The 136,671-nt window shown below is 56.3% G+C and overlaps 6 protein-coding genes across 8 annotated transcripts in view; 4 read left to right on the forward strand and 2 right to left on the reverse strand.

Moving 5' to 3' along the window:
- Positions 1 to 1,935, forward strand: part of ATOSB (atos homolog B) — a 5,611-nt gene extending 3,676 nt beyond the window's left edge. Inside the window, exons 4-7 of the mRNA XM_009959838.2 lie at positions 1 to 102; positions 506 to 574; positions 1,044 to 1,249; positions 1,605 to 1,935. The exon at positions 1 to 102 is cut by the window's left edge and continues 57 nt beyond it. Coding sequence (XP_009958140.2) covers positions 1 to 102; positions 506 to 574; positions 1,044 to 1,249; positions 1,605 to 1,758 — 531 coding nt within the window. The 3' untranslated portion in view covers positions 1,759 to 1,935. The remainder of the gene's footprint in view (positions 103 to 505; positions 575 to 1,043; positions 1,250 to 1,604) is intronic.
- A 1,780-nt stretch (positions 1,936 to 3,715) lies between these two features.
- On the forward strand, positions 3,716 to 10,612 carry STOML2 (stomatin like 2). The gene is made up of 10 exons (XM_086479513.1): positions 3,716 to 3,766; positions 6,243 to 6,395; positions 6,728 to 6,827; positions 7,459 to 7,517; positions 7,868 to 7,969; positions 8,627 to 8,761; positions 9,307 to 9,451; positions 9,789 to 9,868; positions 10,107 to 10,235; positions 10,343 to 10,612. Exons 1-10 carry the CDS (start codon positions 3,716 to 3,718, stop codon positions 10,472 to 10,474), a joined length of 1,086 nt encoding a protein of 361 aa, XP_086335639.1. The 3' UTR covers positions 10,475 to 10,612.
- Positions 10,613 to 11,588: 976 nt separating this feature from the next.
- Positions 11,589 to 41,072, forward strand: PIGO (phosphatidylinositol glycan anchor biosynthesis class O). Its single transcript, XM_086479589.1, has 11 exons — positions 11,589 to 12,081; positions 13,440 to 13,583; positions 14,979 to 15,102; positions 24,052 to 24,211; positions 24,690 to 24,863; positions 26,902 to 28,474; positions 28,781 to 28,984; positions 29,294 to 29,496; positions 30,299 to 30,369; positions 30,969 to 31,085; positions 40,984 to 41,072. Exons 1-11 carry the CDS (start codon positions 11,589 to 11,591, stop codon positions 41,033 to 41,035), a joined length of 3,315 nt encoding a protein of 1,104 aa, XP_086335715.1. The 3' UTR covers positions 41,036 to 41,072.
- A 4,266-nt stretch (positions 41,073 to 45,338) lies between these two features.
- On the forward strand, positions 45,339 to 67,474 carry VCP (valosin containing protein). The gene is made up of 17 exons (XM_086480398.1): positions 45,339 to 45,371; positions 50,290 to 50,401; positions 50,767 to 50,939; positions 53,045 to 53,187; positions 54,182 to 54,312; positions 56,522 to 56,653; positions 57,060 to 57,162; positions 58,967 to 59,100; positions 59,356 to 59,491; positions 60,534 to 60,646; positions 61,279 to 61,443; positions 61,554 to 61,676; positions 62,758 to 62,970; positions 64,814 to 65,122; positions 66,028 to 66,183; positions 66,516 to 66,670; positions 67,078 to 67,474. Exons 1-17 carry the CDS (start codon positions 45,355 to 45,357, stop codon positions 67,181 to 67,183), a joined length of 2,421 nt encoding a protein of 806 aa, XP_086336524.1. The 5' UTR covers positions 45,339 to 45,354; the 3' UTR covers positions 67,184 to 67,474.
- Positions 67,475 to 72,682: 5,208 nt separating this feature from the next.
- Positions 72,683 to 86,388, reverse strand: DNAJB5 (DnaJ heat shock protein family (Hsp40) member B5). Of its 3 annotated transcripts, none has more exons than XM_086479539.1 (4): positions 86,357 to 86,388; positions 79,980 to 80,224; positions 77,294 to 77,892; positions 72,683 to 72,916 (listed from the first exon to the last, which is right to left on the reverse strand). In XM_086479539.1, exons 2-4 carry the CDS (start codon positions 80,188 to 80,190, stop codon positions 72,683 to 72,685), a joined length of 1,044 nt encoding a protein of 347 aa, XP_086335665.1. In that variant the 5' UTR covers positions 80,191 to 80,224; positions 86,357 to 86,388. The 3 variants fall into 3 exon arrangements, with proteins under 3 accessions (XP_086335665.1, XP_086335664.1, XP_086335663.1); XM_086479538.1 differs by lacking the exon at positions 86,357 to 86,388 and adding an exon at positions 84,506 to 84,543; XM_086479537.1 differs by lacking the exon at positions 86,357 to 86,388 and adding an exon at positions 83,373 to 83,440.
- A 19,104-nt stretch (positions 86,389 to 105,492) lies between these two features.
- PHF24 (PHD finger protein 24) lies at positions 105,493 to 108,549 on the reverse strand. The gene is made up of 7 exons (XM_086480215.1): positions 108,181 to 108,549; positions 107,171 to 107,356; positions 106,640 to 106,718; positions 106,336 to 106,538; positions 106,016 to 106,182; positions 105,681 to 105,782; positions 105,493 to 105,589 (listed from the first exon to the last, which is right to left on the reverse strand). Exons 1-7 carry the CDS (start codon positions 108,547 to 108,549, stop codon positions 105,493 to 105,495), a joined length of 1,203 nt encoding a protein of 400 aa, XP_086336341.1.
- Positions 108,550 to 136,671: the final 28,122 nt, after the last annotated feature.

The raw sequence follows: 136,671 nt of genomic DNA on the forward strand, positions 1-136,671 counted from the left end.
GAGATTGGTGCCAGCGGCTCCTACTGCCCCCAGCACGCCACCCTGCCTGTTGACGTCACCTACTTCGACATCTCCGAACACAGCGCACCCTCGCCTTTCCTGGTACGCGGACAGGGAGGGCTGGGACCATGGGGGAGGTGAGTGGGGGCTGTACCCAGGCATCACGCATCCTGGGGGCTGCCCCTCTCTGGAGAACATGACTCAAGCAACCACCTACCTGAGGAGACCATTAGCTATTCCAGGAGCAGTATTTAACCCAAAAAGAGGGAAAGATGAGGGAACCCTTGCAGGCACATAAACAGGCAGGCTGCTGCCCAGTTGTCTCATGGCTGTTGCTTTGCCATTACCTGCTTTTTCATCCCCTGGTCTGGAGAAGGACTGAGCTGGGCATCTTCTTGCTGCCTTGTACCAGGCGTTCCTGGTGGTCTCTCAGCCCCATGCTGGGTCCCAGCTGGGCTCTCCGTGGGCTTTCTCCCTCTTTCACGTGCTGTTTCTTTTGCCCCAGGGAGTGATTGACTTGGAGGCCTTGGGAAAGAAGGGTTACAGTGTCCCCAAAGCTGGAACCATCCAAGTGGTGAGTCGTTCCCTGGCCTCCAATAGTGCCATGGGGAGGGGGCTGGATGGGCTCTGGTTGCCCCCCAGGGTGGATGTGCTCCATTACGTTGTGTGGCAGGGCAGCAGGCAGAAAGCTTGTGCAGAGGGGGTACGAGCCACCAAGACAGCACAGCGAAGGGGAGCACAGGGTCCCCCGAGTGCTGGCAGGGAGACAAGGTTGTGGGAGATGCAGGGAAGGAAGGAGTTGATGAGGAGGGACAAGGTCTCAGCAGGACATCATGTACATGCAGCAGGGATGGGATGTGAGCACAGGAGTGGAAGTGGGTGGAAAGGACCGACCTGTGGGCTTCAGGCTAATTCTTCTGGGGCTGGTATGGGGCTTTCTGGACCCTTGGGCCTGCTGGTGCTGCCCCGAGATGTCCTAGCCCTGTGCTGCAGATCCATTCCTGTGCCCTTCCCAGTCTCACCCCCTACCCCTCTGCCCCCAGACCTTATTTAACCCCAACAAGACTGTGGTGAAGATGTTCTTGGTGACGTACGACTTCCAGGACATGCCAGCCAACCACATGACCTTCCTACGCCATCGCATCTTCCTGGTGCCTGTGGGGGAGGAGGAAGGGGTCACCATGGCCCCCAGTGACCCACCGGGCACCAGTCCACCCCGCAGGGTCCTCTGCTACCTGATGCACCTAAGGTAGGGCATGCCAGGAGGGAGGGATGGGTGGATGGATGGATGTCCACCTCAGGGTCACCCCTGGGCTCCCCTGCCAGTGTCCCTGCCTCCCCCAAGCCTGCAGGCCAGAGCACGGTGGGGAATGGCAGCCTGACCCTCTCACTCTGGGGAGAAGCAGGGACCGGCTGCTCCTTCAGGGAGGTCAGAGCTGCCACCCTGCCCAAGGGCGGTGGTCTCTGTCCCTCTGAAGGCAACCAGAGCATGGCCACCTTGACCAGGGGCTGAAGTCGGCGAGGGGGTTGTTCCCTCTGCGGAGGCTGTCCTGCCCTGGCCTGGGAGCCTGAGGTGCCCCCGCCCTGCTCTTGTCTCCACTCAGGTTTCACAGCTCCAAGTCGGGGAAGATCTACCTTCATGATGACATTCGGCTGCTTTTCTCCCGCAAGTCGATCGAGGTTGACTCGGGGATCCCCTACGAACTGAAATCCTTCACGGAGATGCCGAGGAACCCCTGCTACTCACCCCGGGCCTGACCACCTTCATCCCCCACGGCGACCGGGGAGCCTCCAGCCCAGCACTTTGGGGAAAGATGAGTAAAGGGACAGCAAGCAAGCACCACCTTGAAGTATTGCCCTTCCTGCGCGCCCCCGTCCTCCTGAGCAGCACGGACATTGTGCCCTTGCTGTGCAGCAGGGCTGGGATCACCACGGGGGCTTCACTGGGAGGGGGCAGTCCCAGCACTCCGGGGATGTGCTCAAGCCTTCTGATGGTGCTGCTCCCAGCTTGAAGACTTGGCTGTGGCTGGAGTGGGGAAGTGAAGAGTTGGGCCAGGGGCTCCGGATGAGGCTGCCCATGCTGGTCCTGGGGATAGGAGCAGAAAGTGTGGAAGAGTTTGTATTTATTAGTATTTATTGTTGCTGGGAGTGCAGAGGAGGCTTGTGCAGAGGATCGGAGGTGCTGTGCTGTTCTTCCCCCCTGTTGGTGCTGGTGAGGCCCCTGGCAGCGTGGGGCTCTCTGGCTTGGGGCAGGGCTGTTGGGGACTGTGAAGGTAACTGGGGATGGGGGATAGCTCAGCCTGTGGAAGAGAGGGTGACCCGCCTCTTGGCTGGGGTGACCCAGCTGCTAGCCCATGTGCAGCTCCCAGGCCAGGGTTGTGTTAAAAGCCCCAGGAGAGGCCAAGACTTGCTGGGCACCAGCTCCGTGGGGCCAGCCCCACTTCGGGCAGCCTGCAGAGGGCTGGACTTGTCCAGCAAGCCAGACCCCAAGAAGTCTGTGGGTGGCAGGGAAGTGGCCATTGTCACGGATCCTGACGCTGAAAGACATGGTTGTCATGTGGATGGGGACCTGGGCCTCTCTGCAGGAGCATGGGGATAGCCTTCCTGGCTGGAGCCTCTCGTGTGTGCTGTGGATCTGAGAGAAGGTGGAGATTGCCGAAACACGGGAGCGTTGCACCATCTGGATGCGTGGGGTGAATCCTATCCAGGAGGCAGCTTTGGGCAGGGGCCTACCAGCGCTGTGATCAGGTGCTGGAGGATAGGCAGGAAGCCCGGGAGCCCTGGGAAGAGGGGAAGCAGTAGAGGACATCAAAGGGGAGTCAGGCTGGACTTTCATGAGAGGGTTTGGGGGGGAGCTGGAGCAGAGCCGGTCCCTGCTGCAGCCTTGGGAGCTGCGGGCCAAGCCCAGGGTGGGTCAGAGAGTTGAGAGGGGCAGGGGGCAAGGGGAAAATGAGCTTACATGTACCCCAACCACATCACCCTTATGACTTGGGGTCTCTGCCCAGTGCCAGCTCAGGCTGCGGGGAGTCCTAGCCCCTCTTTGTAAGGGGGGAGAAGAGCAGGAGAGCTCCCTGCACCATCATGGGCCAGCCATGACCTCGCTGGGGTGGGCACGACCCCGGGGCCCGGGGCTCCCTGGGACGTCCATCGTTTTAATCAACGATGGCAGGCCTGGGGTGCGGGGTTGGGATGGGATGGGCCGGGCCTTGGATTTGGGGGGTGGGGTGGGTGTGGCGGGGCGAGGTCCTGCTCTCCCCTGCTCGGGGGTCACCCAGAGGCTCCTGCCCTGCTGGGCTGGGGGGGCAGGGTCCTGCTCACCCCACACACCGGGGGCCTGCTGCCCCCATGACACCGGGTCCCAGTGTCCTGTCCTGTCCTCCCCCCCCCCCCCCCCCAGCACCGGGTTCCGGGCCCCCACTCCCCGCCCCCAAGTCATTGGGGTTGCCCCCGCGTCCCGCTCGCCGTGGTCCAGCGAGGGTGGGGAGGCTGTACCGGTACTTTTCGTGTTTTGTTTCTAATTTAATAAACGCCCGTTTGGAGACCGAGTCGGGCCCCTGCCGGTGCGGAGGGGCGGGCGGAACCAAGGGCAGCGGCCGCCGCGGCGGGACGGACCGCCCTGGAAGGAGCACCCGGAAGGGCGGGGCTTCCCGGGACGCCTTCCGGGTCGGCGGGGGAGGGGATCGGCGGCGGCGGCAGCGCCGATCGCGGCGGGGCCATGCTGGCGCGGGCGGGGCTCCGGGCCGGGCCCGGCCTCGGGCTGCTGCAGGTGGGGGCGTCGGGGGGCCGGGCTGGGGGGTGTGGAGGAGCTGGGGGGGGGACCTGGGCTGGGGGGGCGGGGGGGGGGCCGGGCTGAAGGTGGTGGTGGTGGGGCTCTGGGGAAGCGCGGGGGGGCTCTGCGAGGGGGAGCTGGGCTGGGATAGGGGGCGGGGGGTGCAGAGGAGGCCTGGGGGCAAACGGGTGTGGGGGGGGGGTAGTAAGGGGGAAACCGGGTGTGGGGAGCGGTGAGGCGAGGTGGGGGAAAGGGTTGTAGGAGAAATGGTTGTGGGGGGCTGTAGAGGCCTGGGAGGGGGGGTTGGGGCGGGGTAGGTTGATGAGGGGGGAGGGGGGAGGGAGCCGGGCATGGGAGGGAGTGAGGAGGAGAGCTGTGGAGTGAGGGGCTGGGGGGGGAGGGGGTCAAGGGATTGCCCCGGGAAACGGGTCCTAGGTGGGGCGGGGGGGCCAGAAGGCGGGCAGAGCTGGGGAGGAACAGGCTGTTGGAGGGGGGTGGCCTGGGACTGAGGTAAGGCAGAGGGGTGGGAGGAAGGGGTCTGACCAGGTTACAGGGGGCTGAGTGGGCAGAAGAGACCCACCACCACCGTCTTCCTTTCCCTTACCTTGCGGTGTCGGGGAGGTTTTGTTCCTCCCCCTGCAGTGGGGATTGTTTAACCCGAGCCAGCAACTGAGCACCACGCAGCTGCTCGCTCACTCCTCCCTGCTCCCAGTGGGATGGGGAGAATGGAAGAAAAAAGTAAAACTCCTGGATTGAGATAAGAAGAGCTTGATAACTAAAACTAAAATGTAATAATAACAATAATTGCAAAATATAATAATAATAATAGTAATGAAAATGAATAGAGCAAATAATAAGAAGGAATATAGCTTCTGTGAGGGCATGACTGGCTGGGTAGGTGAGGGGAGAACAGTGTTTACCTTGACTTCAGCGAGGCTTTTGACCCTGTGTCCCATGGCATCCTCATGGGCAAGCTTAGGAAGTGTGGGCTAGGCAAGCGGGCGGTGAGGTGGATTGAGAACTGGCTGAAGGACAGAGCTCAGAGGGTTGTGATCCGCAGCGCAGGGTCTAGTTTGAGGCCTGTGGCTAGCGGTGCTCCCCAGGGGTCAGTACTGGTTCAACATACTGATCATTAATGACCTGGATGAAGGGACAGAGTGCACCCTCAGCAGGTTTGCTGATGACACAAAGCTGGGAGGAGTGGCTGATACACCAGAAGGCTGTGCTGCCATTCAGCGAGAGCTGGGCAGAGAGGAGCGTAATGAGGTTCAACAAGGGCAAGTGTAGGGTCCTGCACCTGGGGAGGGATAAGCCTATGCACCAGTACAGGTTGGGGGTCCACCTACTGGAGAGCAGCTCTGCGGAGAAGGACCTGGGAGTTCTGTTGAACAACAAATTAACCATGAGCCAGCCATGTGCCCTTGTGGCCAAGAAGGCCAATGGTATCCTGGGGTGCATGAAGAAGAGTGTGGCCAGCAGGGCGAGGGAGGTTCTCCTCCCTCTCTGCTCTGCCCTGGTGAGGCTACATGTGGAGTGCTGTGTCCAGTTCTGGGCCCCCCAATTCAAGAGAGACAGGGAACTACTGCAGAGAGTCCAGCAGAGGGCTACTAAGATGATGAGGGGACTGGAGCATCTCGCCTGTGAGGAAAGGCTGAGAGACCTGGGGCCCTTTAGCCTGGAGACATTCAGCCCCACCCCAGACACGATCCAGTACGACCGGCTCTGGCAGGAGCTTGGACTAGATGATCTCCAGAGGTCTCTTCCAGCCCCTACCATTCTGTGATTCTGTGAAAACGGAGAGACAAATAAAGCCCAAGAAAAGACGGGTGATGCACAGTGCAATTGCTCACCACCCGCTGACCAATGCCCGAGCAGTGATCTGCCCCCACCCCCCAGCCAACTCCCCCAGTTTATACACTGAGTACAACGTTCTATGGTACGGAATATCCCTTTGGCTCCTTCGGGTCAGCTGTCCTGGCCCTGCTCCCTCCCAGCTTCTTGTGCACCTGCACACTAGGAAGACATAGGAAGTTGAAAAATCCTTGATTTCCTAGTAGCAGTTAAAACCACCGACATATCATCAGCGTTCTTGTCATACCAAATCCCGTACTGAATCCAAAACACGGCACTATTCTAGCTACTAAGAAGGAAAGTTGGGCTCTATCCCAGCCAAAACCGGGACAAGGATATGAGGGAAGGGGAGACATGGAAAAAGCTCCAGCACAGGGAGTGAGCCCCCCTACACCTGAGGGGAAGGCCCTGATCCTCTCACTGTCCTTGGGGCCCAGGTCTTGTCACTGTGGGGGCAGCCCGTGTCTGCTGAACAGCGTGGGCTTGTTTGGGGCATCAGAGCTCTTTCCTGCCCCGGTGTACTGGGGCTGCGAGCAGTGATCCCAGATGGGAGAGCAGGGGTGGTGCTGGGCTCCGAGGTGCTGGCAGCCGGTCTCAATCCCATTCTTTTTCCTTCCTCCAGTGCTCCCAGCAGCTGAAGCGTTCAGCATGGCTGGCCTCTGCACCACGCCGCTTGAGCTCCGGCCTGCCTGTGAATATCGGGGTGCTCTTTGTGCCACAGCAGGAGGCTTGGGTGGTGGAGAGGATGGGCAAGTTCCACCGAATCCTCGAGCCTGTAAGGACCTACTTTTCTCCCCTTCTGGGTTCAGCAGGTTCCTAAAGCTCTGTAGCAAGGCGCGTCCTTTGTACAAGGGTTTTGGGCAGTGATGTGCTTGTTCTTCCAGATTGCAATCCTTCTGGCTGCCTCTAGACTGGTTTCCCTTGGTGGGGTGTTAAAAGCACTGAGAAAACTAAAATTCCCCCCTTGTGTAAAGGGTATTTGCTCTGCCTGCAGCATGTGCAGCGTGCTTGGCCTTTGTTTGCACAGCTCTCTAGTCTAACTGAGCTCTCCAGGGGCGAAACCCCCAAATTAGAGGGCTCATACGTCTAATCCTGCCCTTTTCTCAGGGTTTGAACTTCCTCATCCCTCTGCTGGATCGGATTCGTTACGTGCAGAGCCTCAAAGAAATCGTCATTAATGTCCCAGAGCAGTCAGCTGTCACCCTAGGTAAGGAACAGCTTCTGTGTCCTGCTCCTTCCCTTCTGCTCGGTCTGGGATGAGCCAGGGGCTCCATGGGGAGGAGTGGAAACATCCCAGGCTCCTGTACTCAACCCTGTCCTGGGGACCGGGGTTGGCGGTACTCCTGGTGCTGTGAGCTGAGGCACCCCAGGAGGTCCTGTCTGCTCTCTCAGGGCTGTGGCTCCACCTTCTTCCTGGGGTGCACCAGGGCAGGAATCCGTTTTTTCAGCTGTTTTCCTGTATCGAACCACAAAAAATCTCAGTGTTACAATTCTAGTATTAAGGTTTTTTGGGCTTGTTCCCCCCGCACCCCCACCCCCTTAAATCTTTTTCTATGAAGATAACTACAGTGTGAAACGTTTTGATCTGGAAATCCGAGACTTCTTGTGTATTGAATCATTAAAATGTAGTGTTTACTAGGGAACGTCAGGGTCCTTTTCACAAAGCCCTTTAGATAAGGAGATCCGTTTCAGCCATCCCTCTTCCACGCCACGCTGTTGACACCAGGAAGGAAAGGGATGGCCCTTCCCAGCTCTGCTAGTTCTGTCGGGGGAGAGGAGGTTGCCTTATTTTGTCTGTCCTGCTTCAGTAAACAGAACGTGTTGTTCTCTCCTGGCAGATAACGTCACCCTGCAAATTGATGGTGTGCTCTACCTGCGGGTTATGGATCCCTACAAGGTACCGTCCCTGCTGCGCTGAGTCACACAGTCCGTGGCTGAGCCCAGCGTGCTCTGCGTGTGCCGTGCTGCTCCGCTGGCTGCCTTGGCAGCCCCTCAGGCATCGCCCGCCTGGTTCCCCTGGCTCCCTTCTCCCCACAAGGCGGGCTTCAGCCTCTGCCCGGCTCGCTGCACCCTGCGAGGCAGCTGGGCTGAGCACCCCAACCCTTCCCGAGGCTCTGGGCGCCGCTTTTCTTTGTCAGGGGTGCCTGTGGCAGGTTTCTCGTCTTAGCGCTGTGTTTGCCCATCCTGCCTCGTTTGGGGTCCCTCTCGGCACTACCATCAACTCTGTTTTTTGCTTCTGCTCTCCAGGCTAGCTATGGGGTGGAAGATCCTGAGTATGCAGTGACCCAGCTGGCCCAGACCACCATGAGATCTGAACTTGGCAAACTCTCCCTCGACAGAGTCTTCCGGGTGAGCTGGGGAGGTGGATCACGGAGCTGCCGGTGTTTCTTGAAACCCTGGAGCAGTCTGCACAGCTGGGCTGATGTGCTTCATAGCAAAACTCCCATTGCTTAGAGGGCTTCTGGCCTGTCTTTCGGTTGAATGAATTAGTGAATTCTTGGAGATGGGTCTTGTTTTGGTGGGTTTTTTTTTTTGGACAGGAGCTATGTTTTACTCTGCCAGGGTTAGTTGGAAAGGGTGATGGGTGGCATGTGCCCAGACCTGGCTGGTCCAGCTGCATTTATCTTGAGTCAGTGACTCTTTGCTCAGGCCCTGCGATGAATGTCCTGGCTGACCCGGTTCATGGGGGGCTGTATCCCTCGTGCTGCCTTTGCTGGGCAGAAACAGGAGCTGTTGGCGTTCCTGGACAACGTTTGTGTCCAGACGTATGCCAGATGTTTGCATCCCAGCAATTTCAGTTTGGGGCACTGCCTTCCCTAGGAGACAATGACCCCTTCAAGAGGTGTGGGAAGCACTTGACCCTGCCTTACACCTGTGGAGAAGGGGGTTTTATGGCCGACCTTGGCCCATGACGGGATGGAGGGGGTGTGTGTGTTTCCCTCCTGACCCCTGTCTCATGCTAAGCACCTCTTCTTTGCTCTCTGACATTTGTTTTGTGCCTCCCAGGAGCGGGAGTCCCTCAACGCCAGCATTGTGGATGCCATCAACCAGGCTTCAGACTGCTGGGGCATCCGGTGCCTGCGCTATGAGATCAAAGACATCCACGTACCCCCACGTGTGAAGGAGTCCATGCAGATGCAGGTTCTGTTCTCTGGGAGGGCGGTCTGGAACAAGAGGGAAGTCTCCCCTTCCCCTTGCACTGTGGTTACCTGTCCAGAGCTGGCAGCAGCGGCCCCTCCTGCGGTGAGGGAAGCCTGTTGGCACTTCGGCTGCAAACGTACAGCTGTTGAATAGATAATTCCCGCCCTTATTTTGCTGGTGGTGGCCCCTGTCTGGTACACACAAGCCCTGCCGGCTCCCTTTAAAATCCCTGCTGGGCTCTTTAGGAAGCAAATCCCAGAGACAAAGGTCCCCCCCTTAAGAAAAACCAGGCACCAGCTCCCGATGCTGGAGGGGGAGGAGGGGGAAGCGGCCGCGCAGTTGGGTGTGGACCGGGCTGCCGAGGGCTGCGCAGCGTGAGGAGACTAGATGATTCCCTCGCCGGGGATCACGCCGTGGGTTCTCGTCCTCTGCTGAGCTGTGCCTGCCCCAGCGGGACGTAGGAGCATGTCCTCGCTGCGCTCGCCCCACGGGTGGGGTTTCCCCAGCGCGGCCGTGGCAGCCTGGTGTCTGACCTGTCTTCGCAGGTGGAGGCAGAGCGGCGGAAGCGGGCGACAGTGCTGGAGTCGGAGGGGACGCGAGAATCGGCGATCAACGTGGCTGAGGGGAAGAAGCAGGCACAGATCCTGGCGTCGGAAGCTGAGAAGGCCGAACAAATCAACAAAGCGGCTGGTAGTGGCTTGGGCTAGAGTATGTGGGGCCTAGGGGATCCGTAGCCCTCTGCACTGGGGGGTGGTGCTCCCGAGGAGCAGACCACATCGCTATCTCTGGGCCAAGCTTCCTCAGCCACGCTGAGGGTGCTCAGGCTGAGCTCCAGCTGGCCTTGCTGCCCCGCAGCCTGGGGCAGCAGGAGGCGTGTGGCACAAGTATCACTGTGCTGCTGTTGGGGAAGGGGAAGCTTTGCATGTATGAGATATTGCCTCGATTTGCTTCTTGAAATTGTCTTGATTTGCTCCTTGCGAGCGCTTTGTCACGGTTCTGATGCACGTTGTGCTGTGGTTTGTTGCAGGAGAAGCTAACGCCGTGCTGGTCAAGGCCAGGGCCAAGGCAGAGGCAATTCAGCTCCTGGCAGCTGCTCTGGCACAGCAGGTGAGCGACGGCTCTGTGGGACAGCCACCGCTTTGGCCCTGGCACTGAGAGAGGTGAAACCATGGCTGGGGCGGGAGCTGGCTGTCCCTTGGTCACTCCCTGCCATCTTCAGCAGCAGCGAGTGAGGAGTTTTGCTGTCCTGGGGGCTGTGACCAGCCGGGGTGGGCTGTGGGAAGGGTCACAGAGGAGCTCTCGGTGGTACGTGGCTCACTGCTGAGCCTCTTGCCTCTCTCCCCAGCACGGCAGTGCCGCCGCCTCTCTCTCCGTGGCAGAGCAGTACGTGAACGCCTTCTCCAAGCTTGCCAAAGACTCCAACACCCTGCTGCTGCCCGCCAACACCGGTGACGTCACCAACATGGTCGCGCAGGTGAGTGTGGTCGGAGGGACCCTGTCTCTTGCCTGGGGGAGGTGGAGTTGCCAGTCCGGCAGGGCCTGGCCTTCACTCCTCCCCCGTGGTGCTCTTGTTCCTTCCAGGCCCTGGGCATCTACACCACGCTGACCAAGCCTCAAGCTGTGAAGACGCAGGACGAGATGCCCCCAGCCCACGAGGAACCCCAGCCTCCCCCTGTGGAGGTGCTGAAGGCAGAACAGGCCGGCTCCAGCTAGCAGGGCTGGAGGGGTCCCGCACCCTTGCCCGGGGCCTGCCGGGCTGGCAGCAGCCCTGACCTGCTGCGCTCCCTGGTCAGACGCTCTTCCTCCCTTGGCCCTTATTTTATATTTGGATTTAAACCGTGTAATAAATGGTACCGGTGCTGCTGCAGCCCATCCGCTGGCACTCCAGAGCCCAACCTGTGGACCCCACCATCCCTCGCCAAAGGGAGCCCACCCCTCCTAAGCAGGCTCCTGCCAGGAGCTCCCACGGGCATGCAGTGATCTGCAAGAGGAGCCGGGGGACCCCTCCTCAGCGGGGGGACACCCCCTCTCTGGGGACGTGAGCTGCTGTCATCGCCCCCTCGCCGTAGCAGCCCCTGCGGTCCGTGACGTCGGGTTCTCTCTAGCGTGCTCCTCACGGCGCCCACCGCAGGGTGGGGAGCGGCTGCGGCCGTTAATTGATCGATTGAAGGAACGCCTCCGGCGTGCTGGGGGTGGTCTGTCGCCCCCGCCCACCCAGCCCGACAGAGACGGGGGCCGGGGGCGCGCGCAGAGTCTCCCGGCCGCTTGGGGGCGCTGCCGTCTCCCGCCGCTCCCTGCGCCGCCGCTCTTGGCCCGCGGGCGCCACGCGCGGCGCTTCCGGGGGGGGCGGGGGGCGGCTGGCGGTGGCCGAGGCGGCCGCAGGTGGGGCGGGAGGGGGATGAGAGGGGGCTGGGGGGGGGGGGGGCGTAAGGGGCGGGGGGCTGGGGGTGAAGCCGAGGTGCTGGGGCGGGGCGGGCGGCGAGGGTGCCAGGCGGTGTTTTACGGGGGTGCGAGGGGTGTTGGGGGTGCAAGGGCTGCTCGGGTGTGAGGGGGGCGGGGGGGCTGCGTGGTGGTTGGGGGTGCCAGGGAGGGGCTGGGCAGCGCTGGGAGGTGGGGGGGGGGGGGGGGAACCGGGGCGCAGCGTGGCGGGGGTCCGAGGAGGTGCGGTGTGCAGGGCCGGGGCTGGGAACGGGTACAGTCGAGTCCGGGCGGTGGCGGAGGGGGGGGGGGGGGGGGGCGTTGGGGCGCAGGGCAGCCCCCAGGGACAGGTGGTGCCCGGCCGAGGTGGAGCCGCAGCGGGGTGAGCCTGCCTGTCGTTCCTCCTAGGATGCAGCGGTGGCCAGTGCTGCTCTTCCTGGCCTGGGTCTGCTTTCTCTTTTTTGCTGGTATCGGGCTCTTCATGAGCGGGTTCCTGCTCACCCGGATCGAGCTCGCCAGCAGCAGTTCCTGCTCAGACCCACTCGTGCCCCCAGCGTGGGAGAGGCAGAGCCTCCCACCGGGCTCCTGTTGGGCACCGCAGCGCTTTTCCAAGGCTGTGCTTGTCATCATCGATGCCCTCCGTTTCGAGTTTGCCCGCTTTAACCCCGCCAAGGCCAGCCCGCTGCCCTACGAGAACAAGCTCAGTTTCCTGCACCACCTTGCCACCTCCCAGCCTCGCCATGCCCGCCTCTACCGCTTCCGAGCCGATCCCCCGACCACCACCATGCAGCGCATCAAGGGCCTCACCACTGGCTCGCTGCCCACTTTCATCGACGTGGGCAGCAACTTCGCCACCTACGCGATCCAGGAGGATAACCTGCTGGTACAGCTAGTGCAGAATGGTAGGTGGGCAGGAGCAGTGTCCTGCTGGGACAGGGCATGTGCAAACCACTGGTCAGCGCTCACACGGGACCTTTTTTTCTCCTTCCCTGGGAAGGGAACTGCTTACAACACCTCCACCCTGTCAGTTAATTCTTTTGCCCTACTCGGGTGACAGTCGTCTCAGGTAGAGCTGTCATGCAGGCAGGGTTTCTCCATCTTGTGCTGGGAGTAAGAAGTAGCTGGGACCATGGCTTCGTCTTCATCATCTCCAAAGATGACGAGAAAGCAGGGGAAAGTGGCTGTGCTGATGGTGACTGTCACAAGGTCACCACCAGGAATGGCTGTAGCAAGCCAAGGGCAGTCAGTCATGTCATGTTTGCGTTCAGGTGAGACGGACGGTGAAGGAGGAACTGGTGCCTGGTGTGCTGTGGAGGTGTCACTCAGGCACCAAGCCTGCCTGGCCAGCTGCCTGCTGCTGTTAGGCAATGACCTCATCACGTTTTCTGTGTAGTTTGGTGCTGCTGGGGTGTGCTTAGTGCAGCTGTAACCGGCTTGTGAGGGGGAGCAGAGAGAAAAGGACAGGATACGATCTGGTGTTACCCAGAGAGATTTGCTTCCAGCACTCAGAGTGGCACAAATACCAGTGCCTGGGACGAGGCGATGTGACTGGATTGTCTGCTCCCCTGTGTGCAAGCAAGGTGGGCAAATGCAGTAAATCATCAGAGGCAAAAAACACAGGTAGACCCTGTGCCAGAGCAGCAGCCTCGGAGGAAATGATTCCTGCTGCCAGGCTGGAGAAGCTCTGCGGAAGCACGGAGGGCTGGCTGGTGCCAGACAGAGCAAGCAGAGCGAGAGCAGTGGGAAGGATCAATCAGTGCTTTGGCTTTCTCTTTTCCGTGTGTGAAGACCCACTGCTGTTCAAAGCTGGAGCCCAGAACTCACAGCTTCTACTCAACCCCTGTCTTGTAATTTACAATGGGTTCACGGGCCTTGGGTGAGGGTTTGTCTGCTTCATGCTGCACCTTCCTAATTGCTGCGGTAGTACGGGTGGGTCGCTGCCTGCTTCCTGGGCTGTTCAACCCACAGGTCTTCCTGCTGGGGTGGCGTGTCGGAGATCAATGACAAATAGTGGGGTTCTGCAGGTGGAGGTGGTGTGGGGGGGCACTTGCAGGCTTAGAAACCGGGCTGGTCACTCCCTGTATTCAAACTCACTTACAGGCAGATGGTCATTTTAATTGTAGGTTGCTTTTGAGTGTGGGTTGGAGCCAATGCTTCAGACCTTGATCTGGATCTGCTCAGGCTCCTTGCACTAGTGTGAGTAACAGTGTGACTCAGGTGGGCTCCCGGCTTTCATTAATTCCTTTCTTTGCTGCCACAGGAAGGAGAGTGGTCTTCATGGGTGATGACACTTGGGAAGGACTCTTCCCAAAGAAGTTTTTCCGCTCATATTTCTTCCCTTCTTTTAACGTGAAGGATCTTCACACTGTAGACAATGGGATCCTGCAGCATCTCTATCCAACTGGTAAGCAGCAATTTCCCCAGGGCCTGGATAACCCTTTACATTATGTGGGGGTCCTACTGCAAGATTGGGTTAGGACTAAAGAATTTTTTTCTGTTACGGAGTGGCACTGGACAGTCACACACTGCTGCCTGGGCATTACAGTGCTCTAGCTGGATTTCCACAGATAAGCCAGCCTTTGGGGCCTGTAAACTGTTTCTGTAAATACCTTTCCTTCTTTTGGGAGAGAGTACAGCTTGATGGAACGAGGTTAGATTTCTACATCTGCCTTAGAAATAAAGTGCCAGGATGGAGCAGGAGGGGCAGCTTAACTTTGACATGTGCCTGCCTGGGCAGGCACACAGTGCTCTGGGAAATACGCAACAGTGCGACTACCCATGGGGAGGCTGGGGCAGAGCACCGCTCCAGAGCATCAGTGGCTCCTGGCCTTGGGAAGAAGGTGAAGTGTGAGATGTATTTGTGAATTTTAAGTGATTTCAGACCCCTCCCTGAGGTCCTGGGACCTAGGAGGATGCTCTATGCTTTATCTGTCTATGAATCTAAGCAAATTAAGGGTGCAGTGGCATTTCATGGGGAAGTCGTTGTGCCCTGTGGGAGAACTGCAGTTCAGTATTTAATCACCAAATATGTTGGTTTTCATGTGCCGAGGCCCTGAAGCAGAGGGGAGAGGCTGGGGTAACTTTCTAGCTAAGGACAGCATTGGTGTGCCGTGCTCACGTCCTGAGTGACATGCAGAGGGGCACATGGATCTGTCTGGCCTGAAATATCTCCGGGGTAGGACTGGAGTTCTAGGTTCTCCTTTTCATAGAAGCACAGAATGGGTTGGGTTGGAAGGGACCTTAAAGATCACCTAAGTCCAACCCCCCTGCCATGGGCAGGGACACCTTCCACCAGACCAGGTTGCTCCAAGCCCCATCCAGCCTGGCCTTGAACACTGCCAGCGAGGGGGCAGCCACAGCTTCTCTGGGCAACCTCTTGCAGTGCCTCACCACCCTCACAGTGAAGACCTTCTTCCCTACATCTACTCTAAATCTAACCCCTTATTCTATCACTACTTGCCACTGTAAGTATCCTGAGCATCCCCTTGGTTTAACTCAGTTTGTGGCAGTTTGGGTTAAGGGTATTTCAAGGTGACTTGGTGACATTGGGCCATTTCCCTCCTGAGGAGTGGTGAACAAAACCCATGGATACTGGGGCGCTTGCCAGGCATTGAGCACCCTGTGCCGTTGCCAAGAGTGTGCCTCTGTTAAAACCTGCATCAATCTGCTTGAGAGCTGGGAGTGACAATGACAGGAGGAGGAGAAATAGCAGTTTTCAGAGGCAACTGGAAAGCTCTGGCCGGAGAATCCATGCCTGAACCCCAGGCTAGTATGTGATAAATCTGCTCTTGTTCTGCAGTGGACAGTGGTGAATGGGATGTGCTGATTGCTCACTTCCTCGGCGTGGACCACTGTGGGCACAAACACGGACCTGACCATCCCGAAATGGCTAAGAAGCTCACCCAGATGAATGAGATGCTCAGGTGATTAGTGCGGTGGTGGGAGGTTGCCAGCTGGCCTCTTCCTTCAGCCGGGCTGGTGGGGTCTTCCCAGGGAATTTACAGACGCAGAAGGCAACGGGAGAGTTGCTGTTCCTGCTAACATGGAGAATGGCTTTGGCCACAGCAGCTGAAGCCCCAGCTGTGGGGCAGTCTCAGTTGCATAGACTCACGTTCACGAGAGGTTTGGTTTCAGAGTTAGACTCTCTTCAGGTCTTGGAGACTTGATTCTCAACCAAACCATCAGGTAATGGTGCAGCTGGAGTACAGCTGAGCCTCACTCTTTCCGTCTTTAAAATGGAGATTGTCACACTGAGGCTTGGCTGATGTTTGAGAAGCACTTGGAGGACCTGGCTAGGGAGTGCTGCATTTACTGCACAGGCCTGTGAGTTGTGCTTTTGTGTCAGTGGGCAGAATGGGATCCTGACATGCTGATTGTGTAGGCATGCCTCAGCCCAGAATGCTGCAGCTTTTCACTCTTAGGACTGCTTTAATTTTTGGTGCTAGAAGGAGTGGGTAATTTACCCTGCTGCATCTGAGAGTGCAGTGTATGTCATGTCATACCTGCTGCATCCTTCAGGGACAGATCCCCTCTTTTTTTCCTTAAAAGTAGGAGATTGCTAAACAACATGATGCAATAGACAAGACCCAAATAGAAGCAGCCTAAAATTTGTTCCTGTTGGGAACCTGAATTGTATTTTGTCAAGATCCTTGAAGGCACTAAGTAACAAGCCACCATTCACTGAGGACCTAAGCAAGATCAGTCCACTGACTCAGGGCTCTGAATTTTCGGTTTGATTTTAAAGCGTTCCTTGCCCTGGTGCCTGGCTTGGTTGTTACAGCTTTGTGTCAGCATGTAGTTTTGCTCATATCCTTTTGTGGGCTTCACCTCTGTGGTGCAGGCAGGCTTGGTGGGGACATTTCCTCTCTCACCTTGACTATTTGGGCTCCTGCCCAGTTAGGAGTTGACCTCAACCAGAGGGTTGAGGCTGGGCCAGCCACGAAAGAATGACAGACGCTCTCTATTAACCCCTCTACCCTCCCAGAAGGGGAAGGGAGAGAGAATAAGGGAGAGAGACTTATGGGTTGGAAAGGAAAACTAGAATAGCTTTAATGAAACAGTAACAATAAAAGATAGTAACAATAATATAATGAAATATACACAAACAGATATCAAACCAACACCGAACCCAGCTCCCCCCACCCTGATGACGGTACGTCACTACCACACTGCAGGGCTGGCACTGGGGCAATCCCAGGCTGGCCTGGGCAGCAGACAGAGATGAGATGCAGGGGCTGGACTCAGGCACTGGATTCAGGGATGCACGGGTCGGGATGGACGACAGGAGAACAAACAGAGTCCTCCTCAGATGTCGGCCATCGAAGAAGAGAGATTGACCCTCATGATCCCTCAGCTCTATACTGAATATGACGTGTATGGGATGGACCACTCTGTGGGTCAGGTTTGGGTCCCCTGTCCGGTTCGCTCCTCCCTGCAGGTGCGACTGTTTTCATGCTTGAGACCCTTTTCACTCCCAGCACCCCAACATGCAGTACAAGATTTAGCAGTGACCTTGGTCACTGTAAGAACAAGTACAAGCAAGGGCCTCTCTGCATCCCATTCCTTGGTACAGACTATGAACATCAGGCCTGATCGCTGCTGGGAGCAGTCACTGTCTGGGAAAACACGCTTTTGCTTTCAGAAAGTGCCATTACTTGAAGAGGCTTAACTGAAAAGTCAAATCACTGAAACAGAATTAGTTCTGTTTTAGCCCAAACCAGGACATTCCACCCCTTATTCCATACCATTTACGTCATACTCATCACTAGCTTATGATTTGTCTTTTTACCTAGAAGTTCATTAAGTTTATGTAGTTCATGATTATTGGTTTCCGTCTTTCACAGCAGTCTCTCAGAGCAGGAAAGATGGCATGAAATCTGTTGTGGTTCATGCTCACATGTTGTAAGTCCACCTCGAGGAAGTTGTTGGACGTCACTCGATGAGGCTAGCTCTGGTTATCCTGAAAGACACTTACTGAACACTGTTAGTATTACGTAGCAGGTCAGAAGTAAGTGTTCTCACCCAGAGTTAAATTCCCTTGAGGTACACATTGGACTTCACCATCCTTCATCGTTACCCACCAAGTATGACCAGGTGCTTGAGCAAAAGCAACCCCACGAATGGGTTTGCCTTTGCTCGAAGCAGGAAATACCCACACAGCTTTTTTCAACAAATTCCTTTCACACACCATGGGGACTCTGTCCCCTTCGGTTGTATGTAAAAGGTCAGATTGGGCAGGTCTGGCTCAATTGATAGATCCTCTGGTTTTAACTAACCAGGTGGCTTGTGCTAGATGTGTGTCCCAGTTTGAAGAGTTGCACCACACATTGCTTTCAGCGTAGCTTTTAGTAGCCCATTGTATCGTTCAATCTTTCTGGAGGCTGGTGGGTGATAGGGATATGTGATATACCCACTCGATACCACGTGCCCTAGCCCAGTTGTCTATAAGATTGTTTTTGAAATGACTCCCATTATCTGACTCAATTCTTTCTGGAGTGCCGTCTCGCCACAAGATTTGTATTTCGAGGCCCAGGACGGTGTTCTGGGCAGGGGCATGAGGTACAGGACATGCTTCCAGCCAGCCGGTGGTTGCTACTACCATTGTGAGCACATGACGCTTACCCTGGCGGGTTTGAGGCAATGTGATATAATCAATCTGCCAGGCCTGTCCATACTTATACTTAGACCATCGTCCCCCATACCACAAAGCTTTTAACCGTTTATGCTTGATTGCGGCGCATGTTTCACAGTCGTGGGTAACCTGCGCAATAGCGTCCATCGATAAATCTACCCCTCGGTCATGAGCCCACTTGTACATTGCATCTCTTCCCTGATGTCCTGAAGTGTCATGAGCCCACCGAGCTAGAAATAGTTCACCCTTATGTTCCCAGTCTAGGTCTGTTTGGAACAGTTTCACAGCCTGATCCGCTCGCTGGTTGTTTCGATGCTCCTCAATGACCCGACTTTTAGGTGCATGAGCACCTATGTGACATCCCTTGACAACTAGTTTCTCCAGCCTGGCAGCAATGTCTTGCCACAGTGCAGCAGCCCAAATTGATTTACTTCTGCGCTGCCAATTGTTCTGCTTCCACTGTTTCAGCCAACCCCACAAGGCATTAGCTACCATCTATGAGTCATGGTGAAGACAGAGTACTGGCCACTTTTCCCATTCAGCAATGTCCAGGGCCAACTGGGTGGCTTTTACCTCAGCAGACTGACTCGATTCACCTTCTCCCTCCACTGCTTCTGCGACTCATCATGTGGGATTCCACACAGCAGCCTTCCACTTCCAATGATTCCCTACAAGACAGCAAGATCCATCAGTGAACAAAGCATATTACTTTTCATTATCTGGCAACTGATTATATGGTGGGGCTTCTACAGCATGCGTTACCCCTTCTTCTGGTGGCCCTATAAAGTCTTTACCTTCCGGCCAATCCGTAATGACTTCTAAGATTCCTGGATGATTGGGGTTTCCTATCCGGGCCCGCTGTGTGATTAATGCAACCCACTTACTCCAGGTAGCATCAGTGGCATGATGAGCAGAAGGAACCTCACCCTTGAACATCCAGCCTAGTACTGGCAGTCCTGGCACCAGGAGGAGCTGTGCTTCAGAACCAATCACTTCCGAAGCAGCTCTGACTCCTTCATACGCTGCCAGTATTTCTTTTTCAGTTGGGGTATAGTTGGCCTCGGAGCCTTTGTATGCTCGACTCCAAAATCCTAGGGGTCGACCTCGAGTCTCCCCTGGTGCTCCCTGCCACTACCTCCAGGTTGGACCATTATCCCCGGCTGCAGTATAGAGTATATTTTTAATGTCCTGTCCTGTTCGGACTGGCCCAAGAGATACTGCATGTACAATCTCATGTTTGATTTGTTCAAAGGCCTGTTGTTGTTCAGGGCCCCAATTGAAACTGTTTTTCTTTCGAGTCACTACATAGAGAGGTTTCACAATTTGACCGTAACCAGGAATATGCATTCGCCAGAAACCCACAACGCCTAAGAGGGCTCGTGTTTCCTTTTTGTTAGTTGGTGGGGACGTAGCAGAAATTTTATTAACCACGTCCATTGGGATCTGGCAGCGCCCATCTTGCCACTTGACTCCCAAAAAATGGATCTCTCGTGCAGGTCCTTTGACCTTGCTCCTTTATATGGCAAAACTGGCATCTAAGAGAATTTTGATTATCTTCTTACCTTTCTCAAAGACTTCTTCTGCTGTGTTACGGTGACATACAATGATGTCATCAATGTATTGTAGGTGTTCCGGAGCTCCACCCTTCTTCAGTGCGGAATGGATCAATGCATGGTAAATGGTAGAGCTGTGCTTCCACCCCTGGGGCAGTCGAGTCTGGATGTAGTGGATGCCCCTCCAGGTGAAAGCAAACTGCATTCTGGTGCTATAGGAACAGAAAAGAACACGTTATCAATGTCAATTGTAGCATACCACTTAGCTGCCTTTGACTCCAGTTCGTGCTGATGTTCTCATATGTCTGGCACAGCAGCACTAACCGGTGGCGTGACTTCATTCAGGCCAGGACAGTCCACTGTTAATCTCCATTCTCCATTAGACTTCCGCACTGGCCATACAGGGCTGTTAAAGGGTGAATGAGTCTCGTTAACCACCTTTTTACGCTCAAGTTTATGGAACAGCTTAGAGATGGGAATCACTGAGTCTCAGCTGGTGCGATGTTGTTGTCGATGCTCTGTTTTGGTAGCAATTGGCACCTGTTGATCTTCAACCTTCATCAGTCCCACAGCAGTGGGCTCCTCTGAAAGTTGAGGCAACAAGGTTAGCCGTTCTTTAGGCTCTATAGGTGCTATACCAAAAACCCACCGATGCCCTTTTGGGTCTTTAAAATACCCTCTCATAAGAAAGTCTATGCCAAGGATGCATGGAGCATCAGGACCAGTCACTGTAGGGTGCTTCTCCCGTTTATTCGCAGTTAGGCTCACTTTGGCCTCCACAACAGTCAGTTCTTGAGAGCCTCTGATCACTCTAGCACTAATAACAGTTTGTCTTTCTTTATGATTCAATGTCACTAGGATGCGTCGTGCACCAATATCTACAAGGCTTTATACTTCTGTGGTTCCAATGTGCCAGGCCATCGAATCCACGCAGTCCAATAAATTCAGTTGCCCATCTCCTCCACCTGGCTGGAGGCAGGGCCCCTCTAATTTTTAGTATGGTACTCATCGACAAGTGGGTTTGTGTTCACCGGGTCGATGGAATTTGTATTTTTTGCAGGGTTTACAGCATTTCCCTCGCTTATCAGGCTTGGATGGTTTACAAGGTTGACAGGGTTTGTCGATTGTGAGTGAACTACGTGGACTACATTGTCATTCCCCCTACTAACATTTAGACTAGAGGGCTGTTCACTGTTGACTGGAGCAACCATTCTTTTAGAAGAACTTTCACTTGTCTTTGTTTTACTTTGTAACCTGTGTACTCGAGCTTGCAAGACAGAATTAGGTTTTCCATCCCATTTCCTCATGTCCTCTTTATGCTTACGCAGGAAAGACCACATGGTACCTCGGGACATGCACTGTTGCTCTTGAGCTGGTCTTTTAGGACAGGATCTTCTCCTAATGGCTTCAAGATGAATCTGTTCAGGGGAAGAATAGGATTTATTCTCCTTCTTAGACAGTTCCTCATGCCCCTTTTTAATTTCCTTAGGTATTTCCTTATCCACTTCCTTAGCTACAGCTGAGACAGCTGAGGCCTTTGTGGGACCAGAGAGAATGTGTTCATTCTGTCGTACTTTGTTAGCCAGTTCATTCACAGTTGGTGTCTTGACACCTTCTTCCCAGACTATCGTTGACACTGCACTGGCACACGTTGGTGGTGCACTCTGTACAAACTTCTTCAACATCGATTGCTTGCATGGCATTTCATCGGGATCTATAATTACTTGCCAGTCAGTATAGATCACCTCGCGCACAGCTAATTCTCTCAGGTACTTAATACCTTTTTCCACAGTGTTCCATTTTCTCAGGCGGCAGACAATATTGTCCTTAAAGGGATACCTGCTCTTTATGGCTGCTAAGAGTCGTTTCCAGAGGCTGACACTCTTTTTCTTTCTCACAAGTGCCTTGTCAATGCCTCCATTCTTAGCCAGGGATCCCAACCGCCTAACTTCTCTACTGTCCAACTCTAAGGTGTTGGCCCCATTATCCCAGCATCGGAGCAACCAGCTGGTAATTGGCTCTCCATCATGACGACTAAAGGACTTTCTCGCACTATGCAGCTGCTTCCTAGAGAAGGGTTTGAGTTCCTCTCTCTCTGACTCCTTTCCCTCTGATGGTTTTGTTTTAGAAGGACCCATGTCTGAATCTTTGTCGTCTGTCACTGGGCAGTCTGACTTTTTAAGGCCTTTTTTCCCAGTCACAGGGGCCTTATCCTTCACTTCTTGTTCTGACTCCTCTACCTCTGATGGTTCTGCTCTAGAAGGACCCTCTCCTGGGTCTTCCTCATCCTTCACTGGACAATCTGATTTCTTTGTGTATTTCTTTCCTTCCACAAGGGCAACTTTTGCTGCTACAGATTGAGTGGGAGCCTTAGTACTTATCAGTGTAGCTGCAGTGCTCGTCAGAGTTGGAGTAATGCCAGTGCTCACTGTCAGAGTTTGGGCAGCAGCGGTGCTTGCTGTGGGAGCTGGAGCAGTGGCACTTGCTGTGGGAGCTGGAGCAGCAGCAGCACTTGCTGTGGGAGCTGGAGCAGCGGCACTTGCTGTGGGAGCTGGAGCAGCAGTGGCACTTGCTGTGGGAGCTGGAGCAGCAGTGGCACTTGCTGTAGGAGCTGGAGGAGCAGTGGCACTTGCTGTAGGAGCTGGAGGAGCAGTGGCACTTGCTGTGGGAGCTGGAGCAGCGGCACTTGCTGTGGGAGCTGGAGCAGCAGCGGCACTTGCTGTAGGAGCTGGAGGAGCAGCGGCACTTGGTGTGGGAGCTGGAGCAGCAGCGGCACTTGGTGTGGGAGCTGGAGCAGCAGCGGCACTTGCTGTGGGAGCTGGAGGAGCAGCGGCACTTGCTGTGGGAGCTGGAGGAGCAGCGGCACTTGCTGTGGGAGCTGGAGGAGCAGCGGCACTTGCTGTGGGAGCTGGAGGAGCAGCGGCACTTGCTGTGGGAGCTGGAGGAGCAGCGGCACTTGCTGTGGGAGCTGGAGCAGCAGCGGCACTTGCTGTGGGAGCTGGAGCAGCAGCGGCATTTGCTGTGGGAGCTGGAGCAGCAGCGGCACTTGGTGTGGGAGCTGGAGGAGCAGCAGCGGCACTTGCTGTGGGAGCTGGAGGAGCAGTGGCGGCACTTGCTGTGGGAGCTGGAGGAGCAGTGGCAGCGCTCAGCGGGGGGGCCTGCTGGGTCTGAGTGGCTGTGGTGCGTGTTAACCAAACTCGCCGTTTCCTTCGTGGGGTCTGAGTAGCTGTAGTGACTGTTGCTGAACAGGACCTATACCTGTACCGATTTTTAACATAACACCACACACCCTGAAACACATTCAGGAAAATTGATAGTAAAAGCATGATACATAAAATCGTGATTTTCTGACGGTGATAATCATGTCCAGGACCCTCCCAATCTGATAGACTGCACTTGTTATAGAAGGGAGCAGTATAATTTCCCCAGATGTAAAACAAGGTGCAACTAATAACAGAGTCCACTATGTAGCACAAGATGTACCCAGGGTAATCCACAAACCAATTTATCCCAGCATGGATAAGCGATAAGCACCATAGTATAGTCGTAATTTTTGCCCAGCACACAGTCTGGATAACTTGAAAGACAGGGGTAAGAACGAGTAAACAATAATTCAACACATGCGGCAGATAAGGCGATATGATGTCACTTAAATTTAAAAAAAACTCTACTATGGAATGCCATGATATGAAGTTTAAGAACTCTACCATCTTGTGAGCTGTCTGTTTAAATTTCCAACCTTTGAGAATCTCAAAAGAAAAAATCTGCTCTTTTAAGAAAGCAAGCGGGAATTTGTGCTATTCAGGTAATTTATCGGAGCTCCGGTCGTGTCCTACGTTGGGTGCCAATTAATCTGCCAAGGGTTGAGGCTGGACTAACCACAAAAGAATGACAGACGCCCTCTATTAACCCCTCTCCCCTCCCAGAAGGGGAAGGGAGAGGGAACAAGGGAGAGAGACTTGCGGGTTGGAAAAGAAAACTAAAACAGCTCTAATGGAACAGTAACAATAAAAGAAAATAACAATAATATAATGAAATATATACAAACAGATATCAAACCAACACCGAACCCCACTCCCCCCACCCTGATGACGGTACGTCACCACCACACTGCAGGGCTGGCACTGGGGCAGTCCCAGGCTGGACTCGGCAGCAGACAGGGATGGGATGCAGGAGCTGGACTCAGGCACTGGATTCAGGGGTGCACGGGTCGGGATGGACGACAGGAGAACAGACAGAGTCCTCCTCAGGTGTCGGCCATTGAGGAAAAGGGCCTGACCCTCGTGATCCCTCAGCTTTATACTGAGTATGACGTGTATGGGATGGGACACTCTGTTGGTCAGGTTTGGGTCCCCTGTCCGGTTCGCTCCTCCCTGCAGGTGCGACCTTTTTCGTGCTTGCAACCCTTTTCACTCCCAGCACCCCAACACGCAGTACAAGATTTAGCAGTGACCTTGGTTGCTTTCAGGAGCAAGTATAAGCAAGGGCCTCTCTGCATACCATTCCTTGGTACGAACTATAAACATCAGGCCTTATCGCTGCTGGGAGCAGTCACTGTCTGGGAAAACACGCTGTTGATTTCAGAAAGTGCCGTTACTTGAAGAGGCTTAACTGAAAAGTCAAATCACTGAAACAGAATTAGTTCTGTTTTAGCCCAAACCAAGACACCTTCCTTATCCTGGTCACAGGTCCTTGGTGGATCACTTGGGGAATGACACCCTTCTTCTGGTGGCTGGGGACCACGGCATGACAGAGACTGGAGACCATGGTGGTGAAGGCGAGAAGGAAGTGAATGCAGCACTGTTTGTGTACAGCAAAACACCCCTATTTGGCCCTGGCCTTCCAGAGGTGAGAAGAAGCTGATCCTTGGCTGTCACTGCCTGAGGTGGCATTCGGGGTGAAAACTGCATCCTGGGGTTACAGAGAGTAACTGTTCAATTTGGATTGTTTAGATTGAGAGGGGTGGGGAGTCTGTCACCTTTCCCGAGAGAGCAGTGGAAAGGCTGGTGCAGTATGCAGGTGACTGAAGTGTTGGGGACCCATTTTCAGGCCCTCCAGCTGTGAGGGGTGTTTGAGTGGGGCCAGGTGAGCTGTTGGACAGCCAGGGCCATACTCAAGGACCTGCAGCTCCCAGCAGGCATCCTCCCCTCTGCAGGGCACTCAGGGAGGGCAGAGCTGTGCCTTTGCCTTTCCCTGTGCTTTCCCACTCCTGGCTTGCCCAGATTCCCCTCTGACAGGGATGTCTTCCCCATCGTTCTCTAGCCTGAGTGAAAAGCTGTGTTGCTCTGTTCTTTACGAATTTTTGATTCCTCCCCTGTCTCTCCAGGAGCCTGAGGCCGTTCCCCAGGTGAATCTGGTGCCCACTGTGGCCCTGCTGCTGGGTGTGCCCATCCCCTACAGTAACATTGGGGAGGTGATGGCTGAGCTGTTCTCTGGCGATGGTGACACTGTGTCTGCAGCCTTGCAGCAGCTCTTGGTCTACCACATCAACGCGAAACAGGTACGGCCTATGGTAGGCCTCCCCGTTGAACTACAGAGGAGAAGGACTGGCTTTGTAAGCACAGGCGTCTTCTGTTTGGTGGAGGTGGGGTGGTGACATGGTGTTACCTTTGTGAGGATCTTATTTTGAAGAGTTACCTCCTTGCAGCATTTGCTCCAGTAAAAGATGGCACCGTTTTCCCAAAAGAGAAATGAGAGATAGCTGTTTTAGGGCTTGGTGGTGTGGAAAATACTGGCCAGGAAGGTGCCATTTGCTTCAGGATGAGGGTTGGTTCCGGATGGTCAGAGGTAAATTTGGTAATTTGGGAGGCTGGTGGGCAGGCTTGTTCCTCAAGGCGGAAGATGATTAGGGGCAATTCTTGTTAATAGAGATTCAGGTGTACAAATGGATGTTTTGATGATGCTTCTGTTTTGGAGGAGAAACAGTGCTAGCTAAAAAGCTGTTCTAGATCAGTGACAGAAGGAAAATGGTAACGAAGGACTAAGTAGAAGAAACACCATCTAACAGGTGACAGTGAAGTGTGATAGGGAAGGAACAGTTTACACCAACTGCAACAAAATATAGAACCCTAACAGCTGAATGACAAAATTTGAATGAGAGTGACTATACCAGCTATAAAAGAAGCCCAAGTAATGGAGCAGGCCATGTGCCGGGGCAAGCTAGAGCTTCTATGGAGGATGTGAAGGCTGTCTGTTGTGGCTCTGGGCATGCCACAGAACCAGATTTGCCGCACACGTTGCAAGGCATGTGTCTCAGCTAAGTGCCGGTCTGCCTTTGAGGGACCCCTGGATTTCTAAGAGACAAGAATAGCTCCTTCAGCCCTGAGCCAGCTCCTCAGTGTGCCAGCTGGACACTCAAAAAACAAGTTGGTGTAGCACTTGTAGACACGGTTTAGTGGGCATGGTGTTATTAGGTCAACTATCTAGATTAGATTAGATCAGGTTGGACTCTGGTCTTAGAGGTCTATTCCAACCTAATGATTCTATGATTCTAAGTCAGTGACAAGCTGGAGAGGATACGGTTGCTGATGGGAAGACAGAAACGTTTGGCCTCTCTGCCATGTATTTGTAGAGCAGCAGAGTGCTTTGTCATTTAAAGATGATGGTGTACATTACTGTCCATTAGTCACTGAGGATATCGATCATCATCTGTTAGGAATTAGCATTATCCAGTCCTGCCTGTTTAAATATTTGCACTCATTTGCTGAGGAGGTTTCTGGCTTGATCATGTTGGTGTGGAGGAAGCTTTTGTGTACCAGCGAGGTCATGCAGGCCTGCAAGAAAGCTGGTGCACGTTTGCCATTTGTGGGCAGGGGCAGACTGATTCTCCCTGTGCTCTGAGGTGACTGGAAGGCATGTGAAGATACTGGTGTGTTTTCAGGGCTTGAGCAGATCTACTCTGCTGAGCAGGTGTATGTTTGTATGGGTACCCTGCCTTGGAAATGCCCCTGTAAGACTTTTTGTACAACTTCAGGATCATAGCTGCCTCTGTTCCTCCTGTCTTCTTGAAGCAGGAAGCAGAATGAGCTCTTCTTAGCCTATGGTACAGTGGGTTAATGTGCCTATACTGAAGAAGAGGGAGCAGTTTGATTTGATCCACTATAAGCTGTTTAATTTGATGCCTGTCCTCAGATGAACAATGTAAAAGTTGACATCAGGTGCAGATTAATAGCTGGTAATGACTCGAACTTCTGTGGGACGTCTGCCTTGTTACCAAAGACTCTGTGTAAAAGCCCTGAGTGATGCACAGCATTACCAGAGGTGCACCTGCAGGTGAACTGAGAGGAGTCAGTGTGGCTGTTGGGATGGATACATCACGTGAGAGGGATGTCACTTTGGCAGAGGAATCGTGTTCCTTGCTGGTCACATCCTGGATTTGGGTGAACAGCCCTGGCTGATGTGGCTGGGGACAGGTCTGTTCCTGGCAGGAGCTGGCAGATTTGGGGCTGTTTCCCATCTGAAGGGGCTGTGTGAGGCAGTGTACCCCATTCCCAGTGGTCCCAGTGTTGCTGTCTGACTCTGTGTCCCCTCTCCCATAGGTGGACCGCTTCCTGCACTCCTACTCGCTGGTGGCTCAGGACCTGCCAGCAGAGCAGCTCCAGCGCCTGCAGGAACTCTTCTCCAGCGCCGTGGAGGAGCACGCTCAGCTCTTGGCCCAGGTGCAGCGGGCGACGCTGGTGCCTCCAGAGCTGGAGTCCAGGCTGGGAAGCCTCATCGGTCGCTTCCAGCTTTATCTGCGGGAGGCACGGGCTGTCTGCACCCAGTCCTGGGCCCGCTTCCACCCTCTGCGTATGGTGGGGGGCTGTACCCTTATTGCTGCTTCCTGCTTGCTCTGCTACGTGGCCTCAGAGCTGGCTGCAGCACCGGACTCTTTCTATCGCAGCTGCCTCCTGTATCCACTGCTCTGGGGCCTTGTGGTGGCTGTCCTGCTTGGTCTGGCCCATGCGTTCACCCAGGAGGGGCTGGATCTCCTCCTGGTATCGTCGTGGGCAGCCGCTGCTTCTCAGCTGGGTTTTTTCTGGCACTGGTGGGGCTGGCATCCCAAGCGAGCCCGTTTGGCAGGCAGTCAGCCACCCTTGGCCAGCATTGGACTGAGGCAGAGGCTGCGAATGTGGCTGGGGCTGGCGTTCCCCATGGGCATCCTGCTCTTCCGCTGCGGAGCTATGTTCTCTGATAGCTTTGTGGTGGCCGAGGCCCGGGTGGCCCCATTCCTGCTCGCCTCACTGGTGATGTTGGTAGTAGGGAAGCTCCACTGGGACGGCCGCCTGACTGTGGCAGAAGGCCCCAAGCAGCAGATCCTTGGCTTTTCTTCTTACCGGAGAGAGATCTGGTACCTGCTGTGCCTCGTGGTCATGCTCCTGGTCTGTGTGCGCCTCTCCGGTTTCTTCCACCAGTGCCGCGAAGAAATCCCTCAGTGCCGGCCCTCTCTTTTCCTCTCCCCTCTTGCCAGCCTGAGAAACACACGGGCCAAGAACCTCTTCTACCTCCTGTGCGTGGCCTTGCTGGCTGGGCTGGTCTATGCAGTGCGGAGCTGGCTGCGACGCTACGGCAACCTGAACAGCTCGGACCCTCTCGTCCTCTTTGTGCGCTGGGGTTTCCCACTGGTGGTCCTCTGCATTGCCTGCTACTGGGCTGTTGCCTCCAGTGCTGATGACTCTCTGGGCAAGCTGCAGGAACTGGTGCAGGTGGCAGTTGTTGCCTTTCCATGGGCTGTCTACGGACTGGCGTCCGTGGGGCTGCTGCTCCTCCTGTGCAACCCCATGACCGTGTTGGCGAAGGACACACGGGAGTCGGCAGGATCCATCGTCACTCCGTACCTGGGGGTTCCCAGCTCTGAAGTCGACTTCCTCCACGTCATCCCTCAGATCTACAAGAGGATGCAGGAGTCTCAGAAGAGCCGCCTGGAGCGGGGCAGCTGCAGGGCGACTGTCGCAGCGTACGGGCTGGGCAGTGTGTACTCGGCAGCCCTGGTCATAGCACTCACCCTGTTGGGCTTCCTCTTGATGCTTCTGCACAGCGAGCGGCTGACTCTCGCCTTCCTGCTCCTCTTCCTGGAGGCCTTCGTGCTGCTGCACATCCACACACATGCCAGAGGCCTTGCTGGAGATGCTGGTGAGTGTGGGCTCAGTAGAGCATCCTCTGGATGTGCCACCTGTGCCTTATCTGCAGTGACTTTGTCTTACTGCCAGTGGGAGAGGCAGGGCCCGGTCTCTGCTCCTGGGGAGTGGTGGTGCACTGATCCTCGGGGGATCCTCCCAGCTTTTTTAGAGCTGTTTAAATCCTCTAGTAGAAGAGAGGTGTGTGCAGCAGGGATGTTAGGTCCAGTTCTTTGACTGTGGATTTGCCATGTTCCTCAATGCTGATCTCTCTCTTTCTTTCTCTCTCTCTCTCTCTCTGTCTTACTTTTTTATCTCTCAGAGCCTTTTTCAGTGCCCTGGTATGCAGTCATCTCCTGGCTCCTTGCTGCTTCCCAGTTCTTCTATTCCACAGGCCACCAGCCCGTCTTCCCAGCCATCCACTGGAATGCAGCCTTTGTGGGCTTCCACCTTGACCACAGCACGAACCTCCTGCCTGCTGTCCTGGTGGGCGCCAACACCTTTGCCTCCCATATCCTCTTTGCAGGTAAATCCATTTCTTCCCGGGCTGTTGAGCCTGAGCAGACATGGCTCGCTGCTTTGCCTTGTCTGGAGGCCTGCAGGCTGAGCACGAGGCGATGAAGGCTCCGGCACCGGCTGAACAGCAGCATCCTCACTGTCCCTTTGTGGGGCCATAGAGCTGCCCGTGGCCTGCAGCCTCCATGCAGTTGTGCCTGACCAGCAAACTGGAGCTGGGTTATACGCTTCCTGCGTGTCCAGGGCATGATGGCAGAGCCCAGACTGCTCCTCACCTCCTGGGCTCCAGTAACTTCATGTGCCTTTGTCCTTGAGGTAGTTGGCTGCCCTCTGCTCCTGCTTTGGCCCTTTGTGTGTGAGATGCCCAGCTCGCAGAGGAGGAAGCCCAAGAAGGAGCCTCGGGAGGAGCTGCAGGAAGCGGAGGAGCACATGATGGAGATGAGGCTGCGAGAGTCCCCGGAGAAGTTCTCCACTGCTCTGCTGCAGCTGGGGCTGAAGTACCTCTTTGTCCTTGGGACACAGGTATGGATAGGGGCAGGATGGCTGTGGAGAAGGCTGTCCAAGAGAAAAATGGGTTGCTGAGAGAACCATGGGGCGCTCTTAAGAGAGAAGGGGGTCAGCCAGGGCACAGACAGGCCCAGGGGTGATATGTCTGGTTGCAGGTGGAAGAGCGGATGCTCAGGTCCTCTTCTCAGCCATGCCATTTGCTCTGTGCTTTGTGAAGGGCTCCAGCATGGAAGCCATGGTACAGATTAGGCTGCTTTTCATACCCGTCTGCCCAGAGTGGCAACGTCTGTTCAGAAGCTGCAGGGTTGTAATCCTGCTCCCACTCTTCCTGACCATGCCTATCTATTTTGCACTAGCTCTGGTTTTCATCTGATCCTATGCTGTGGTGATACAGGGAGCTAAACACCAGAAATTTAATCCCATGAAAGAAGCAAATAGCTCTCTGGGGTTTAGCCCTTCAAATCATTCTCCTTTGTGGTCAGACCAGAGATAGTGCAAGGAGGGGGCAAGCCCCACAGCGGGAGAGCGGGAGCACCCCTCTCAGTGAAATATTAGGTCAGGTTAGCCACAGTGTGAGCCCTCTTCTGTGCTGTCCCAGCCTGGCCCCAGGAGGGACTGCGTGTAGCCCAAGCTGCTTGTGTTTCCTGACTTGAGGGCGTGATGGAAGGGAATCACCTTTGGGGTGCTCATTTCTGGTGTGCACTGTGCCAGTCTCTCAGGTGTGTGCGGTTTAGTACCACCTTGGGATGTGAACCTGGTGCCCAGCAGGTCTCTCTTAGAGTCACTTGTAACTTGTTTTTCCTCATCTGCCCCACAGCTTCTGTCCTGTGTTTGTGCAGCTATGATCCTCAGGAGGCATCTCATGGTCTGGAAGGTCTTTGCCCCAAAGTAAGTCCTGGGAGTTGCTCTGATGCTGGGTTAGGGCTCATATCTCTGACATCTTGATTAGAGTTCATAGCCAGTGATGTTGGAAGAGGCCTTGTAAGCCCTGTGATGATCTGTCTTCTTATCTAGCAGAGTCTGTAGTATTGTCCTTAACTAATTCCTGCTTTGAGTTCAGAAGCTGAACTTGAGCTAGAGCCTAGAAATTTCTCCTTATCTTGATTTCCAAAGACACACAGAGCCCTCCTGGAAGCTAAGAATATTCAGGGCAAAGAGACAAAGGTAGGGATACCAGACCAGACATGGTAAACCCAGAAATGCTAAACTAGCAAACCTTTGGGCTAGTAGGAGTATTGGGTGGCCTGGGCCTCTGAGGGATTCAAAATCCCAGCTGGATCTTATCCTGAACGGCCTCTGAACCAGAGGCGTGCTTGGCTTCCAGGTTGCAGCAACTGCTGAGGAGTGAATGTAGTTCAAGTTATAAGATCTGGGGTGCTACCAGCCTCTTGCTGTCAGGAAAGTCAGTCTGCTGGGAGCGAGGGTAGCAGCCTGTCTTTGCAGGTATGCTGGCTGTGGTATCCTTACTGTGTCTGTTGTGCCTGCAGGTTCCTCTTTGAGGCGCTGGGCTTCGTGGTGAGCAGCACCTGCCTCCTGCTGGGGTTCTCCCTGGTGATGCGTGTGGACTGTGCTGTCAGCACCTGGTTCAGCCAGCTTCAGCTCAGGTAGCGTTGGAGATGTGGGGAACCTGACTTGCTCATCGGCAAAGGCTGTGGTTGTCTCCTTGCCTCCCTCGGGCCAGGAGGGATACACAAGCCACCAGCAACGAGTGCCTGCCGATGGCAGTCAGGGATCATCCCCAGCTCCCTGCCTCAGCGCTGCACAAAAGGACCAGAGCCAACTGTTCCCCGCTCGCTGCGGTGGTGTTTCTCAGCAGCGGAGGTCAGAACTCTCACTGGGTGTTTTTCGGCAGCAGGAGGACTCTGCTGCAGGAGCCCAAGAATCAGAGTCCTGAAGTGCTCCTCTGGAGAAACACCAAACAGGGTCTGGCTGCTACTTTCCTGACAACTGTCCCCACTGTGTAGCTGATCGGCTCTATGGCCGGCAGGGTGTCACCGTGCCTGTGCAGAGACAGGGCCTCACGGGAGGAGGCCTGCTGAGGAGGGGAGAGGAGGGTGGGAGGAGAGGGGAGGTCCTGCAGCCACCGCTTCTCTCCGCACACTCAGTTTTCACATTGGAATCGAAGCGCACGTGGTTACGAACGCAGGTGGTTCCTGGGGTCTTGGTGGCAGCTGCTCTTCTGTAAAGTCAGTTGGTTGCTCTGTAGTGAGGCCCCTCCTGCTCTGCAACTCACCCCCGTTTTCCTAGTCTTCCTCAGCCCCACGAAGGGCAGTGGGGAGCGCTCCAGGCTGCATTGTCCAGCCTGAAGCAGGCTTAGCTTGTCAGGGGGATGGTAGCAGGGAGAACTGTGTCCATGACCAAGAAACTGCTCCTGTTCTTGGCCTATCACTGTCCCCATGGGCTGGGCTATAGCAGCCAGGGCTCCCCATCTCTTCCTGAGCGTGTGCTGCTGGCTATTGATTGTGAACAGTTGAGATGCAGCAGGATGTAGTGGCAGAGGGTCACAGACCCCGTGTGGGCTCTGGTCAGCCTGGAGTAGTTGTTCCAATTGCAGGAGTGGCCTTGGTGTGAGCTCTAGCTGCTTGAAAGCCTTGAGGTGTCAACAGCTCTTCTGGGAGGTGGCTTAGCTCATTGATGTCTGTGTGTGTGCTGGGGTTTATGTCACCTTGAAGGGACCCAAGGCACTGCAGCTGATGTCATCTGTGATCCCGTACTTGGTGCTTATCACCCTCTTGACCTTGGTGTTCTGTGTGGAACTTCATGCTGCAAGTGAGCTACCACAAACCCGCCCTGTGTTTATTTCTTTATGGGCAGAGGACAGTGACCATAGTGCCTGGCCGCATCCCAGCTACGTTCCCCCTGCAGTTTCGATGGGAGCTGGGATTCCTTTCTGCCCGGAACCACTGTGTGGCATTACTTGGTGCTATGAAACCTTTCATCTCTTTCCCCTCTGGAAAGAGATGAGGACTGTTTGCCTGGGGATTCCTGCATTGATTTTTGTTCTGATGCTGTTTGGTTTTTAGCACACGCACCCTGACTGCCCCTGTTTGAGTTCCTCACTGCAGACTGCTCGTGTAACTCCGGGTGCTTCCTCTCCTCTGCCCTGGAAAGTCACAGGGAAACTGTCTTGTCACCTCTCTCATCATTTCAGTTCTTGCTGTTATGCCCAAGTGCCCAGTCGCTGTGGAAAATGACTCTTGAGGGCAGGCTTAGTTTTGTATTTTACCCCTGCAAAATGCTTGCTCAGGTGTTAGGATGCAACTACAGGGAGGCTTAAATTGCTCTAATTTTGGGCTTCCGTTGCCTGGCCTCCTCCTAACCTGCTGGCTGTGCTCTCCCACCTCAGCCCTGCATCTCCCCTGCCCTGTGGGCCTGTCATGCTTAATTTCACCCGACACAGCCAGGGACTGCTTTGTAGCTAGCGTGACCCCCTGGGCTGCTTTGCTGCCCGGATGCACACACACCAGTTCTAGTGCAAGGCAAGGGGTAGCAGCATGCAGCAGAGGAAGGTGGAGGGAGCAGGAACACATCAGCTCACAATTAGGTGGGCTTAAGCAGTCCCACCCTTAAAAATAGGTTATTTGCTGTATACTGTGACTTCTTGGTGGCCGTATGGTTCTCGGTGCTGAGAGGGCTGTGCTAATGGGTGAGGGATGCATCAGTGGGGAGAGGAGGAAGGGGATGGAGTTAGCACCTACTCAGTGAGTTTTTCATTTAACATGAGGTGAGTCTAGATAACACATGTTGGTAAACGCCAAACAGGTCTTGTTGTAACCTTGTAACCAGGTCGGGAGCTTGCTGCCTGAATGTATTTATGCTGGCCGAGATCCTTTTGGCCACTAGTGCTGTAGAACTGGCCCCTGATGACCCTGCAGCTGCCTAGGACCCTGGGTTTCCTTCTCTCCCATCTCTGGGACTAATTCCTCTTTCAACGGTCACCATAATGCTGCCGAGCCTTCCCGTGCCCGTTGTCCGTGGTCGGAGCGCTCAGCCAGCGCCTGGGCATCCTTGCCTCATCCCTCTGTGTCACCCCTCTGCCTTTGTGCCGGGGCTGTCAGCTCACGGCCCTGAGCAGAGCAGGGAGGACAGCAGAGCGGCGGCGGTTTGCACACTTATCTCGTCGGAGACTAAACAAAGCTTGCAGAAACAAAGCTGCGAGTACGTGGTTGTCGCTGCAGAGATGCCGAGGAGTGCTAGCTGCTCAGCCAAGGCAGACAGGCTACTACACCAAAGAATTCAGGTTCAAGAAGATGAGTTTTCTAAGGGCTGGAGATACTCTTGCACTCTTGCTTTCTTTCATTAAGTTTTTTAGCCTTTTCCAGCTTTCCCCGGCTGCCCTCAAGCTGATTGTTTGGCTGCTGTTTTCCTGAGCATGCCAGGAATGACAGAGTTAATGTTGGTCCAAGGCCTGACAGCCTTGGAAGGAGGACATGCTGCTGCTGATACTAGAGCAGACACGGCTGTGTTTACTGGTTTAAAACCCGAAGGAGTCTGCAGAGAAAGGTGCCTGCTGGTCCAAACCAAGGCTGTTTGGGAAACCTGGCGTGCTGGGGAGCAGGCTCTGCCCTATGTACCCCCGCAGACATTGTCACTGGAGCCTGCTGGGTCTCTCCTGGAGAAGTTACTCCAAACAGTTTGTTTCTGGTCCCTGTGTCCCTTGGCTGAGCGTAACAGGGGATGTGTCATCCTCAGCCTGCTCAGTGGAGCAGTTTCCATCCTGCGCTCCACAAAGCTGCTGCACTTTGGGCTTTGGCAGGCGCTGTGTGTGCGCTCCTTGGCAGGGCTCCTGCCCGGCGCCCCGTCCCTCTGGGCAGCGGTGTGCTCTGCTGGGAAGGTGTGTCCTGTAGTCCTGGCCCTGAGCAGGGGTGGAATTGCGCCTTGTTGGTGCCGCCTGGAGAATGGCGACCAAAAGCCACCACCTCTGTGAAAGGTTGTGGCTGTTGGGAGCATCTGAGGAGGTCAGGGCTTGGTGTATCTCCACTACCACGCCTGTTTCTCCATCCCATCTCTCTCTCTCTTCTTCCCTCAGCGCTTCAGGACACTTATTTATGCCAGGGCACCGTCACCTTCACGGTGTGTGAGTCTCCCCTTCCCTGCACAGGAAGCAGCAGTGCCCGCTCCCCTGAGCTCTGACTTGCCATGGGGCTTGGAGTGAGAGTGTCGTTTTGTTTTTTGTTGTTAACCTCTGTGCCTCAGTACCCCATTTGGGATAAAAAAAAAAGGGGATGGACCCAGTTCTGGAAAGCAATTTGGGAGCTCTGCATGCAGCATGGTGCTACGCTTTCCTGGGTATTTCTACGTATCTGGCCGTTAATGCTTTCGTTCCCATTCAGCAGCGACACCCCGAAGGTGGAAGTGATGCTTAAGTCTCTTCTAGGAAGTAGAGCCTTTTTTCCTTCAAAAAAAACCACCCCAAAAACGGGCAGGTTGGCAGTACCCGTTCACCCAACAGCTTCGCCTCTGGACCCACCGCTGCGTGCCCCCGCCTGCTGCGCTAGGCTAACGCTGACTGCCTCGCCGAGGGCTGCACCGTGCCGAGCGCACGGGAGGTAGCCGGGGAGGGGTCGCTTCGTTATTAAATAACTAATTAATTAATCGGGGGGGGGGGGGGGGGGGGCGGAGATTTGCTATGCGAGGGGAGCGTGGGGCTCTGTGCGGCTGTGAAACATGTCTGCAAATAAAACCGTGCTATCCAAGGCGGGCAGTGGTCGTCAACTCCTTCGCCCCCGCCGCCGGTGCGGGCCGCGGGCAAACGGGACCCCCACCCGCCGGGCCCAGCCTGGTCACCGCCGGCGGCTTCGCCTAACGCCGAGGTTTGGTCCTCCTCGGCCACCGCCTCCCTGGCGGGACGGCCGCGGGCTGCGCTGCGTCTGCCCGCGCTTGGTTGTTGCCCTAGAGACCAGAGCTTCCGGTCTGGCCCGCCCGTCCGCCAATCGCGGCGCAGGGGGGGGCGGGTGCCGGCCAATCGGCGGGAAGGCGGGAGGGGAGCGGCGCGCGCGGTCGTTGGCGGCCATGAAGCGGCGGCGCCGGTCGCCCCCGGAGCCGGGCTGCCTGCGGGCCTGGGCCGCCGAGAGCCGGGCTCTGGCCGAGCGCTGGCGGGTGCGACGGGTCCCCTCTATGCCCTCCCCGTTCCCTGAGCCCTTGCCGGGACCGCGCTGCCTCCGCGGTGGCGGTTGTCATGGGAAGGCCGGCGCCTGGGGCTAGGCCGCAGCCTGCCCGTGGGCGCAGGGCGGGAGGGGAAGGGGTGCGGCGGGCCGGGCCGGTGGGTGAGTGTCTCCCTTGCAGGCAGCTCGGTGCTCGGGGCCCGGCGGAGCGGCGGCGCGGGAGGTGCGACAGCAGCGAGACGGCTTCCGGAAGCTGCTGCTGAGGATGCGGGGTGAGCGGCGGACCGGTCGGCTGGGGCACCCCTGCCCCACGCCTTGCCTTTAACCCTCCCTCCCCCTGCGGTGCTGGACCCAAAGTACGTGTAAGGACCGGCTCGCGGGCGCTGGTGTTTACCGGGCTGCAGCTCCGGTATTCCGGTTTGTTTCCAGACAAACTTATGAAGGGAGCGGGGGTGAAATGTTCCCCGCTGGCCTAAGCTGAACTGGGACTGCAAAGGGGTTAAGGCTCAGCCCCAGCCTCTACCCAATCTTGCTGGGGGGTGTGGGCAGAGCTTTGGGGTTTCTGGAAAAAGTGAGGCCACCTTTGTCCTGGGAAGCTGAGGAAGGGCCTCCCTGCCACAGCTGTGGTATCGAGAGAGCCTGATGGGGAGGAGACAGACACAGTGTGGGAAACCTGTGCAAAAGGGTGGATATGTATTGGAAGAGAGTAGGCTATTAGCGCTCTTTTGGGAGGGCTGAAATGTCCTAGTCCTGGAGCACTGCAGCACCTGGATAGCTGGGGAATGGACGTGTAAAGCAGTGTCAGCACCTGCAGAGGTGGCACCTGCAGAGGTGACACCTGCTCTCTCTCTGTGTACTGCAGTTCCCAACCTTCTAAGTCTTGCCACAACCACAACAAACAAATACTTGCCAGGACACTTCTGTTCTCACAAAGCCAGGGAATGACACCTTAGCATGGGTGGTTGTTGGGTTTTTCCTAGCCGGCTCAATTTCTTGTTCGGTTGGCTGTGATCACAGGGCTGCCGGCTGCCCTCCCTGCCCTGCCTCTGGAGCTTACCGTCCTCTACAACTCCCTGCTTTTTACTATGGTAGCAAGTAATGCTGCCACAGAAGGAGAAGCGGAAGAAATACGCCAGGGCCTCCTCAGGGGTAAGGAGATCATTCTCTGTACAGGGGGTCCTTGGGGCGAGGTGAGCGTTCTCTGTGCTTTGGAGATGTGCGGTGACTGGCCGGAGGTGGGAGCAGGGAAGCCTGTCTCTGCCGGGAAGGGCAGGAGGTGGGGCAGCTTGCAGCCAGGGCTGATGTGCAGCTGCCTGCCTGCCTGTCTGCTGCTGCCTGCAGGGATGAGCCAGAGGTTTTAAGGGAAACGAGAGTTGTCAAGGTGTAAGGTGCCAAGTCTCTAGCAAAGTTTTAGTGACTTTAGTGACTTAGTAGAAAATGAGTGTTTAATTACAGTATGCTGACTTCAAAGAAAATTCATTGAAATAGGTTGCAGGGCGGAGGGGGATCTGAATTGTTGGCACATGCTTGCTCAGGGGCAAGTGACCTCAGCAGGACTGGGCAGAGCTGCAGTCATAGCTCTGAACTGCGTGTTGTCTCCTGAGCATGCTGCTGGTCACATCACTGTTTGAGAGCTTGGTTTCCGTGCTATGAGGAGCCCCTGCTTGCTTGAGGCTTTCTTTCCCTCTTTGGAGGGTGTCTGTCACAAGGGCACCAACCTGTCGCCTCATGGCTGGGGTTGTTTTGTTTGTTTTTTTCAGTTCTGGAGGCTTGTGGGGCCTGCGGGCAGGACCTTAGCACCGAGGAGCTGTGGCAGAAGGTGCTGTGGGAGGTAACTGCGGAGAAGCTGCAGGCACCTTTGCACCGTCTGGGCGCCCTGCAAGCAGCGTGGTGGCTGGCAGCCTGCCGCCTGGGAAGCACGGCTGGCCTCCTCCGTCTCCTCAGCCGCACTGAGGTAACTGGGCATGGGCCGATGCTGCACAGCTCCCGCCAGAGTATCTGCGCAGGTACGGATACCTGCGAGTTTGATACAGGAGGCAGAGCTGGCATAAACACTGTGTTTGGCATAAACCCCACTCTGCAAAACGTTGCTGTGGCATTTGAAGACCTGAACCCAGCAGCGCTGCCCAGTCAGCATGAGCAATCCTCTCCCTGGTGTCCTGGTGTAGCCTAATGACACTGAGTGCATTAACGAGTCCCAGAATATCTCCTGCCCGTCAGGGCCCTGGACCACAAAGCACGAGACAGGAGACTTGGGCAGGCTGGAAGGGGGCTGCAGGTGGACTTCCAGCTTCTGCAGGGAGCAAGCTGTGAGCAGAGGAACCTTCCCTGCCGATTGTGGGGCTGCTGAGGGGTCCCACCTTTTTGAATGCCCTCCAAGAGCACTTGGACCTGCCTTGCCAGGAGCTCTTCGAGGTGCAGCTCGCTCTGAGGTGGGGAGGTGCTGCCCCAAGCCAGGCAAGAATCACTGCAGCAAGGGAGTTGTGGCTGAAGTGAGGGGGTGGTAGAACATTGCTCCCCAGCACAGAGACCGCTGTCAAAGGGTTTGGTGGGACCTCTCTTTCCCCATGACCTGGGATCAGTGTTTCCTGCTTCCCTTCAGCATTCCCTGCTCTCTCTCCTCTGTGTATTCACAGGACCGGGGAAAGGCTCACCACAGCGAGGGGGAGAACGAACTCCTCTCCCTGCTCAAGGCATGGCAAGTACCTGCTGAGGAGGCTTCCCTGCCCCTTGTACAGAGCACTGAGGACTTGAAAGAAATCCTCTTCACCGCAGCAGCCTTCCTGCAAGGTTTGTGTGGAAATCCTCATGCCAGCACAGCCTCCCACTGCTCTCCTGTCCCAGGACTCCCCCTCCCTGCCCTTGTCCTGGTTTCTCAAGCAAACCAGCCCTTGGGGTTTTCTGGGCTGTTCCTTTGGAAGAGGCCCTGGGCTGAGCCTCTGGGTCTCAACGTTGCTGTTTGCTATTCAAAGAGCATCTCTGCTTTTTTCTTAAGCTAAGCCATTCTCTGCACTGCCACAGTGTTCCTCTGCCTGTCTGTGGCTTTAGGTAGATGTCTGGGCGCTGCAGTGGTCTGGTATAAAGCTGAAGGCTGGCAGGGGACTTAGGATTTTCCTTTCTTCTGTCACCTGCCTTGTTGCAAGCACATTGTTCCCGTTGTGCCGCTCTGTAGCCTGGCGTCACAGCAGGTGACTGAGCTCACCTGGCTGCTGCGCTCTGTCCCGCTCGGGGTTTTCCCTCTCTCGCTGTCTTGACAAGCCCAGCCGCTCTGGGGGCAACCAGCCCTGCCTCACCACGCTCAGCCTGACGCGAGGCCTTCCTGTGAGGAGGGGGGGCAGGAGCTCCTGCCCACACACCTCTCAAAAGCCTCTAGGGTGGCCATAGCACTTCCAGTGGGGAGGTGGGAGATGTGAATGTGATGTAGTCATGTGAGAGCAGCCTCAGAGGGAAGCTTGGGATGAGGACTGAAAGAAAAGCAAATACCATTTGTGATGAATTACTATCCCAAAGCATCTTGGTAGGAAATGGCCCAGATGTGCAGGAAGAAGTCTTTCTGAGCCTGTGTGTGCTCCCCATCCACACCACCGTCGCTGTGGGTGAATGTGCAGGTGGACCTGCCCAGCACCGACCCTTGCCCTTGTTCTGGGCCAAGGCAAGCGTCTTGCTACCTGCGCTTGGAAGCTGCTATTACTTTTGCTAGATGTTTCCATGGAGGGGCTTGTTCTCTTGCAACACCATCAAACCAAAGATGGGAGCTTGGCACCGTCTCGCTGTGCATTGCTGGATGTGGAGGGGATCAGGCAGGTCTGATGGCACTGGGAAGAAAAGGGCACATACGTTTGTTTGGGGACCAGGCAGGGCGGGAAGAGGAGCCACAGAGCTGAGATGTTGGGTCTGTCCTAGGGCTGCAGGAGCTGGAGGCTGGGAACTTCCCCACCACCCTCTCCCTCCTTCAGGAGGCTGCCAGAGGATTCTGCTCCAAGAGGGTCCTGGCCCAGATCTACACCTGCCTCGGCTGCTGCGCTCAGCAAATGGTAATGGCTGGGCCTCTCCGCTGCCAGCGGGGAGGGGGGAAATGCAGCCTAGAGCAGGGTGGGGAGGCTCGGGCTGATGTCTGTGCTGCCTCTGTGTGGTCCTAGGCTACTGCAGGAAGGTGGGGTCTTGAGCAGAAGTTGCTCTTGCAGCCCCAGCCTCCTTGGGCGGCTGCAAAATCCAGGCAGGGATTTTGGCTGAGCACAAAGGGCTGCTGCAGAGAGAGAAAGAAGCTCAAAAATCAGCCTGGGGAGGTCTGCCTTTGGCTAAGGTGCTGCCCTTGCTTAGTGGGGATTGCTGGGGAAGCAAAGCAGGGGCCTGGATCCCACCGAACAGTAAAGATGTCAGCAAGATGTCCTTGCAACATGCACCTCTTCCCATCTAACTAGGGCAAGCCTCAGACAGCACTTCAACACCTGAAATGGGCCCTCCAGGTAGACTTCCAGTGCCTCCCTGCCCTGTTCCATGCGGCAGCAGTGTACCACGAGCTGGGGCAGACCGACGTGGAGCTGCAGGCCCTGGCTCTGCTCTACAAGGTTTGTCTGCTTCCTGTAGTTCTGGGTTGATTTTTGCCCAGCAGAGCCTGCACAGAGATTCAAGCAGGCTCCTGCCTTCTCGGGGGGGCCGCTGTTTGACCCTGGAGGGGTCCCCAAAGTAGACTACAGCCATCCAGGCACGGTGCTGCCTTCAGCAGCAGGCAGGAAAGAGCCCAGTGAGATCTGAAATTCCTGCTCAGCACCTAGCGGTTGGATGTGGCAAGAGCTTTGGGTCCCAGTTCATGTTTTTGGTGTCTTGGGAAAAGTTATACTCTCATGGCAGAAAGCATCAGTCTCTTAATAAAGTATCTAACAGTAGAGAGGCCTTTAAAAGGCAGATTGTGGCTGCGAGGAGGTGTGCGTTAGCCGTACCAACCTCGGTCTGTCTGGGAGGAGCAGGTCACAGGAGCAGACACCGAGTTAGCTCCTCAGCTGTTTGAAACCTGCAAGACACAAATGCAGCTGTGGAGAGGGGCTCTCATTATGAATGGCCCCAGATCTGGTATAACTAGGACTGTGGCTGCAATGGGAGATGGTGTTCTAGGCAGCTCAGAGCACCTTGAACTGAAAACCCGAGGTGATGTGTGTGATCTTGCAAATCTCCTGATGCCGTGTGCAGATCAGAAGTCTGCCTGTCCCTGTGTGATCCTGGCTGCTCTTCCTGGAACTGGCTGTGCTGCAGTGAGTAAGAACAGTGTAGCCGTCCTTATGAAGTGCAGCGCTTCTGCTCGCCTGGACCCGTCTCCAGATGCCAGAAGTGTCAAGTGGTTGCAGTTGCTTGGGACTTCGCCAGCATTGTGTTGACCATATTTTCTGTTCCTGTTTCACAGGCCCTGGAAAAAACCACTCCGACAGCTGCTTCCTCTAGTCCATATTTCCTAATCCGAGCAGAGCTTCTTGTCCGCACGCCAACACTAGCTTCTCTCCTTCGCCATCGCCACCCCTCTGAAGTGAAGTACCTGCTGGCACGGCGGTGTCTCCAGAATGGGAGGTAACAGCACTGCTGGTCTGCTTGAAACATGCTGCTTATTTGGTCTCTGTGGTTTTCTCTGCACTCCTGGAAATTGTCCACTTCAGTACTGCTGTTGTAGGTCTGCTCACGACCTGGGTATCACAACCAGAGCGAGTGTGGTGCAAGGACAGACTGTAGGCTGGCCATCCAGGTTCCATCTGGCTGCTGGCACTTCTTGGGGTCCCTCTGCTCCTCCCACATGTCCCGTCCCTGTTGCAGGGTGGCTGATGCAGTGGAACATTACCTGGATTTTCTGACTCTGCTTCAGGAGGGGCTGCAGCAGCAGGTGGGTGTCCTGGTGAAGAGCTCCATTGGTGACTTGGTAGATGAGGTTTGGATCCCCATCCCAAGGCCCAGGCCCAGGTGTCACCCCTAGACTCCAGGTTTCAGTGTCTAGTTTGAACGAGGTGGGGGCTGGCACCTCTGACCTGTGGCCTGTCTGCCTTCGGATTCACATCAGAAACCACTTGCTGCTGCTATTAGGGAAGGGGAAGCTGTTTCTCCAGTAGGGAGTGGCTGTTGGCCTGGCTTTGGATGTCCTTCACTTCAAGAGGTGGGCATTTGCCACCTTGAGTCTGCTGAGCTGTTAGTGCTTCACAGCTTCTGCCTCCTCCAACAGGCTCCAGTGTCTGTGGGAGTGGGTCAGAGCTTTGCTGGGCGGCAGCTCCAGATTCCCCGTAAGCACGGGGTCGTTCTGCTTGGCCAGGCACTCCGCAGTTCTGCGTCTGAGCGCTGCCATCGCTGTTCCTCCCCAGGTGCCCCTAGATGGTAGCTCAGCTCTGCCCAGGATCCCCGAGGTGTTCCTAGAAGCAGCGTCCGCCTTGGAGCAGGCTGGGAGGCACCAGGATGCCATAACCATGTGTGAGGAGGTCATCAGCCGGACAACTGACCTGATCCCACGGCTGTCACGAGCAGAGGAGAGGCTGGAGCAGCCGCAGTGCCCATCGCCAGGGGCAGGGCTGTCCCAGAAGAAGGAGAGTCTGTGCTGCCTTGCCTGGAGAGCAGCTGGATACCTGCACCAGGGCTGGGCGTGGGCCAAGCTGGGCACAAGCAAGGAGGCCATAACGCAATTCAGCAGGTGAGGCAGCCTCGCTGGGGGAAGGGGCCTCCCCGGCAAGCAGCAGTGGCCAGCGAGGGCCACAACAGGGTGCAGCGTGGCACAGGGGCTGGCCTGGCAACTTGCAGCTGGATTCCCAGCCCGGGAATGGTACCAAAGCTCCTCTGTCTTCCCACTCACAGGTGCCTCAGCGATCTCTTACGAGTCCAGCTTTACGGGTCTAGCGTTGAACCAAGAGGTGGGATGCTGCACTGCTGGGACCTGTGCAGGGCCTAGCTGGGTCAGGGTCTGTGTGCTTGGCAGCGGTCAGTACAGGAGCTGCTTGTTAGCTGCCTGCTGACCTGGCTCAGCCGTCTGGGAGAAGGGAGGGAGGGTCTGGAGGATGCTGTCTCCAGGTGCCTGTGTCTTTCTATACCAGAGAATCTCCTGCCAGAAGTGGAAGTGCTCCAGAAGATCAGATTGCTCGCTCTCATCGGACGAGGTACACAGTTTCTGGAGCTGGGGAGGCACAAGGAAGCCTTGTTGGATTTCCAGCATGGTTTTCAGATCTCACCAGGTAAGAGGCTCATTTTGGTGAGGAACAGAGTAGGTTTCTGCAAATTTGTCCTGGGCTGCCTTGCTGTCCTCAGCAGAAAGGTCTTATGCTTTAGACCGCGCTTAGTTGGGTGTCAAGGACTCTGGTAGGGCTACTAGCAATGTTACTTGAGATGCTTCTCTGGGGCCTGGTCAGCTCGCTGCCCTGGAGAAACAGAGCAAAACTATTGTCAGAGGAGTATAAACTATTGTCAGAGGAGTGTATCGGAACCCTGCCCACAACCTGTGCCCTGAGACAGTTTGGAAATCTCTTCTCCCTGCCCAAACCCCAGCCTGGTACAGCCAGCTTTCTCCCAGACAGGGTCTGCTTTCTCAGAACAGAGGAGCTGGAGTCTTGCTTCATCCTCAGAAGCGGCCTGTCCGTGCCTGCCAGTCCAGAGGCCTGTCAGGGGAGAGGGGAGTCGGGCGAGGAGCCATATGTGTCCCGAGCACAGCTGAGGCATGTGTAGGGCTCCTCCCAGGGGTGACCTCCCCTGTTCAGTGCTCCAGCCGTGCTGGCACGCTGCAAGGGCGTGAGTTTCACCAGGATCTGCCAAACCTGCTGGTCCCAGTCCTGATCCAGGCTCCCTCCCTTTGGGGGTGCAGACCTACCTGCAAGGAAAACCCCAGCTTGTGTCCAGACAGAAGCTGATGCTATCTGCCTTGGCTGCCAGCCCCAGGGTTAATTACAGCCTGTGACACAGCCCCACAGTCTCCTCCCCGTTACACCACCTCTCCTCTTGCTCATGTCCCTCATCTGGCTTCTACCCTTCTTTTGCAGCACCCTGCGACCCACAGCAGCGCTGGGGACCTGCTCCTCCCCTGCGAAAGGCTGACTCCCCCTTCATGTCTTGCAGGTGACCCAGCTGTTTCCTCCTACCTGGTGCAGGCCTTGTGGAAACTGAACCGAAAGCAGGAGGCGGCTGCTCACTGGCAGAAGTTCTCCCAGAGCCCCCCCGGGGAGGATGGGGAGCAGGAAGAGCAGGGAAGGTGTGCAGAGGGACGGGTGGGATCTCGGCTGGCCACACGAGAGAGCTCCAGCAGTGCAGCCCATGTTACAAGCTGTGCCGACAGTTCAGCTCAGCTCCTGCTAGCCGGCGCCCGCCGCTCAGAAGTGTCTGAGAAGCTTCCCCCCATGACCGATGGGCTGTGGCTCTGCAGGGACTGTCCCGGGGCACAAAAGACCTCCCACGGAGCCACATGGGAGGGCAGAGGCTTGGAGACAGGGAGCAGCATTCCCTATCGGACCAAGCCAAGAGAATGCAGAAGTCCTTGCTGCTGCAACTCTCTTTTCTCTTTCAGGCCCATCCCTTTGTACCTGGTTTCGTGCCTGCAGCAGGCCGTGTTCCCACACCGTGAGTCTCTTGCCAGAAGCATTCGGGATTACCTCGGGACGGCAAACCAGGACTCCCTGAGTTAACCCGGACAGTCTCCCTATCCCCGCCTGCTGAAGCCTCCCCGCACCGGCCTGGCACCAGGCTTTGAAGGACTCCTCCAAGGCTCAGAATTACGCTTGCATAAAGCTGCATTCCCGAAGGACTGAAACAGAACAATCTCCTTTTCTAATAAAAGCCTCAGCTCTGTTTAGTTTTAAGGGGTTTTGTGCCCTTTTTCCAGAGCGAACCTTGACGCTGCCTGAAGCTCGTGGGCCGTGCCCTGGGTGCGTGTGGGAGGGTAAACGCTACCCTCTGTGGGGGCGTGGGGCAGCGCACTGGGAACCGGGGCTCGGAAGGGGGTGGGTCGGCCAGTCCGGCCCTGCCAAAAAAAAAAAAATCGAGAGAGGGAAAAGAAAACCCGCCAAAACCATCACAAAGGGTGGGAAAAAGGGACGTGGGTGGCTGTGGGTGAAGGGGAAGGGCCGGGCCCCCGTACCAGCCCTTACCCCGAGGGAAACGAGCCCTCCGGAGCGCGTCCCGCCGCTGCTGGGCCCGGCGCTGCCCCCGTGTCCGGCCCGGCCGCGGGGCCCCACCGGCTGAGACCTGCCGCGCTCAGCGCACCCCCAGCACCCGCCTCCTGCCCCTTCCGATTGGCTCTAACCCTGCCGCCCGTTTCCCTTTTCCTCAGGCGCTAGCCAATCGCGAAGCGAGACTAACCCAGATGGCCGTCGGGGCGGGACTTCCTGCCTGCACTTTCCTCATTGGCGGATTTTTGCTATTGGCTGACCGGACCCGTGTTGCCCGGTAGAACAGCCACGGCAGGAGCGGCGCTGCGATTGGCTGACGGTTGTTGCGTTTGGCTCGGCACGATTGGGAAGGGAAAAGGAGAGGGGCGGGGCGGAGGAGCCTCCGAGTCTCTCCCCCCCGCTTTTCACTTCCTCCCTCCCATTGGCTGAGGCGCTGGCCGGGCGGAATTTCCGATTGGCCAGCGCACGCTGTTGCTAGGCAGGTGAGGCGGCGCGGGGCGGAGCTCCCCAGTCCGATGAGTCGGCTCTGAGGTTCAGTCAGCACGAAGCGCCCTGACCCGCCGCTGGCCCTGCCCGAGACCCGCCGCCGCGACCCGCCGCCTGCCCTGAGGAGCCGCCGCCGCCCGCCTCCCCTCGCCCCTTCCCCCCCCAGCGCCATGGCCTCGGGATCCGAGTAAGTGCGGGCCGCACGCCGGCAGGCCGCGGCCTAGGCCCCGCCGCGGCGGCGCTGGGCCCGGCCCGGCCTAGCCCGCCCGACCCCGCCTCAGCGCAGCGCGAACCGGGCCCGATCCGTCCCACCGTCCGGCTGTGTCATGCAGGCCCTGAAGAGGCGGATGGGCCGCTTCTCGCACGCCGCCACCACCACACCACCCCCTCTCCTCCCCGGGAAGTGTCGAGTCATGGGGTGGGGGGGCGGGCGATGAGGCCCGACCGGGCCGCGCCTCCCGCTGGGCCCTGGCCGTGCCCCCGCCCGGGGCCGGGGGCCGCCTGCCTGCCGTGTCCCGGCGCGGCAAGGGCCGTCCCGCCTGAGCTAGGCCTTAGTCAGGGAGGGCTTTGTCTTCCAGGCCCTGGAGCGGCTGGCGGGGCAGCGAAGGGGGAAGAGGCATGTCCCGGCCTCCTCCTCGCAGCGGCCCTCGGGCCGGGGCTAGCAAGTGACTTGGCATTAACAGAGGCAGACATGTTGTGCTGGGCTGGCCTGTGAGGCAGCTGAGGCAATCCTCTATATTTTCGTTTCTGGTGTCTTGCCGCAGTCTGTTTTCCATTCCAGACTGAGGATCATATTTCGTGCTCTTCAAAAATGAATTGAGTAATAGTGGTCTCTTGGCTCCCAGCCCACGTGCGCAAGCTGCTTCATTGCCCCTTGAGAGAAGTAAAAATAGAACCTGGAGATAAATTTCCCAAATTCAGGAATACTTGAACTGACTTTTTGGCCTTGCCAGAGGCGCTTTTGGTTCCTTTAATGTCCATTATTTATGTTCTCTTTTTCTTTGGCAACTCCTGGAATTTAGACCTGCTTGGCCTTACTGAGTCAGTTCTAGTAAGGTGTGCTAGGAATTCAGTGTCCGTAGTAGAGCTTGTGATGGAAGTTGTGGTCTCAGAAGTGTGTTTTGCAGCTGAATGAGGTGAACAGTGTCTTTAAAAAGAAATTTCTGCTTTAGCAAAGTTCTTCTCAGGCATAGGAAGCAAGAAAAGTTACTCTGCAACTGGAAACCAGTTGCTTTTTAGTTGCCATTTTTGGGTCAATATTGCTGGCAGCCATCTTGCTGAACTGAGCCTTAGCACAGCTCAGTAATGTTGCCAGAGGTAAGGGAGTGCGGTTTCTGAAGAGATCCATGTGCCTACCTGTCTGAAACAGCGTTTGAGAACTTGGCATCTCGAGCATGGGTGTGAGCTCATGCTCGGTTGTCACATGCTGTTCCGGTAAGTGGCTGCAGTCATCGGATACCTCAGTTGTTTCCTTTAACAGATGAAATGTTTTATGGATTTTATTTTTTTTTTTTTAATACCTACCTGGGGAAAGCGGTTCTGTCTGTAACATGGATGTTCAGGGTGGTAAGAAACCGCTGGCAGATGTTATCTTGGAAACAAGTTCGTGAGGATGTTGATAAAGAGGCATACCAGCGTACAGAAGGCATGGCTGTTTTCACTTTCGTTACTGCAGCCGGAATAATTTTGAGTCAGTGACTCTGTGCTATACTTTTAGCACGGACTTGCAGGAACAACTTATTTCGTTAGTTTTAAGTGGAGCTTTGGAGGTTGGTAGTAATTTTCCAAAGAATTGCTGGTTGGTAGCTGCTTTCTGCTCTTGCTCTTCATGCCATCTACTACAATGTGTAGCCTCTGGGCATTACCACGTGCTGAACCTGACACACAGAAAAACGGTGAAGATCACTTAATTTGTAAAAGGTGCCCCCCACACCCCTTCCCTGTGTCAAATGGGGCTGTTGGACTGCTTTACTGAGAAAGAAGAGGGGTCTGAGGGTGGGAACGGGGAACCCGTTATTCTTGATCTTTAGGGCTAGGACATACTTGGTTTGATTTTACTGATGTCTTGTTTTGTATGCAAGTTTGGCAGTTAGCTGTGCTGGGGATAATGTCCTCACTTCTGGCTTCTGTCTAGGGGCAGGCTTGATGCAGACTTTGAATTTCCTTTTAATTCCATAACAGCTCTAAAGCTACGTTTTGTGTTCAGTTTATCTCTTTGTTGAGTCAGTGAAAGAAAGGAGTGAGAGGCAAAGTGTGTGAGGGAGCTGACAAAAGGGGTGGGTAGGGGAGATGATCTACAGGATTTGCACCAGGCTTGCTCTGATGGGAAACTCACTGAGAAGCTTTAAAAATTACCTAGGTTAGCTGTCTGTCCTGCCCTTCGCTGAAGTTTAACAGCGTACGTAGGAAAGCTGGCAGGAGAGAGCCCCAACTCATGCTTTAGGCTTTCCTGCTTAGTATTTTCAGATCAGGCTCTTTCCTGGCGCACAGATGTCGGGGGTTGTCTGAGCGTGGTTGAGGCACACGGATGCGCTTTGCTCCCTCATTTCAGTTACAGCGTGAGGAACCCTCAAGAGAGATGCAATGAGGGCGAATGGTGATGGTGATAGTACTCTAAATTGCTGCTGGAAGGTGGGTAGTGCTTGTCTCTCAAAGTCCTTACCCTTGTCTGTAGGAGAAGTACCATCACTCTTTTGAGTAGCTGGCATGTAATTTCGTAACACCTTTGTCTCTTTCTCTGCAGAACAGGTCAGATAGCTGAAGCTGACCCTGCACATTTAAATATCTGCATGCGTGTTTCCTGGCAATCTTTATTCCATTTTTAATGCCTCCTTGATCGCTTTAAGCGCAGTAATGTACTGACAGCGTTGATCCATCCCTCGCTTCTTAACTTGGGAAACCGTAGACATAGTTCTTCAGGACTAAAACTTTTTTTTCCTCGCATTCAGCAGAACCAAATGGACCTCTTGCTCTGCTCTTCAGCGCCGCCGTGTGTCAGGAGGTATCTGAACTTTCTTTCCAGAGTTATACAGCTTTTGGTTTTGATCCAAAAGCTTCCACTTGCTGCCCAGTTCCTTTTCCATTTATTTTTATCTTATGTCCCAGAATGTTTTTTAGACTGCACGGCAGTCTCTGCGTTCTGAGGGGCAAACACTCGGTTTCAGTGACAGTTTACGTAGGCAAAACCTGGCAGTAGTTTCTTATCAAGAGGCTTTAGCATCCACATCTCGTGTGCAGAAGGGTAGGAGTTACATTCACACTTTGAACAGGCTAAGTAGGAGTATTATTTCTTTCTGGTGTCCTTTAGCTTAAATTTTGAAATCTACTTGCTAAATCGATTTCCAGTGGCCAGGAGCTAATGCTGAGGCAAAGTCCTTACAGGTAGGTTGTTAGTGTTATGCGCTGTTTTAACCACAAGATCCTGTCTGGCCTAACAGTCTATTGGTACGGGTTTCGTACTGCTCTCTGTTTTCCTGGAAATCCCAGATGTTTTAGGACTCTGCCAAGATCACATTTTAGGTTGAAGATGGAATTCATAAGCTTCTTCCAAGATGCATCCAGCAGCCTTTCTTGTGTCTTTTTGGGTTCAGAGAGTGGATCTGTAACATCTCACACTCAAAGGAACGGATGTCAATGTCTTAGCTCTTGCACTCTTTAATGAAGAGAGAAAAAAGGCAACTTTCCCAGTGCTGGCAGTCCAGGAAAGACGTGTTTTACGGGTCCACCTTTTGTTCACTTAAAGTAATGTTATCTGTCGTTTGCAACATGTTTCCTGTGCTACCAGGGATTATGCAAAGCTTGAAAACCTCTTGGAAACAAGCTGGCTGCCCTCATAGGCTTGCTTGGTGGTGTTCTCTGTTTTATCTGTCAGAGAAAGGAGCCAATACTGCATAGCCTATCTTGGAAAAACCTCTGTCTTGAGGGGCGGGGAGGCCTGGGGTAACATCACACTGTAGGTATGTCACCCCTCCCTGATGGACTCTTAAAAACTCAGTGAGCCTGCCAAATGGTGGTCTGCGTTCATCCTGGGTAGCTGCTTGCTCTGCCGCTTCCGCTCAAGGTTTGGTTTCTTCTGGTTATTTTGTCCCTAAAACAGCAAAGTGGAGCCAAAGTGTACGGCCAACACCATTGTCCACAAAGTTTCCTTTGCTGGTGCTTGCTGCTTGCCTAGGACAAAGGAAGACTTTTTATTTTCTTTGTCAGAACCAAACCAAACTGTGCAAAGTTTTCTGTTCTGAGCTTAGATGCTGGCACATCTGGAATACTTGGAGAAAGCAGTCAGGCGCCCACCAAGGGAAATTACAACAGCCTGCTGCTGTTGTGGGTGCTGGCTAGTGTGCAACTTCCAAGAGTTCCTCAGGAATCAGTTCATTCAAAATCGTGTTTCTTTCATGGAGTGAGTTGTTTGTTGTATTAGATTTTGAAGGAAAACAATCTGCCTTTCTTCCCTTTCCTTGCTGTTTGCTTTGTTCCATTTTTGTCAAGGCGAACAAATTATCTGTCATATTTCTTATGGCATAGTGAGCTAGAGCTGCAGCAGCTCCTGTGAAGGTATTATGGAAAGGTGCTTATATCCTAAAACCAAAAGAAACCGCCATTTTTCATGAGCACTTGAATATTTCTACTGGCTTGCTAGGTTGAACTAACAGGCCTCGTCAGGCTAAACTCTCTCTTAGAACTCTTCCTGTCAGGGGAGCTGCAGCATTGTCCTTTAATTCCCCTATTTATCTGGGATTTGACACCAAATAGACTTGAACTTTTGTTTTGGTGGCAGTGGTTACATGTGATTTCAGATGAGTCTGACTAATTCTTTTAGGCAAAACATCTTGCAGTCAGCAACATCTCACTGACCACTTCTTTTCATAGGTAGCTTCACAGCTATTTCCATTCGAGTCTGGTAAAGTAGTTACATTTACTGATGGAAAACATTGAACTCCTGCAACCAGTGCCTGGGAAAAATGTTCTCCTTTGTCTTAGAAATGAGTACAGTTTCTAAAAGACAAGACAACAAAGAAACCTGTAGGAAATGGAGGTGAAAACAGGGGAGTGGTTGCAAAGAGGGGAGCAGTATCACTCAGGCTTATAACTTCTGTTTTGTTTACCAGCTCTAAAGCGGATGACTTATCGACTGCTATTCTGAAGCAGAAGAACAGGCCCAATCGGTTAATTGTTGATGAAGCCATCAATGAAGACAACAGTGTTGTGTCACTGTCCCAGGTGCGTCATCTATAAAAGCAAAGCGTTTAGTCTGGTAATTTGCGAGCTGTTGCTGCATAATAGCTTGAGGTGTAACTTTGCAGCATGAGTCTAAGTATGTGTGTCAGAAGGCTGTTACAATGTCTTGTTTCTGGACACTCCTCCATGATAAAATGTATTTTGATTCTCCATTTGTAGGGGTCAGTTGAGCTTGTGTTTTTAGTCTGGCTTCAGGATTAGCTCTTGACCAGCATAGTGGGAGCCTCTGTCCTTGCGGATTTAGTATATGGCTTTCAGGATGTGGTTTTGCAGAGTCAAGTAACTTCTTCAAATGCGTGAATTCTGGTTTTCTCAAAAGCTCGTTCTCATGCTGTTACGGTTTACAGGCAAAAATGGATGAGCTGCAGCTGTTCAGAGGAGACACCGTCCTGCTGAAAGGAAAGAAGAGGAGAGAAGCGGTATGCATTGTTCTGTCAGACGATACCTGCTCAGACGAGAAGATTCGCATGAACAGGGTTGTTCGCAACAACCTGAGAGTGCGCCTGGGCGACGTGATCAGGTGAGGACTCGTCTGCTAACTGTTGATTATCCCTGGGTTGCCTAAATAATTTGTGAGCTGGCTCTGAGTTGATTGTCAGGAGCAGAGGCAGGCCCTGCAGGAAGTGTTCTTGCGTCTTCCAGAAGAGATCACAGAAATGTTTTCAAGATCAGTGATCTCAGTTTCTTTTTATATTTGTTTCTGGCTGTAAGCGTATTCAGATGAATACTAAAAAATAATGCTAAATATTTGTGAAGTCTCTTCAGGACCTATCATTAAATTGAGTGCTTCATTTATCCCATTGTTGTCACAGTCGTCTTCCCAAATTTATGTTGTCAGGTGAACTTGCGAATTTTTCTTGTCTAAATTTTTAACATCCACAGTGTTAACTGTGGAAGGCATTAAGCAGCACTGTAATTGATCTTGTAGTGTGAGCTGCCCTATGGCAAATAGACGTTAAAATGTGCTAGAAATGAGTGACAAAAACACGAGGCAGTCAAATAGCAAGATTAAAAATCCCTGAAGGATGTTTATATTCCAGTTTTTGTTATAAAAACAATTTTTAAATTAGAAATGCTTAGAAAGCGTTGCAGTGATTTTGTTAACTTGCAGAACACTTGCAGAAAGTGGTGGAAAAGCACTGAAGTATACACGTCTGCTTATGGGAGACAGGTTCCGTTCTGTGGTGGGAGTGGCGGGGGGAAGCACGTGAGCATTTCTTAAACATAAGAGTGCGAATTTGCAGGTTTAAATATGGAGGGCTAACAGCTCCTCCTCCTGAGCATCTTCCTAATCTGGAATATCCTGCATGTTCTGGGAAAATTTGATCCTGTTTTCTGACACTAGACTTCCTGGGGTGGTATCTGGAATAATCTTTAAATGTAAAATATGTTTCATACAAACTGCGTAAAGGGGGGGAATGAGGCTGTTCCACCCATCCCTCTACCACTAGAAAATACAAGTTTTAAACACCGCTGTAGTTGGAACAGAACAGTGCTTTCAGCCAGCCTGTGGATTTAAAATAAAGGTGAATCCTTACTTTGACCTGATGTGGGGTTACTGTTGGAGTTGTTTCAGCCTCTGCGTTCCCCCTTCTCTGGCAGGACTGTGTCTCCAGTAGTTCTCAGCCTCCCAGATGTGTTACCGGTTGTCTTAGCTTTGTTGCGAGGGTCAGGGAATTTTCATACCTCTTGCCTTCAAAGCTTTTCTTTAAGTCCTTATTGTACTTTTTTCTGTGGCCTGGTTTCTGCCAAAATCCAGATTCATGTGCTAATCGCTTCCTGCTTGTGGTCTGTCTTTCCCTTTACCCTTCTGTGTCCTCTCTGTAAAGCCTGTGGTGAAAGAATTCATTAAGAGTCTCGAGGAAAGTCAACGTATGAAAAGTGGCATGCTCAGTTCCACGTAGGCTGTTCTTAGCTGGCAAAGCCAGTTTGAGCTTTCTGACCCAGCTTGATGCTCCAAGCTGTCACTGCAGTAGGCTGTTGTCCTGCACTGCAAAACAATAACTGTAGTGTTTGTTTAAAAGGGGGAAGGGGCCTTCAGACTTTAACCTAGACGTCAGCCTCCACAAAGCGGGACCGACAGACACCTGGCTGCAGGCTGGCTACCCGAGTTGGTACTGTGAGGGCCTTTGCTTCAGAACCAGGGTTGTCAGCAACAGGGGCTCTGGTCTCTGTGGTAAGTTAGAGAGAGGAAGGAACAAGGAGCTTCCCCCCTAGCTCCCTTTCTCTTGCAGCTGGTTCAGCAGTAGCTTGTTGTTAAAACAAAAGTTGTCTTGTGACTCTCGGAGGTCTTTAGGCTGCATCAGTAACGTGTGAATATGCCTTGGGGATAGCGAGGGGGGGGCCACAGAAGAGCAGGGGGTTAGGAAGAAAGTATGAAACTCCCCAGTGGTCTTGGGTGGGGCTGACAGGAGTGAAGGAAAGCGTGTGTTGTGAGGACGAACTCGTGATGGGTGTGATTTTTGCCTTGTCAGCGTTGTTCTTATGTAGGTGGGAAGTCTCACCAGTGCTTTGGAGGGTCCTTTCTGGCATTTGTACTGGCCTGGGAAGGGGCATCAGTGCCTTTTCCAGACTCGAGTGTAAGCCCAGCGTGATGTGGCTAACTGGAGTTTTGTTCTGTTGCAGCATCCAGCCCTGCCCAGATGTGAAATACGGCAAACGTATCCATGTGCTGCCGATCGATGACACGGTAGAAGGGATCACGGGGAATCTGTTTGAGGTCTATCTCAAGCCGTACTTCCTGGAAGCGTACAGACCCATCAGGAAAGGTAATAGTGCCTGTTGAAGTCCTGGTGGCAACGAGTGTGAGCTAGCCCCGAGACTGAATAAAGAGAATTTCCAGACGCTTGCATGGATCTCCACAGAGTGTTAGACTGACATCTGTAGAGGGAGGTTTTGCTGATTCGGATTTAATTTTTTCCTCATCTTCAGAAGTGAAGGTGATGGCTGTTGGTGGGTGGCAGAGCAGCTTGATAGTCCTTCTGTGTTGGTTTTTTTTTTTTTGCTGTGTGAGGTGGGACGGCATCAGAAAAGGCTCCAGTAGAACTCAGGAGAAAATCTCATTAAACTAAATTGCTACCGCTTGATGGAATTCGGGAGTTGCCTGCATGATAATCAATTGGTTGGGTATGCCAGCTGGCACCCGGACTAAATTCACTTCTTCAAAGTAATTTAATTAATAACTGTGAGAGAAACCAAATGCACTTTTGTGTTGTGCTAGCAGCACTTCTGCTGGAACAAATAGGTCCTAGTACACTATAAACACAAGTTCAAGTTGCCTAGCCTCTGTAGCCCAGTTTAGCCCAGAGTCATACTGCAGTATTATATATTATCTTGCCTCTGGGGACAACCAGTTATAACTAGTAACAATAAGTTATAACAACTTCAAAATGAATTTTTATTAAATTAGGGCTTTTTGCCTGTTTTAGAAATGTTAAATTGAAACTGGATGGAAAAGAAACATGATTCCTTGCCTTTGTGTTTTGTATTTAGGCAGAGTGTTCTTTCCTATTGTTTGCTCATTTTGTTTGCTGTTGTTACTGGATGGAATTTGAGAACTTTTAACTGCTGCGGATCTGAACGATGCTGGGGTAGTCACAGTACATGCAGCTCTGGAGTTCAGGATGCAGAGCAGTGTTACAAATGCCAGCAGTATATGCCTGTGTAACCCGCTTCCTCATCCTCTGGGGCTGCTGGTAGTAGAGAGGTTGATGTTTTGCAGACATTGGTTGCAGCAGGCTACTGAAGTGTGGAGTTTTGCAGGTGACATCTTCTTGGTGCGTGGAGGGATGCGTGCAGTGGAGTTCAAAGTGGTGGAGACAGATCCAAGTCCGTACTGCATAGTGGCTCCGGACACAGTGATCCATTGTGAAGGAGAGCCAATCAAACGGGAGGTGAGCAGAATCCTGCCATGCAGTTCTCCTGCTGAATCCCCTCTGTCTGAAATCAGTTTCTGTGACAGTGCTTGAGAGCAGCAGTTCCTGTTACGGCATTTTGTGTGCTGAATGTAACACCTAGAAAGTCTGGTTTCAGGAGATGAGCTGCTCCTGAAGGTAGTCAGAGAATTGTACTTTCAGGATCCTTCCTCACGTGCTGAGATAGCACCAGTGTGTAGGTTTGCTGATGAGATGCCATACTTTGGCAGCAGCTGTTTTTGCATCTGCTTCCAGATCTCTCATGCTGGACTTGGATGCATCTTTTAATTCCAAAGTTCCCTTCATCCATAGCAGGGAGAGCTTACAATGTTGCTAAATACCATGCCTTGTGAAAAGAAAACAATTAGTGTTTTTTCAGTGAGAAACTTGAAACCCCAAAACAGTAGACTAAAAAAAAATTTTCTCCAGTCCCTTAACATGTCTAGCCTTGAGTGTCCCAAGCTTGAGGCAGCCTGAGGGGCTTGTCTGTCAGGTCTTGGCCACCTTACTGTTACAGAGTAGAAAATCTCAGAGAAATCATAGAATCATTGGGTTGGAATAGACCTCAAGATCATCAACTCCAACCACCAATGCAACACCACCATACCTTCTAAACCACGTCTAGAAGTGCTACATCAACACAGTTTTTGAACACCTCCAGGGACGGTGACTCCACCACTTCCCTGGGCAGCCTGTTCCAATGCTTGACAGTCCTTTCAGTAAAGAAATTTTTCCTAATGTCCAATCTAAACCTCCCCTGGTGCAACTTGAGGCCATTTCCTCTTGTCCTATCACCACTCATTTGGGAGAAGAGACTGACCCCCACCTCACTACAGCCTCCTCTCAGGCAGTTGTAGAGAGCGGTAAGGTCTCCCCTCAGCCTCCTCTTCTCCAGACAACCCCAGGTCCCTCAGCCGCTCCTTACCAGACCTGTTCTCCAGACCCCTCACCAGCTTCGTTGCCCTTCTCTGGACACGCTCCAGCACCTCAGTGTCCTTTTTGTAGTGAGGGGCCCAAAAATGAGCGAAGGTGGTTGCATACTTCATAAAGTGCCTTTTTACTACCTGCAAATGAGGGTGAGTGCTGGTCTGTAGCTAGCTGCCTTCTGAAAAATTCACCTCTGTGACACTTGTGAGACTGCATCTGGGCACCCCGTGAGTCCGGTTTGAGCTCTTCAGGACACAGCAGAGACAGACGGGAGCAGCTTCAGCCAAGGCCACTAAAATGATGAGGAGCTGGAGGTCGGCACAAAAATCAGGAGGAGCTGGGAGAGTGGAATAATGCAGCCTGGAGAAGAGAAGGCAAAGGGGCAGGCTTACTGGGAACTGCCTGATGGGAAGGGGTAGATGACCAGGCTTTTCTGAAAGCTGTGACCAGGGACAGGGCTAGAGGCAGTGGCATAAGCTGCATCAAGGAAAATTCCCAGTGGATACTAGGAAAAAGGTTTCCCCTAACCCTGGAGCAGGGCCCAGAAAGGGCAGGAGTCTCCAAACCTGGAGACCTTCAGTGCTTGATAGGGCCTGAGTGACCTGCTTGAGGTAGTAGTTCCTATTTGTGGGGCTTGGACTGAGTCCCTCTGAGATTCCAGGCTGTGCTATTTTATTATTTTAGTGTGGCCTAATGTTACAGGTAACTAAGGCCAGTAGAGATTTGGACAGCTGAATGAATGGATCCTCTAGAGCTACACCGGAAGAGTTGGTTGTGGTTGATCTTATCCGTGTGTCTGCATTTTAACATTCTTTAAGTCAGTCCCAAAAGACAACACTATGCCTGAGAACTGTATGGTAACTAGAGCATGTCAAGTAGTTAGATACACCACTTACAGTTTAAGGAGTAAGGAAATTTTACACTGAGCTTCATTGTCTATTGCTGTCTTTGTTAGCCACATCAGAGGTTCACTGCGCTTGCTTTGCACTAGAGCCTGTAGGGAACCTGACAGCAGAGGCTGTCATTCGAGATGGTGGGCTTCAGTGAGGTCTAGGTATGTGCAGGCAATTCCCTTTTCATGTCTGGGAAGACAGAGCTAAGAAACAGTTGTAAGAGACACCAGGAAGACTTGAAAGAGAATCTCAAGACAGCGAAGAAATGACCGCGAGCAAAAAGCCTGGATTCCTGGCTGCTCTAGACTGGGAGGGGTTGTTGAACTATTGTTTTCACTTGAATGTTTAATGTATTTCCTTCCGGATAGGATGAAGAGGAGTCACTGAATGAAGTGGGCTATGATGACATTGGTGGCTGCCGGAAGCAGCTGGCTCAAATCAAAGAGATGGTGGAACTTCCCCTCCGACACCCTGCGCTCTTCAAGGCCATAGGGGTGAAGGTAGGTCACTGTGGATGAGTGGGCTTGCCCTTGCAGATCGCTCTTGATGTCGGAGGTTTGTGAGGCATTGGTGGGCGGAATAAGTAATTTGTGGTTTGGATTTTTTTTTTTTAGCGCTGGTGTTAGGAAAGTATGTCCTTACATGTTCTGGACGCAGATTGAAGTACTGGCAACTTGTAAAGCAGAGTGATGCTTTGAATCAGCGCTGTCAGTTACTGGCAAGGGTTTTGTTTGTGTGTCATGCAAAGTAGTAAGGGTGTTGGTAGCAATGCTGGGATGACAGCTGTTGCATGAGTTTGGATCACAGTTTCGGACTGGCTTTATCAAATGCTTAAGATTTCACTGTGAAGCTACTTAGCCGTTCAGATACTGTCTCACCACCTAAGTCCCTTGCCTTTGTCCCCAGCCTCCACGTGGGATCCTGCTATACGGTCCTCCTGGCACTGGTAAAACGCTGATTGCCCGAGCGGTGGCAAATGAAACGGGGGCTTTCTTCTTCCTGATCAACGGTAATTTTTGTGGCTGCTTTGGCCCCAGATGTGCTGTGTGCTCGCTCATTGATCTTATGGTAATGAATGATGTTAATAGGGCTGGTAGAGCTGTGTTGTCTCCCTGGCATCCATCCTTACCTCTTCCAGGCGTGCCTCTGGGGACACCTGGGAGGCCATTTGTATGGAAGCATCTGTATGGCACTTCCCTTAAGCTTTGTTGTGTTGTAGCAGGGTGGTTGGAAGACAGCTTTGCAATGCAGGGACTTGGAGTGTGTCTGACTGGGTGTTCATTTATGTTGATGAGAACAGAGCTGGGGGTGAAGCGCTGAGATTATTCTGGGTACATGGGTGCAGGACACTCGCTTTGGTTGCTACCACCATGTTCCATTCAGAAAAGAAGTTGGTCTGCTGTGGATTTCTCTTTCCCCTCAAGTAAAGCACAAGACCCATTTTGTTTCACATAACGTTAATTGGGAGGAACTTTCCTGAAAGCTATAACGAGTACCTTGGGACTTAGCTATAAGTGACAGAACCTGCTATGGATAATTCTCGCCTGTAGCAGTTGAGATGGTTACTGGTTTGTGTCCAGTAAGGACCAAATTCTGAATTTTCCTCACTGCTGTTCTGTTCCATGTTACAGCCAGTCCTGGAATAACTAAACATTTTTGCATAAGGAGTGCTGCTTTTCTTTTCTGATTTCAATCACATAAGCCCATGAAGGTGATTGCAAAGGAGTGTGTAGCACAGCGTAGCAGTGACCAGCAGCAGGAAAGTGACTTCCTTTGTATCTCAAGATATCAGATGTAAATGGGTTGGTTTTAACCATATGTCGCCCTTGTCATATACTTCCTAACGTCTGTGGAAGCTGTCACTGAATGCTAATGAGCCAGCCGTTTCTTCAGACACTTGTGCTTCTATTGCATAATAAAAATTACATTGTCGGGGTTAGTGGTGCATTCCTGTCTGCTCGTCCCAAGCCTGGAGCTGCAGGCAGTGTTGTAGACAGAGCTGGTATGGACTGCTGGGTTACCTGTAACAAAACACTCCTAGTACCTGCCTGCACCAGTGGCTCCGCAGCTGGCGTGCTTCAGTCAGCCTGCGGCTTTGCGCTCCTGAGGGTCAGGTTTCTTTTTCTTGCATCTCTTAGAAGCATACTTTCTCTTTTTTACCACTGCCATCAGCATAGTGGAAAAACAGAATAAATCTGTAAGCCTGCAGTAGTGTGTAGCAATTGTAGGAGATCTCAGGGGAATGTTGTCCTTCCTTCTGGGATTGATGTGCTTGCGCTTTTTGTTTTGTTTTGTTTTATTTTTTTTATTCTTTGAGAGGAGATTTGGGTTTTGGGGTTTTTCGTTTTGTTGTGGTTTTTTTAAACTTGTTTATAGGATCTTACAGAGGCAGAGGCAGCTCCGGTATCTTAGAGCATTTTCCTTCCCTACCCTGATAATTCATCACTATATAATTTGATTGCTTCTCTTGCAAGCTAGGACTGGCATTAACAGTGTGTGGTGGCACATTACAGAGAAGCTCACCAAGTGTGAAATAGGGTAAGGAAAGAGGCAGCTAAAGGTAGCTCAGTGACTAGCGCTACATTCTGCTAGAGTAAACTGAAAACACCAGAATAATGGTAGAAAGTAATTCTGCATGCTGTTCTTGCCTGTTCAGCTGCAAATTTAGTGAGCTTGGTTGATAGTATTTGCTTTTGCTTGAAATATAGGTTGTCCCATGTGAATGTTGTTCTAAAAAATTCAGCTGCATGTCTTGGGTTAGGAGAGAGGCTAGCTGCCTCTTTTCTGGGTGCCACAGTGCCACAATCTTTCAGGTCCTGAGATTATGAGCAAGCTGGCTGGTGAGTCTGAGAGCAACCTGAGGAAAGCCTTTGAAGAGGCAGAGAAGAACGCTCCTGCCATCATCTTCATTGATGAACTGGATGCCATTGCTCCTAAGAGAGAGAAGGTAAAGCAAGCCTGTAGAAGGTAAAGAAGTACCATCCTTTTTGGCAGCAGCTGGCACAAATCTCTGCATTTGACTACAAGGTAAAGCAGTATTTATCTTAATGCCTGATTTCAGCTGAACCTGAGAAGAATCAGATACAGTTCACAGCATTTCTTAGCAGCTCACAGCTGTTGTGTCTGTCCACTCTGGTGCAGTACTAGCTCCTGTGCTGTGTGGTGGAGTCTTTGGTCTAACCACTGCTTTCTCTCTCCATAGACACATGGAGAGGTGGAACGTCGCATCGTGTCTCAGCTGTTGACTCTTATGGATGGACTGAAGCAGAGAGCACATGTGATCGTGATGGCAGCTACCAACAGACCGAACAGCATTGACCCAGCGCTCAGGCGATTCGGTAACCACGATTGCAGTCTCTGTCTTCTGTATCACATACTTTGTTACAAGCCGTGCTTCAGCGGCTTTGGAAGGGTTGAGCAGAAATCAATACTAAACATCTGTGTGTTACATAAACAATTGACTTATCTCCAGCTGCTTGTTTGAAATTCCTTTCTGGGCTTCCAGCCTTTGATATAATTATCTGTGCTGTGTTGGGTTAGAATTTGTAGGGAAAAAACCCAACACTTTGAAGTGGAAAAGCGTGCTAGCCTCTACTAAATGAAGCAATTTCAGGGCACACTGAACGAGTAAACGCTTAAGGGGATATTCGTGCCTTAGGTTGCAGAAGGCTCTGAATTGTCTGGTTTCCCTTTCTTTTATTGATGAGAAACCTGGTAGTTTCTGAGATTCAGATTTTTGAAACTTTGCGTTGTGAATGAATGTCTGGTGTATGGCTAGTTGGTAAAGTCTGTAATAGCAAACCAGTCAAGTGTGCAGGGGAGAACGGGCTCTTAAATGTGTGGCAAGCCACTTGAATGCACAGCTATGGCTAGAGGAAAAGGATAGGTTAATATTGCCGTAATACCTAGGTTTCCTGCCTCTCCTGATACTGGGGCAGATCGTGTTTTTCATCACTTGGGTACTGCTATGAAGATTCTGAAAAATTAAATCTTTCAGTATTTGCAGACTCTTGTGATGAGGACACAAAGGTAGAAATAAAGAAATCTGTCTCATGGCGTGTTGTTTCACGGCAGCGTATTTTCCTAAAAATGAGGCTCAGGAAAGGTTACTAAACCAGCAGTCCTCTGTGTCATATAATCCTGAGCTCTAGTTAATACAGTAGTCTCACTTTCCCTGAATGGGTAAAGCCTTTCCTCCTCCTCTGATCAGACTCTGCTGCTGTGCTGATAGATGCTGCAGAGAAGGCCAAAGCTCTGGCATTTTCTGAAATTGTATGTGTTTGTGGCTTCTCATCGTGTTGTTCAGCTGGAGGAAGGCAGCAACTGCAGTTCCTCTGGTTTGCAGAGTCAGCAGCTCAACCTGTGTTTTGTACTCCCCAGGTCGTTTTGACAGAGAGGTAGATATCGGTATCCCCGATGCTACTGGGCGCCTGGAGATCCTGCAGATCCACACAAAAAATATGAAACTGGCTGATGATGTGGATTTGGAACAGGTGAGTAGCGTGCTGTTAAGAAGGCTTGTCTCTGCAGACAGATATTCCTGATGCTCCGTTCTGTAGTGGAATTGTTGCTAAGGTCTGGTCGCAAAAGTGTAGTTGACTGTTTAGGACAGCATGAAACTGGGTGAGTGTGTGATCTCCAGGCTTCCTTCTAAACTCGTTAAGAATAGCACGGCTAAGTGAAACAAACATGTATCAGTCAGTCTGGAGGTGCCTTGGCACTGTCCTCCTGGGTTTGTTTGCTGTGTCATTCTCTTCAAATGTAAAGCAAGCCTGAAGCAGCTCGCACCGAGCTGGGCGAGCGTTGTGGTGACGCTGGACACCACGTGTAGACCGGATGGTTCCTGTAATCTCTGTCCTGAATGAAGAACTGCAGTCCTCGGGGTTATCTTTTCTGCACACCATCCGAATTCCAGTTGCAGCTTTGATCTCAAGTAGGAGGTGGAACAGCAGTGTCTTCACCTGTTAAATGTGTGGTAGCACTTGTCTTGAATCTGCAGCAAAGCACGGATGTCGCTGTCCTCTAGGGTTTTGTTGCGCTTCCCAGTGAGTGACCGGAGCGCGCATTGCCCTTGCAGAGCGCTTGCTTGTACCCCCGTGAGTCATAGTCAGTGCTCTGCTTTCAGGTGGCAAACGAGACCCATGGCCATGTTGGTGCTGACTTGGCTGCTCTTTGCTCAGAAGCTGCTCTTCAGGCTATCAGAAAGAAGATGGATCTCATAGACCTGGAAGATGAAACCATCGATGCTGAAGTGATGAACTCGCTGGCTGTGACCATGGATGACTTCAGGGTAATGCAGGAGTGCCCATCTTTCTTTTGGGTGCAATGTCTATTTGCTTATCTGAAGCAAGTGAACATCATGTGTTAGAATTCGGTTAATGCTGCTTCTTGTAATGACAGTGGGCTCTGAGCCAGAGCAACCCCTCTGCTCTTCGGGAGACTGTGGTGGAGGTGCCACAAGTTACCTGGGAAGATATTGGTGGTCTAGAAGATGTGAAGAGAGAACTCCAGGAGCTTGTACAGGTAGGGGTTTCCAACAGATTTTTGCCTAGTCAGCTTGAAAAATAATTATAATAATAAACCCCAGAACTTCTTCAGATTCCTGTTTGGGCTGTGAACAGGGTAAATGCAGGGGTGTTCATGGTATTTGCTTGTAATGGACTAAAAATACCATGCTGTTCCATCTTGGTGAACTTGGAGAGGAGGGTGCTGGGAAGCAGCATCATGCTGTCCTTAGCTGTCATCCTGGGTGGGTGTTGCGCTACATGCAGAAGCAGCAGCAGTTCTGCTTCTCTGAAGTGGAGACCAGCAGTGGGACTACTGCTGAGAATCCTCTTACATTGTGGCCTTATATGCCAGAAAGTGGCTGAAGATTCTTGTACAGAGAGCCTGCGAAGGGTTTCCTGTCAGCATTAGCACAGGGAGAAGTAATTGTGAAGCCTTCCATGAAGGGAAGGACTGCACCAAGAAGTCAGGAGTGGTCTGTGGAAACTCCTGATGGCTGCGTTGGGATGGTCTGGTTTTGATATGTTCCTGCTTTCAGGTGGCACTGTAGAAACATCCTGTCTGTGAAGAAAATAATGTAATTTTCAATCTAATTTTCTGATGTTAAAATCATCACCCATTTCTGACCTTGTTGCTGAGGATAAGTGCTCACGTTAGACACCTTGCCTGTCTCTGGAGAGCAGAGTGAATAGGTTAGATAATGAGCTGTTCTATTTTGCTTCTGCAGGGCAGAGTGAAGTTAGGTAGTTTTCCAGCACACTTAACCCCGAACTGGTACTTATTTCTTAGAGTCAAATAGGTTGTTTAAGGCAGCTTTCCAATTTAGCTGTGGTGCTTTTCAAACCAGTGTCCATTTAAAAGCTCCAATGGTACCGAGCAGGCACGAGCTTGTGTTTAACCCACCAGAAATCTCAGGTAGTGTTTCTGGTAGTAGGAGAAACTAAAAGTGAGCTACAGAAAGATGCCTCTGCCCATGGCAGAGGGGTTAGACTAGATGATCTTTGAAGGTCCCTTCCCACCCGAGCCATTCTGTGATTCTGAGCTGCAGGCCTGTTGTGGCTCATCACGAGAGGTTTTTGTTTGTTTTGTTCTCCTTCAGTATCCTGTGGAGCACCCAGACAAGTTCCTCAAGTTTGGTATGACCCCATCGAAAGGGGTTCTGTTCTACGGGCCACCTGGTTGTGGTAAGACGCTGCTGGCCAAAGCCATTGCCAACGAATGCCAGGCAAACTTCATTTCCATCAAGGGGCCGGAATTGCTCACCATGTGGTTTGGTGAGTCTGAAGCCAATGTGCGCGAGATCTTTGACAAGGTAAGTGCTTCTTCTGCTCCCTATGCTGTGTTTTGAACTGAGGTACCCCCAGAACTTTGTCTTCTCTGCATCTGTCTTACTGGCGTGGTTGTTTGTGTCTTTTGTGTTTTCCCCACTTGGACTGAGAGCAGGGGCTCCTTTCCTGACACTAGGGAGTTAATACCTTTCAGCAATATAGCTATTTAACCTGTTTGTCTGGCTGCAATTTGCATCTGTTTTTACAGGATAAGTGCCCTAGTGACTTAGCAGTGCAGCTAGTGTTAGGATGGCATAGATATCCTCTACATCCCTGAAAACTTACCTGGACACCTCCTTAGCTGTCATCATCTACAGGTGATGATTATTCAAATTATCTTGTGAGTTCTCGTCCTGCAATATACTTGGTTTAGAAAGGAGCTCGCTCTTACTACCCAGTTGCCCCATAGATGGTGCCTCCTGTCCCAGAAGGTACCTGTGTGAATTATCGTGGGAGTCCTCGCTCTTGTGGTCAGGGAAGGTGCTAATAGAATGAAGTTGGAAGGAGAGTGATGTTAAAGAAGCACGGTCTGGTCTGGGCATCCCATGTGAGTCGCTCCGCAGTGTGAACCCAGGGTTTCCCAAAGCGGTGTCTTGGGCATCAAATCCCATAAAAATAAACGATTTAGTAGAAGGCGCAGCAGCAGCAGGGTCAGCTCGAGCTGGGCACCTCCGGAGAGGGCTCGTAAGCAAAGAAATCCCTGGGCATTTCTACACCTGGGGACCGTGCATCCGCCCTTCCCACGGCCTGCACGTGTCCTTCAGCCCGGTGGTGACTCTGGCCTGGGACCCTCCGGCACCTCCTGACCCCTCGCCGGCGCCTTGGCTGTCCCTGGGCAGGCTGGTGCTGTGTCTCGTTGAGCTGCTGGTGACGCCTGTGCCCTCCTTATCTCCGGCTGGCGCTGGCCCTGGAGGCCTTGTCTGGCCGGAACAGATACAAGTTCTGCACCAGTTCGCCCAGTCTTGGTGGGAGCATACCACTTGTGGCCTTGGGCTTCATCAAATCTGGCCGCCTGTGCGACATCGGTAAAGCCGAGCAAACAGCTCACTAAGTCACACAGCGTTCTAACTCCAAGTGATTAGTTCTGTTTAAAACTTAAATACTTAAGCCGAAATTAATATCTCTTAACAGTGAGAGAGAAAAATTTAGGTTGGGAGGGAATGTCAGAGGCCATCTAGTCTGGCTGTTTGTCCGGAGCAAGGAGATAACTTGGTTGCTCAGGGCCTCGTGTTCTGAACCTATGTTAGAGATGGAGAATCTCTGACCTCTCTGGGTCAGAGTTTGAGCTCTCTTGTTGTGAAGAATCTTTTCTTCTTACTTGTAACTGGAATTTTCTTTGCAGCCATTTGTGCCTGTGGTCTTTCATCCTTTCACACCTTGAAGAAAGATCTGGCTCCCTTTTCCCTCTAACTACATATTAGGTAGCTGAAGATGACAACTGGATTTCCCCCTTCCGTTGGATGAATCTCCGCTACTGATACTTGAGTGCCTAAATATCCATTTGATGTCCTCAGGTCTTGCAGGGAGAGTTCTATTCCAGGCAGATTGGCTCCTGCTTTCCCTGTAGACATCGGTGTTACTGCCCTTCTGCCTGCTTCACAATGCTCCCACCTTTGCAAAAATTCAGCTTGTTGTTGAGGAGAATTTAACTGAGGGTTCGTGTGGCAGAAGGCTGTTCTGGAGCAGCCTCTCCAAGCTCTCCTTGCAGCAGCAGTGCTCTGGTGGTACTCTGAGCTGCTTGTGGTAGGGCAGGCGTAGTGTGAAATCAACATGCTCCTCACCGGGTGGTGTTAACGCGGACTGATTGTTCCCATTCCCTTTTTGCAGGCCCGCCAAGCAGCCCCTTGCGTGCTCTTCTTTGATGAGCTGGACTCCATCGCAAAGGCTCGAGGTGGGAATATCGGCGATGGCGGCGGTGCTGCAGACCGTGTCATCAACCAGATCCTGACAGAGATGGACGGCATGTCCACCAAGAAGAACGTCTTCATCATCGGTGCCACCAACAGGCCAGACATCATTGACCCGGCCATCTTGCGCCCCGGCCGCCTGGATCAGCTCATCTACATCCCCTTGCCTGACGAGAAGTCCCGGGTTGCCATTCTGAAGGCCAACCTGAGGAAATCGCCGGTTGCCAAGGTAGGATCTGCCTCTGACGTGGGTTTTCTGTGTGCTGCACGTGCGTCTTGCGAGCTGGGGACAGAGCGGAGGGCTGGTGGCTGCTCCACGTGGCACGGGGCTGGGAAACCTTCAGTCCCTGAAGGGTGGGAGTGAAGAGGTGTGGGGAGGCTTGAGCCCCGAGCACAGGTATCCCCAGAGCGAGGCGTCGGTGTGTAAGCGTGGCAGGTCTTTGTCACATGGTGGAGCTCTGCCCACAGTGCAGGAACAGGAAAGCCTGTTATGGCAAGATGGAAAAGTTCCTTCTATCCTGAAAGAAAGGTAAATGTAGAACACGGGGGTGGGAAATGGAAATTGAAGAGGAACCATTGCAGTTAATTGTTGCTGCGCTCCCATAGGCAAGAGCTGTGTCCCTTGCCTGGGGAGCAGGCAGTAACGCAGCTGGTAGTTAATCGGAGGGAAGCGGGTGTCAAGTGAGAGCTGAAGCTCTTTTGTGCCCAGCTTACCTTTTCAGGCTCTGTTGGGAAGGAAGGCTTCAAAGGAGATGGCAGTACTACCCCCTCAGTTGAGGGGAGGGAGGAGGAGGTCGGTTGTCATCATCTGCCCGTGCCCCATGTCTGTTTTCAGTCAGTGTTTCATTTGACTGATAACGCTGAGACCTGAGCAAATCATATCCTAAATCCACAAGTGTGGAGGCATTTACAGCCACTTCGTCATTCCTGGTGGGTGTCTGGGGAGCGTGGCCTGCCTTTGTGTGTGGTTACCTTTTATGAAGACCAAGAACCTGAACAGCTGATCTTTCCAAAATTGCCCAGAGTTAAGGCAGGACCTTGACACCATGGGATCTGAAGACACCTCTCTGTCATCTGGGGTTGTAAGGTGATAAGAAGAGGCCTCTCTTGCCTTTTTTTTTCCCTCCCCACTAGGATGTTGACCTGGATTTCCTAGCTAAGATGACCAATGGCTTTTCGGGCGCTGACCTGACAGAAATTTGCCAGCGTGCCTGCAAACTGGCCATCCGCGAGTCCATCGAGAGCGAGATCAGGCGAGAACGCGAGAGGCAGACCAACCCTTCTGCCATGGTGAGTGGGGCACTGAGCTTACCCCGCTCACCGCGTGAGTGAGGCGTAATCGTGATGCGTTCCCCTCCGTCCTCCTCAGAGGGGTGCGAGTGGGCCCTCACACAGAGCGTGGAGCTGGAGCGCTTTGTTCTCATCTTGTGGGAGGCTGAGGCACCTCCTGAGGTGGTTGGCATTTCTCAGAAGGCCCCTGCTGCAGCCCTGACTCACGGACTGCCGCAGCGCCCCTCTCCAGCCCCTGCCGTGCTGGGGGTTGGAGCGTCCTGGCCTGGAGGGGGGCTGTGTGGGCGGCCTTCGTGCCACGGGGCTCACCTGGGCCCTCTGCCCTGCTGCAGGAAGTGGAGGAGGATGACCCGGTTCCCGAGATACGCAGGGATCACTTCGAGGAGGCCATGCGCTTTGCTCGCCGCTCTGTCAGCGACAACGACATCAGGAAATACGAGATGTTTGCACAGACCCTACAGCAGAGCCGTGGCTTCGGCAGCTTCAGGTACCCGGAGGGGGGAGTCGGGGAGGGCAGCGTGGCTCAGCCGGCCCCAGAGCAGAGCAGGGAGGCAGCTTTCTGCTGGGTTCTGGGTAACAAACCCTTCTTCCACCACCCTTTCCCGTTTTCCCCAGCGCGTACAGCAGCCAGTACACACCATGGCAGGCATCGACTGCGCTGCAGGTCGTTGTAGCCGCTCTGTTAGAGCTCCTGACGCCCGTCAACGCTTTCTCCTTTTCACACAAGCGACAGCGGTGTGAGCCTTTTGTGTGACCTGCCCTAAGGCTTCGTCCCGTTTCTCCTGCCTGTCCTACTTGGCACCGGGGTGTTGTAAGAGGGAGGGGATGGTACTGAGCTGTGAGGAGGCTTTTGAACAGCATCTTTTCTCTCCCCTTCTGCACTGCTGCACGCAGGTTCCCGTCGGGTAACCAGGGCGGCGCCGGCCCGAGCCAAGGCACAGGAGGCGGCAGCGGGGGCAACGTGTACAGTGAAGACAATGACGATGATCTCTACGGTTAACTCGCTGTCCTCGGTGGACCAAACTCCAGATCAGGCCACGTTGTGCAGGGAAAAATCCAATGTTCAGTGGACTCTTGGCTTCTTCATTCCTCAGTCAGAACAGTGTAGCTGCACGTCAGACTTTGTACAGGGAATGTTTTCTGCAAACACAAATCCAGACCGTTGTTCAGTTGGGAGGCAGACAGTGAATTAACGAGGAGGGGAAACAACTCACTTTCTGAGAAATTTCTGTTCTAGTTTATGTGGCAGAATCAGCAGCTTTAGCAAAGGGTACAATGCTAGCCTGTATTAAAAAAAAAAAAAAAAAAAAAACCAACACAAAAATAATAATAAAAAAAAAAAAATCCCACAAAACTCCAGCCAGGCCCTGGCAGTTTTTTTGTGTGGTGCTGGCTCTGTCTGTAAGCAAGGCCCTGTCTGCAGCGCTGTGCCAGCCCTCCTCGCTCGGGTGGAGTCCATCTGTACGTGCGCTTGCCTCCTGCCTGCGGGGTTGCTCTTCCTTCTTGCCACCTCTTAGCTCAGGTTAACAGCAGAAATTGGTTTGGCAGTCTCTCTTCCCTACCTGGGCTTGGCAGAGAGCCTGCAGAGAGCCTGGCAGCAGGTGTCTGGTGTTGCTTCGATGCTGGCCGTGAGCTGTCAGCTCTCCTGCTGCTCTGACTCCTGTGCTGGGGCCCTCTCCAGCAATCCCCGTCTCGTCCGCCCTGCCAGAAGGCAGGCACGAGGGGTGCTGGGGCTGTCTCGGGGGTTTGTGGTGCAGCATGACACCGCTATGGCTGGGGCAGAGGGGGGCTTCAGCACATTTCATGTGTCTCCTTGGATTTCTGATGACAGTTTTGGATCTCTGGTGCCAGCTGGCCGTGGGTTGTGCCCCAAACTCGGTACTTTGGTTCTATCGTGGTTCTTCTTTTCTACTTCTTACACCTCGCTGCCATGCTTCTTGCTTTATTTTCCCTTCTTTGAACTGAAAGACGTGCTCCAGCTGTGCTGCTGTGTGTTCTGGGTCTGGTCCCATCGTGCACGCAGGAGCTGGGGGGAGGCTGGACACAGCCCAGCCGTGGGCCTGTTCGAGGTGGTGGCCGTAGGCTATGCAGAGCGTCCGTCTGCAGTCGGCTTTTGGGAGGTGCAGGAGCTGAGGGTTTCTGCAAAGAAGGTTAAATGCAGGTTGTGTGGCAGAAGGTTTGGGGCTGAGCCACGATGGGAGAGAGCAACCTTCCCCCACAGGGGTTGCATGGGAGTTTGTGTCCCAAAGCCTGGCAGATCTTGGAGGGCTCCATCACACCAGCTAGATTGAAGGGGAGGGGGCAGTCTCAAAAGTGGCAGAAGGACAGGATTATCGATGAGAGGGGCCTTGTGTGTAGCAGTAGGGAGAAACGCCCTGGAATTGGGAACGCTGTGTTTAAGTAGCACAAGCTCCTGTTGGGGTAGGAGGCCACATAGGCCCCTGGGGAAGGTGGGCAGCTCAGGTGGTCTGTCCTACTTCCCAGCTCTCCGCCTTTGTCTCTCCTGGCCTGTCCTCATGCCACCTCTTAGAGAAAACGCTGCTGCTCCCTGCTGCGGGGACACGGGCATTGCCTCCTCCTGTGGCAGCGGGGCTGAGGAGGGGAGGGCTGGTGCTTCCCCCGCCCCACACCAGCCCTTTTTTTGGGTTAACGGGCACCTGGAAACTTTTGCTCCAGGGCTGCTTCCCCTCTGCAGGGACACAGATCCTGGCTTTGCTTCCGTGTCCTGCTGCTTCACCGGTGCAACCCCTGAGAGGAGCAGCTCTGGGCTGGGCGGGGGGGATGAACCAGCTGCTTTCAGCCACCGGAGAAGGGGCTGCTCTGCACACCTGCCAAAAGCTCTCCAGGACTCTTTCCCCAAAGCCTTCCTCAGTTGGGGCAGGGGATGGTTTTCTTTCTCCCTGCCAGTTCGGGACCATCACCACCCAGCAAGTGTCGGGGCAAGAGCCGTCCTGGCATCTCCACCTATGGTGGAGGCTGGGGCAAGCAGGGTATGGGATAGTGGGGTGCACTCCTGGCAGCACTTCCCTGCTGCCTTTCCTAATTGCAAATGCTAATTAAACCCAGCAGGAGGGCTGGAAAACCTCTTCTTTCTTCCCTGCCCCCTGTGGGACATGACTCCTAGCAGGCACAGCACCCACCGGATCTCCGAAAGCATCTGCCCCAGAGCAGTGTAAACCTGATGGGGGACTGAGGGTGTTCTCCAAATCAGCACCAGCAGCAGCTGGGGAGTTTGACTGGGCTCCCCCACCCCCATGAAACCCCCAGGAGAGCAGTTGGCACTGGGGACTGGGTTTGGCCTGTGCCCCTTTCCAGGGGCCACCCCCCCCCCCCCCCAGCAACGATCCCCGATGGCTGCAGGGGCAAGAGCCTTCTGGCAGCATCCTCCTGCCCTGCCCAGCACCTTGCTGAGGGGACTGAGCAGCCCCTAAAGGCGCTGGGAGGAGGAAGGGGCTGTTGGCTGGGGCTTGCCCTTAATGGTGTGGGATTAGTGAGGGGGGCAGCTGAGGATGACCTTTCATTGACATCACGGTCAGCATCTCCCTGTGTCCCTCTGGGGTTCCCTGTGTGGCCCCAGCGCCACGTGTCCGTCGTCCCCCCCCCCCCGCCACAGCCCTACAGCCGGTCCCCACAGGGACCGTGCCACCTCAGAGGGACTGCAGCCCAGCCGCGGTGGGGGCAGAATGGGGGACCCCTCACCGGCGAAGGTGTTGGGGTTAGAGGCAGACCCAAGGGGCTGCGGCCCTTCTGCAGCACCCCAAAACCCCTGCAGAGGGCAGGCAGCGGCCACGCTCCGCGGCTCCCCTGCCCCTCCTCCGGGCCAGGCACAGAGGCACTGCGGGCACCCCTGGCCCCAAGGGCGTAAGAAGGACACGGACCTGCTCAAGCTGGTCCAGAGAAGGCTAAGGAGATGACCAGGGGGCTGGAGCACCTCCTCTGTGAGGACAGGCTGAGCGAGTTGGGCTTGTTCAGCCTGGAGAAGAGAAGGCTCTGGGGAGACCTTACAGCCCATGACAGGGAGGCTGGAACTACCAACCCAAACCTTTCTATGATTGTGTGATGATTCTGTATCTTCTGCCCTTGGGCAGCCCCTGGCCCGTCCACATGGCCATCCCTGCCCCAAGGGCAACCAAACCCACCCCCCCCCCAGGCATCCCTCCTGCATCGGTATCCCCTACTGCATGGATGTGCCCTCCCTATTGACATCCACTGCCCCATGAGCATCCTTTCCCCACAGAGGCTTCCCTGCCCCTAGGGCATCCTGGCAGCACCCATGGCTGGGGGGGAAACTGTGCTCTCTCTGCCCCCCAGTCTGCCCAGCCCATTACCTGCTCCCATCCCTGTCTTTGGGGTTAGGTTTTTATGGGGTGATTTCATGTCCCTGAGCTGTCACGTGGGAGTGGGCAGTGAGCCATAGCTCCCATTTTGGGTTTGGTAGCCTCTGCCCAGTCCCCTCCTCAGGCACAACACCCACAGGTTTCGCTGTCATCACCTGTCCTTCTGCGCTGCTCCTGCTTATGGGCAAAGTTTTCCTGGTATCAGCAGGACCCTGTCACGGAGCATCCCCACTACCTGCAGGAGCACAGCCTAGCACACCCCATCACAACACATCCCAAGGAAGTGTATTTTTTCAAAATACTTTATTTCTTTATTTCTCTCAATACTGACATTACAAAAAAGAAAAAAAAAATTACAAAAAAAACCCACTATAAAACATTCAGGTCTCATTGAAACTGAGAAAAACAAAGCAGCTTGCATCTGCGCGCTGGCCTGTCTTCTCACTCATGGTATCCACCAGGTTTATCTGTTTTGAACTCCACAGGGACTAGTGGAGGGAACCGGTAGCATCCCCTCACCAGCCAAACCAGGCAATTAATTAAGCAGTGCCTAACAGGTCTCCTCGCCCCATATGATACACTGTACAGCTGCACACCCAGCCCCTACAGACACCCTGCACTCACACATCCCACCCCCCCCCCCCCCCCCCCACGCCCCAAAGGACCCCCAGTTTCAAGTCAATAATTTCTCTTAAAAAAAAAGAAAAAAGGATTCTTGGGGCGGGGGGAATATTTTGGCAGGGGTTTTCTCAGTGGTGCTGTAGTGGAAGAGCTGTACAAAGCCAGGTCGAACGCGCCTCCCACTCCGTAGGAGCCCTTTCCTGGGAAAAAAAAAAACAAAAACTGGCACGAGGCAGAGTGGGCCAAGAAAGGTAAGAAATATAAAAATTCTCCTGGTGGAAATCCAAAGGTTCTAAAAAAATACAGCATTTGAAAATGAAGCCACTAAGCAGATTGCCTCATGTACCTCTCAGCTCCACCCTGATGCCCAGAAATACCTCCTGAATGAATTGTCCCTGTAGAAAAATATATACATGCGCCTTTCTGTTACTAAGATCCCCAAGGCTGACCTCAAACACTACTGAAACCCACAGCTCTGCTCATGCTTGGCTCTGCTTTTGCACCCAGGCTTGTGCTACACACCCACACACACTGCCCCCATCCCGGGGGTTTGGTGTCCGTGTGGCTGACATATCCCCATCCCACCCTTCAAAAAAAAAAAAAAAAAAAAAAAAAAAAAGTCAGGGTGCATCACGTCAGCCACCCCAAAAAACGGGCAGAGAAAAAGTCTTTACGGAATTTATCTAACGAGCTCTACATATATGTTGGGAAAAAAAAAAAAAATATATAAAAGCAGCAATGCAAACTCAACACATCTGAACGAGAAAGCTCCACCCTGGGCCTTCCCTGTCCTGGTGCTGGCTGGTGCTCTGTGGGCAGTGGGTGCAAGCAGGTGCTGCCCATGGGCACCAGGGACAGCCCCAGGCAGGGGGAGGAGGCTGGACTGGACCGTCCCGACGTGTGCCCCATCACTTGGCACAGCCGAGGCTCAGCTGTAGGCTTGGCACAGGGGCACGGACCGTGATCGGACTGGGGACCATGGTGCCTGGTGAGAAACAGTCTGGCTATGGCAGGGGCGGGGGGGGCCACCACGGGTGGGAGCGATCAGCACCGTGGTACAGCCGGGACCCCGAACAGCAGCAAGTGTCAAAGAGGGGAAGAGAAAAAACAACAGCGGGGATGCCAGATCCTGTGGAATCCTATTTACACCGCACCAGACCCTGACAAGTCCAGCCTCTCATGTGAAAAGTGGCCTGAAAAGCAAGTGACATAAAAAACCCCACAATGGGACGCACCTCCCAGGGCAAAGGGCCCACACCACTCGCTTGTGCGAGGTGGAAGAGATGGACCTCTGGGGGTGGAAATTTTGGCAGCCAAGAGAGCCATGACAGGTAGGAGCCTCCCCACTGCTGGAGTAGAAAAAGGGCCAAGAGGGATGGATGGGGGTGTGTGTGGTTGGGTAGGTTTTCGCGGGAAGGAAAGTGATGTGAGAGGGTTTTTTTTTGTCTGTTTGTTTTTGTTTTGTTGGGGTTTTTTTGCATTTGAAAGTGCTATGGCACGTGTGTTTTGAGTATTGCTGCTTGGAGGAGAGCCCCTGGGCTCTAAGAGCACGGGAGGTGCTGCTTGAGGATCTGTCTAGTCTGGGGAGCTATTCTGTCCGGGAAGCGGATTTTGAACTCTACGATCAGGTCTCCTCGCTGGCTGGGGGCCTTGGGGAAGGGCAGCCCCTCCCCGCGCAGTCTCTTCACTGTCCCCGGCTTGATGATGTCGCTGCAGGGAAGTGGGATCACCCGCCCGTCGATGGTGGGAATGTTCACCATGCAGCCGCACAAGGCCTGGGGGGAGAAGAGGGAACATGCCTTCAGAGGGGGCCGACACCCCAAAGCATCCTGACAGCCACACCCCGTGCCCTCCCACCGGCTGCTCCCCGGGTTGAACCGCCCAGCTCCATTCGGGTGATGCCCGAGGGCATCAGTGGACGCTCACCAGTGCAAGCCCGGTTCTCTGTTGGTGCCAGCCCAGTCTACCCATCATGAACTGGGCTGCAGGAGCCATGCAGGAGTGCCCCAGGCTAGGGGTGCTCCAGGCTAGGAGGGCCCCAGGAGAGGGGTGCCCCACCCTCATGGCGGGGAAGGACCCCCTCCCACCTCCTGGTCTCCCCAGAAGGCACCACCAGCAAGTGCCTGGCCACTCGCAGCAACAGGACAGGCTAAATTTAGCCCCTTCCCAGCCCTGGGCAGCCAAAAATCCAGCTGAGATCATCAGATGCCGCCGTGGTTCATCAGCTGTCACCGTCCGGAGCCCAACAGCTCTGCCTGGTGCTGGGGGTTATCTATAGCACAGCTCGCATCCCACCGCCCCCCCTTCAACAGCCCCCGAAAGGTTACGCCGGCGTGGGACGGCGCTGCAGCTGCAGCACAGCACCAAGCTTTCCTAGAAGCCGGGGTCCCGGAAGGCCCGGTCATCATCACCACTGCAAAGCCAAGAGCTCGTTTTGTGGCTACCACCCTGTTGTACCCCAGCAGCCGACAGCAGCCGGGGCGGTGGGTGCCGCGGCAGCCGCAAGCCATCCTGCATTATCGAGCCACATGATGTGGGAATGCAGCAAGAAAATCCTCATGTCCTTAAATAACTGACAGCTCTGGCATACACGTGGGCAGGATCCTCTCCAGGCTTTCGGCAAGGGCTGAGGGACTGCGGAGCGATGCTTCTGGAAGAGGGGGGGGTTTGCCAAGGGTACAGCCTTGAGCTTTCAGGCAGGGGGGCTTGGCGCAGGTTTCCCCCTCTGACCCGGGTCCTGGGGCTTCCAGCCCTCCTGCAGAGGGAGGGCAGGAGGATGCAATTGCTGTTTCTTGGGTAGATGGCAGGGATGTTCTGCATTCCCCTCCCCAGGAAATGCCTCTGGTGGCAAAGTGGCGATGGGCACCAGGAGAAACATCTCTTCTGCTCGTGCCGGCCACCGGCTCAGGGCCGACGGCCGCGGCTTCTGCAGCCGAGCCAGGGCTTTGCACCAGGGCGATTGCAGAGGGACCCATGCTGGGGCCAGCCGGGGGGCTCCGATGCCTGGAGAACAGGAGAGGTGAGGCCATCTCCATGCACAGGGTCTCCTCCCGGGAAGGGTGTCCTTCAGGGACAAACTTTTCTGGCTGCAGCAGGACACCCATTGCTAGCCCCGTTTGAGAAGCAGGTGCTTGGCTGGATCCCCAGGCGGGGGGGAACCACAGGGCGACCTCCCCCCATTGATGCATTTCTGCCCTGAGCTTATCCAGGGATGCCAGAGCCCTCCTGCTCGCTGGTGCCCGCTGCCATCTGCCATAGAGGGCTGCGTGGGTCCCCGCGGGCCAGGGAAAGGACATCTCCAGCCCCAAAACGGGAAGGAGAACAGCAGCTCCCTACACAAGCCACGTGGATGGGGCAAGCAGAGGGATGCGAGCAGGAGCGGGCGGTAACGGCGAAGGCAGACGGGATCTTAATGTTTCCTTCCTAGAGCCAAGATGCAAGAATCCGAGGAGATCGCTCCTCCACCGTATGTCCCTGTTTTTCACTCTTCTTGCTCAACTTCGCTGCCATTTGGGAAACCGGTTGCTGAAGTAACACCAGTAACAGCGGGAGCTGCCCCACATCCTAGAAAGAGGCTCGGTTTATCCCCGGGGTTTGCTAGCTGAGTGCCACGCTGCGAGAGCAGAGCTTTATCTAGGTCAGCGTTAGGTCCTCCTCCGCTCGCAGCAAAGCTGCCGGGGAGGGGGACGTCGCCACCGGTCGCGTCTCAGCTGACGCGTGGATGCTTCGAGGAAGGTGACACCAGGTAAAGGATGCAAAGCGGGCGGCTGACGAGGGCAAGTGTTGGGCAGGCAGCTGGGAGGGTGCAAGCCCCTGCCTGCGGCGCTGCCTGAAGATCTGCCTCCCAGGAGAGGCAGCTGCCAGCGCCGCGACGTCAATCCTCCCTCCCTCGGCCTCCCACTGGGACGCGCGTCTGTAATTTTAGGAAGGGACACTTCCCCACAGCCCACAAGTCCCTGGGGAAGCTTTCGTACACCTCTGGCTTCTGCAGCAGCTGGGGGAGCAACCAACCTGCTCTACCCCTGCCAGGGGGATGCGGCACCCAGTGGGGCCAGGACACGAGAGCTGGGAGGGCACTGCCTCCTCAGGTTGCTCTACGGAGGGGTCTGTGGGATGGAGGCGGAGGAGGAGGAGGAGGAAGATGCTCTCCTGAGTGCCCCTACTCTGAGCACCAGGTGGTTTGCTCCCCATGGCAGTATGGTGCTGGCGAGCGGTCTCCAGCACAGCCACGAGCAGGGTCACAGCACCCACCGCCTGCCAGCTCTGCCTGCTGGCACCGTGCTGTGCTGCACTCGTGGCAGTGGAGGAGGCTAAAGCTCAGGGTAAAAAATGCAGACTTACAAGGAGGAAGGGCGCAAGGAGAGCACTCAAGGCTATGGCCGTACGCTCAGGTGATGAAGAGGTTGTGCTCCATCACATACTGAGGTGGTGGCATATGGAGTTGGCGAGCTCCCAGCATCTGCTTCTGCTCCAGAGCACTTGAGGCACTTCTTCTCGTGGAAGATAAAAGCAGCAGAGTATCACCCTGCCCTGGCAAGCAGCAGGCTGGGGATGGCAGCCAGGCTGGCAGCTCCCTGAGGATGCCCAGCATGTTGGGTTTGTGGTGGGGGAGGACAGACACCAGAAATTCCAGCTCAAAGAGATGAGGAATTTGCCCAGATCAGCTATTTTCCACTTTGTGACTGCATCCAGCATGCACGCCCTGCTCGCGGAGACCACAGGCGCTCAGCACCAGAACTTCTGGTGCAACAGCACGTGGAGACGGAGCAGGTTTCTCCGCTCGCTGCTCAAAGGGCAACCCCAGGCACGAGGGCCTCCAGCCTGAGCAGTGCATGAACCCGGGCTAATGTCACCTGGACACCAGCACAGCCAGCTTGGGGTTAATTTTACAGATAAGGGAATGCACAGAAGGAAAAATCTGAGATATGGCATGCATGGCTCCATAAATAAGGTAGTCCCTCCCAAGTGTTTCTGGAGTAGCCAGGGGAGCCAGCCACTGCAGGAATAAACCTCTGCACAGAGAAGGAACTTCAGCTCCTGAGTCTGCAGGTTAACTTGAGCTCTGAGTTTGCTCCAGCAGCACTCAGCTCCGCCTGACCCATGTGGCTGCTCCTTGCCCCCAGTACACCCGGTCACAGCCCTGGTTGGGGTGCAGAGCCACCACCAAGCTCTCCTGAATCGCTGGCACACTAATGAGCTCACATTTCCCTACCTCAGGTCTGGCCCATTGAGCTTATTTCTATTAAATGCATTTGAGAACATAAATCTGTCTTCAGGAAAAAAAAAGACAAAAACCAGCTCATTAAGAAGACAGACAGCGTCTACAGTCTGAAAGGAACAGCAAATGGCAGCTGCCAAAAATGTCAATGTTAAATGCAGCTGCCAGCTGGGATTTATTAAAAGGTAGTTATACAGCAGTGGCAGTGAACGGCACATCTTGTACTGGGGTAACCTCCCCTTCCTCTCCCACCTTCGCACAGCTTGCTGGCTCTGGTGCATCCAGCGCCACCGTGACCTCTAGGACTGGCAGCTTGGATATGCTGGGTGTCGCTCACTGCCTAAATGCTTCGTTTAATTGGTTCTCTATCTAGGAAAGCCAGAACCAAGGAAAAGAGCTAAAGCACTGCTCAGGGAGGGTGAGGTACCACCTTTCTCTGTGTGACCCTGCTCTGTGTCCTTGGGGAGAGGCAGCCAGCGCTACCCCGGACAGTAACTAAGCTGCAGCTTGTTCTCAGCTACGAGAACAAGCAGGGACCAGACGCATGGCAGCCAACTTGGGTTTTCCATTGCTCCTATGGAGGACCTGGGGTCTCCTTGACATGTGAATACCCTATGCTAAAACAGAAGGACAAGACATATGGGGAAGGGAGAAAGTGGATAAATACCACCTGTACGGGCTCAAGAAGCCAGCTGCATTCAGCAGTGACCGCAGCGCCCACACCCCACACCTGGCATGGAGGTTGAGCACCTCCAAAACCAAAAACCAGTCAGCCTCTGCAGGTCCTCTCTGCAGAGGTCTTTGCTCGCGTCTCTCCCAACCCACCTGGTCCCTCACCATCAGCGCAGGAGAAGGACGGACTGGCCTGTCTTGGCCTCACGTGCCATGACACAGCGCCACCTCCCACCCCGTGGGACTTCCCACCCATACCCACCTCTTTAAGACTGATGTTCGCTGTGTAGATCACATTCGTCCCATCCCTCTTGAAGTGCGAGTGAGGCTTGTCCTTGAGGATGAAGATGATGTCAGCGGGGATGTTGTCCGGGGTGGCGTCCCCTTCTTTGGGGAACGTGATTTTGGTTCCCGCCTTCCAACCCCGTTTGATAACAATGTTTAGGATCTTGTCCTCAGTCCGCATGGTCCGGCCATCAGCGTTGAGCCTTTTGCGTGTGATCTTCATCCTCTTGGTGGAGCCGTGGTAGATCTCTTCCAGGGACACCTTGAGCTCGTGGATGATGGGTGGGTCTTGGACTCTCCTTCGCGTATGCAGGGACTCCTGGTGCCGCCGGTGAACCCCGTTAACGCCGTTGAAGCCAAACCGGCCGAAGGCACTGAAAGGGTCATCATCGTCATCGATATCCAAGTCTTCTTGGTCAAAGCCATTGAACACTCGGGAGCGGCTGCTCGCGAAGAAGATGTCAAAAGGGTTGGAGCCTCCGAAGAAGGATGCGAAGGTGGCGTGGGGGTCTCCATGGAAGGTGTAGTGGAAAGTGTTCCCTGAGCTACCTGAACAGCCACCTCCAGTTTTGAGACCTGGAAGAGAAGGGGGAAGACGAGAAATTAACGTTCTCTGCCGGCAGATGCTGTGCCAGGACTGCACTTTCCAGGCATGAGTGTGGTCTCTGCTGGCTCCAAGCAGCCCTTCCAGCACCTCCTGGGGGTGCAGGTTACCCCCTCCAGCCCAGCCACCTGCGAAGGGCACGGGCCAGGGAGATACAACCTCAGCCCATGACTCACAGTCCTAACCCTACACCCAGCAAGCTCAAAATCTGTTTCAGGTTTGTACCTGCTACCCTTACGGAAGCACTTCCTTGGTCTTCTCCACCCAATTCATGGCCTTTTCATTTAAAACATCTCCTGAACAGCCCAGCTCCACTTTTCCCCACGGGCAGGCTCCCTTCTGCCCAAATAGCCCTGTCTCTTGGGCCACACCGACGGCCACAGTCCAGGAGCACCATGTCCTGCAGGTGAGAACAGGCTTTGAGCTCAGCAAGGGACCGTGACCATGGGTAGCAGAGCAGGTGGAGGTCTGCAGACCTCCGGGTCAGCACGCAGCTCCCTGAATACAGACTGTACAAAATGCCAGGTAACCTCAAGGTTTGGATCTTTTGGGAACCGTTCCCATGGGAACCCCCCCTGCTGGGTCCCATGCTGAGCCTTATGTCACTGCAACTCCCCCAAAGTCCCAAACAGCCAAGGCACATGACAAGTGCCCCTCCAAAGAGGTCACACACACTCTGCAAGGCTATTTTTGACCAGGAGGGGCGGGAAGGGTTAAGCCAAGCCTAGCTCAAGGACTATTTTCAGGGCAGGATGGTGACAGTGAAGGGCTATTTCTGACAGGCTGTCCCTTGTGCCAGGCCCCCCCCCCAGTGAGAAATAGGAGGGGGATAAGCACAGACTGGGCAGGTTTGGGGGTCTTTTCTGATTGATGAAGTTAATATTCTGCGTGTGTTGGGGGGCTTTCGCTTCACCTTGCCCACTGCAGCGTGTAGGACCCAGAAGCCCCTCGAAATGCCAATCCCCAAGACACGCTGCTCCAAAAAACCGCATCTGATGGGAGATGAAAGGTGTGGGGGGCCACGGGCCATGACGGGTCTGACACTGATGGAGCAAGGAGGGAGATGCTCTTCTCACCCTCCTTCACTTGCTCTTACGTTAGATGCCTTCAGGCAATGAGGATTTCGCCAAATCCCCGTCGAGCCCCCGTCCCTAACAGACTGTACAGCCAGAAGGTTGCACCTTTAATCCGGTGACGCCAGCCCAAGCGGGGTCCAATTTCGGCGTCGCCTCCAGGGAAAGGCTGGTATCCCACTTGAGACAGTCTCTTCTCATTTTACAGGGTGGCAAATCACTGTGCCTGGTGCATCCATCACAGATAGCCCTGACATAACTAACGGGTTGAGAATTAACCCAGCGCTGGTTAATTCTGCCGGTGGCTCATTAGGGGATGCACCTGCCTGCTGGCCCCAGGAAAGGGGCTGCCTCTTCCACCCAGCAGCCTGTTCCTGCCAGACCTCCTGCTCTTTTAATCACCCAAGTCCTGGGCTGATTAATGCAGATGCTATTCGGTGCTCTCCTCAAATGGGGTTGTGCTCTTCCATCTTCGACTAATAAGGCCGCCTGCGTGGAGCTGCTCTCCTCCTCCGTGCCAACCACCAGACAACAGCAGCCGCTTGGTTTCAAAACAAGGACCTATTACTTAAATTGGGAAAAGCTTTGAATCCTGTAGGTCAGCCTGTACCAGGGAGGACAACGGGACCAGTGCCCAAATGCGGGGGGAATGTGAGCAAAAGCAATGCTTCTCTGCTGGGATATTTAGGTCAATTAAAGGCTTGCTACACAAATTACCCCAGGTATGACCGGCAGAGAGAGCCCAGCCATCCCAGGAAGCAGGGTGGCAGGTTGGAAAAGCAGAGCAGCCTGGGGAGGAGCAGGATGAGAGGTGATTTCTGGCACCCACAGAGCCTTTGCTCTCCCCAGTTCTGTGGTTACCAGCCCCAGTCTGGGAGCAGGCACGAACCACAGGAACGCCTCTCTGCAAAAATGCCCCCTCACCTATAAAAATCAATTTGGACCCTGCACCCCCACCTCCGAGCCGGCATTGCTTGTCCCCTTACCTTCCTCCCCGTACTGGTCGTAAACAGCTCGTTTCTTGGGGTCACTCAGGACGTCGTAAGCCTCTGCGATCTCCTTGAACTTCTCCTCAGCATTAGGGTCTTTATTCTTGTCGGGGTGGTACTTCAGGGCCATTTTCCGATAGGCTTTCTTGATTTCATCCTCGTTGGCGCCACTCTGGATGCCCAAAATCTTGTAATAGTCCTTCCCCATGACGGTGACACTGCCGGGAGCCGAGTACTTATTCCTGAAAGCAGAAAGACAGCTCTCCGTGAGGCGAACGTCGCGCTGGGGCAGCCGGGGACGGGACCAGCACGCACTTATCGCGGAGCCGATGCTCCCCGCGTCCCACTGGCCAGCAGCACCACAGCCGGATCAAGTCCACGCTTCCCACCGGAGGTCAGAGCCCCGGTGCCAGGATGTGGCCCGGCTCCAGTTCTACCCCGCCAAGCCCCACGCTGGGGACGAGGAGACTCATCGCTCAGGCTGACGGGGAGCGGGAGAGCCCCAGCCGGGGCACGGCGTTATATTATAGGGGCCACGCCACCGCTAACGTCAGGCCAGGACCACGTCCCTGTCCCGTGTCCCACCCCGCTGAGCCAGGAGGGCTGAGCTATGCCTAAATGTAGCAGCTGGCCCGTGTCCATCCCCACCCCCTCGGTTCTCTCCCAACCGGGAACGTAGGACCCGAGCTGGGGTGATGACAGGAGGTTTTTGGAGGCTGAAAGCAGCGGCAGGGACCGTGCTGCCGCCTTCACCTTAAAAGAACTTCAAACATTTTGTTCCTGAAAGCAATTGGCATTCAGCTGGAGATAAGCGCCTCCGGCTGTCAGAACCGTAATTTGTATTTAGCGAAGAGAGAACGAAGCCGTTAGACAGAAACATCTTGTGATGGTGGGAGGGCTTTTTATTTTTTTTGTTTAAAAAAAAAAAAAGCCAAAAAACCCACCACTTTCTAGCCTGACTTGCACTCCCCGAGAGCCTTCAACTGCATCTTGCAGTAAGCCAGAAACCCGGGGCTCATTCCCTCCACCGTGAGGGGGCTGAGGCCAGGGCCATGCCTACACTAAGGCACGGAAAACCCAGCGGCCACAGCTCATCCCCCAGCCACGCCGCTGGAGTCGCCGAGACCCAGGGAGCAGCTGGAGGAGATGGGAGGGCAGCTCCTCCAAGCAAAGGCTGAGCAAGTTCTCCAACAGCAAACTCCCGACCCCCCCGAGCCTGGCCTGACCCCCGTGCCCCACATAGCGCAGCTCAGCACTTGCTGCTGGCCCTGCTCTCCTCCAGGCGTCGCCCCAACAGACCCGCTGCCCTCTGCTAATCCCTCCTGCTCACGTCCTGCTCCCTGATACGGTCCAGGTTTCACCCCATCCTTGCTCCAAATGCCCCCGCGGCAGCCCCAGCCCATCGTGCCCCTCCAGCAGACAGATTTCGGAACCTTGGCCCTTTCTTTCACCATCATACAAGTTACCAGATGTTCTCCCCCTCATCCTTACTCTACCCATAAGCTCCTGGTGGAGGGGAGCCCTCCCGGTCACAGAGGGACCCCCCCAACCACAGCAGCTCAGGAGACAGTGGCTGGGCCCCCCACGGCGCTGCACAGAGCCCCTAGCATTCATCCCAAGCATCCAAGGCTTGTCTCAGGTCATGCCTCAGGAAATAACCCCTCTACAGTTGGGTAGCTGCCACAGGGGCTTGGAAACTGGCCCCGTATTTGGCCACCTCGATCCCAACCACCAGCTTCTGCTCTTTTTTGCCCCAGCTGTGGAGCAGGTACTTTGCTGTAGGTGGGGAAGAGGGGCTAAGGCACCCAAGGCACAGACCTCGGAAGGACACGGTGAGGGGAGATGGGGTCACCGGTGGATGCACAAGGCAGCCCGGCGGGGCACAGAGGAGGTGGCAGAAGGTCCCTGGGGGTGTAAGGAGCATCTGGCAGCGTCTCTCATGGCAACTCCTTGATGCCGGCACGTTTCCGCACCAGCTCCTGCGTGCAGAGCCGCTGCAGACACCCAGCCCATGCCCACCTCCCCATCTGCCCTCCCCGTGGGGCTGGAGGGGGGGGAGGGGGGCTGCGGGAGACCCTGGGATGAGCAACAGGCAGGGGGGTTGAGAGGTAACCTGCTAATCCACCCTGCCAAAGGTCACCCCAATGCCTCCCTGCCCCACGGCAGCCTCCGATGTGGGGCAGGGGCTCCCTGCAACCAGCACCAGGACCTGAAGCAGGATTTTGCCCATATGTGGATGATGCCGAGCCTCCCGCAGCGAGAGCAAGCCAAGCCACGCTGAAGACAACTCTGTCACATCCCCGGCTTGAGACACATGCAGGTGACAAACCTTCGACTTCCCCCCCTCGGGGACCACGGCGCCTGGCTCCAACCCTGTGCAGCCCAATCTGATGGCACCACCACCGGGCCCCCCTCGCCTGGCCGAAACTCACCCCACGGCACTTCCCCTGAAAATACATCCCGTCCCGGCAAATCGCTGCCACCCCCTATAAGATCTCTGGTCTTGCCCACCCAGGGTTCTTTGGCCAGGGTGTGGATGCCCACCAGGGATGCTCGCCTGGCTGGGCACCCCTTCGTCTGGCCTGGAACGGGGAAGGGGGTCATTTCTCTGCCGAAACACATCCCCGTGCCGCGGTTTACCATGCCGGTGAGACCAGCTGCTGGCGGGTGACCCAGTGGGTTAAGGCACGCTCCGGAGGCGACACTCACATGCTTGATGACAGTAAAACACGACTCTGTCCCCGCAGAGCCTCCCACTTCCCGGGGGATCAGCTGCGCCTTGCCACCGCTCTTCTCACCGCTTCTGCTCAGTCATCCTCTCCTGCCTTCCTATTTAACCCCCTCGGGAGCAGCGGGCGGGGGGGGGGGGGGGGAAGGAAGGGGGGGAAGCGGGGCGGGGGGGAAAGAGCTACAGGGAGGGTTTCGGGTGGGCAAAGCCATTCCTGCATCGCCCTCCCAACCGAGTTGCCTTCAGACAAGCCAAGGCCACCCGGCCTTGGAGAAAAACCACAAGCATCCCCTGGCGCCACGGAGCCAGCCCAGACTCCATCCTCCTCTTGCAGCCACACCGGAAAAAAAAAAAAAAAAAAAAAAAAAAAAGAAAAGAAACGAAAAAAAAATTTAAATCTTTGTTCTGGCCCCGCACATGACATCAGCCCATGCAACCGCTGGATGAGCGCGCCAGCTGAATAGCGATCGTTTGACATAATCCCTCCGCTCGACAGTCGCCTAAGGGGACAAACCCACCCCGGCAGCGGCACCGGGGAGATCTATTTCTTTCTTTTTTTTTTTTTTTTTCCCATCTCGGGGTGCAAGGTCACCGCGGGACGCCGGGGACGGGCACCGATGGTTTAACGAGGACGCACGGTCGAGAGGCAGCAGCCCACTTACCGAAACTTTACGAACACATTCAGAGTCCAAGCCGTCATTTTTAAAGGCTCTAGCTTTATTTTAAACATCGCGGTCGTCCGCAGGCGTCGGCAGCTGCCGTGCGCCCGGCCGGGAGGCGCCGGTGCCGGTTCGCGCCGGGGAGGGGGGTGCCGCCGCCCGGGGATGCTCTGGTGCCGAGCCTTCCCCGCCGGCTCCTCCGGCGCACCCACAAGGCAGCTCCTCGCCGGCCCGGTGGCCACGGCTGGCTCTCCCAGGGGGGCTCCGGCAGCGGCCGAGGGGGCGTCGAGGCGGCGGTGCCGGGGAGCCGCCGTCCTTGGTGCGCTTCCCAGCCCGGCGCCGGCGGCGGGGGGACCCTTCGGCGGAGCCGCTCGCCGAGCCGCAATTTTCCTTTTAACGGGTTTCTCGACGCGCTCTCGCTAAGCCGCCGGGTTAAGGCACCTCTGCCGTCAGCGCCGGCAGCATCCTCCCTCCCCGCTGCAGCGAGGCGTCCGGCCGCCCCGTTACCGTCACGTCCCCCGCCCAGCAGCAGCCCCCGCCGAGGAGCGGGGAGCGCAGCCAGGAGCCCCCTGGCATCCCCAGAAACGGTTTTGCTGACGCCCAGGGCTGTGCACCCGCCAGGCGAATCGGGGAAAGGAGAAAAAGTAGGGCGGCGGTGATGCGGCGACAAAAAAAAAAAAAAAAAAAAAAAAAAGGAAAAAAAAAAGAAGAAAAAAAAAAAAAAAAGTCACGTTAAAGCAATTCGCACCTCCCCGGCTTTCCTCTTCGGATGCGCGGGGGGTCCCATATCCTGTATCCCCCTTCTCCGGGTGCCGGTCCCCGAGGAGAAGGGACCCGACGGCCGGACGATTGGGGTTCCCCTGTGGCAGCAGCAGGGTGCCGGGACGGTGCCACCTCCGAGCCCGCCGGCGCAAACCCCACTCGTGAGAAGTCACCTTCCTGCGCCCCGAGGGGAGCCAGAGCCGCCGCCTGCCCGCCACGGCACCCGCGGACCACGGGCAGCATCCTCCTTGCCCGGGGCATCACCCGGGCGGACGGCGCCGGCGACCGGCCCTTGTAAAACATCCCCCCGAGCCCGGCACCCCCGGGGAGCGGGGTCTGGGGGTCCCGCCGAGCGCCCCGGGGCGGGTGCGTACCTCTCGGCGCGGCTCCAGAAGAGCAGGATGGCCGGCATGGCAGCGCGTCCCGCGGCGGGTCGGGGATGCGGAGGGGATCTCGGTGCGGTGGTACCCGCGCCCGTGCCGGCTGGCAGCCGCAGGCAGCAATGTCATGACTACCCGCAATGAATCATCCCCTCCCCGGGCCCCCACACGCACCGCCCGCCTCCCCCTCCCCACCGACAGCCCCACCGGGGTGCCGGCACCTGCGTGGGGACGGGGTTAACCCTCCCCTCGCTGCCTCTGCCGGCACGGCCCCCGCCGACAGCCCCGACGGCTGCTGTCGAGACCCCCCCCCCACACACACACTTCAGCGTCTCCCCATGTAGGGTCCCCCGTCTCCATGCCCACGGGGTGCTGCCTCCGACGTGGTCAAGACCCCCTGGCTGTCACCCCATACACAGTTCCCCCCCCCCTTTCCAGTCCCACTGAGGTGCTCACACTGGTGTGGAGATGGGGTCAAGCCCCCCTCTCAATGCCTCCCCATGTAGGGTACCCCCTTTCCAGCCCCACTGGGGTGGGGATGGGGTCAAGCCCCCCTCTCAATGCCTCATCAGCCCCACTGGGGTGCTCACACTGGTGTGGGGATGGGGTCAAGCCTCCCTCTCAACACCTCCCCATGTAGGGTACCCCCTTTCCAACCCCACTGGGGTGCTCACACTGGTATGGGGATGGGGCCAAGCCCCCCTCTCAACACCTCCCCATGTAGGGTCCCCCCATTTCCAGCCCCATTAGGACACTCACACTGGTGTGGGGATGGGGTCAAGGCCCCCCTCCTCCCTCAACGTTGCTCCTTATAGCGTCCCCCCATTTCCAGCCCTATGGTGTGCTGGCCCCTGGGAGGGGACAGGGTCAAGCTGCCCCCCCATCATCTCCCCATACTGGATCCCTCTTTTCCAGCCGTACACGGGAAGCTCACACTGGTGTAGGGACAGATGGGGTCAAGCCCCCCCCCCCCCCACCTCCGGTGTCTCCCCACGTAGGGTCCCCCCTTTCCAGACACCCTGGGGAGCTCAAAGTGGTGTGGGGATGGGGTCAAGCACCCCCCCCCCCCGCCCCGTACACCCACAAGGGCTGCCCCATTTAGGGGCTTGGTGAGGAGCTGTCACCTGCATGGGGAGAGCTTCACACACAACACCCCCACCTCCAGCGCTGTGCCCCAGAGCACGGCCCCACTGGGGTGCCGGCCCCTCTCAGGGGTGACCCCTTGCCACCCCCCCAGCCCCATTGGGACCCACTGTCTACCCCAAGGGTTAACCCTTTCCTCCCCGCCGCCAGCTCTCCTGGAGGACGCTGTCACCTCGACCGGGGACAGGGGTTAACCCCTTCCTTGCTGACCCCTCCGACCCCACTACTGTCACCTGCGGGGGGAGGGGGTACCCGCTCCCTTACCACCCAGTTCAGCCCCACTGGGATACACTGGTACTGGTGCCCCCAACGCGGGGAGTGAGGGGGGTGAGCTTTACCCCCTCCTGGCCACACCACGCAGCCCTAACAGCACACATTGTTCCCTCCAAAGCGGGCGGGGACAGAAGGGTTAACCCTCACCTCGCCGCCCCCTCCAGCCCCACAGAGAAGTGCAGCAACCCCATAGGGGGAGGTTAACCCCTTTCTCCCAGCCCCACTTGGATGCAGTGTTACCGTCGTGGGGCAGGGGGATTAACCCCTTCCTCCCACCCAAATCAGACGCACGGGGACACCCTGTCACTAGGTAGGGCAGAGCAGTTAACCAGACCCACAGCCCCACGACGAAACCCTGTCACCCCACGGGGGGCAGAGACTCCAAGCCCTTCCTCCCCCACCTCCAGCCCCATAGGGACGCCCTGTCACCCCACGGGGGCAGCGGGGCTAGCGGCTAGCCTCCGTTCCTCACCCATGAAGGGGCAGAGAGGCTAACCTTCCCTTCCCTGCCCCACGGCCAAGGCCTGTCTCCCCACGGGGGAGAGGCCTGAGACCCCAGCCCCACAGCGACACCTTGTAACCCCACAGGGCAGGGGGACTTAGCCCCCCCCCCCCCCGCCCCGTAGTGACACCCTGTCACCCCACAGGCCAGGTAGACTGACCCCCCCAGTGACACCCTGTCACCTCACAGGGCAGGGGGACAGGCACCCCCAGCCCCATAGCGACACCCTGTCAACCCACAGGGTGGGGGGACTGACACCCCACCCACAGCCCCATAGTGAAACCCTGTCACCCCACAGGGCAAGGGGACAGCCACCCCCAGCCCCATAGCGACACCCTGTCAACCCACAGGGTGGGGGGACTGACACCCCACCCACAGCCCCATAGCAAAACCCTGTCACCCCACAGGACAGGGGGACTGCCACCCCCAGCCCCATAGCAACACCCTGTCAACCCACAGGGCGGGGGGACTGACCCCCGCCCAGCCCCACATTGTCACCCCACAGGTCAGGGGCACAGACTCTCCGAGCCCCATAGCGACACCCTGTCACCCCACAGGGCAGGGGTACAGACCCCCCCGAACCCCACAGAGACACCCTGTCACCCCACAGGGCAGGGGCACAGACACCCCCGGCCCCGCAGGGACACGCTGTCACCGCAGGGGGCGGAGAGGCCGCGGCCCCGTCCCCACCGGGAGGCCGGCACCGGCGCCGGCGCCGCGGGGGTGTGTGGGGCGGGTGTGTGGGGCGGCGGTGTGGGGCAGCGCAGTGGGGCAGGGCCGCCGCCGCCCCCGGCACTCACCGCTTGCGCTGTCCCGGGGAGCCGCGCGCTCGCTGAGCCGCCCCCGCCCCCGCCCCCCGGCCGCCACGTAAGGGGAGTCCCGCCCGCGCGCGCCCCGCCCCGTTGGGCCGGCAGGGTGTCCGTCCCTGCTCCGCGCCGCTCTCATTGGCTCCTCCTGCGGGGCGAGGCGGGGTCAGGCGGGAGGGTGAAAGCGAGGCCCGCCCGCTTCGCCCCGCCTCCCCACTGCCGCTTTCCATTGGCCAGTTCGAGCCGGCACCTCCCCCTCGGGGCGCTCTCATTGGCCGGGCCCTCGGTGGTAGCGGCGGGATCCCGGAGGGGAATCTTCTGGAAGGCTGTGACGTCACCGGGGCGCCGAGCTTCCAGACCCTTCCCCCCCACCCCCGACCCCTTCCACCGCCCTCGGGTGCAGGCCCGGGGGGGGGATCCAGGCCGTGGGGGGGGTGGTGCAGGCCCGGGGGGGGATCCAGGCCGTAGGGGGGGTGGTGCAGGCCCGGGGGGGGGAATCCAGGCCGGGGGGGGGGGGGGGGGGCGGTGCAGGCCCGGGGCGGGGGGGGGGGGAGGTGTGTGCAGGCCCGGGATGGGGTGAGCAGGCCCGGGAGCGGGGGGGGAATCCAGGCCCCGGGGTGGGGGGTGCATGCCCAGGTCCCGGCATCCCAGGGCCGCTCCCGGCGTGGCGCTGGCCGCAAGGGCCCTTCCCCGGTGCGGACGGTGTTTGTGGGGCCGGGGAGCGCTGGTCAGGCTTTGGGCGCGGCCCAGGGCGGGAAGCCGTGAGGAGGGCGGTGGTCTGCGGGCTGGGGGCCGCTGCCGCCGCCCGCTGCCCTGGTGCGAGGTGCGCTCCTGCGGCCGGGCCGCGCCGGCGGGGTGCGGGGCGGCGCGGGCCGCCCGAGAGCCGTACGGCGGCGCCCCGCTTCGGGAGGGAGGGCGAGCCCCTGGGGTCGCTGCGTGGGGTGGCCTGAGGGGGTCTGACGGGGGTGGTGGGTGGGCGTCCACTCCCCATACCCGGCTCCAACACCCGATGCGATGAGGCCCGCACTCATTCTGCAGCAGAGGCTTCCCTGCCTGGGGGTGGGCTGAGGCGCCAGAGCCCTGAGGGGGTGCGAGGGCTTGCCCTGGGGTATGCTTTCTCATCAGGATATGCTTTCTCATCAGGAAAAAGCCATCGGACCCCAGAGCTCGGGTCCTGTGTGAGGCTTAGGGCCGACATTTAAAACCGCACCTGGTCTGCTCGCCTCAGTGCATCCCCGCTCTGCAGCGGCTGTGGGTGGGCGGCTGAGGTAAACGCGCTGCTGGCGCTGTCCCTCTGCGAAGCCGCTGTCCCTCTGCGAAGCCCCATAGTGTGTCCCCTTCCCGGGGAGGGTGTGTTTGGGCTTTTGCTGTGTGAGTCTTCCCACTTGACCTTCCCAGCATCCCGGCCAGGGTTAGACCTGGGGTGAGGTGCTCCCGGTCAGAGGAGGTGCCTGGACCCAGTGTCCTGGGTTTTGTCCTAGGAAACCTGCCCATCTCGACAAACAAGCCCATCACTTTTCCCTTGTGGAGGTACCGTTGGCGCAGAGCGATGCTCCCTCGGGACAGTGTCCTGCCTGCAGGCTCGTCCCAGGACCGAGGGGGGAAGCAGCTGGAGCTGCGGGTGCTGCAGCTCGCGGGTGAAGCTGAGCGGTGATGTGAGCGGCCGTTAGTACTGCGTTGGTCATGATTAGAGGGTGCTTCTGTAACCCCTGCTCGCTTCCCCTTCCTGGGGGGGTGTTTGAACGGGGCGTTTTGGAGTCACTTCTGGGTTCACAGCTTGTCCGTCCCCTGTAGTGTGGTCACAGTGTTGGTCATAGAATCATAGAATAAATAGTTTGGGCTGGAAGGGACCTCTAAAGGTCATCCAGTCCAACCCCCCTGCAGTGAGCAGGGACATCTTCAGCTCAATCAGATTGCTCAGAGCCCCGGCCAACCTGACCTTGAAAGTTTCCAGGGATGGGGCTTCTACCACCTCTCAGGGCAACCTGTGCCAGTGTTTCACCTCCCTTGTGGTAAAAAATATCTTCCTTATACCCAGTCTAAATCTACCCTCTTTTAGCTTAAAGCCATTACTCCTTGGTCTCCCTGTCCTTTCCCAGACTGGTGTCTCTGACGCCCTGGCAGGGTGCGAGCAGCCGCCTGGGCTCCTCCTTTCCCCCCATGACCTGTTCGTGGAGCCCCTCTGAGCTGGGAGGGTCGGAGGTGTCGCTGTACTCCCCGCACAGCAGCTGAGTCATCGTGATATTAAACCATCACCCGTCGATTTCGCTGTCTGTGTGTTCGGCTGGCCACGTACCCCTGGCGGGGGGGGGGGCTTGTCCCGCGCCGAGCCAATGCCCTGGCCTTGCAAATGCTTTTTGTTTCGGCCTTTCATCGCGGAGGGTGTTGGAGGCCCCGGGGTGGGGGAGCCGGCGCTGGCCGTCCCCGCGTTCACAAATGATCTGCTTGGTGTGCAGCCTGCCCGGGGACAAACACGGGCTTTGGTCCAGGGGCTGGATGCGGCCCCTCTGCCACTGGAAGCTGGGCAGGAGCGGGGTTAGGGCAGACCACAGCCTCCCTCCCGGGGCGCAGCGGGTGCCTTAACCAAAACTGCTCCTCCTTCACAGCCCGTCTGCCTGACAGCACGTCCGCACCCTTTTAAAGACACGCCGGGAAAGTGCAGGGAGGGGTGGCAGGAATAATTAAAGGTACGAAGCCGTTTCCATAGAAGGAACAATTACATAAATGAGCTCTCTTCCGTCTGGGGGAAGAGATGACTGAGGGAGGCATGACGGGGAATAATAAAATCCCTTGCGGTGGGGGGGGAAGGTGAGCGAGGAAGGGCTGTTCGAGTTCCCTTCCCGTGGCGGGGCACCTCATGCAGGAGGAGGCCATGGCACCTTGAGGCTTGAGAGCGTTCCTTGAGGCAGTTTGGGATGAACCTGTGGAAGTGGTGGCCTTGGGTGGAGGGAAGACGTGAGGAACTTGTCTGGGGTCGAAAGGCAGTTTTAAGCAAATTCCTGAAAAGAGAAATCCACCGACGGCTGGTGAGCCCAGTGATGGTAATTCTGGTGTGGGAAATCCAGGACTGAGTGGCACGGCGTGTTCTCCTGGAGCTTTAGCTCTTCCCAGGGCTGTGGGTCTCTGTCCCAGAGAGGATGGGGAGGTGGGGCACCATGTCCTGGGCTGTTTTTCTGTTAAAACATCATTACTTGTTGTCTGAAGGTCGGAGCAGTGCATGAGGCCACCGAGCTCTGCAACCTCCGAGCCTGGTGCCAGCTGCGAAGCACGTTCCTGGCAGGAGAAGGAGACCTTTCTCCATCGCTGCTGCCATCTCCTCCGAGCAGATGGGGCAGGAGCGAGGTGCTCCCTCTGTCCTGCTCAGACTCCCCTGCTTGGCGCGGCATGGGGATGTCTCCAGCAATTGTGGCTGGGTGAGCTGGGGAGATGCATCTGAGGACACTGGGCTTGGCAGCAGCGGGGTTTGTACTCTGTTCTCCGCGGCGAGAGCTGCGCCCACGCATTCGGTGCTGTCTCTCCTTCCTGCTTGTTCCCATCCTTGGAGCTGCCGCCCGCCTTTTCCAGCACCCGAGCTGCAGGATGAGGAAAGGGCTGCAAGAAAAAAAATCCATGTCCAAGGTTCTTTTGGGGTTGTTTTTTTTGTTTTGTGTTTTTTTTTTTGTTGGATTAAGGCCCTGTTCCCTGCCTGCTGCTGTCCTGGATGTGGTCTGACATTGATGCATCTCCAAGGAGATGCTGGTGCGTCACCTTCCAGGTCAGGCCTGGGTCTTAGTTCCTGCTGAAACTGCTGTCTGTGCAGGTGAGCCCTGTCCTGGGGACATGGGGACCTTCTTCCTGGTGGCTCACCAGCCCCTGTTGTGTCCCCCGAGGCAACCACCAAACCCAAGTGGCTCTCACCAGCTCCCAGTCACCCTGACTCTGCAGGTAGCCCCAGCACACAGTGAGCTGGTGACTGCCCGGCTCTGATGAGCATGGGGGCTAATCCAGAGGGGAACGGTCCCTGGGTGGTCTCATGCTCCGAGCGGGGTCAGCCACAAGGCCAGAGCAGAGTGCTCGGGGCTTTATCTAGGCTGGCCTTGGAAACCCTTGAGGCTGGCGACGGCGCTGGAAGAGCTCGTTCCGGGTCTCACTGGAGCCCAAGGGCAGGCGGGAGGAAGGGGGTGGAAGGTGCTCCCAGCCGTACCGGTGGTGTTTGGCTTGTCCTCACCGGCCGGGGCCGAGGGTGCTGGCCGCTGCCTCCCCCTGCCAGCCTGCTGCCGGCGGCAGCCGAGCCGGCCGCTCCGCTCGGCGCTCCGCACCTGCGGGGGTGGCATAATGAGCCATGTCCTTGTCTCAACCTGCCGCTTCCTCTCCCGGCAGCGTCTGTGCTGCCAGCTGGGTTATTTTTTTCTTCCTTTTTTTTTTTTTTTTTTTTTTTTCCTTTTTTCTTTTTTTCTTCTCCTTCCTGCCTCTATTCTCGAGTGGTTCCCAGCCGGTGCTGGCACACAGCCCTCGCCGGAGACCTCCTCCCAGGCTGACCTTTGCAAACCCCTTCGGTTGAGCGTGCCAGAGCTCTCCTGCCGCCCACCTCGGGCGTGCAGGGGAGACTCGAGCGGCTCTGCGTGGCGGTGGGCAGCAGAGCGTTGGAGGACTCGGTCCTCTCCAGTCCCCTGCTGCCCCCCGCCTGTGCTTAGGCTCTGCTGGAGTGGCCAAAACCTGAGGGCAAGAGTGGGTGGGAGGAAAGGGCAGTGTGGGGGATGCTGCCGTGCTTTTTTGGGGGCAGAGCCTGGGGAAGAGGGAGGCTTCAGAAGGCAGATCCTGCCTCTGGACACCTTGGTTTTGCCTGACCTACCCTGCTGGCTCCTACTCTGAAACACCAACTGGGCATGCAGAGTGCATGGGCTGGGAAAGCCCCTCGTGGGAGCTCGTCTCTGCAAACCCCCTGTCGCAGCAGGGGAAAGAGGAGAGGCCGTGTCCCCACCCCTGCCATCCTTTTGGCTACCCACCCGTGACCTCACGCGTCCCCCTGGAAGTGTGCTCTGCTGGGAACCCAAATAGCATCGGTCTCCCCTGGGGACCCGTCTGCACGTGGAGGACGTGTGCTGTTTGGCCTGGCTCCATCTCAGCCTCCAGCCTTTGGTCTGCTTGCCTCAGCAAAGGCATCCTGTAGCACTCCATGGTTTCTCCTGGGGATGGCTCTCTCCCAGTTAGGTTTTAAGCAGGTTATTTCTAGACTGTATTTGGGTGCAAAGCACACGGAGCTCTTCTACTCTCCCTAGCCACCCCATCGTTTGGAGAATTTTGGCCTTGAAACGCATCACGAGTCCCTGCTTTCCAGGGCAGGGGCATCCATGGGTGTTCCCAGCAGGGATGCTGGCCCAGAGGGTCACAGCTGGAGGTGGGTAGTGTGCGGGGCTGGAGACAAACCCTGCTGCATCTGTTGGGATTGTGTCCGTCTGATGCTTTTCCTTTTGCAGGTCTGCCTGGCATCTAATCCTGAATTTGCCAAATGAGCTGACAGCGGCAAGATGCGATGGGTTCATCTGGGATGCAAACTGGTACCCAGTTGATTGCTGTAGGAAGCTTAATACCTCCGTGGTGCTACCAAATCTGTGACCTACCTGCTAACCCCTCTGATTTTGCTGCTTCCTGAGCATCCCACCTTCTTGGTCTGGCGGCATTATGGATGGTGGGTGGGTAAAGCCATAAAGATCCCTGTACAGAAGGAGGAGGGAAGGGAGGAAGATTTCCAAGCACCCCCTCTGCAGTGCAGGAGGATGCTGAGATGCCCCTCTCTCATCTTTACAAGCCAGCCGAGACACGTGGGGCTGTCTGGTCCCAGGCATCTCAGCTCAGTCTCGGGGGGCTTTGTGATTGCTAGCCCTTGGCCCTGCCGTGTGGCACTGTGTCAGTCCTGTGGTGGCTCTGTGGATCTCCGGGTCAGTGCCTGCTGCTGGCAGGGAACAGCCTTGCCAGGAGCTTTTTGTGCTGAGACACTAGCCAGTGTTGAGGTTGAACTGGGAGGGGGTGTGGTAGTGAGCGAGCTGGGGATGCTGGCAGGGACTGGCTGAGGGTCTGGTGCCCCAGCTGGAGGCCGGAGCAAGGATGCTTTTCGTCTCGGCCCATTTCTCTCTTGGAGTCAGAGTTTGGGGAGGTGGGGCAGGGGGCGGTGATGGTGTACGAAAAGGCTGGTGGTTAACTGGGTGTTACGGGTCACCATCTGTAAGCCAAGCAGCTTTCTCATGTGTCTGTGGCCCAGAGGGCAGTCCTTGGAGGTTTCTGTTTAATCTGGTCTCCCTGGGTGCCCATCATCGTGGTATCTGAGGACGTTCATCCTCTCTTGCCTGGCAGAGATGTCTGTAGTGGCTGCTCTGTGCATGGGGTTTTGCTGGATGTGTTGCTCCTTGGGGAAAGGAGATTTGTCTTGCCCAGGCGGCCTCGAAGGCGTCTGCTGACCTGCGCTGACCTGCTGTCCTGCTCCTCCCACGCTTGCTCAGTGTGAAAGGGGGCTCCTGCTCATCACTTGCCACATCCCCCTCCGTAACACTGACTTGAGGGGACACCCCGAGGGCAGTGAGCCCTGAGCTCTCCTCTCAAACCAGACCAATGGAGACAGGGCAGAGGGGCTGGCTGTTCCCCAGCAGCCCTGCGAGCCAGGGCCCTGTGGTGACCTGTTGCTCATCAGGGTTAGGATGTGCCAAGGTGTCTGGAGGCCCTGCACAGCTGTGTGGCCACATCTGGAGCACTGAGGCTCTAATTCCCAAAGCTGCATCTTGTCACCCACAGTGAGGACTGCAGAGGGGATTCATCCTGGCACGTGGTGCCCAGAGCTGCTGTGAGGCACCAAGATAAAGCTGGTTATGGTTGTCTCCAACTGGACCGTCGCAAGGCAAATACATGTGAGCCTGCTCGGGGATGACAGCAGGTGAAGGTGAAAGTAAGACTTGGCAAACCTCACCCTCCAATTTGCTGGAAGAGAGTGAGCAAAGAGGGAAAAGTTACAGTGCTGCGTAATTAGGGAGCATATGAGGAGATCAGCAGCGTCTCTGCGTGAGAAGGAGTTGAAAGAATTAATGCTTAAGAAAATACAGCCCCAAACTAATTCTGTGCTTTGCTTCAACCTTCAGTAAGGGCAGCAGCGCTGAATGTGCAGCCCGAAGGAGGGTGGGGAGTGGGAGGGAGGTGGAGAGGAGAAATTCCTGCTGCTGGAGGGGAGCCAAAATACAGACCATTCAATGTGCTGGGCTTGGTGAGGGGGGCTGAGCTGCACCACGGGCCCTGGGATTGCTTCCATACCTTGTGACAGTGGCAGGGCTCCTCTCCGGCAAACGACCATCTTTATAAAGCATTGCTGAGGCTGGAGCGGTATTGAGTGACCTGTGTTCATGAAGGAGGAAAAGTAATCTGGACAGATACGAGCCCCTGTGCCTGGTCTCAAATTCTAGATGAGGCTGAGGAAAAATAAGGATATTCAAAGTCGAATGGGAAGAGCAGCCATTGAGGGGCAGGTGGGGACAGGGTGCAGGCTCTCAAGTTGCTGCTTCCTTGGGGTGTGTGGTCCAGTGTGGGCATCTGTGGGTCACATCGATGTGAGGAGCGGTCCCCTCCCTGTCCAGAGCAGGTGTTGGCAAACATCTGCAGCAGCGCTTAGCGGGGAAACTGAGCTGGGCGCCCGTCCCGCAGGTCCTGGGGCACCTGCGGGTACATCAGTGCTTCCCCTCTGTACAAGGGGAGGGAGAATAGGCCCGGGGACATGTCGTGACAGCTGACCATCCTGGATGCCAGGACCCATGACCTGCCTGCCGGGTCGGGAAAGGGGCCCTGGCCGAGATGCAATGCCGCGCTCGCGGGTGCTGCACGCGCTGTGCCAGCTGCTGCTGCTGCTGCACCATGGCTTGGTTGCTGCTGGGAGGCTGCCAGGTGAGGGGGCGGCGGGTGGAGATGGGATGTTTTCTCGGGCACCTCACAGGGCTTAAAAAAAAGAAGTTATTCTAGGAAAAGAAATTAGCTGAATCCGCTCCATCTCCCAGCTCGGTGCGGTGGCTTGTCCCACGGTCGGCTGGAGTTGCGTAAGGACATGCCGGCAAAGCGGGGTCACGCCGGGGTGCAGGCAGGCAGGCAGGCAGGCTGCAGGCATCGCTCTGCCCCGCTGCTACCTGGCCGTGCCTGTGTGTGCCCTGCGTGCGCCGAGCCGCCAGACGGGCTCTGCAGAGCCCCGTGTCGCTGAGCGTGCCAGGCGTGTGCGTGCTGGCACGTGCTGCGTCCGCCCGAGGTTGCATGCGAGGGTGTGCTGTGAGCCTGTGTGTCCTGGGGGGAGTGTTCGCTGGTGACAACCCCAGGCCAGGCCTTCCAGCTTAGAAACTGAGGTTTCTGTCCATGCACATCCCGTATGGATGCGTCACTGGGCATTCGCACGTTGCATGCTGTGCACATACATGACCCCCATGCCATGCGTGTGGCGCGCCCTGCACAGCTCCTGCCGGGTCCTGCTTAGGCTTTTGGGGATGGAGTCACCCATCTGGCCATGGTGAGGGGTTTTTGCTACAGCAGGATCCCCTATGAAAGGGTCTTCTCCAAGCCGTGAGAGCAAACGTGTCTGGGAGTGCATATGTGCATGCTAAGGGGGTGTCTGCCATGTGAAAGTTTCTGGATTTGGCAGCAAAAAGTGGCAGGGGGTCTCCGCCCTGCCCAGGGAACGTGGGTCACCCCACCATGCCACGAAGGCGGCCACACGCCAAGTTTGCTCCAGCCAGGTTTCCCCACCTGCAGAGCCGGGGTTTGCGTGGAGGGACATGCATGGGTGCAGGCTGTGCTTGCATTTCGGAGCGGGTGATGAAGAAGGTGGCTGGGGATGGGGATGGGGGGGGGGGGGGGGGGGCGGGATTCCTGAGGGCATAGGAGTGGGCGCACACGTCTGCCGCACATGCCTCCCCGCGTGTGTGTTTGCATGTACGGGCAGAGCTTCCGGAGAGGGTGAATGAATGAGGCAATTCACTATTTCAGCTCTGGCTCTGGCGAGGCTTTTCCTTTAGAGGCAGGCGTGCGCCGGCGCGTGGGCTCCTGCCTGCGTATGCGCGTGGGCTCCTGCCTGCGTGTGCAGGTGGGCGTCGAGGGGGCTTCGGGAGATGTTTGCCACGTCAGGGAATTCACTCCGGGGGCTGGCATGCGCCCCCGCCGCGCTCACTGCCTTGTCTGCTTGGCGCAGCGTTGTGTAACTTCCGATGCCCCCACCGGATCTCCTTCCCTGGCAGAGAGGGATGATCCGGCTGCCCTCTCTGCCCGCTGCTGGGGGAGGCATCCCCCTGGCCAAACGGGGTGAGGAGGGCAGCCCCCAATGTCTCCCGTAACCAGGGATGCCAGTGCCTTTCCTCCTTCCTGAGCGGCAGGCCTGCTCCTGTAGACAGAGGGGCTGGCTGCAGGAAAAAGCTCTTGGCAGCCAAAAACCAGAGGAACCATTTTCCTCGGTCTCACAAATTTGTGCCTCTCAAATCAGGTGTTTGCCCCTGTATGGGTCTCCCCCGTCGCCCCCGGGGAAATCTACGTGCTGCCGTGGCTCCCTGGATGCCAGGACCTGCAAGACCCAGGCTGAGACCCAGCAACTCATCTCATGCAACGCTGGGCAATGGGGAGAGAGGAGGCAAGGCCAGCGAGGCCGTTGTGCCCAGTGCCCACAGCCCACTGGAGGTACCCAGGGGAGACAGTGCAGCTTTGCTGCTCCGAGAACCAGAGGGACAGGCAGGGCAAGGGGGGATCCACCTGACATTTTCATCTCTCCACCGGCATCCGCGTTGCCATGCTGGTACTGCCGTTTCCATGCCAGTACAGCTGTTTCCATGCTGGTACTGCCGTTGCCAGGCTACGCCGAGGGTGTTGGAAGAGAATGTCAGGTTGCTTTGAGGATGAGAAGACGGGAGATGAAACTGTGGCTTCCGAATCCCACCTCGCTGCCAGCCCAGGGACCTGCTGGCTCGGAGGGGGCTAGGCTGTGATGGAGGTGTTGCTGCCCGTGGGAGTTGGTCTGGTGGGTGGAGTTCCCCAGGGCTGGGTCCTGGCAGGTCACTGGCCTTGCAGGGCTCCCCCGGCATTGCTCGGTGCTCAGGGTGCTGGAGGGATGATCTGACGGCAGCCTGGTTTGTCCATGGTGGAGTTTTAGCAGTTGGATTTATAGTCATCAAATAAAGAAGCCAGGATTATTTGACAAGCCGTGTTGAACATATGAGCATGAAATCATGCTGGGTTATAGCCCCTTCCTTAATTTCATGATCCTGCTCTTGTAGCCTGTAGATGTTCAACTGATGGGGCTCATACCCAGCCTCATACCTGCTTCCTGACCATAACACACACATTTCAGTGCTGCACTGTTAAAGTGAGCCAGAGACCCTTCAGGCACTCCTGGCTGCAAGTTTTGGGGGCTTTCTGAATTAGAAATGATGCTTCCCTTGCAAACATCCTCCTGGGCCGGAGAGTCCGGAGGGCACACAGGTTCCTTGGCTCTGCTCCCCATGTGTGGAGCTCCCACAGCCTCATGTGTCAGCTGGGTTGGGATGATTGTGCCCCAGTTTTGCTGCAAAAATCTTTACAGAGCAGGGAGAAGAGTTGCAAGCTGCAGGTCAATGAGACAGGATGGCCCAGCTGAAGTATCAGCAGGAATTGCGGCTCCATGTGCTTGACTTGCTCTTTTCTATTCTGCTGCCAGCCCCTAAAGCACAGGGTTACCCCAGGAGTCGGGTTTGCTATCTGTTGGCTGTGGGAGCGGCTTTTGTAGTGGAGTCCCTTCCTTCCTGGGAGAAAGGATTTGTCCCAGAGGATGCTGAGCCCATGAGTCTCAGCATCCCCTCCTCCTGTCTTTGATTTTTGTGGTGCGCCAGGTGCTTACATGAGAGCACTGCTGTTCTGGGCCAGGGCTCAGGAGGGATGCCACGTAGTGGGGTCATTTTTCCACCTTTCTCTCCCTGCCGTTAGAAATTCACCTCGTGGGCACTGATGTGAATTTTTGCAAGGCCAGCACCCATCTATCCCCCAGAAGCTGGCCGAGTGCAGCGCGGTGGACCCTGTCCACAGGCTGGGGCTGGCCCCAGCTTTGGAGCGGCACAGCCCACGCAGAAATAGCAGACCAGCACAGAAAACCAGCGGAGATGAGCAGAAATAGCTCCTGCACATAGCCTGCTGTCCAGCTGCTGGTGTGTCGCAGGAGGGCAGGGACGAGGCTGTGCCGGCATCGGGGACCTGCCCTGTGCGGGCAGCTGCTGGGTGTTTTTCCACCCGTCAGGCGTGCTGGCTGTCCTGCCAGCGCCTGGCTGTGGGGTTGGCACCAGGGCAGGACACTCCCTTGGCTGAAAGTATTTTCTCCCCAAAAGTGAGCCGGCAACTCACAGTCCCCCAGCTCTTGTTCTGTTTCTTCCCAGCCTGGTACTCCGTGTCTCTCCGGTGGAGAGGGGGAGCGCTGCCGGAGCATCCCACCCAGCCTCCACTTTCCCGCCACCCATCTCCTTCCAGCCCCCCTCCCTCCGCCCCCGCGCTCCAGCCTAAATAATTCCTCCTCTGCCTGGCGGTGTGCAGACTGCTCTCCTGCCCTTCCCTTAGTCATCGCTCAGCCGAGCGAGACAGATATAGTTGCGTGCGGCTCCTCGCAGATCAGTCACTCCAGCCCCCAGATCATTTTGCTGGTGGGTCGTGGGGTGCCCCGTGCCGAACACGAGGTGCCTCCGCCTTTACTACTCCCGTCATCGCTGCCAGAGCCTCTAACCCCCGGCCCCGGGGAGCAGGCAGCCCCGTGGATGCTGGGTGGGTTGGCAGATGACCCAGAAGGGGCTCCATGTCCCCATCCGCCTGCGGGCTGCGTGCCTCCGACTGTGCCAAGTGCGGTGCTGGCTTTCTGGGGTGGCTCAGATCCAAATCCCTGCTTTCCAGGTATTCTGGCTGTCTTCCTCATTCCCTGGCCAGCCAGGGTACGCCTTGGCTCTGTGGGACACCCGGATTAGTCCTGGACTGATGCCATGTTACCGGTGTCCCCATCGCGTGCCTTGACATGGGGGTGTGGGGAGCGAGAGAGGACTTTGTGTGCTGGCTTTCAGGTCCAGGAGCTCATCCCAGATGGACAGGGGATGCTCGGGTGTGCAGCACATGTGTGGTGCGAGAGGGGATGCTGGGGCATGCAGGGACATGCATGGCATCGAACAGCTGCCTGCTGTGCTACCCAGAGGGACTGTCGGCATCTGCTCCAACACCAGCTGCAGGGCTTGGATCCTCACAGCCAAAATGGGAAGGCAGGTCCTGCCCTTTGCCATACCCCAAACCATTTCCCTCCTCGCCTTATCCGGCAGCTGTTGACCCCCACCGCACCAGCCCTGGTGCTTGATAGTGGCTGCTTAGGGGCCATTGGGGTGCGGGCTGCTGTGGAGAGGGCAAGAGCAGGACATGGTAGGACAGGGCTGGGGTCACCGTCCCTGGTGCCACCTCTGGTCCCACTGCAAAGCCAGGGCAATAGGTGCAGGGAGGGGTGGCTGGGGGCGCCCAGGACTTGCGGTGTTAATGTGTTGCTCCTGTGTGGCCTTGCACTGAGGCAGGAGGGGACTTGGACACCTTGCCTGGGTGCTGTGTGGGTTGGCAGGATGAGTCACAGCAAAGCTGCTGCTGGGAGCAAGATGCTCGCTGTGCCTGGCACCACGCTGTGCCCCTCCTTGTGCCGGGGCTGCCTCTGCACCCCTCGCACCACGCAGGCACCCCATGTCCCCGCGCGCGGCCGTTGTGCAGGGAGGAAAGCGGGAGCGAGCATGCCAGGAACAGGAGGGCAGCATCTGGCAGCCCTGCACCGTGTCAGGGCCACCGAGCTGGCCATGTGGGGGTGGCAGGAGCCGGTGGCACGGCATGGCAGCAGGAAGCCATGCACAGCCCCACGCGTGGGCTCCCGTGGGTAGCCCAGGCCATGTGCATCCTCCTGGGGAGAGGAGCACACCACCTCCATGCTGGAGTGCCTGGCGGGTTGTGTCCTGCCAAGGCAGCTCATCCTGCTGCTCCTGGCAGTGTGCTAGGGGAGATGCTGGGGAGGGGACCCTGTTTCCCCGCTCAGGTCCTGTACGGCTTCCCTCCAGGATGCCCTGTGGACCCAAGCATCATGTGGTCAGTCCCAGCAGGTGCTGGTGGGCATCGCTGTCCCTACCCTTGTCATCACATCCAGTGCCTGGCTGCGTTTCCGTCACTTTGAGCATCCTTCCCAGCCCTGCAGCAGTGCTGGGTGTGGATAGACCCTGCGGCTGTTTAGGGGGTGCAGTGGCTCTGTGTAGAGGAGGGGCTGCCCAGGCCTCCTGACAGGGGACACAGAGAGAAGGGGGCTCCAGCTCACCGTGCATCCCATGAGGATGGAGGGACCCCTGGGCTGGCCCTCTTCCCCAAGGTCCAGGGTCTCCCAGCTCCTGGGTGCTGCAGAGGATGGAGCCCACCCCAGGCTGCAGGAGCCCGGGGCTCCCCGCAGCGGGCTGAGTCCCAGCTCCTCATGCAGGGTGCGTGGCCCACCACTCACCTGCCACGGGCACATAACTGTGGAGGAGGAGGGTGCTACGGGGCAGAGACTGGGGTCAGAGCTGGATTTGGCGCGGGAGGAGAAGGGGGTCACGAACCACCCCACCAAATGCCGTCTGGGGACTGAAGCGAGTCCCTGCATCCCTCTTCCCTGCGTGCGCCGTGGAACCGGTGGCTGGTCCTGAGGGTGCAGGCATGGCCGGTGCGTTGATGCCAGCCCCTCCGCTCCGCCGGGGCGGCCTGGTGGCAGGCTCTTGTCCCCCGCCGGCCACCCTGTCCCGCGTCCGCACCGCCGGTGCGGCGGCCGGGGGTGGCGATGCCGTGTGCGGGTCCGACAGCGGCGCCGCCCGCTCCCGGCGCGGTGCAGAGGCGACACCCTGTGGCCACCTCTCTGCTGGGAAAGGGGAGACACTTCTCGTGGCCCCTCACACCTCTCCACAGCCCCCTCGCCCCCCAGTCTGTCCGGAGGTCTTCCCAGAGGGATCTGGTCCCTCTAGGGACCCCGACTCAGGGTGTGTGTGGGGTCACTTCTGGGTGGTCCAACCTCCTCGTCGCAGCTCTGCACCCCAAATCCCCTCGGCTTCCTCTCCCCACTCACCCTGCTCGCATCTGTGGAGGGTGTTGCTAATGGGGACACTTGTCCCTGCTCTGCATGGTCACTCCTGCTCTGGCCTGGGAGGGGAAGGATGGTTGGGGCCACCATGGTGGCACTGCCTCCAGGGGCTGTGGCTGTTGCTGTCGCTGTCACACACTGCCCAGAGGACCCCCTTTTCCTGCCGGTGGTCCCTGGCTGGTCCTGTGGCAGTGACGGGATGGGGCTCTGACATCTCGCCCCAGCGATGGCCGGGTGCCACCACTCATGGTGACACTGTCTCAGCCCAGCAGGACACCCCTGTTCCCCCCTGTGTCATCTGATTCTGGTGCGGGCACACCGTGGTCACCTCCTCTCTGGCACGCACCAGAACTGATGGCACCTGGAAAAGCCCAGGGCAGCCCCGGGGACACACAGATGTGCCCGGGCTTGAAGGAAAGGTGCTATCCTGCACCCCGGGGTGCAAAGCCAAGCACCCATCTTGCCCGCAAGCAGAGAGGTATGTTGGGGTGGGTGGCAGCCTCGTGCAATGGCCGTGCACCCCAGCAGAGGGTGCAACCTCCCCGCAGAGCAGGGTGCTGCTACCACCCACCCACATACCTCCCCCGCCCCGCCGCCCCGGAGTCCCCATGGGACAGCGGGGACACGCTGAGCCGGGCAGGACGGGCAGCCCGAGGTGCTCCGGTCCCCTTGCAGATGCTCTGACAGCTGCCTGCTGCAAAACGCCACATACAAGCTGGAGCTGCCCCCAGGACTCTGCGACGCTGCCCCCGGGCCCACGCTGGGTGATGCTGGGCTGGGAGCAGCCCCACGGGGAGCACAGCACCCACTGCGTGGCACCCGGTGGTGGGTGATGGCCCTGGGACGACGGATGTGTAGGCAACACAGACACCATCCCCACTGCATGAGTGTACCCGCTCTGGGGTTTTCTTCCTTGCAGAGTCTGGGATGGGGTGGGCTGGACAGCCAGTTCCCATGAGCATCCTGATCCTTTGGTTTGGGGCCTCTGGGATTTTTGGCGGGGAGATTTGCACCACTGTTGCACCAGCACTCACTCAGAGGTTTGCACCAGCAGTCAGGTGTAGGTTTGCACCAGCATTCAGGGAGATTCAGAGAGAGGTTTGCACCCGCATTCTGGTGGTGAGGAGGTTTGCACTAACATGCAGGGGAAGGTTTACACCAGCATTCGGGAGAGCAGTTTGCAGGCTTCCGAGGCCTTCTGGTGACAGGGTCTCTGAGGTCACCAGTCTCAGAGGAGCAAGTGATAGCTCAGAGATGCCATGGCACCACCTTGCCCATTTCCCTACCACGTCCTCCCGCTTCTGCCCAGACCTTGAGGCTCCCGTAGTGGAGACACAGCTGGCTAGGACATGCTCTGCCCCACGGCAGGCGCTCGCTGGGGACCTGCAGCTGCGGCAGATCATGCATGCTGGGTGATGACAGGATAGCCCTGAAGAATGAGGGCCAGACTGGCCACCTGCGGCCCTCGTTAGCCAGCCCCCTCGGGACGCCAGCCGGCTGCGTGCCCTGGCAGGGTTGCCAGGCTGCTGCAGGGGGTGGCAGGGTAGGCTGGGGCTGGGAAAGCTGCCTGTGCCTTGTCCCCAGGGGGAGGTGTGGAGTGGGCCTGGGTCGGGGTCTGGGATGGGGTTCTGCACCCCGCACCCCCTCCCCAGCTTGGATCCTGTGGGGTTTGGGGTGCTGGCAGTGGGTACTTGACCCCCAGGAACCCCAGGACCTGTACTCTGCTCCAGCTTGCTCTTCAGCTCCAGCAGCTGGAGCAATAATGCAGCAATTAACACCAGCTCTCCAGGCGAGGGCTTCCCTGCACGGGCAGAGCCCATGGCATCACCTGCCCATGGCATCCGGACTTCAGGCACACAAACCACCACCACTCTTCTGGGTGCCCATCCTCAGCCTCATGGTGATGGGTGCCTCTCCCAGGAGCTTTTACAGCTAATTGAACTTCCAGGGCCTGAAACGCTTGCTAGATTTTCTCTGAGGGCAAGCTGGACACTCCTGCTGTGATCTGGATGCAACAGCAGCCCACTGCAGCCATGGGAATGGGCTGAAATATCCAAGTCCAGCTTTTAGCTACAAGCTCTCTGACCCTACGGATGCTGCCAGGGCAGCATCCCCCTCCTAATTTTCCCCCGTATTCACTTTTCAAGCCCTGTTCCCCTCCCAGCTGCAGCACAGGAGCTATGCAAAGAAGGACCCTGGAGGCAAGTGAGCCCCGTTTGCCACCAGCAGCAGCCACAGCTTTCCCTGGCAGCTCCGTGGATGTGGCTAACACGGCAGCAACCTCCAGCCATGGGGACCCCTCTCCAAACACCTACTCCTGGGGACACCTGGTGTCTTTGCAGGGTTATTTTGGGTTTCCCAGCACTGCTGCAAGCAGGCTGTTCCCAGCATCCAGCGTCCCTGGTGCCCAGTGCTCTATTTGGAGCCTCCTCCACAGGCAAGGAGCACCCTCATCCCTCCCACAGGGGACTGGGGTGGTTGTGGGGCTGGACAGGCACTCTCCCCAGTGTCTGCTGTCCTGGCAAGATGTAGGGTACCCCGAGGTTGCAGGGTCCTGGGTGCACCCCCTGTCTTCCCCCCATTGCTGCTGTGGGACACTTTGGGGACATGAGGCCAAGCCTGCGTGATGGGACAGGGACCCAAGGCTGGCGCAGGGTGTTAAACACAACAGGCAGCCGTGGGGTCTCCAGAAATCCCCAAGGAGAAGCCAGAAGCCCTGTAAGGAGGTTCGCCGGTCGGAGGCTGGTTGGACACAGCTGTTTAATGGACGCTTCTCAGTACAGAGCGGGTGTTGCGATCCACGCACCCACAGCTGCCTCCTTGCCATGGCCATGGCTCTGGCCCCGTCTTGGACCTGGCATCTGAAATGTCCCTGTTGGCCTGACACACCAGGGCAGTAGAGGAAGATGTCATGGCACCGGTGTGCCTCCCGGTCTTGCAGCGCGGAGAGTCCCTGGAGAGGGGGCCTGTGCCCTGGCTGGGGAAGGGGCGGTGAGCAGGATGGTGCTCCCATCGTATCGGGAGGTGGAGGCGAGGGAGCGACCAGGCTGCTGCAGGTGCTCCCCTGGTCTGGGCACACCCTGGGGCACCCCGGCTGAGCCACGGCATGCCAGGCAGGGAGAGGCTGAGGGCACTGTGGGGAGGGGGTCGGAGGGGCAGGGGGTGGCTGCTGGGGCTGCCGTGGGACCTGGGCATCTCATACACTGGTGCGCATGGGGCGAGGTTTCCAGGGGTCCCTGCTTCTTCACCTGCGGGCTGAGCACACCCATCCGCCTTAGGGCTGCTGGGCACCAGCTCTACCCAGGGAGTGCCTCGTCCCTGCAGCTGACACCCTGGGGAACTCTGGACTCTGCCTCCTCTTCCTCACCCTGAGCACTAATGCCCCTAGCGAGGCCATGCTGGGGAGGGAGCAGAAGCAAACAGGGCTGGTGTGGGACTGGAATGCTGAGCAGGGGGAGAGCATCCTGTCGGCTGAGGGGGACAGGAGGTGATGAGGGACGCAGGGGAGCGCTCCTGTGCATCCAATCTTGCTCTCCCTCGGTGCTCTCCGTTCCAGTGCTCCTTCCCATGCCGTTGCTGTTGGCATTACATGGTTGTTCCCCGTGGCGCTGCAGGGCCCATGGCTGCTCTGGGCTCCGCTCTTACACCACAACTACCCAGACCCGGCTCCAGGACCAGAGCAATCCCCACTGCTCCTCGGGGGCGGACCCCCGCTCCGTCTGCGGGCCCCTGGGGACAGGTCCCCGGTGGCTCCAGGCGCCGGCGGGTGAGAGGGTGCTGTGGGGCTGGGGATCATGGGGGCAAGACAGGTTCCCTGTCCCCTGTGCCCCACAGCAGCCCCAGAGCACCGGACCCCTCCCCGCAGCAGGCCCTGTGGGGCGCAGGGGGGCAGTGGGGCCACTCCCTGCCCCTCCCACTTCCCCACCCCTCCCAATCAGAGACCCTCCAGGAGCCACACCCGCTCCCTCAGCCAATCAGAGCCTGGCATCCATCTTCTTCACAGCCAATCCGAAGCGGAGGCAGGGGGAGAGGGCAGCGGGGCCGCTACCCCGCCAGCCAATCGGCGTCCGGCTGCGCCCACAGGGGAGGGCTGGGTGGGTCTCCACGGCGGGAGAGGCCTCGCCTCCCAAGATGGCGTCGCTGGGGGCTAGGCCGGGGGCTGCAGGTGGAGAGCGGCGCTGTTGGGGCGGGCGGCCAGGATGTAGGCGACGTTCTCCCGCAGGAAGCCGGGCCAGTCGACGGGCCTGCAGGCAGACGTGGGGTCACCGGCCGCTCCCCTGGCACCTCCTCCAAAATCGGGGTGTCCCCCAGCCCCCCGAATCACCCCTGCCTCACCTGGCCTCCTCCCGCTCCGGGACCAGCAGGGTCTTCTCCTGGCTCTTGCTGCTGCCGCTGCTGGCGGGGCTACTCTCCGACATGGGCCCTACATGGCTGATGCTGTGGGGGTGGGAGGAAGGCGCCCTTCATCCCCTCCTCGCGCCCCAGTTGGCAGCGGTGGGGAGGAAGAGGGTGCGCGGGGCCAGGGCAAGGCTGCGGGGCCACGAAGGGGGAGGTGGTGGGAAGTGGGGGGGCACCCATTTGTATGCCGAGCCTCTTCAGCGGGTGCTGGGGCTGTGGTGGGAACCCGCAGCAGGGATGTCACCCCCAGCCCAGGGTGGGCACCCGCGTACCTGACATTGCAGGACGGCGTCTCCTTTTGGTGCTTGCGGAACCAGGCGTGCCGGGCCCGGTGGCACTCGCCCTCCCCGATGAAGCCGTCGCCGTCCTGGTCCAGGGCCAGGAAGGCCGCCCGTGCCCGCTCCCGCTCCTTGGCCGTCAGCAGCCGCAGCAGGGCGTTCTGCGGGGGGTGGAGAGGGGAAGGGGGAGCGCTCACCCCATGGCAACGACCCCCCCCAGCTCCCGTGCCCATCACTGTGGGAGTCTCCTGCCCTGGGTGCCACAGCCACGGGTGCTGGCCATGGGAGACAGCCCCTGGGTGCCGCAGCCGTACCTGTGGTCGTAGTTTCTGCAGCAGCTGGATGGACTCGTGGGAGAGGAAGTCGTGCCACTCGATGTGCCCCTTCTTGTTGGGGTCCAGGGCGGAGAACTGCAGGGTTGCCTGCTCCTCCTGCGCCTCGGCCATGGGCCGCTCAAACTGCTGCCTGTGCACCAGGTGCTTGTAGTGCAGGAAGTCGTCCAGGGTCAGGCAGGTCTCTGCGGGGGACAGGTCGGCTGTGCGGCACCCAGGGAAGGGGGCCCACCTCCCCAGCCTCCTTCCCCAACCAGCCAGGACCTGCCGTGGGGAGGGTCCGCACCTGGAATGATCTTGCAGTGCCGCAGGGTCTCCATCAGGCTGTACATCTCTTCCTCCGTCAGCAGGAGGTTGAGGTTGTCCTGGGGTGGGGGGCAGAGAGGAGATGTGGGGCAAAGGCACGGGGCGGGGGGAGCACCCAGCCGTGCCACGGCACCGGGGTTCTTTGAAGGCATGTGGGAGAGGCGAGGTGTGCTGTGTCACCCAGGGGCGCTGCAGTGGGAATGCTCCACACCCCTGGGCTTTAGGTGCCATTCCAGCTCTGCCGCAGCTCCTTGTGCCCAGCAGCACGTCCCCTGGTGTCACATCAAGGTGCTGGGGGGCTGGCTGCAGGGGAGGTGGTGAAGGGCCACCGTCCCCTCCCCTCCGGTGGTTCCCCATCAGGTGGGTGGCAGGAGCTGGGGAGCAGCAGGCCCCCTGTTACCGCAGAACAAGCGGTGATGTGGGACACTGCTCATGTCTGCGCAGGGCACAGCTCCCTGGGGAGCACCCACCACCCCGCAGGAGCCCAGTGTCCCCCACCCCAGGCACTCACGCAGTAGTAGCAGCTCCAGCCCGTCTCGGTATGCGCCGTCTCTGTCACCTCCATGGCGCTGTCGTTCTGCAGGTAGCCCATGCGGCGCAGGCAGCCGTCGTGGTACACCCGGCTGCAGACGCGGCAGGGGAAGAGGCTCTCGGCCGTCCACACCTCGCAGATCTCACACATCTCGTCATTGAGGACCTGGGGAGGACAGGCAGCTGCTCAGAGGGGCTGGCTTCTTAAGGTGGGGGTCAGGGTGGTGCTTCACACATGGGGATGGATGTTGGTGGGCAGAGCGGATGGGAGGGTGGGGTTGTATTGGGCTGGCGTAGGGAATAGGTGAGTGGTGGGGTCATGGCTTGTGGCGTTAGAGGAGCATGGATGGGTCTGGCTGTAGGGTTGGTGTTGCTGCGGGGTTGTAGGTTGGCTGGTCTTTCAGGTTGTAGCGTGGGTGGGTGGAAGTGCTGATCCGTGGGTTGGCTGGTTGTAGATGTGTATGGTTTAAGCTGTCAGGCTGTAGGTGGGCTGGGGTGTAGGCTTGTTGGGGTGGGTGGATGGGTGGGTGCGTGGGTAAGGTCATGGGTGTGGATAGGTGGGCTGTGGGATTGCTGGTATGGGCAGATAAGCTGTTGGGTTGGGCTGTAAGGGTCACAGGTGTGGATGGATGGGTTGAGTTGTAGGCTGGCTGGCTGTAGGCTGACAAACACATAGATTAAACTGTCCTTCTCTCTTCCCCAAAGCTGGAGCTGTCTGTGCCCAGCAGTGACCTCTCCTCTCCAAGACACCCCAGAGTCCCTCCAGGGCACATCTGACTGGTCACATCCCCCTCCCTCCATGGCATCTCCAGCTGCCCAGCCTGGCCCCTGGCCCCCTGCCCCCCCGAGCTGTCTCCATGGGGATTTGCCGTGACTGGGGAGGCTGTCACTGCACAGCGGGAACCAGGGATGCTGGCACAGCCCTGGGCTCTCCCCTCTCCCTCTCCATCCCCATTCCTCTCTCCCTGTCCCCATGCTCTATCTGCTTGCCTGCTCCCGCTGCTCCAGGCTGATGTCCGGGGGCTCGTCATCGTGCAGCTCCCGCTTGGGCCGGATGAAGGCGGGTGGCGTGAACCTGTTGGCTCGGTCAAACTCCTCTGGCTCCACGCCCCGGCCGTCCCGCAGCCGTTCCCAGGCTGCCTTGCTGGAGCTGCTCTCCTTCGGCTGGGAAGGTCCTGCCGACACCTCCTCCTCTCCCTCCTGCACCTCCTGCTCCAGCGTTCCTTGGCATGTGTCCCCCGCCTCCGCCCGCCGCCGTGTCGATGGCTGCTCCCGCAGCCCATCCTTAAAGGCTGACACGGCCAAGCTGACCTTCTGCACCTTCTCCACCGTCTGCCGCCTGGACATCAGCACCCCCATGGCTCTGTGGGGGGGGAAGAAAGGTGCTCAGTGCTAAGGCCTGGGGGTGCAATGCTGCTCCCTGTCCCTGCACCATATCCCTGGCCCCAAAAAGTTGTCCCGGTGGCTTTCCCCCAGCTGTGTGGGGAGCAGCTCAGGGCAGTGAGAAATGGAGGCTCCTTGGCAAGCTGGCGCTGGGATCGTCCATGGTGGCTGTAGGGAGATGGACCCGAAGCCACGCAGAGATCTGGCCATGGAGGGTCTGTTGGTGGGGGAGCAAGAGAGCAAGCGGGGAGCTGGTTTGGGGGCACCCTGCCTCCCCCATCCTTGCTCTGTAGACTCCAGCTTAACAGGAAACACATCTAAGCCCTTCCCACACCGGACCAGTGAATCCCAGAGGGACTGGGACCAGCTGTAGCCGTGCCCCTTGTGTGCATCTCTTTCCTGCCTTGGAGAAAGTCTCTTAGGCCAGCCAAGGGCAAGAGTCCGAGGACTCCCTGCAGCTCTGCCCAGGGCTGGGGTGTAGCAGAGCTGGTGCTGGGTCTCTTACCTTCCCTAAATTTCAATTCATCCCTCAGTCTCTCTTGTGCTCGCATGCTTGTGTGTCTGCGTGTTTGCTGCTGCCCCGATCACAGGGCATCCTGCATGACCCACCCCAAAATGTGGGTCAGGGCTGGCTTGCAGCAAGGAGCCATGCAGAGGGGCTGGGCCAGCCACGGGAAGGCTGCAAGGGTGCAGGAGAGAAGGGGAGCAGTGCACGGGTCTGGGATGCATGGGTCCCAAGAAGGGGGTTTGGCTGCAGGACTGAGGAAAGGTCATTGTAGGGTAAAATGGGAAGGGCAACGACAGCAGGAATAGCAGGTCAGGCTCTGTCTCCATGGGGGTCAGTTGAAGCTGGGGAGAAGCAGGATTTGGTCTCCGGCAGCGTGGGGCACATCATCAGCCCGCACGGGTCCTGGGACTGCCCCCGCGCCCTGCTGGGGTTGCGTTACGGATGGTGCTGCAGCCAACAGGCACTCCCAGCTGGTGCCCAGGGACCAGCAGGCAGCCCTCGCTGACTGTTCAAGCGGTGGGAACACCGGAGCAGCCATCTCCCGCCCCGCCAGCCTCAGCTGGGAAGTCCCCAGGTAGTGGGATAATGAGCAGCACACGCGCCGGGATCTCGCAGCCGCGGGAGGACACGCCGCTGTGGCAAGGAGCCTGGGCAGGGTAATTACAGCTGCCCCACGTCAGCGGTGCCGAACAGAGGGTGCTGGCAGGCAGCACCCAAACACCATGGCGAGCACACGCATGTGATTTCCCAGCCTCCCACCACCGGCGCGGGACCATCTGTGCGCAGATTCCCACGCGCGGAGCCGGGTGTGCAACACGTGTGGGCCCCATCCCGCGTGTGGGGGTCCCAGCGGCGGGCACACACGTGGGTGGGGGTATTTGCACCTGTCGCCCCCCGTGCCTGGCCGGCAGGCTGCAGCTCCTGCGGCTTTGCAAAGGTGGGAGCGGGGAAGAGCTGGAGGCATGTGTCCAAGGCACAGCAACAGCACCCCTGCAGCAGGAGGGAAGACAGCTGGGTGTCTCTGCCTCCTCACTGTGCTGTCACCCCCTGCCCAGGTGGCCCAGGATCCCATCGGCAGTGAGGAGGATCTGCTCTGCTGCTGGACAGCAGTGCAGCTCTGCCTGCGAGCCAGGGGCACCGCAGGGAGATCCCCCCCCTTTGCAGGTCCCTGCATCACTGAGCATGAGCCTGGCCTCATCCTGCCCAAGGCTTGGGTAGAAGTAGGGAGGAGACGGTGCAGAGGGACTGGGATCATGGAGAAGAGCCAAAAGAGAGGTGTGGGCCGCAGCTCTCAGTGCATCAGTCATGCCAGTAACCACGCTGGTGCTCCTGATCCCCAGTGTGCCGGCAGCATCTCCCCACAGGACCGTGGGGCTCTGGGTGGTCCATCACCAGCCACCCTGCAGTGTGGCAGGGCAGCCTGGGCAGCAGCAGGGCAGCTGGTGTACAGGCCTGCTGTAATCCCCCCAAAAATGAGGTTTCCCTGAGTGCTCATGGCATGGTCACCCCTCTTCCCCACGCCACTGCTGGTGGATCCTAGCCTGTCTCCCTGTCTCCTGTCCTCTCCCAAGGCCGCTCTGTGTGTCTCCTGCCACACTTGGTGCCACCGGCTGCTGCGTGCCTGGAGTCTGGAGGGTGTCACGCCTGTCATAGCTTGTGTTTGTTCTCAGCCCCACTGTCCTCCCTCTCCTTGCTGCATAGCCAGACCCTGCCTGTACACCCAGGCACTGAATGGCTTCACCCCGGGCTCCATCTCCAGACCCTGCTGCCTTTCCACTGGCCCCAAGGCTCTCCAGATACCCCAAACCTGCTCTGCACTCTCCAGGACCCTCTTTCCCCCGTGCCCTGCCTGACCCATTGGCTGTGCAGGGTGGGACATCACCCCCAAAAGACCCTGGCCCGGCTCAGTGTCCTACCAGGCTTGGGGGGTCTCCTCTCTTACAGGAACCCCTGAATGTGGGGAGGGGGGACTAGAGGCATCCTCACCCCAAAGCAGCCCAGCTACCCAAGCAGTCCTTGTGTCCCCATGTGTCCCCAGTGTCTCCACTGCTATTTGTGGCCACCCCCAAGGTGCCCAGCGGTCGGGACTGGTGCCACTGCCCGGCTCACCTTGGCCTGATGTACCGGGGCCTCGACCTTGCTGCTGGGTACCAACACGGGGGCTATTTTTAGTTCTCCCCCATGGAGGAGCTAAATCTGGGCACGGGCCAGACCTGTCTGCCAATGCCTGGCTCCATTGAGCCCTGCCAGCACTGGGGGCTGTCACAGCGGGTGGTGGGCACCTTCCCATCCCCTTCCTTTCCCTTGCCCCAACACCCTGCACTCCTGCCCTGGGCAGCACCCATTCTACATGCTGTTCTGATGGGGATTTGCTCCTTGCTGCTTCATCCCTGCAGCAAAATACTGAGCCAGAAAACACTTCATCCCCCTAGCTCCCATGGACTCATCTTTCCCAGCCCCATGCAGCGCTCTGCATGGGGAAACTGAGGCAGGGAGGCAAGGCTGGTGCAGCTGTTGTGGGGATTGTCCTGTCTTGGGAGGGAGGATGAGGGCACTGGTGGGATGGAGCTGGTGGCCAGCACGCAGGCACCCCAGGAGAAGGAAGCAAGGCAGAGCATCCCAAAGCAAGCAGCTGCCAGTCCCTGCAAGGCTCCGAAATCTCCTCGCTCCCATGGCAGCAGGAGCGGGGAGCACTCGTGGCTCGTGCTGGGGTTACGGGGTGCCAGGTTTGCCTGTGAGGGTGGTGGTGGGTGTGGGGTGGCGGGTTTCGCGTGGGTGGGTGTATTGCAGCGTGGTGGGGGCGTTGTGGTGTCTGGGAGCGCGGCATGGATGCGTCGGGGAGCAGCGCAGGGTGGATGTGTCAGGGGTGGATGTGCTACGGCATGGCTAGCGGCATGGGGTGGGTGTTACGGCCCGGCAGGGGGGCGTGCGGGCTGGGGGTGTTGCAGTGGCTGTGGGCATGGTGTGGGTGGTGGCTTTGCGTGCAGGGACGTTGCAGCAGCTGTGGGTGTGGGGTGGTGGCTGTGGCAGCTGGGGGTGAGGGACCGGTGTGTTTCGGGGGGGGGCATGGGTGCAGGGTGGGTTGTTGCGGTGCCCGGTGGTGGCATGGGGAGCTTTGGGGGTGTGGAGCCGTAAGGCCCATAGGGTGGGCTGTTACCCACTTGCCTGCCCTCCACTCAGCCATGCTCACCAGCCCCATCCTGTGCCCTCGGTGCAAAGCCCCACCAGCAAACCAAGAGCCAGCAGGTGCTTGGGCTGGTGCATGCCATGAGCAGTGTCTGTGAAACCCCCTGCACCCACACTCAAGGAGATGCAGCAGGGGTGTTCCAGGAGCAGGAAACCCTCCTAGGCTCCCCACTGGCAGGGAAGGGGGTCCACATGGGCCAGGCCTCCTCCCTGCCCTCACCAGGCTCCCAGTGTTTTTACCCCCTTAGTGCTGTGCCTTCTTGGGAGCAGCATTAGGGGGACCAATGGTGATGGTGTACCAATGGGGAGGACACCCCAGGGACCCTAGGGTCAACAGCAGCCCTGTCCCAGGGCTTGGTCTGAAGGGCAGCGAGCAGGGCTGTGAGGAACTGCAGTGGCTCTGCACACTCTGCCAAGCCACTGCCTGCCTGGGGCGAGGGGGGCCAGGCAGTGCAGGCAGCAGGCTTTGCTTGGGGGACTCCGCACCCACCTCCTCGAGCTGGCCAGGGATGCCCGGAGGGGTCTGGCAGGACACCCTTGTCCCCTGTCCCTGGCAGATGGCACATGCCGGGACTGTGGCACTGCTGGGTCTGGTGCTGTGAGGTGACCCAGTTGCCATAGGGCAGGGGAGGGTCTGAGGATGATGGTACACTCCCCACCCTTTGCAGGGCTGTGGGGTCCTGGTGGGGAGGTCTGGGGAGGTGGCCAGAACCCCGGTTGTGTTGTGTCCCCCTCCTGGGGACACTGAGACAGTGTCTGCTCTCCCTGTCAGATCAGTCTGCCTGTCCTGCCGCGCCATGGCAGATTTTATAGGTGTGTCTCACGCTTCCATCTCCCAGAGAGGGATGAAAATGCCGTGACAGCAGAGTCTCTTCCCCTGCAGTAGACACAGCTCCTGCCCAGCTCCCCACTTCTCCTCCTCATCTCCCTCCCCAGCACCCACATGAGGACCCCCATGCCTGGGCAGGACCCTCCCACCCCATCCGCATCCCACTCCCAGGCACCCCATCCCAGGGAGCTCTGGTCACCCTCCCTGGCAGCGGGACCCCAGGGGCAGCAGGAGGACCCACCCGTGGATGTCACAACATGCGGTCAGCCCATGCCATGCACTGGGTGAAGTGCCAACGGTGGCAAAAATGCCACTTACCAGGGTCAGGGTCCGTCTGGGGAGAACGAGCCCTAGATAGCAGTCCACACGATGTCCATCGCCGCTGCCTCTGGCCACGACCCCCTCTCCACTGGTGGGTGCTCACCACATCCCACGCCCTGAGCGCAAATCCCCGCCAGGGGATGGAGAGGCGATGCTGGTACCCGGGGAGCCAGAGCCCTGCACTGGCTGCCGGAGGATGCAGGAGAGACAGCGAGATGCTGGGAGCGGATGCCTGTGTCTAGCGCGCACACACACACACACACAGACACACGCGCGCGCACACACGGAGGAAGCAGGGAGCTTGTGACTGGGGCTGAGCAGATGCAGCCTGGTTTGCTGTCCCTGTACCAATTGCTGCCTGAGCTCTGTTAAACAGCTCTCTGAGACACGAAGCATTTTTTTAACTGGGCTGACGTTGGCTGGGAGATACCAATAAAAGCTTTTCCTGCATCTCTTCTGGCCCCCAGGGCCGAACCGCCTTTCTTCGAGATAACCTCAAGGACTACGGAGATGGGTCTGCATCCACAGAGGAGCGAAGATCTCCTCTGCCCAGCCGGCACTCCAGCCACAGGCTACCTGCAGCTGCTTTAACCCGATGCCTGCTGGTCAGCATTGCAGGCAGGCTGTGCTCCCCATGCCATGGCGCAGCAGGGGCACGGTGACTCCTGTCTATGTGCAGCTCCGCGTTCCCAGTGCAATGCAGCACCAGAGGTTTCCCTTGTCCTGGTCCCCAGGACTGGATATCACCTGGGTGCACACCACAGGGCTGCAGTGGGCTCGCAGAGGGTGTGAGGGAGGTGATGGGGCAGGAGGGAGGATGCTGGGATGGAGAGGAGTGCACAGCCCTAATGCAGTGCTTCTGAAGGTGGGATATCTGCCCCACATGCATCCCCAGCTGCCCCACACCAACCTGGTGGAGATGGTCCCTCAGCTCCCCAACACCCTCCCGGGATAGGATACTGCTGGCTGAGGGGGTTGTGTTTTCCCCTTCAAGAACTGACAGCTGTACCTGGGGATGATTTAGGGCATAAGAGCCTCCGAGCCCTCCTAGAAGCAGCTTCCAGCCAGGCCTGGGATTAGTGGTGAAGGTTAGAGCAGAGGGGCCTGGGCAGTGGGGGTGGCTGCAGGGGTGCCCTCCCCCTCGGCCAGGCTGGATGCAGAGGCACTCTCCTGGCCAGGGGAGAGGGATGATCTGCTCAACCCCGCTGCTGGAGGGGGGGACCTCACATCCCAGCCTGACATCCCGGCCATGCCAGCCTTTGTGTCCTCCATGGGGCAGGGCCTGGCTGGCTCCGTGCAGATCCGCTAGCTCCACGGAGGACTGGATGTGTGTGCATGCGTGAGGTGATGCTTGTGCCTGCAGAGGGGCTCGGGAGGCCTCAGTAGAGCAGTGAGTGGAAGAGGGGGTGGATGTCACCTTTCCCATGCAGAGAGCGTGGGGATGATGGGGTGGGAGCCATGGGATGGAGGATGGTTTGATGGCTGAAGCTTGCTGGCTCCCGGGAGATGGGCAGCACCATCTCTAAGGTCTTCTCCACCTCTGCAAAAGCCTGTGCTGGACCCAACATCTGACACCCCAGAAGCAAGTGGCTGGGGCAGGGCAGCCTCGAAGGTGCTCCCAGCACTGTGTTCAAGGCAGATTTGTGTCTTGCACTGGTGCCAGGCTGGTCCTTGACCCCTGACTGCCACTATGCGCCCTGTGCTAGCCCTTGCTCGACCTGTGAGTGCTGACACTCTTCCCACAATACCAATACCTCCATTACAGACCTCTCCCACTCCTGCACGTCTCAGCCAGGAATGAGCTGAGACTGTCTGCAGCTCATACCACCTGCAAGCAGAGCCAGGGGCTGGGAAAGGCAGCATGTGAGCACTGCATGGGGACCTGAGCCGGCCCATGCCTCCCTTCCCTGCCGGGTGGAGATGCGCAAAACCAGGCTGCAGACAGGATTTATCTGCTTTCTGCTTACGGCTGTCAGATCCTGTCTTGCTTTGCTCCATCAGCTGCATGAGCCTTGCAGGGAAGCTCCGATTGCCCTGCCTTGGCCTGGGGTGCCTCTCCATGGTTCATCATTCCCCGGTGATGCTTCCCTTTAGGGTGAATCAAATTTTGCGTTATTTGGCCCGGGGAGCACAGTGGAAAGGTGCTGGGATGCACGTGGGGTGAAGAAAGTGAAGACCAGCTGTAAACGAGGCCAGAGGAAAACATCTCTGCAGACGAACCCTGGCCCCAGAGGACTGGGGAAAAGGGGCAGGCAGTGGAGGAGGAGTGTGTCGGCAAGCTGTGAAAGCTTTAAGTGCCTCTGCGGGGAGAGCCCTGCCTCAGCAGGCCCATGGCTGAGTGCAGCGGTTCCTGGAAAAGCAAAAGCAAGGAGAAGCCCCAGCCCTGCTCCTGCTCAAGCTGCCGAGGGGCTTGGAGGTCCTGCTGCTGTCTGCCCTGGTGCTCTGTGGTCCTTTCTGTAGCATGGCCAGGCTGTACCCCTGCAGCAAGGCGCTGTGGATGGGTTTGGCTGAGCTTGGGGGATGGCAGCTCCCCACCAGCCCTTGGGTGCACCAACCAGCAGGTGAGGTGTCCCAGCAAAGGAGACCTGCAGCCCAGATCCACTTCTGCAAGGAGCATCTAGCAGCCTCTGCCCTGTGCAAGACGCAGGATGCTCTCAGACCCCCTGGGGAGAAGGAATACACGGTCCCCTGCCCTCTCTGAAAAGCCACAGCATGGCTGGGCACCCATCGGAGCAGCCATAACGGCAACAGGCTGGGAAAGCTCTCGGTGAAGCCAGCAGTGCTGGGCTGCCGGAGGAGGGCTGCAGGGGCGGAGGTGAGAGCTGAGCTGCAGCGGGAATGTGCATTTTTGTCAGCTACCCCCCAACCCCCCATCCAAAATCTCGCTTGACGCCCGCGTGTGGGTCACTGGCTGCTGCAGCGACGCGGCGTGTGGGCTCACCATCTGCGGCTGCTTCTGGAGCCCGCCGCCTGGGAACGCCGCCTTGTGCCGCCCCGGCTTGTCCCGGCTCCCACCCGGCCCCCGGCCCTGAAGCTGCCAGCACCCTGGGGGGCTGCAGGGCAAAGGGTTTGTTCTTTGATGGGGGGGGACTGGAACTTTTGGCACCAAAGAAGCAGGAGCAGCAGTGGCAGGGCGCCTGCGTGAGCCGGCGTGCCTGCCAGTCAGCGGGGGGTGATGGAAAAGAGAACTTGTCAAAATAGCGAGATATCTTTTTTCAGGCGATTACAAGTTTGGCTGATGGAGATAATAGTGTTGACGCGCTGCGGGGTGGGTTCGGAGAGGCATCAGCACACCTCGCGGCAGCTGGTTCAGGAGGGGAGGATGATGCCAAATCAGCATGAAATGGGATAAAAACCAGCTGCCTGATGAGCTGCTGTGTAAGGCTGCAGGCAGGGAACGGCAGAGCATCACCCATCACTGTGAATAAGCAGCGCAGGAGCAAGCCTGTGAGTGAGGGAGACCACGCTGGGTTCTCTCCAGCTGTCCCAGCCTATGTCCTTCCCTTGTGTGGGCTCCACGCAGGGGAAGGGGCTCGGGATCCCACCCATGGACCTGATCCCAGCTGCAGACGTGATCCCACCCTCCACCGGCCCCCACCAGGACATCTCCTGAGGCTGGCTGCAGACAGCATCTCCCATGGCCACCTGCCAATGGCTGTCCTTCACGTCCACTGACAGCTGTCCATCACGCCCACCGGTGGCTTTCCATCGCCGCCCCTGGACATTCACACCGGCTGTCTATCACACCCCTGGTCATCAATGCACGTGCCATGTGTGATGCTGATGGCTGTCCGTCATGCTCAGGGCCAGATCCTTGACACCGCCAGCCACACTCCCGGCCATCGATGCAGCTGCCCTCTGGTGATCCCACACCCCGACAGCTCCCTGCAGCCTGAGCCTGATGGTGGAGGGGGTCTGCAGCCCTGTGCCCCCCACCCCAAAAGCTTCAAACAGCTTCCCTTGTGGGGCTCCTCACCCTGGGCTGCTCTGACACCTTCCCTCTCCCACTCCTGTCCCCACCAATGCTTCCCTGCCCCAGTGGCTGCTCTGTGGCTGCTGCTCCCCACATTCAGTCTGCCATGGTCTTGGGGATGGCGATGGGGACAGGGATGGGGACGACAAGTCCTGGCTTTCCCCCTGCCCTCAGTGACCAGGGTGTACTGAGCAGGAGCTGCCAGATGGTGCCCAGCATGGATGCAGCCCCTCCTTTGGCCCCTATCAGCAGCCGTGCAGTAACGAACCTGAAGTAGGTTAAGATGCTGTGGATACTGGCTGCGTGCCTTGCGGCCGAGGCACTGTGTTTGTTTGCTCAGAGTTTTTCCCTCCCATCCCGGGGCCGGAGTGCAGAGCACTGGCAGGGCATAATTATTAAGCAGCCTTGTGCGCACGGTCGGGGTGCAAGGGTTGGCTTTGCCCTGTCCCTAGTGGCTTTCGTGGCACCCAAAAATCCCCCACTACAAAAGCCTGGAGCAGAATTTGCCTAATGAATATGTCTACATCTCTGCAGCTCTGCAGGACTCAGGAGTTTGCAGTTGAGGTCTATCTGGGTGCATGTTGTAGCCGAAATCTCAGCTGGGGCAGGACCAGGCACTGGTTTGCGCAGGTAGGAGGCACCTCTCCTTTGCCCAGCTTCAAATTTGGGCTGAGCTGCCACTCCACCCTGACCCAACATCCCCATTGTGCTGCCCAGGGCAGTTTTAGCTGTGTACAGGGCCCTGTGCTGGCGCAGAGCTGAATGCTGCTTCCTCCTTATCCTCACCTCTGTCTGACACAGCCCTACTTCACCGCCACATCCCCACATCTGCTGGGCTGAGCCATCCAGATCTGCTGGATCTGAGTGGACAACGCACCCCACCAGCTTCTCCAGCTGCTGGAAGGAGGAGATCCAGCCTTCATCCAGCCCATCCATCCTCTTGCTTGTCCACCTCCAGGTGAACCCCTGGCTGCATACTGCTGTCTGCTCTCTGCTACTGTCCTGCTGTCACAGCTTGGGTGTTCCCTTTTCTCTGTACAAGACTGAGCCCTGGGGAGCCTCAAAGTGAGTGTGAGGTGCTCAGCACCTTGCTACCTCATGCAGCCATTTACCCCCATTGCTCCTCCATGAGCCACCGCCATCCTTGTGATGAAGGGGGAAAGCTGGTGGGGACCAGTGACAGGACCTGGGGAGGAGTCACAGAGAAAGGATGTGGTCTGATGGTGCAGGTAGGTGTCAAAATGCCCCGAGGAGAGCTGGGGGGAAGGTTCAGGGGTAAGGAAAGCAGGTGATGAAGCAGGTGGGAGGATGCCAACAACTCATCCTGCCCCTGGGAGCATGTTCCTGGGGTCTGGGGTCTGCAGAAAGGTGTTCCCCAAGGGAAGCTGCGTGGGCTTACCCTGGCCTGCCCTTCCTGGGGGTGGCACGTCCCCGCAGAGCAGCTGGGGAGCAGAGCTGTGGGTCTTTTGACCCCGTCCCTGCATCAGGTGGCTTGCCAAGCCTGGCCCTGATGAGAAGAGGATGCTCCCTCCGGACAGATAAGAGCCGAGCACTTTAGAGCTCTCTAATCGAGGAGCACTCTTGCAGGCATTAGCTCAATGACCCTCTTCAGGGCCACTCTAGCCAGCTCCCAGCGAGCGGTCGTTTGCCCCCGAGCCTGTCCTCTCCCCTCCACCTGCAAGTCCCCAGAAAGGGTCAAGGCCAGACCCCATGGCCCTCCAGGGACTGGTACCCCCTTGCCCTAAGCAGAGACAAGGGGGTACCCAAATAGTGGATCCTCTGCAGGGACTTGTCCCCCAGGACACTGCAGCACTCTGGAGAGCAGGATGAGCCCTGGGGCTGGGGAGAAGGGTGGAGGCTGGGGTAAGAGGAGGAGTGCTGGGGCTGAACCATGGATGGGTGCAGGGTATGGGTTTGCAACTCCAGTGTCCCAGTGCCAGCCCCACAGCGCCTTGGAAGGGAAGCACTTGTCCCCATAGAGAGGCATGGGCAGGGATGCCAGCCCTCCCTACTGCCCACCCTGTCTGCCCCTTTGCAGTGTCACCCATCCCCGTGTCCTCCCCTGGAGGGGCCATCTCTGCGGCAGATTGAGCATCCTTACAGAGGAGCTTTTCAAGTGGAACGGAAATGCCTAATGAAGGCCGACTTCATTAACCGGGGCTGTCACAGGGATGATTGCTGCCTTCCTGAGCCACTTTATGAGCAATAAAGCTGTGCGAGAGGAGAGGAGAGGAGAGGAGAGGAGAGGAGAGGAGAGGAGAGGAGAGGAGAGGAGAGGAGAGGAGAGGAGAGGAGAGGAGAGGAGAGGAGAGGAGACGCAGACCCTGTCCAAATACTTCTGCCCTGCAGGCGAGGGCACAGCCATGGCCTGTTTTGGGGGCAAGCAGGCAGCCCCCGGGGTTAACTGTGTGTTTGGGGTTTCAGGCGAGGGCCGCAGCCTGGCGTTGTCATACCAACCACATCAGCATCGCTTTCAAACATTTACCAAACAGGCTTGAAATGCTGGGAGGGGGGGAATTAAAAAACAGAGAGGAGGCCAAACAGAGGGTTGATGGGAGGGAAGACTAGAAGGGCTGTCTGCGCCTCTTTCATTACTCTGCGTGGAGTCCCGCAGGGCAGAAAGCTCTGATTAATACGGCTCTTGCTGGGATTCAGAGGCTTTTTGGGGAAAAAGAAAATGCCCCTGCCTGCTGGAGTCTGTCTGAGGCACTGTTGGTGGTAGGATCGTCTCTGTTTCTTCAGCAGGGTGAAGGTAGGGCTGTGAGACAAGGGTGCCCTGGTCCCCAGGCAGGCAGTGTGGGGAAGGGTGATGGGTGCTGGCCCTGGGGACCCACCATCCCCAAAGCTGGCTGGGCTGGTGGTGCAGCCAGCTGCTGCGGTGGTTCGGTGGAGGAGGGAGAATGGATGGCTGGGGGCTGATGTGGGGCAGATTTTACAGCTCAGAGGGTCTGGTGCCTGTTTGTCCCCGACCTGATGTTGTCCCAGGGCATGGGCAGGACCCCTGCCCCTGGCAGCACTGGCCCCTGCTGCCACATTCCTGCCCTGCTTTCTGCAGCTGGGTTGTGTGTTTCCCCTGCTGCTTGGCTGTGCCATGGTCTCTTCTCTCTCCTCCTTCCAAATCCACCTCTTTGCCACCCTTGGCCTTTCTGTGAGCTGGACCAGGCCTCTCCAGCACCTCAGCCAGACAGGCTCTGGGCTGCTTTTCCTTGCCAGCACCAAGCCCTGCCCCCCTCCTGGTGCCTCTCCATCCTCTCCAGCTGTGACAGCATGATGCAGGCAAAGGAGCTGCCCTGGCACAGGGCGTGGATGCAGGTGTGAGTTCCCTCTCTTGTTCACCCAGCTTCCTCTGCAAACCTATTTAACACACTAAAATTTTATATGCTAAGCCATGCTGAAGCCTGGAGCACAGCACCGTTGTGCAGATTTTAGTCAAAGGAGGGCCATGTCACAGGCAGGAGTCATCGGCTGCTGCAGGGACACAGGCAAGCCGGGGAGAGGGGAGAGCAGGTCAGAGGAAGGATGACCTACAAGGAAAACCAGTTTTTGAGTGCGACGTGGCCTTTTTTGGCATCCTGTCTCACAGGATGGCACTTGCTGTGGCACCTGAGTACCTCTGCTCAGCTTCTCTCTATCCTGGCATCCCCTGGCTGGGCTCTGACACCCACCCAAGCAGTGTGTGAGCCTGGTGGCACTGGCTTTGGAGGAGAAGCAGCCAGTCCCTTCTGCCTGCTCATCGCTGAGGCTTCAGGATGTAGCGCTGCTTCCCTTCAAACCCCTGCTCCTCCTCTGAGCTGAGCGAACCGCTCCACCCTTTGCACACTGGCAATGGGGCTTAGCCATGAATCACCATGCGCAAGGCTGGTCCTCAGGTGTTTCTTGGTCTCTGGAGAAGACCCCATGCACCATGCTTCCTCCTGGCCATGCACCTCTTCCTTGACCACACTCTGTTCCTCAGAGCCCTCAGCTCTCTGGAGATGAGCCCTTGGCAAGGGAAGGGACTGGAGGAAGGCAGAGGGCTGTTTGAACTTGCATGAGCTCTCTCCTTCCCCTCCCAGGTGTGTACACGAGCTCCATCTGCCCCAGTTCCCATCATGGTCAATGAGCACCAACCAGCACCACCAAAGAGGCTGTCTGCTCACTTTCATCATGGAGGGGTGCAGGGACATGTGCCATGCCCAATGACCTGGGGGACCCTGCCCACCTCACAGCTCCTTCCAGCAGCATGTGGGTCCCCTGGGAGTCCTCCGTCCCACCCGTTATTTCTGTGGTGCTGAGAGCTGCTGGAAGCGGCCATGGGCTGTGGGGTGGCTTCTCCGAGCTGCAGGTTGGGAGTGGATGCAGAGGTCAGTAGCAGGAGTGTAGCTCAGGCTTTGCTGGGGAAGCACCGGCATTGCCTGCACTACCCAGGGCCTTGCAAGCAGCCGTGAGGTGGCTCGGCAGGCGCAGTTAGCGTGGTGCCAGCCCTCAGCTTATCAGCCTCGCTGAGTGTCTCCGAGTGGTTCAGATGGCTTTCTGCTGGCAGAGGGCAGCCCTGGCAGATCACATCTGCTGCAGATGGTGGGCAGGCAGACCCCCTGCCTCCTTCCGTGCACCCCTGGGGGCTGCTGCACTCGGTGTCTGGTGCTGGGACTCTCCCAGAGCTTGCCACAGTGCAAATCAGGGCATCAACAGGGCAGGAAGGCAAATCCTCCCCCTCCAGGCTGTGTGCATACTCCTAGCTGCTGCCAGCCCTGCTTTGGTGGAGCAATTTGGCAGGTCTCAGTGGGTTGCCCTGTGCCATGGGGTGTGCCTGCTGGGAGTACCTTGGGTTATCCCTCCTGGATCCTGCACCGTCTGTGGCTTCCCAGCAATGAACCAAGCACCAGCCAGGAGCTGGAACAACCAAGGGCATCCCCTATCATAGCCGCAAGGACAGGCTGCATCCTCCTGGCTGCTGCCTGCTTTGCCTTGCTCTGCCGTGAGCATCATGGTTTGATCTCCATCCTCACCAGGTGTCCTTTTGACAGGGAGAAACCTCCAAGCCATTATCCCTGGGCTGTTTTTCCCCTACAGCTTCAAAAGGAGATGGCCTCCATGCAGGTGGTGGCAAGAGGGGATGTGGTGTCCCAGGACCCTGCATCCCACCCCAGGAGGGCTCGAACTCCCATGCAGCACTTTTGAGCCCTGAGGACTGGGTGCAAGGCTCCTTTCCAGGCAACTCTGTTCATGAGTTTTACAGCTGCCTGGAACATCTCCAAAGGATTGATTTACTGTAATTCCTCTGGAAAGCAACTTTTGTGATTGCTAGCCTGGAGATCTCAAGCTGGACTTAAACAACAGGATCCTAAAGAGGCCATGAATAATTGAGCCTAATAAATATTAATAACTTGCCTGCATGGTGGCAGGGCATGTAATTGCAAGGAGCGTTCTGGAAGCACAGCTCTCCAGGCAAGAGTGTGCTCCTGGCAGGGCCAGGGCAGAGCCCTGTTAACACTGATGCTGCCGGGCCGCGCAGAGCTGTGCATGGCCACCAGCCCTGCCACCCTCCCCTGGGGTTAGTGGTGGCCAGGGGCAGGGGTGCTGGCCACCTTGTGTGTATTTAGTGGTCCTCAGTGGGCCTCTCTCCCATGAGCTGGTCTCCTGTTGAACCTGAGTAGACTTGCAGGATCCACTGCTTTTTTTGGCAGGGATGTTCTCTGTCTCTGAGTTGTCCTACTCCCTCAGGCACCTTGGAGGACCTGGGACACCCACTTCAGAAAGTCCTGCCTACCGTCATGTTGAAGCCTGATGGAGGTATGTCCCAGATTGGAGTCAGTCTGTGGATGCTCCCTGCTCTTTGTCCCCAAGGACCGGGTGGCCCGTCTGTGGCTAGACTTTACACAGGACTGTCCCATGCATCACAAAAACTGATGCACTGCAAAATCCAGCTCACAGGGCCAAGTAATACTAAGAAGACACAGTCTAAGCTTTGTACGACCCAACAAGTCCTCCAAAGTTTGGGTGCAGGTGCGTTTGGATGAGTGAAGACATGAGTGAGGGATGGGAGGTGCATGGATTTTCTATTTGTGACAAGACAGTGATGGGGAGCGCACGTGCCCACCTCTCTAGGCTGAGGGATGTCCTGCAGGGAAAGGCTGAAATTGTCACTCAAACCCTTGCTGGGCAGCACCGAGCCACTGATCAGACCTTGTGCAGCTGTCGTATCCTGGATGAAGCAGATGAGTTTTTTGGATGAAATATAACAACAAAGGTCAATACAAAATCCAGATGTTCTCCTCCTGGGGTGCTCAAGGCCCTCACTGAATCTCATGCCTGAAATGACACTCTGGCCTGTGGCTTTGCCAGTGCCCAGTCAAATCCAGCACTTCCCACGCCTCTGCTTTTCAAGGCAGACGAGGAAGAGGAGTCTAGAAAGGACCACAAGCCCTTGCATGGGAGGGCACAGTCTGCAAAGCCTCAGCAGTGCTGTGAGCAGGGTAGAAACTTGTATACGGAGGCTTTGCCAGGGGTTTCTGGATGTTGCAGTTCAGGTCTGGGAGCTTGTAGACCTGCTGCTTTGGAAGCCACTGTTGGCTTTGCTACCTGATGCTGATGGTGTGACAAAGGATCCTACATGGCATATGGAAGAACGGGACAGAAAAACCTTGAGCTTACAGCAAGGGCTGGGGGGAGTTCGGGTAGGATGTTACCCACAGGTTTCTGCTTGAAAACTGTGGTGCTTGGGCAGCTAAGAAGAAGACCCATGAGTGCTTGGCAAGGGTATTGCAAGGCTGTATGCTCTGCAGGAGCTTCTCCCACACTGAGCAAGTGTTTCTTTTCCTCAAACTGCCTGGCTGTTGAGACTGCATCTTGCAAATACAGTTTCAGACAATAACAGCTTGCAATTATGCAGCGCTTTCAAAACCAAGATATCCTGAATTTCGTTAACGTCTTTGTATAAAACTAGCTGAGGCTGCTGCTGGGATTCAAATCTCCAGCCTGTGCGGAAACGTCGCAGCTGGGATCACCCAAAGCTTTTCTCTGTGCTGGAGATGGTTCATCCTGCAGGACATTTCAGGTCATTGCTGGCTGGCTGTGACTCAGTCCCTGGGCTGGCAAGCCAGGGAAATGGGGGTGCAGAGACATCTCGTGGTCTCTGACCCCTCCTTTCTGTGTTTTCTATTGCTACATGGTCACAGGAGGAGGACTGACTGGTGGCCAGGAATATCCATCCAGCAGCCAAAGGGCTCCACACTCTTTGGGGGAAGGGGAGACGTGACTCGGTGAGGATCGGTAAAGGGAGTGGCAATTGCTGTAAGACCCATTACGGAGCATAGCATCTCGGAAGCCATTTCTGAGCACGTGAAGGGCAAGCAGGGATTTCCCAAGGGAAAACTGTGCTGGGCTCCGAGGGTAGCCACCAACAGCTCCACAGCTGGTGGGTGGCCAGTAACAATTGAAGTACCCAGGGGCTGACACAGGGCTTGCCATCAGCAACAGGGGCACTGACACAGGATGAACTTTCAGCAAAGCCTCAGGTGCCGCTAGATGATGGCTGACACCTGATACAGCCTCAGTCCAGGAGGGATTAGATAAATGTGAGCATTAACCCCCTGAAATTCAGCAAGGGGTATGGAAAAGGCAGCACTGAGTGCAATAAGCCCAGGCTGGGAGCTGAGCACCGAGTGGCAGCACCTGATGGGAAAGACCTGGGGGTTTATCATGGGTGTTAGGCTGAATATGAGCCAAGAGAGCACTCTTGTCACGAAAAAGGCAAACCACATCCTGGGCTACATTAGGAGGAGCGTGACCAGCAGATTGAGGGAAGTTATTATCCCCTCTCCTTGGCTGTGGTGAGGATGCACAGATCGCAGAAGCTGTTCTCAAATAGCTTCTAACAGCAGATCTCCCACAGCTTCCTCTGTTGATAAAGAGACTGGATAATACAGACAATGATACAGGGGATGCTGCAGGAGCAATAAAAAGGAACTGTAGTGTTATCCAAGGCACTTGGAGCATTTGCTTGGGAAATAGATGGTCTTTCTTGAGAGTCCCATATAGTTCAAATGAGACATTGGGGGAAGCAAGGAGCTTTACACTTAGATATTATCTTCTCTTTTGTACGCAAAATTAATGAAAATCTTGGCTGAAAAGAGCCTGATTTTCTTCCTGTGGTCACAGATACCCTAAAATACGAAAATATCAAAAGGCTTCCAGTTGCTTTGTGCTGCTGCACAGCCGATCTCCAGTTGAAAGGCAGTAAGATTTTGTCTGCTGGACTGTTTGCAGGCTCTCAAACTGCTTCAGCAGTAGTTGAAAGTGAGAAAAAGCAAGTGGTCAGTAGCTTGGCCAACAGTTCTGGGACTCTGCAAGGGAGCAGACAGCAGAAATGAGTATTTGCCCGGGGCTGACTGCTTAGCCTCTGCATTGCACAGAGCCTGCTGACATCCATCTTTTTTCAGCCCTTTTTTCATTCCAACTGTGGCCAATTCAGGGTTTCAGATAAGACCTGTCTGTCATGGATGGGTAGAAGCACTGCAGCATCTTTTCATAAAATCTTCATAGAACCACAGAATGGGTTGGGTTGGAAGGGACCTTAAAGACCATCCAGTTCCAACCCCCCTGCCATGGGCAGGGACACCTCCCACCAGACCAGGTTGCTCCAAGCCCCATCCAGCCTGGCCTTGAACACTGCCAGGGAGGGGGCAGCCACAGCTTCTCTGGGCAGCCTGTGCCAGTGTCACCCTCACAGTGAAGACCTTCTTCCTAAGATCTAGCCTAAATCTGCCCTCTTTCCGTTTAAAGCCATTACCCCTTGTCCTGTCACTACATGCCCTTGTAGAAAGTCCCTCCCCACCTTTCCTGTAGGCCCTCTTCTTGTACTGAAAGGCCGCTGTAAGGTCTCTCTGGAGCCTTCTCTTCTCCAGGCTGAACAAGCCCAACTCTCTCAGCCTGTCCTCACAGGGGAGGTGCTCCAGCCCCCTGGTCACCTTCATGGCCCTCCTCTGGACCTGCTCCAACAGGTCCATGTGTTTCTTATGTTTGGGGCCCCAGAGCTGAACGCAGGTGATGTCTCACAAGAGCAGAGTAGAGGGGGAGAATCTCCCTCGACCTGCTGGTCATGCTTCTTTTGATGCAGCCCAGGATGCAATTGGATTTCTGGATTTCAAATACACATTGCCGGGTCATGTTGAACTTCTTGTCAACCAGCACCCCCAAATCCTTCTCCACAGGGATGCTCTCGATCCACTCAGCCCCCAGCCTGTATTGATATTGGGGATTGCCCTGACCCATGTGCAGGACCTTGCACTTGGCCTTGTTGAACTTCATGAGTGTTGCAGGGGCCCACCTCTCCAGCCTGTCCAGGTGTCCAGGTCCCTCTGGATGGCCTCCCTTCCCTCCAGTGTGTCGACTGCACCACACAGCTTGGTGTTGTCAGCAAACTTGCTGAGGGTGCACTGGATCCCACTGTCCATGTAACCGACAAAGATGATTTACAGCAAGTAATGAAATCCCCCCCCCCCCCCCCCCCCTTCTTTTTCTCTCTTTTAGTAATGGAGTTTTTCCTTCCTTTCTTTTCCAAGCCTGGCCTTGGGTTTTGGCTTTGGTTTTCAGCCTTGTTTTTCACAAAATTCTCATAAAATTTGCAAACCTTTTCCAAACCTTGTTTTTCACATGATCCAGGGTCTGTAGTTTTGACCACTGGACCAGGTGGTCTATCACCACTGCATACCTTACTGGTGACTATTCCTTTGAATGAGAAGAAAACCAACAGACTGATAAAAGGGAAACATCCTACCTGGGAAAGTACCACCAGATAGACTTGCTTGTTTGGACTGATATATGTGATTTAGGCAAGGACAAATCAATCAGTAAAAAACATACTTGTGAGGAAAATATCCTTTAAAATCTGTAAGCTAACCAATTTCGTTTATATTTTTCATTTTAGAGTAGAGAGCATAACAATAAATGCCTTCTGAGCATGCATACCAGTTAAGTAAGTTATGTAACTGTTAAGTGTATATAAACTGTATTTGGAAACAAGGAGGTGTGCTGGCTTTGTGGAATTTCCACCTAGCACCCTTTTCTGCACAGACCTGAAAATAAGTATCTCGGCTCTGTGTGTACGACTGGCTTTGCACACCGGGTACCAGACCCACTTGAGGGACAACAAAGATGTCAAACAGCACCAGTGCCAACACCGACCCCTGAGGAATGCCACTTGTCTCTGGTCTCCCCTCAGACATCGAGCTGTTGACCGTGACTCTTTGAGTGCTAACATCCAGCTGATTCCTTAGCCACTGCATGGTCCATCCACCAAATCAGTGCCTCTCTAATTTAGAGACAAGGATGTCATGCAGGGCAGTGTCGAATGCTTTGCACAGCTCCAGGTAGATGAGGGCTGTTGCTCTTCCCTTATCCACCAATGCTGTAACTCCATCATTTAAGGCCATCAAATTTGTCAGACACAATTTGCCCTTAACGAAGCCATGTTGGCTGTTGCCATCACCTCCTTATTTTCCATATGCCCTAAGGTAGCTTCCAGGAGGATCTGCTCCATGATCTGACTGGGCACAGAGGTGACACTGACTGTCCTGTAGTTCCCGGGCTCTTTCTTTTTTCTCTTTTTAAAAATAGGGCTTATGTTTCCTCTTTTCCAGTCAGCAGGAACTTCACCGCACTGCCACGACTTCTCAGATATGATGGATAGTGGCTTAGCCACTTCATCCACGAGTTCCCTCAGGACCTGTGGATGCATCTCCTCATGTTGCATGGACTTGTGCACCTCCAAGTTCCTTAGAAGTCTCAAACCTGAGAAGTCTAAAACCTACAGTGGGTGGTTCTTCATTGTTCCAGCCCCTGCCTTTGCCTTCTGCAACCTGGGCGGTGTGGCTGGAGCACTTCCTAGAGAAGACTGAGGCAAAGAAGTCATTGAGTACCTCAGCCTTCTCCATATCCCAAATAACCAGGCCTCCTGTTTCCTTTCAGTGAAGGCCTCCCTAGTCCTCTTTTTAATCACTAATGCACCCATAGAAGCTTTTTCTTATTGCCCCTGACGTCCCTGGACAGGTTTAATTCTAACAGGGCTTTGCCTTTTGTACCCTGATCCTTGGCTGCTTGGACAATTTCTCTGTATTCTTCCCAGGCTACAGAGGAATGTCCTCGCTTCCACCCTCTGTAGGCTTCCTGTTCATGTCTAACTTTATCCAGGAGCTCCTTGTTCACCCAGCAGGCCTTCTGGCATTTTTACCTGGCTTCCTCTTTGTTGGGATGTGTCACTCCTGAGCTTGCAGGAGGTGATCCTTGAATATTAACCAGCTTTCTTGGGGCCCTCTTCCCCCCAGGGCTTTATCCCATCATAGTCTACCAAGGAGGTCCCTGAAGAGGCCAAAGTCTGCTCTCCTGAAGTCCAGGGTAGTGAGCTTGCTGTGCATCCTGCTCACTGCGCTAAAGATCTTGAACTCCACCATTTCATGCTCACTGCAGCCAAGACTGACCTTGAGCTTTACGTTCCCCACTAGCCCCTCCTTGTTGGTGATAAGACAGTCTAGCATAGCACCTCTGCTTGTTGGGTCCTCTGTCACTTTGTCCTGGTGTCAGCTGGGCTAGAGTTAATTGTCTTCCTAGTAGCTGGTACAGTGCTGTGTTTCGGATTTAGTGAGAGAATAACATCAATGACACACTGGTGTTTTAGTTGTTGCTAAGTAGGGCTTTTCTTAAGTTAAGGACTTTTCAGTTTCCCATGCTCTGCCAGCAAGGAGATGCACAAGAAGCTGGGAGGGAGCGTAGCCAGGACAGCTGACCCCAACGAGCCAAAGGGATATTTTATACCATAGGACATGGTGCCCAGTATATAAACTGGGAGGAGTTGTCTGGGGTGGCCCATCGCTGCTTGGGCATTGGTCAGTGGGTGGTGAACACTTGCATTGTGCATCACTTGTCTTTTCTTGGTCTTTATTTCTCTCTCTTTTTGTTATATTCCTTTTCGTTACTGTTATTACTATATTTTATTATTATTTTTTTATTATTATATTATAGTTTAGTTTAGTTATTAAACTGTTCTTATCTCAATCCATGAGTTTTACTTTTTTTCGATTCTCCTCCCCATCCCACTGGGAGGGGTGAGGAGTCAGTGGCTGCGTGGTGTTTAGTTGCTGGCTGGGATTAAACCACAACGCCTTGGCTAGGGTTAAACACACGACATAAGCAAGTTATCATCAATGCATTTGAGGAACCTCCTGGATTGCTTATGCTCTGCTGTGCTGTCCCTCCAACAGATACTTTGGTGCTTGAAGTCCCCCATGAGGACCATGGGCTTGTGAACATGAGGCTACTCCTATCTGTCTACAGTTGTCCTGGTTGGGTGGCCTGTAGCAGACCCCCACTGTAACGTCACTTGTCACTGCCCTCCTGTAATCCTGACCCATAAGCTCTCGGTTGGCTCCTTATCCACCCCCAGGCAGAGCTCCATGCACTCCATTGGTCGCTGACACAGAGGGTGACATCTCCTCCTCGTCTACCCTGCCTGTCCTCCCTAAAGACCCTGTATCCTTCCATTCCAATACTCCAGCCATAGGAGACATCCCACCACGTCTCCGTGATGCCAGTAAGACCACAGCCCCGCAGGGGTGTGCATGCCTCTGACTCCTCTTGGTTTTCCCCCATGCTATGTGCGTTTGCATAGAGGCATTTAAGTTGGGCCCCCAGTGAAGCTGACTTACTGGCTGGAATTTCTCCTGTGGACCTGGGATCCCTCTCCAGGCTCTGGGCACAAATTGCTGGCACGGGCATCAGGCTGGTAGGAGTGGGATGGATTGAGGTTCCTCTCCCCCCCTCAACTTTGGTTTGAAGCCCTCTTCAACAGCTTGGCAGGCCTATGACCAAAGACGCTCTTCCCCTTCTCTGACAGATGGAGCCCATCAGCCCCCAGCAGACCAGGTTTCTCAAAGCAAGTCCCATGGTCTAAGGAGCCAAAGCCCTGGCTGTGGCACCAGTCCCTTAACCAATTGTTGATTCATCAGATTCCACTGGCCCTTTCAGGCTCCTTCCCTTTGATTTTACCCCCAGGGTTAACTTCATACCCTGTGGTTGAGAGGAACCCAAATAATTTTGGGGAATCTTACAGCTATCTGTGCACCAGGTGAAAACCTCTGAGTTGCAATTTGAGAGGTCCCTATGGCTGGTGACGCCTGGGTGCGATCTCACTGCTGGGTGAAGCGGTTACTGTGCTGTCGTCACTTCAGAGAGAGCTGGCATTGCGTGGCGAGGCTGGCAAGGAGGCACACACCCGAGAGCCGGTGGCATGGCCAAGCTGGTGACAAGTGTTGGAGGGGAACCGGGGTGGGACTGCATGCCCTGGGGCACCTTTGTTCCTAGCTCCAGCCTTTGTGGGTGATTGCAGAGCATCAATCCCCAAATCTCCTCCGCTGCTCAAAGCTTTTAGGCTCCCTGGGCTTTTCTATGCTCAAAGGCAGCTGCATGAAAGAATATTTTCGCTTTGCAAACAGACGCAGCGACCTGCTTAGCATCAATCCTTTGAGGCTGTGCTTCAAATTCAATTTTTTTCCATCGTACCTGTGAAGAGTTTGGTAACTTGATTTTTAAGAATGAAAATCTATTGAGAGTGATTACAGCTGATAAATATAATTTTAAATAATGAGTCTTATGATCACTGAATTGTTTGCCTGAGGAGTTAAAAAATGTACAGTAAAGAAAACAGTGTTTTTCTAAGACATCACTTAAAGCGCTGACCTTTATTTTTCATGAGGTGACTCCAATTCCCATCTCTTTTTCAGGGGAGGAAGCCCTGGGAAAGTCACAGAGTGCAGCCGATGATCCCTAAACCTGCAATTTATGTGACTGTTGTAATCTCTGTGCAACCGTAACTGATGAATATGCATCATATCATTTCTATGCATGGTGGAAAATAACCTACTTCTGGCCCCCAGCAAGCTGCGGTAGGTCTGTCTGCCTGTTCCTGCAGCTGTGTGCCCATGGTGGGGTCATGGGATTTTGGGCAAGGAGGGGATGCTGCAGGAAAAACATGAGTCTAGACCCAGTCTGGGGGGTTAAGACCAGCTCCATCCATCTGTCCTGTGGGTGTCGGGCATGCTGCTCTGTGCCTGCCTCCTATTGAGACCCATTTAATGCAGGGTGCTGGGGACAGTGAGGTGGCAGCCTTCTGAGGGGTGTGGGGAGGATGATGGCCACCACAGAGGCAGCCCTGGATTAACATCTTGAAGCAGAAGCAGCAGAGATGTGATAGACGCAGAAGAATGGACAAGTGACGCTCTAATGAGTGTTAATGGGAGGCAGGAATTCAATCCTGCTGGCTCATTAGCATGGGAAGAGGTGCCATCTGCCATGGCTGGCAGGTTCCCTGACTCGGGGGGGGGTGGGGTGGGGTGGGGTGGGGGGTGTTAGTTCTGTAGGGATGTGGGAAGACAAGACCAGTGCCCAGGAGGGTCTATACTGCTTTGCCTGTGACAGGCGACAGCAAGTGTTGGGGAGCATTTTGCACGAAAGCCTTCTTTGCCTGGGTGGGGGGCTGCCTTGGAGGGAGGAGGAGTGCGTGTGCACTCTCATTTTGTCTGTGAAATCCCCAGCCCTTTCCAGCCTGGCCAACAAGGCAGCAGGGCTGGTAGCAGAACTGGCAGGAGGATGAGCTTTGATCCTGCCAAAGGAAGGTGATGGCCTCTCTGAGCAACCACTACCTGGACTCTTCCCTCCCAACCTGCTGACAACAGCACAAGGACATCGGTTGGGCACAGCTGGTGCCTGCAGGTCCTGACTGCCCCCAAGCCCTGCTGGACTGAGAGATTTAAGGCTGCAAGCCAGACATTGGAGCTGAAAAGCTGCCTGCTGGGATCTGCTCCTCCATCCACCATCAATGGGGAACATTTGGCCAAGATACTCTTTCTCCTGGACTCAGGAGGAGTTGCTATAGTCTCCTGGTTTGTCCATGGTCCCCCCAGCCCTTCCCAGTGCACCCTGCAAGGCAGAAAGACCTGCAGCAGGACCAGCTTTGATCCTGCAAAATGAAAATGACGGCCATCAGACCAACTTCACACCCCCTTGCTTGTGCAGGGTTGAGGACGGGAGCCAGCCTCGTGCAGCAGTGCCTGTTGTCACCTCAAATCTGGAGTTGAGGCAGGAGGTGCGCAGCAAGCATACAGCAAGAAAACAGCTGAAGATAAAGCTGTGAAGCTTCCCAGGGCAGTGCAGTGGTCCATGGAAAGGCTGCATCAGCCGCTGCCCAAACACCTGCAGGTGGTGGCTGGCCTGCTGTGGCCATGCTGCGCCCGTGTCCCCTTGCTGAAGCCAGACTGCCTCGTTAAGCCGGAGCAGGTCACAGGTCAGCAGCTTGGGGCATCCTGGTGGGGCCAACACATACCCTGCCTTGCGCTGCATCCCTTGACCAGACAGTGCCCATCAACCATCACAGCAGGAGTTGCTCCAGCTGCAGAGGGGCTGCTGCCTCAGCCCAGGGGACCGGGCCTTCTGCCCCTGTTGCTCCACACTTTCTCCCCCTCCTCTCCCCAGTCTGGGCACCCCTGTGGGGCAGAACTGAACCTCAGTCTCCCTGAGAGCCTGAGCAACATGGACCTGACCCAGAGAGAGAAGCCCCTGCAGAGCTGGGGTCTACTTGCTCCCTTGGACCTCTGCATGGCTGCAAAGCCCCGTGAGACCTGATGACACAGAGGGACTGGAACTGTGGCTGGGGGCCATGCCTGTGCTGGTGCAGGGTCCTAGCAGCAAGTGGTGCTGTGGCAAGGCAGCCCCGTGCTGCCAGAGCTCATCCAGCCAGGGAAGACCCAGCCCGAGGCATGGCTCAGGCTGTGCCCCTCCTTGCATCCGTCACGGTCTTCCTAGATCCCCGCTACAAATCTGAGGCTGGAGCCGCGGCAAAGAGTGCATGTGATGGGCGCACCGTGGATGGTTTGGAGGACCAACTCCAGGAGCACCCCCAGAAACAGACTTGCAAGGGAGATGGGCACGTGTTGGCCTCCAGAGGGAATGCCACACCAGGCGGCTGTGCCACCTCTCAGCTCAACATTCTCCAGCCCAGAAGAGGTGCCCAGACAGTACAGCTTACCTTTGCAGGCGCAACGCAAGCAAACTGCAGGGGCAAACTGCGATGCCCCTGCCAAGAGGCACATGTGCTCGTGCTACCTATGCCAAGCTAAAGGCACTCAGGGCACTGTGGCAGTGCTGACCAGCCATAACCTCTGCTTGGTCTGGGAAAAGCAATGGATAAGGAACTGGCTAGATGGATGCATCCAAAAAGTTGTCAATGGCTCAATGTCCAAGTGGAAATCAGTTAGTGGTGTCCCTCAAGAATCCGTACTGGGACCAGTACTGTTTAATATCTTCATCAATAACATAGACAGTGGGATTGAGTGTACCCTGAGAAAGTTTTGCGGCAAGCAAAGAAGTGGGGGCTGAAAAAAAAAAAGTGGAAAGGCATGTGCTTTAGAAAGGCATTATTAGAGGCTGAAGCCTGAACTGTGCAGTGAGGAAGGGGATTTCTCTTGTGTGCTCAGCAGAGAAGGGTGAGTAGCTGTCCGAAATGAGCTGGGTCGGCATGAGCAGATGCAAACGGGAAGCTGGGAAGTGTGTAAAACTCTGAACACTCCTGGGAGATACGCATGGCTGACCACAGCGAGGAGGAGGAGGGCAGCTTTTACTAACAAAACACATCCTCAGCTTTTAAATCTGTTTCCAAAAGGAATGAAAATGGTGTTACGCAAGATGCAGAAAGGAAGGCAGTATCTGTATTTAGTGTTTGGGAAGAAGCAAGGAAGGCTGTGTAATACTTTCCAGTTTATTGTGCGCTAGAGGGGATGCTAGAAAACATACACTGAGGGCAAATATCTCAAAAGTAGCTGCCCAGATAAATTGTACCCAAGAGCCCTGAAAGAATGGACTGAGGGATCATAGCTGCAATAGTATTTATTTCTTGTACTGGAATTTCCCTGGTGTTCCCAGGAGATGCTGTGGCAGGCAGGCATCTGCCGGGTATCTCCTTGCTCAGGCATCCACATTCCTCAGAGCACAGAGCAACCTTCATCTGAGTCAGGCACACAGGGACACCATGGCTGTTACTACAGGTATCTTGAAAGAAGAATGACTGCTTGCTCTTTCTGGGAAAAGCCTGAGCAGAGTTAAGCAAAGGCGATGCAACTCCCACGTGAGGTTTCAAAGGGGAATGGGAGCACACCTCGTGGGAAGGGGCCCCTTTCGCCCAGCTCTCCACCTGTGTCTCCTTTATCCCCAGCATGGTGAATAAATGTGAGCAGCTTGTGGAGAGAAGTCACTTCTCCCTGGTCATGGGGGCACCCTGTGAGCTTGCTGCTGGAAGAAAGCGTCTCTTTGTGATGTGTGCATGGACTCAATGTTAACGGTTCTCCTGTTGTCTGCGGCCCTTCAGAGGTTTGATCACCAGCCTGCTGAATTGCCATCCACAAAGAAAACATCCTAGCATTGCTTAGTCACTGCTTCTTGCCAACTTGTCTTACAAAGCAAAGTCTCCATAATAGCTTCCAACTTACTTTGTCCGTTCTGCAGCTTTTTGAAGATTCTGTGATGTTTGCACAATTTAAACTGGACGTCTTGTGTAACATTGTTTGCAACCTGTGCTGCCATTTCTTGGCCTTCCCTGTGCTGTGAAGGATATTACGGCTACCCTAGGAAGTGTAGTGGAGGTGGAGTCCCTGTGATAGTTTGGAGACTCCAGGTTGCCCTGAGCTGAGAAGGAGCAGGAGGTGATTCAGGACAGCGTGTTCAACCCTGGGCATCGGTAGCCATCTGCAGGGAAGGGACAGCTGCCAGCCTGTTCCTCCAGGACCAGTTCTGGACCTGATGACATTCAGCATGATGAGAAATTAATATTAAACGGTTGTAGATGAAATCTGCAGGCACAAGGAGACAAGCAAAGAGCTAAATCATTGCAAGGACTGGGCAGCTACACAGCCACCAGTGAGGCTCAGGGCTGTGAGAAGCTGATCTGACGGCTCCCTCTGGCCGTAGGCTTTGTGAGTCTGTGGAAAATGCATCCTGCAGCTGCTCTGTTCCCATAGACATCCAAAGAGCAGGGGAATCTGTTTCTTTTCTGGATCTGTTGTTTGCAAAAGATCTCATCCACCACTTTGCCCTGGGCAATGCAGAAAACACAGGGCTGGTGCTGTGCTGGGCATTGCCTGCAGGTTCTTCAGGCACACAGGAGCTGATCGTCATTTCAAGGCAGCTGGAGCAATAGTTTTGTCAATGCACTTGAGTTGCAAAAAGGCAGAAGGGCTCAGGTCTTTCCCGCTGACCTCAGGAAGTGATTATCCTCCTCCGCTGAGCACTCGTTACACCACATTTGGGTACTGCATCCAGGTTTCAACCTCCCCAGTACAAGAGAGACGTTGATAAACAGGAGTGAGTTCAGCAAGGACCACTAAAATGGCAGGGATCGGAGCTTCTGCCCTGCAAGGAGAGGCTGGAGGAACTGGGCTTGTCCAGCCTTGAGAAGGGATGACTTGGGGAGACCTAAGAGCAGCTGCCCAACATCTATGGGGAGATTATTGAGAAAACAGAGCCAGACTTTTAATGGAGGTGCATAATGGGGGCATGAATGAGAGTGATCTAGCTCGTAGCATTGGGAAATTATACCCATGGGGACAGTGATGTGTTTGAAGAAGGGCCTGGAAAGATGGTAGGTTCTCCAGCCTTGGAGGTTTCCAACAGGCAGATGGTCAAAGTCTGTGCAACCTGGCCTGGTGCCACTGCTGCCCCTGCTTTGGAGGAGAGGTTGGACTTGAGACCTAGTTTGGTTTGCGAGTCCATACGATGGATTTGTGAGTCCATGAAGGCAGTGGGAGGAGACTGGGTAGATCAGCAGCTGGAAATGATCTTGGGCAGAGGGACCCTGAAGGAGGGATGGAGAAATCACAGAACGGCAGGAATTGGAAGGGACCTCTGGAGATCATCTAGTCCAACCTCCCTCCTAAAGCAGGTTCACCTACAGCAGGTTACACAGGATCACATCCAGGTGGGTTTTGAATATTTCCAGGGAAGGAGACTCCACAACCTCCCTGGGCATCCTGTTCCAGTGCTCTGCCACCTTCAAAGTAAAGAAGTTTTTCCTTGTGTCCAGGTGGAATTCCCTGTGCTCCAGTTTGTGCCCATTGCCCCTTGTCCTGTCACTGGGCACCACTGAAAAGAGCCTGACCCCATCGTTTTGACATCCACCCTTTAGATACTTGTAAGTGTTGAGAAGTCCCCTTCTCAGTCTTCCATCTCCAGGCCAAAGAGCCCCACGTCTTTCAGCCTGACTGC

This window comes from Leptosomus discolor, chromosome Z (assembly GCF_034619465.1).
Source record: "Leptosomus discolor isolate bLepDis1 chromosome Z, bLepDis1.hap2, whole genome shotgun sequence".
In the NCBI taxonomy this organism is placed as follows: Eukaryota; Metazoa; Chordata; class Aves; order Leptosomiformes; family Leptosomidae; genus Leptosomus; species Leptosomus discolor.

What these genes read in the sequence shown, in the direction of transcription:
- STOML2 (XM_086479513.1), top strand. Translation starts at nt 3,716, where the DNA reads ATGCTGGCGCGGGCGGGGCTCCGGGCCGGGCCCGGCCTCGGGCTGCTG. An exon ending in GGGTTATGGATCCCTACAAG is followed by an intron (nt 7,518 to 7,867) that starts GTACCGTCCCTG and finishes TCTGCTCTCCAG; the next exon opens with GCTAGCTATGGGGTGGAAGA. An exon ending in CCCTCGACAGAGTCTTCCGG is followed by an intron (nt 7,970 to 8,626) that starts GTGAGCTGGGGA and finishes TGTGCCTCCCAG; the next exon opens with GAGCGGGAGTCCCTCAACGC.
- PIGO (XM_086479589.1), top strand. Translation starts at nt 11,589, where the DNA reads ATGCAGCGGTGGCCAGTGCTGCTCTTCCTGGCCTGGGTCTGCTTTCTC. An exon ending in TCTTTGTCCTTGGGACACAG is followed by an intron (nt 29,497 to 30,298) that starts GTATGGATAGGG and finishes TCTGCCCCACAG; the next exon opens with CTTCTGTCCTGTGTTTGTGC. An exon ending in TTCAGCCAGCTTCAGCTCAG is followed by an intron (nt 31,086 to 40,983) that starts GTAGCGTTGGAG and finishes CCTGTTTCACAG; the next exon opens with GCCCTGGAAAAAACCACTCC.
- VCP (XM_086480398.1), top strand. An exon ending in TTTCTTCTTCCTGATCAACG is followed by an intron (nt 57,163 to 58,966) that starts GTAATTTTTGTG and finishes ACAATCTTTCAG; the next exon opens with GTCCTGAGATTATGAGCAAG. An exon ending in AACTCCAGGAGCTTGTACAG is followed by an intron (nt 61,677 to 62,757) that starts GTAGGGGTTTCC and finishes GTTCTCCTTCAG; the next exon opens with TATCCTGTGGAGCACCCAGA.
- DNAJB5 (XM_086479537.1), bottom strand. Translation starts at nt 83,440, where the DNA reads ATGTTTAAAATAAAGCTAGAGCCTTTAAAAATGACGGCTTGGACTCTG. An exon ending in CGACCAGTACGGGGAGGAAG is followed by an intron (nt 77,893 to 79,979) that starts GTAAGGGGACAA and finishes CTTCTCTTCCAG; the next exon opens with GTCTCAAAACTGGAGGTGGC. An exon ending in CGAACATCAGTCTTAAAGAG is followed by an intron (nt 72,917 to 77,293) that starts GTGGGTATGGGT and finishes TTCTCCCCCCAG; the next exon opens with GCCTTGTGCGGCTGCATGGT.
- PHF24 (XM_086480215.1), bottom strand. Translation starts at nt 108,549, where the DNA reads ATGGGGGTGCTGATGTCCAGGCGGCAGACGGTGGAGAAGGTGCAGAAG. An exon ending in GCACTGCAAGATCATTCCAG is followed by an intron (nt 106,539 to 106,639) that starts GTGCGGACCCTC and finishes TGTCCCCCGCAG; the next exon opens with AGACCTGCCTGACCCTGGAC. An exon ending in TGCAGAAACTACGACCACAG is followed by an intron (nt 106,183 to 106,335) that starts GTACGGCTGCGG and finishes CACCCCCCGCAG; the next exon opens with AACGCCCTGCTGCGGCTGCT.